The 144,179-nt window shown below is 33.6% G+C and overlaps 13 protein-coding genes, 1 long non-coding RNA gene and 1 other non-coding gene across 16 annotated transcripts in view; 8 read left to right on the top strand and 7 right to left on the bottom strand.

Annotated features, from left to right (window-relative positions):
- The first annotated feature begins 5,344 nt into the window (after nt 1–5,344).
- LOC123895598 (F-box/kelch-repeat protein At3g23880-like) lies at nt 5,345–6,460 on the top strand. The gene is made up of 2 exons (XM_045946044.1): nt 5,345–5,569; nt 5,663–6,460. Exons 1-2 carry the CDS (start codon nt 5,345–5,347, stop codon nt 6,458–6,460), a joined length of 1,023 nt encoding a protein of 340 aa, XP_045802000.1.
- Nucleotides 6,461–15,091: 8,631 nt separating this feature from the next.
- LOC123902735 lies at nt 15,092–15,999 on the top strand. The gene is made up of 3 exons (XR_006807716.1): nt 15,092–15,279; nt 15,679–15,750; nt 15,880–15,999. It is a non-coding gene; the product is annotated as an uncharacterized LOC123902735 (long non-coding RNA).
- Nucleotides 16,000–17,069: 1,070 nt separating this feature from the next.
- On the top strand, nt 17,070–18,190 carry LOC123897304. The gene is made up of 3 exons (XM_045947898.1): nt 17,070–17,280; nt 17,401–17,477; nt 17,802–18,190. Exons 1-3 carry the CDS (start codon nt 17,113–17,115, stop codon nt 17,866–17,868), a joined length of 312 nt encoding a protein of 103 aa, XP_045803854.1. The 5' UTR covers nt 17,070–17,112; the 3' UTR covers nt 17,869–18,190.
- An 18,689-nt stretch (nt 18,191–36,879) lies between these two features.
- On the top strand, nt 36,880–38,489 carry LOC123895593 (F-box/kelch-repeat protein At3g23880-like). Its single transcript, XM_045946030.1, has 3 exons — nt 36,880–37,104; nt 37,198–38,132; nt 38,250–38,489. The coding sequence occupies exons 1-2, from the start codon at nt 36,880–36,882 to the stop codon at nt 38,128–38,130; spliced, it is 1,158 nt and encodes a 385-aa protein (XP_045801986.1). The 3' UTR covers nt 38,131–38,132; nt 38,250–38,489.
- Nucleotides 38,490–39,083: 594 nt separating this feature from the next.
- Nucleotides 39,084–41,278, bottom strand: LOC123898406 (putative homeobox-leucine zipper protein ATHB-51). The gene is made up of 3 exons (XM_045949348.1): nt 41,095–41,278; nt 40,371–40,699; nt 39,084–39,612 (listed from the first exon to the last, which is right to left on the bottom strand). The coding sequence occupies exons 1-3, from the start codon at nt 41,183–41,185 to the stop codon at nt 39,337–39,339; spliced, it is 696 nt and encodes a 231-aa protein (XP_045805304.1). The 5' UTR covers nt 41,186–41,278; the 3' UTR covers nt 39,084–39,336.
- A 10,869-nt stretch (nt 41,279–52,147) lies between these two features.
- On the bottom strand, nt 52,148–59,741 carry LOC123895582. Its single transcript, XM_045946025.1, has 3 exons — nt 59,652–59,741; nt 53,520–54,465; nt 52,148–53,416 (listed from the first exon to the last, which is right to left on the bottom strand). Exons 1-3 carry the CDS (start codon nt 59,739–59,741, stop codon nt 52,374–52,376), a joined length of 2,079 nt encoding a protein of 692 aa, XP_045801981.1. The 3' UTR covers nt 52,148–52,373.
- A 4,693-nt stretch (nt 59,742–64,434) lies between these two features.
- LOC123902711 (GATA zinc finger domain-containing protein 10-like) lies at nt 64,435–66,470 on the top strand. The gene has a single exon (XM_045952494.1). It carries the CDS (start codon nt 64,767–64,769, stop codon nt 66,306–66,308), a length of 1,542 nt encoding a protein of 513 aa, XP_045808450.1. The 5' UTR covers nt 64,435–64,766; the 3' UTR covers nt 66,309–66,470.
- A 246-nt stretch (nt 66,471–66,716) lies between these two features.
- On the bottom strand, nt 66,717–66,787 carry TRNAR-UCU. The gene has a single exon. It is a non-coding gene; the product is annotated as a tRNA-Arg (tRNA).
- Nucleotides 66,788–67,756: 969 nt separating this feature from the next.
- On the bottom strand, nt 67,757–73,334 carry LOC123903499 (pyruvate kinase 1, cytosolic-like). The gene is made up of 16 exons (XM_045953274.1): nt 72,794–73,334; nt 72,587–72,683; nt 72,384–72,481; nt 71,456–71,611; nt 71,016–71,093; nt 70,651–70,782; nt 70,445–70,525; nt 70,285–70,356; nt 70,099–70,188; nt 69,809–69,953; nt 69,606–69,694; nt 69,333–69,428; nt 68,842–68,909; nt 68,609–68,708; nt 68,411–68,470; nt 67,757–68,240 (listed from the first exon to the last, which is right to left on the bottom strand). Exons 1-16 carry the CDS (start codon nt 72,860–72,862, stop codon nt 68,088–68,090), a joined length of 1,584 nt encoding a protein of 527 aa, XP_045809230.1. The 5' UTR covers nt 72,863–73,334; the 3' UTR covers nt 67,757–68,087.
- Nucleotides 73,335–81,129: 7,795 nt separating this feature from the next.
- LOC123918338 (uridylate kinase-like) lies at nt 81,130–85,682 on the top strand. The gene is made up of 7 exons (XM_045970364.1): nt 81,130–81,910; nt 82,961–83,105; nt 83,278–83,331; nt 83,427–83,518; nt 84,384–84,619; nt 84,738–84,908; nt 85,222–85,682. The coding sequence occupies exons 1-7, from the start codon at nt 81,228–81,230 to the stop codon at nt 85,317–85,319; spliced, it is 1,479 nt and encodes a 492-aa protein (XP_045826320.1). The 5' UTR covers nt 81,130–81,227; the 3' UTR covers nt 85,320–85,682.
- A 567-nt stretch (nt 85,683–86,249) lies between these two features.
- LOC123918331 (leucine-rich repeat receptor-like protein kinase PXC1) lies at nt 86,250–89,340 on the bottom strand. Its single transcript, XM_045970351.1, has 2 exons — nt 87,693–89,340; nt 86,250–87,136 (listed from the first exon to the last, which is right to left on the bottom strand). The coding sequence occupies exons 1-2, from the start codon at nt 89,050–89,052 to the stop codon at nt 86,451–86,453; spliced, it is 2,046 nt and encodes a 681-aa protein (XP_045826307.1). The 5' UTR covers nt 89,053–89,340; the 3' UTR covers nt 86,250–86,450.
- Nucleotides 89,341–104,129: 14,789 nt separating this feature from the next.
- On the top strand, nt 104,130–104,507 carry LOC123902555 (auxin-induced protein 15A-like). The gene has a single exon (XM_045952317.1). The coding sequence runs from the start codon at nt 104,130–104,132 to the stop codon at nt 104,505–104,507; it is 378 nt and encodes a 125-aa protein (XP_045808273.1).
- LOC123902554 (probable 3-deoxy-D-manno-octulosonic acid transferase, mitochondrial) lies at nt 104,175–109,593 on the bottom strand. Of its 2 annotated transcripts, none has more exons than XM_045952315.1 (11): nt 109,151–109,593; nt 109,009–109,051; nt 108,577–108,699; nt 108,197–108,316; nt 108,043–108,121; nt 107,689–107,805; nt 107,287–107,384; nt 106,803–106,893; nt 106,348–106,467; nt 106,199–106,272; nt 104,175–106,107 (listed from the first exon to the last, which is right to left on the bottom strand). In XM_045952315.1, exons 1-11 carry the CDS (start codon nt 109,438–109,440, stop codon nt 105,919–105,921), a joined length of 1,344 nt encoding a protein of 447 aa, XP_045808271.1. In that variant the 5' UTR covers nt 109,441–109,593; the 3' UTR covers nt 104,175–105,918. The 2 variants fall into 2 exon arrangements, with proteins under 2 accessions (XP_045808271.1, XP_045808272.1); XM_045952316.1 differs by having other exon boundaries at nt 106,202–106,272.
- Nucleotides 109,594–110,404: 811 nt separating this feature from the next.
- Nucleotides 110,405–112,867, bottom strand: LOC123924874 (protein PSK SIMULATOR 1-like). The gene is made up of 2 exons (XM_045977855.1): nt 112,617–112,867; nt 110,405–112,201 (listed from the first exon to the last, which is right to left on the bottom strand). The coding sequence occupies exon 2, from the start codon at nt 112,163–112,165 to the stop codon at nt 110,546–110,548; it is 1,620 nt and encodes a 539-aa protein (XP_045833811.1). The 5' UTR covers nt 112,166–112,201; nt 112,617–112,867; the 3' UTR covers nt 110,405–110,545.
- Nucleotides 112,868–140,322: 27,455 nt separating this feature from the next.
- Nucleotides 140,323–144,179, top strand: part of LOC123902968 (AT-hook motif nuclear-localized protein 1-like) — a 4,399-nt gene continuing 542 nt past the window's right edge. Inside the window, exons 1-5 of the mRNA XM_045952811.1 lie at nt 140,323–140,948; nt 141,400–141,467; nt 141,609–141,746; nt 142,919–143,080; nt 143,640–143,963. Of these exons, the coding sequence (XP_045808767.1) occupies nt 140,501–140,948; nt 141,400–141,467; nt 141,609–141,746; nt 142,919–143,080; nt 143,640–143,957 (1,134 nt within the window). The 5' untranslated portion in view covers nt 140,323–140,500 and the 3' untranslated portion in view covers nt 143,958–143,963. The remainder of the gene's footprint in view (nt 140,949–141,399; nt 141,468–141,608; nt 141,747–142,918; nt 143,081–143,639; nt 143,964–144,179) is intronic.

Genomic DNA, 144,179 nt, shown 5'->3' with positions numbered 1-144,179 from the left:
ATATTCTGAATATATTTTAAATGTGCATTGAAATCTATAGTTGACAAAAAAATATGCTGGTTTTCTATGAACAATTATGTTGAAAGTTTGGTTTCAACTTGTTAAAGCTTATAAATAAATAAAAAAACTTGTTGAAAGTAATTAGTTCTTCTCTAGCGATTTACTTCAAAACTTTGTTACTATGGTGATTCAACCGTATAGTTAAATCTTACTATATTAGTTAAATAAGTTTCACAGGGTTGACTGTTGGTTGATGAAGGGAAAAACTGTACAAAGCTTGGATTTATGTTGAAGTGACTGTAAAATAATATTGTTACTTGGTTAAAGTTTCATCAGTAATGGTGAAGTAAGTGTTTTTTGTGAGAGATAAGACTTTTTTTTGACAGGAGAGAATGTACATTTTCAACAAAAATAATAAACAGAGATCATTTTGTGTGTAACTTTGGGACTGCAGGAAAAGTTGAACTGCGGTAGATCTCAAACAGGGTGTTTGTATATAATATAACTAATCTTTATATAGCTTCAATTGAAAAGTTTGGTTGCGCTATTGACAATATATATATATAGCATAATGTGGCTCATACTATGAACTGAAAGAGAGTTACCATTTAGTGATCATTTAGAGAGTTTAGCATTACTTGGGGACATACTTAGAGTTTCAAATTAGTGATTATTTAGAGGGTGTTTCGATGGAGTAATTAGAAATTTTAACAAATTTGAAATTTTAATCAATTTAAATAATTGTATTTGAATTACGTTCATTTTTAAATGTATGTTTTTGGATAGAGTAATAGGAACTTTGAGTGTGTTTTGAAGTTTTGAGTCCAATTTAAAATTTCAAATATTTTAGGGACAAATTTGCAATTTTTGAAGGTCAATTTGCAATTGTAAAAAATATTATAGGGGTCGATCTGAAAATTTTGAAATATATGTGCGGAAGAAATTTCAAATTCATAACTTTTTAATGTTATTTGAAATTTCTTAAATTTAATTTGGACAAAATACTTTAGAAATTTCCATCATTTTGAGATGTCATTTGCACAAATAGAGTACGATCAATTTTGTTAGAAAACATAGATTTTAAAGTTCTATTGATGGGAGGACTATCTTTTCAACATTTAATCGATCTGGATATAATTCTTATTAGGTTGTTGGAACATGATGTGAAAATGAAGGAAGAAACTTGGTATAGAAATAAACACAAGTATGAACTAAGAGAAGTGTGAATTGAAAAAAGCAATTTTAAGTCCCACATTGGAGGGAACACAACTCTTAGATGTGTTTATATATAGAAAAGTGTCCTCATCGGGTGTGCCCCAAGGGGTACCCAGTTTTGTAAATGGGTGACCACGCACTCTTTGTCGAATATGACATACGCGCCGCCGCCGTTCGGTCGGGCTTGGCCGGGCTCAGGGTTGAGCCTTGGTGATATATTAAATTTTTAATGCTAAGAAAAAGAAAAATATATTTTTCTTTACGAGACCAAGTCATACGATCAGTTATGCGTTGCCTATTTTTACTGATCCACGTTTTATCTGATTCAGCTGATAAGGTCAGTTTGAAATTCCACTGATTCCTCAAATTCAGTTCCCCACTTCCTCGTTAAATAGCAGTTCTTTTTATTCATTCATCAGTTCATCAAATATTCTGAATATTAATTTTTTCCTTCTCTCTGCTTGCTTTCTTCACCGGATTTTTTTTTCCTTTCCTTGTTTCATAGAGTGGCTTTGCAGCCATAGTGAATTGATACTCTTGTGTCAATTATAGAATTGATTCATCGAATTAATAGAGAAGGGTGTATCTCTGCCCGAATTCTACAGTGCAGTAGCAATTCGGTATTTAAATTGTGAAGGCTGTTTTATCCTGGAGACTTCACGGTTGATAGTCTACTCTGCACAATTTTGGGTAGTACCGTGAAACGTCATAAAGAGAGCGTATTCACCCGCAACTCAGCCGATATATTTTTTCAGTAGTAGCTTTTTTCGAAAAACAGTTTATTTTTAAAATCAAAAACAACAGGTGTAATGATTCTAGAGTGTCTAAACTGCTAGTATAATTTAAGCTTAATGGAATTACTATTTTTGTATTTGGTTTAAATGTCTCATAATTCGTGTCATTACGTTGAGGAAATTACATTGAAGAAATTATGTTGAAAATTATGTCGAGATAACATTTTTAATTACGTTGAGAAATTATGATTTTAAATGTTGAGTCTTGTTGTGTTTTCGATGAATTATTTGATATTACTTGTAATATGTTTGATCGTTCGAACGACGATGTTTATTGATGCTTTATTCTATTTGCATTATGATCTATTCTATGTGTGACTTCATCTCACTCTCGTTTTGGCTTTGCCCTACGGTGTGCAATCGTAGATTTTCATGTAACAGATGAGTCTTAACTACTAAGTATCGAGTATGGCTTTAGGACGCTGTCTTCTTTTCCTGCTTTCAATCAATCGAGTCGCTCTAAAAGGAAGCCAACTCCACAATCAATCTACCAAATCCATTAGATTGTCATTGTACAAAACACTTAATACTTACATAAATTTCTTACTAACTTGTATATTAGAAAATCAAAGTTTTGTACAATCTGTACTTAATCGTAAAAGTAGAACACTTCTAGAGACTCAAGTGTGAAAAACTAATCATTTGATTGTAAAAGTCCTTTTAGAAGGCAACCAAAAGTACTAAGAGGGGTAGCTATCAACCCCGTAGACCATCCACACAGACGTGGTGAAGGGAAGGCTCCAATTGGTTGAATTTATGGTCAATTTAAGCCTAATTAATTATTTTTTTTCCTTTCTATTTTAGTTAAATACATGTGGTTTCCACATATTTTTAGTGTTTATTTCGTATTTTTTGTGATTTCGTCGTCTTATATTGTATCACTGTTTGTTTTGATTTCCTGTCATAGTATGTATTTTGTTTTTTCGTCGTAGTGCAATTTGTTTTTTGTTTTTTCATCTTGTTGCGGTATTTATTTGTTTCAGGTTAAAAAATTAAGTTCGATCAAGTGCAAATTTAGTCATTGACTTTAGTGTCATAAACCCTACGGATTCAGAGAAATGAATATTGTGACACTTCAACTTGGTCAAATATATAGGCTTATGTAAATTGCATGGAGTCATGGATGTTCTAAATTTGTTCACATATCCTTTAATTTTTAGTAGAATTGTATATACGGGCTAAGGTTCGCGGGTCGACCCGGACTTAAGACCAATTTTTTTTTTGTCCGTTTATATTTTTGCTCGCGCAGGTAGGACCGTTAGAACCGCGAGTTATGTGGGTCAAATCTGCGGGTTCGCGAGTTGGCTTGTGACACATCTTTTTATAGATATAATTAATTAATTACAAATTTTCACTTCTAAATTATAAACATGGTCATGTTTAAATCCAACATTCTCAGAAAAAACAAAAAAAATAAAATTGGAGGAATATGAAACTTAGATTTTCATAATACACGCTATTAGCTTGTGATATCCTTAGCATCCAAATAACACTATGACATTGTGATATCCATACCTTCCACGTCAAACCTCGTCAACCAATGACAATAAGAATTAGTTAAATTTCATTTTGATTAAATTACTTATAGATAAACTCAAAAATGTCATGAACTTTATTTATTTTTATTTGTTACTTACAATTTATATGTTGTAATATAAAATTATTAAAAATATAATTTATTTTTAGCTTTTATGATATCAATATTTTAGTTTATTTTTTTAAAGAAGTGTGTTTTTAATTTTTTTTAGTAGTCCGCAGGTCAACCGTTTAATCCACGGACTTACGCTGATCGAACTCGGGCTTGCATATCATAACCCGTTTACATTTACTGATAGATTTGTTCGTCCCGTTTAATATGCAGGCTTATGTTGGACGGGTTAAACGGGGCAGACCAACCCGCATACCCAACTCAAATTTTAGTGTCCGTAAAACGAAAAAATATTGTTTATTTATGGAAAAAGAAATTGTTTATTTAGGGCGTGTACTGGATTGAGATTTCATGAGATTTTAAAAGACTTTTTTATCACAAATTTTTTTTGAGGTATTCAATCAAGACTTTTACAAAAGTTCAATAAATCTTGTGGTATTCAATCAAGACAAACAAGATTTTTTTTTCAGCGCAACAAAATCCGTTTGTATTCAATTGAAATTTGTTACTACTTTTAAAATGTCTACTGGTATGATGAATTCTTCTTTGAAATGGATTTTGATAGACTTTTTAGTTGAAAATACACTTGATAAACTTTTTCAACAATCTCACCAAAAGTCTTGAGACTTTTTTGAACTCTCCAAGACTTTTTACTTTCATCATCAATGTATCAAATTTCTTCTTCTTCTTTATTACTTTCGCAGTTCATCATCACTGCACCCGGTTTTTTTCTTTTCTTTTGTTCACTTTTTCAACAATCTCATCAAAAGCCTTGAGACTTTGTCAAACTCTCCAAGATTTTTCACTTTCATCGTCATTATACCAGTTTTTTTTCCTTCTTCTTTACCTATCAAATATGTTTTTTGCAAAAAATATTTTAACAAATTCTACATCTTTTTTACAAACTTTTGATTCATTACAATATTTTACAGAAACAAATTTTTTTCGTCACATTCATATCTGCTTCTGTTTCCCATAAATGGTGGTGGTAACCTTTTTATTGGTGATTAGAAAAATTACGTAAAAACAAAACATAAGATTTTTTATGTTTAAATATTTGGATTACCAAAAAAATATAATTTCTTTTATTAAAATTTATTCATTCTTTTAAAATTTTCCAAATATACCAAAGTTTCATAATATATAAAATATTATGAAATCTTGATAGTAAAAAGTATTTTGAAAAAAATCTCTCAAAATACATTCAAATCATGTGTTAAAAATCTTGATTGTAAAAAAATCTTGTAAAAAAATATTTAGAATCTCACAAAATCAATATAGTCCAACAAAATCTCATAAAATCATCAAGATTTTTTTTACAAAATTGTCTCATAAAATCTCAATTCAATACGCCCCATAGTAAAAAAAAAAGTTATCTACATTTTTATTCCTTGGAAAAGAAGTCAAATCCCTGTAATAAATAAAAATCAAATCTTGTAATAAAAAGAGAAAAAATCGATCCTGTAATAATGAAAAATCAGATCCGTGCTGATGCAAAGTTTTTATGATAAGAATGCTGATGCAAGGTTTTTCTGATAAGAATGCTCATGCAAGGTTAATTCTAACACTTTATATATATGATAAGACCAACAACAAGTCTTTGAAGTCACGGCCTCAATTTTCTCCAATCAAAAACTGCACCACATTATTAAGGTTCCATTCATAACCCCGCCTGCCGGCTGCTCTGATGAATACCGAACCACGAAACTCAAGGTGTTGCCGCGGTCTATCCGAACCAACTCCTACAGCATTCTTGAGCGAGGACCTTATCGTGGAGATCATATCCTGGCTTAGAGTGAAACCTTTGATGAAGATGAAGTGTGTTAGTAAGTCATTTAACAGTCTTATCTGTGATCCTAAATTCGTGAAAATGCACCGTAAACGATCTTCACGAAACACACTCTCCTATCTAGTTTCTTACAAAGACGATTTCAAGAAGGTTGATGAGGATACAGTGGTTTGCTCCATGACTAATTTACACAACAACAACAACCTCCCCGCGGAGGATGATTACAGTTTTGTACCCTTCTCGGTTGGTGATGATTTAGTTAAAAATCCTTCGATGATTCCCAGTCTCGATGATCCTTACTATTGTTTGATTGACAAGGACTGTCGTAAAGTTGTTGGTTCTTGCAATGGATTGGTTTGCTTGCTCGGTTCATCTGAGCATCAAACATGGTTCCGTTTCTGGAACCCCGCCACTAGGACAATATCTAATAAATTAGGTTTTCTTTGTAATGTCAAGTATCGGTATAAATTGACAGATTGGAGGTTTACTTTTGGTTATGATAATTCAACCGACACTTATAAGGTTGTGGCATTACTTCTGGGGAATCACCCGCGGAAAACGGAGGTACGAGTTCTTAATTTTGGGGATAATATTTGGAGAAGTATTCCAAGTTTTCCTGCTAAGCCTCTTCAGGTAGCTGTAAGTTCACAAATCAGCAGGGGGTTTAATGGTGTGCATTTGAATGGCACTATTAATTGGTTGGCCTTTGGGAGAAGTCGATCTGATCTATTTGTGATTGTTTCGCTTGATCTAAGTACAGAGACATACAAAATATTCCGTGTCCCTCGATTTTCTCATGAGGAGTTAAATGTAATTCCTCGCCTTTGTGTCATGATGAATAACCTTTATTTATATCATGATGTCAACAAAACCGATTTTGTTATATGGATTATGACAAAATTTGGAGATGATAAGTCTTGGACCAGAAACCATCTACTCAGCAGCCACGACGTTATTGGGTTGAAGTTGCGGACCGCATCACCTGATGCGGCCGCAATATTGCGGATGCGGTAGGCACTGCAACCGCATCGGACCGCAATTGCGGTGTGAACTCAAATCACGCGTGATGCCGCAACGCAACCGCAACGCAACAACATTTCACCGCAACACAACGGAGTTTTGACTGCAACGGCCGCAACGGTTCAATCCAATATTCCTTTTCGTAAAAATTCAGAGAATCTCACCTTTATTTTTTCCTTTATGTCCTTTCATTTTAGAGTTTCTGTCTTCTTATGTCTCGATGACTTAAAAATGAATTAAAATTTATATAGAATTATAAGTAAAAGATATATAAGGAATTACAATAATTATAGTATTTTTTCTGTGTTTGTGCGGATAAAAAATTATTTCACGTCGCAACGGCCGCAATTGCATCGCAGTGTCCGCATTAGCCGCAATCGCAATACCTGCAACCGCAACCGCATCCACGACCGCAACCGCAATTTAAAACCTTGGGTTGAACATTAAATATGATCTCTTTTCGTGTTTCAATCTTTATCTCAATCGTGGTACTATGCTATTCTTACAAGACGATAAAGCTATTCTCGCTGATTTGCTAACTGGAAAACCTTTGAAATCTATATTTAACAAAAAAATATGTTGGTTATCTATGAACAATTATGTCGAAACTTTGGTTTCAACTCGTTGAAAGTAAGTTAAGTTCTTCTCTAGCGATCAAAGATATACTTGTTTGAATTTATGTTAATTTAAGTATTTTGCTTCGATACATTGTGTGATTGTTTCCTTTACTTCAAAACTTTGTTACAGGTATGCCGGCCGAATCAACCGTCTAACAAGCAGAATTCCATGTTTAGTGCTCACTTATGCTGAATCTCTATATTTGATCTGATTACACCAATTCAAGTACACCCTATGGAAGTGAAGTGAGAGTTATTTTATCTGATATAGAGTTGCAATATTGCATTATGGTAGAAACTATTTTCTTTATTTTTATTTTCACATAGGGATATAACTGCACTTTTTTATTATTGTCCTTGTATTGAAATTATTTTAATTTTCACCAATTATGTTGTGATTTCTAATTCTGAACCCTTCCTTTTATGTTATTTGACTTTTCTTTCTGTGCAATGTCTGTATAATTTTGTTTTTTACTATGCATGTGTGCTGTACTCTCTATGAATATTCAACAAATTATAAAGCAATTATGCTAGGACAATTGAACAAAATTTAAGTACAGTGCAATTTAGTGAGATATTGAACAACCAACGAGCAAACTTTCTCAACACCACATTTTGAGCTTATGATTTATAGTTAGAAGCTCATATGTGAAAAAAAATCCGTTTGGTAAAGTTTTTTCCTTATGAGTTTTTAGCTTATTTTTACAAGCTTATAGTTTATTTTAATAAGTTAATTCAATTAGCTTATAGTTTATCATGTTGCGTTGCACGGACTCGATTAAAATACACATTTAAAATATTTTCATAAATGAAAAATAATAATTATGATAAGTATCATTATATATAATTAAATGATTGATAATATTTTAATATATAGTGAAATAGATAGGTTTAATATTAATTTATATTAAAAATAAGAGGGTTATTTAGAAATATGAAATTTTGTATTGGTTTATATAATTGATTTTTTATTTTTATATATATTTTTGCTCAAAAATATATTTTAAAGACATTAATATAGTTTTTAATGATCTCATATGATATTCCGTAAAAAAAAATGATCTCTTATATTATTTAGGGTAAATGATCATTTACCCCCTGCAAAATAGTCAAATTTTCGTTTACCCCCCTATGCATATTTTTTTTCTGTTTACCCCCATGCAAAAACTAGATTATCTCATTTTGCCCCCTCGGTGTATGGCAGGGCAAGTGACTGTGCAAATTTGCTGACGTGGCTTGTACACGTGGAAAAAAATCATCTATATTTATTTTTTAAATTCCACGTCAGATAATATTTTTTTCCTACAAAATTAAAAAAACGAATTTCCTTATTTATTTTTTTTTTCAAAATAAAAAAAAATCCTACCAAAAAAAAAAAAATATTCCTAAAAAATGAATTTTCTTATTTATTTTTTTTCGAAAATAAAAAAATCCTACAAATCAAATTTGTTTTCCTACAAAATAAATTAAAATTCCTACAAATAATTTTTTTTTTCGTACAAAATTATTATTTTTTTCCTAAAATAAAAAAAAAACAATTTTTCTTATTTTGCTCCCAAAATAAAGATCTACTCCCAAATAAAGTTTATTTCCAAAATAAAGATTTTAAAGATTTATTTTCAAATCTTTTTGAATTAAAAAAAAAACTTCACCAGAATCGTTTACTTCCACTGTCGTGATCGTATTCGTCGTCAACTTCTTCAATCTCCAGAATCGTCTTCTACTTCGTTATTGTCTTATGCTTCTTTCTATTTTTCTAGTTATAGGGCAAATGGTTTTAGTAGATTAGAACAACACGAATAAAACTTCTTTTTCTATTTTTTTAATTCAAAGAGATTAACAAAAAAATAAAGTTTTGTTTTTAAAAAATAAAGATTATGTTTTTTTTTAATTCAAAAAAATTTGAAAATAAATCTTTTAAATTTTTATTTTGGAAATAAACTTTATTTCAGAGTAAATCTTTATTTTGGGGAGCAAAATAAGAAAATTAATTTTTTTTATTTTGGGGGGAAGTTTTTTTTATTTTTTTTTGTTGGAAATTTTTTAAAATTTGTTTGTAGGAAAAAAAATTATTTTTTTTGTAGGAATTTTTTAAAAAAATTTTGTGGGAAAAATTTTTTGGGAAATTTATTTTTTATTTTGTAGGATTTTTTTTTTTAAAAAAATATATTATCTGACGTGGAATTTAAAAAATAAATATAAAAGATTTTTTCCACGGGTACATGTCATGTCACCAGATTTGCACAGTCGCTTGTCCTGCTGTACACCCAGGGGGCAAAATGAGGGAATTTATTTTTTGCAGGGATAAACAGAAGAAAAAAACCTGCTTAGGGGGGTAAACGAAAATTTGCTTATTTTGCAAGGGGGTAAATGATCATTTACCCTATTATTTATAAGTGTGAAAAGATGTATTATATTGTATCTTAATTGTGTAATTTTAATTTAATTTTTTTATGGGTGTCATTAGTGCACTCGCAAGTTGTTTTTTTTTTTATTTTGGTATATTTTTTATTCTTTTCAATAAGAATTATCGCAACAGTCATCCTTGCTAAAAATATTGTTTATGAGAAAGAAAAAACCAAACTCAACTTATAGAATGTGATTTTTATATATATGGTAGTTTTGTCTTTTTCATCTTTTGCTTATATTCCATGAAATTATGTATAAAATAGCAAAACGACTTATTATCTTCCATCCAATTTATATTTTCTTATATTTTATGAAAATAAAATTCTTGTGCTGATATATTGACTTCTTTAAAAAATTTATGTCAAACTTTCACTTGGTGGAGTTTATTTTAACTACCAAAGAAATTGCAAATGAATGCATGCAGGTTTGATTAGAACATACTTAAAATATATTATTACAAATGAAAAATAATAATTATGATAAGTATAATGACATATATATTTAAATTATAGTAACATGATTTAGTTGTAATTCTGTTATATTAAAAATAAGAAAGGAAAATGAGATTTTATATTGTAGATTAAGGACACAATGAATATAATTTTAAGCGAGTTTCTTATAATATCTCATAAGTTTGAAGAGATGTATCATATTTTATTATAATAGTGTAATCGTATAAAATAAAATCAAAAATTTAAGTGTGTTCGTATAAAATAATAAATAAAAGGAAAAACTAATATATCTCATAAGTTTGAAGAGATGCATCATATTTTCTTTTTATGGATCGTAGTGGAGCAGTCGTAAGTTGCTTTGCTTTTTTACTACGGTATATTTCTTATTATTTTCAAAAAGAGTTAGAGGCGGTTTGCTAACAATATTGCTCGTGAGAAAGATTGAAATAAGTTTCAATTATAGAATATAATGTGATTCATATATATTAGTACCTTCTTCATCATTTGATCACATTCTTTGAAAGTATGTACCAAATAACATAGCCGCTTATTCTACTCTATGTAATTAAACATAACTTATATTTAACAATAATACAATTTTTGTGTTGATATATTAACCTTTTTTTCCTCTCAAACTTTTACTTGGTGAAATTTTATCTCAACTTTTATTTGTGAGGATTTTTTAGTTTATTGTCCAGTTTACCTTTTTTTAATTGCTTAATTCTTTTTTTTTTTAGTTTTTTTTTTCTTTGCGAGGTTTACCTCCGTCCAATTTTGTTTTCGTAATTGAAGTGTGGATTGTTTAAATAATTACGAATAAATTTGTTAGTGTAATTCAATAATAATCATCAAATTACCAAGAAATATATATATTTCATCAATCAACATCACCATTGGTAGTGCAAATCAATAATAACCATCAATTACTAATATATAAATCGTTATATTTAACAATAGAGAATGAGCACACAAAATAAAAAGAAATACATATATAATTAGTCTAAAATGTTAAGAGTTGGTAAATTAATTTATACTTATAGAGTAATTTTTACCACAAATTTTTTAATGATTTATTATCGTTATAATAAACTTGATCTTCTCATACATTCATTTTTCTTATTGTAACTAGTTTACAAATGAATTAAGGTGGATTTGTGGTTTTATTTTCATTGTTACTTCAAAAGACAAATTCAATTGAATATAAATGAATAACTGCTCTCTCACAAAGAATAGGTAATATCAAAATTAAAATGGTTTTTTTTTGTTACAATTAAAATGATGGTTTTGTTGTTTTAATAATTTTAGTGATATTTTCCTTGAAAAAATAAGTGATATTGTTGTAGGTTAGTAAGTAAAAATTGTCTTCAAACTTGGTTGATACTTTACTACAGATGAATAACAAAAAAAAATAGTTTGTAAAAAAAAAAAAAATTAGTACATCTAAATATGGTATTATGAAATGTACAAAAAAACATGGTATTATGAATAATAACATAACATAGTCGAAATGCACTCAAAGATATATACTCACATAAATTATCGCTTTTCATCGACTTTCTTGAGCATCAAAGATGCAACAAAGACAAAAATAGAAGTCCATCTTTTATTCTTTTATCCTAATTCACATGAAAAAATTGTCATATCTACGTTAAGAAATAAAAAAAATAAAAAATAAGGAAAAAGTTAGAAAACAAACATTATTATATCAATAAAAATAAGGATGTCTAAACTTTTCATACAATATGTAAGAGTAACATAATTAATAAGTTGCTATATATATATAGAAACTAATAAATTGTGAAGAGATGAAGAACCAATTGAAGAGCTGCCATCCAATAGTATATTGGGGAAAAGTGATGATGAAAACTCAAATTTGCACTACAAATTAACATTTAGCATTTGTGCACAAAATCATATATTTATACACACAATGGTTAGGGATGGGAAAAGATGAAGGTTTAAAGGATTGTATGATAAATTTATTTGTCATAGTTAAGGAATAAGAGTTAAGGAATATGAAAGAATGGTAGTTTAAAAGTTGGTGTGACAAAGTTAATGTTGGAGATTTTTGTTGGGGAAGATGCTGCAACACTTGAACAAAGAAGATGTCACCGATGGATGCACGTAAAGAATCAAAGCGTGTTTTCACACTAACCTTTAGGTTCTATTCGCCCCCACCAATAATGTGTATTGGATGCAATTGGGATGTACGGCGAATACCCTGCAGGATACTTTGATCACCTTGTAGTGGTTTGCACTAACACAACAAGCATATCTTTAATAACATTTTACAAAAATATGATTCCAACAATTCACTCATGCATTAATGAAGTGAAGGATGATTTAGAAGAAAATGTAAGTGGGAGAGAATTTGGTTTGATTATGTCAGTTTTCTTATGTTTACTGTTTCCAACTTTCTCTATTTATAAAGAGATAACCATGATTTGATCAAGAGAATAACTTCTCCCAAATAACCGTTATTAGCGGTTACAATTCACAATATATCAGTAACCGTTGCTTTAGTCTATTGGTGTGTGAGTGTAACCTTCAACAAACTGATCCATGTTCAACTCCTGCCTCAACCGTTTTTGCTAAAAATTTGAATCATGATAATTCAAATTAATTGACAATAAAAACGCAAAACAGCAAGAGGCAAGAATCGAACCATGTTCCTCCAATTCATTCCTTCAACGCACAACCACTAGACCAGTTTAATAGTTCTGATATATTTCTCAACCATAATTATATAACCAGTAAAACAATGTTTATTTCCAAGTTTATATATTTTGGAAATATCTCTTACAATCCCCCACCATTTACAAAATATAACTAAATCCATATTTCTGGAAATATCATGGTTTCAGATAATGGTATCTCACGATTTGAACCATTACTTAGTAAGATAATGTGTTCCACTTATCCCGAATAGACATTGGTAGACAAGCTTTGAACCAACTATTCATTTGAACAAGTGTGCATAACTTACACATGAAATCTCGGTGTTATCAAAAGAATTATTAAATTTGACACATTTAATAGGGCCTTGTGTCACGTATCCTTTTCATGAGAATTTAAGAGTCAAACCCTTGAACTCTATGAAGCGGCCTCACTTCATTCTCATATAGGTAGACTATATCATAAATGCACTCATAATTATGCATTCAAGCAAATATATGCTATATGTCTATTAAGAGGAAAACCTCATCCTACCACTTTCAATCTTATGGTCCAAGTACTTTTATCCCTTGGGATGTATCTATTATCAAGTACTTCAATCACTCTAATAGTGTACTTTCACCATTGAACTCAAGACTTGATATTATTCAAGTGTGAGTTGAGTTTCCACCATTGGTGATCAATTAGATCCGGGTTTGTATCACATCCCTTATGATGTTTTCGATGATTTTAACATCATATCCGAAGACACCATATCCTTGTCAATCATTTCGTCAAATAATTGCAAGTTTTTCCACTTAAATAATTTTGAATATTCAATCACTTTCATAGCTCTGCTATTTATATATTCTTGATAGTTTAACCAACTATCACAAATTCATGACCACTACTAGAAATAAGATATTTAGCAGCGACTTTTTTGCAGCGATAATTAAATTGTTGAGAAAAACATGCATATAGCAGCAACTAATTTAAGTTGTTGTAATAAGTTTTTTTTTTCTCAACAATTTCATTATTGTTGAGAAAAGTGACTTATCCCAATAACAATTAATGTTGTTGGAAATAATGTAATTTTTAAGTGTGCATATAGCAACAATTAATTTAAGTCCTTGTAATAAGTTGTTTTTTCTCAACAATCTCATTATCGTTGTTAAAAATCACTTATCCCAACAATAACTATTGTTGCTAAAAATAATACAACTTTTTGATATATATGTCAATGACTAATTTAAGTTGTTATAATAATTTTATTATTTTTCAACAATCTCATCGCTGAAAAAAGTTACTTATTGTAACAACCATCATTGTTGCCGCTATTATTGTTTGGCTTGAGTTTCTTAAAACTTCTCATCACTTAAAAGGAAGTAGAGTCTAAGAACAAAATTCTCTTCAAATATGAGAATAGATTCATATATAATTTGTTTAAACCCTCGTGCATTCGCACGGGTCATTGACTTTTATTAGATATATTCGTCTTATTTTTTCTATCATATTTTATTGACTATTTTGTTCTTTTTTTTTTTGGGATAGAATTGACTATTTTATTCTCATTTCTATATTCCTACCTATGACGTATTTTATTCTTATTTTTAAGCATATAATAATTCTTTTCTCTTAAAAAAAAATATAATTTTTTATTGTATTTATGTTGTTTTTTTTTTTTTAGTGTGATTGTTGAGTTGATCATAATCAACTCTTTTGTTGCTATTTTTATGCATATATATTGTTCTATATATATATATATATATATATATATATATATATATATATATATATTTTTTAAGCATATAATAATTCTTTTCTCTTAAAAAAAATAATAATTTTTTTATTGTATTTATCTTCTTCTTTTTTTAGTGTGATTGTTGAGTTGATCATAATCAACTTTTTTGTTGCTATTTTTATGCATATATATTGTTCTATTTTGTTGTTTTATTCCTATTTTGAAACATATCATCTTTTTTTTTTTTTTTTTATCTTATATTCTTTCTTTATATATATATATATTAAGCATATAATAATTCTTTTCTCTTAAAAAAAAAATAAAAATTTTATTGTATTTATCTTTTTTTTTTTAGTGTGATTGTTGAGTTTTTTTTTTTGAACAAGCTAGTGTGATTGTTGAGTTGATCATAATCAACTCTTTTGTTGCTATTTTTATGCATATATATTGTTCTATTTTGTTGTTTTATTCCTATTTTGAAGCATATCATCTTTTTTTTAGTACATTAAATTAATTTTAATATATTAGTAGTAGATTATCTCTAAAAAAAAATCATTCTAAAAGAAATAAATTAAATAAATTTGAAACATATGCCCAAAAATATCAACATTATAGTTAAAAGTCAAAACACAAAAAAAAAATAAAAAATTAGGTAACACCACAAAAAAAATCATAAATAAAAATCCAAAAACTAAATAGAAGGCGGCATTGAAAAATTAGACCAAAACATTGGCGGTATTTCTTAGCGCTGAAATATTTTTGTGGGCAGTTTCTCTACAATAACTGTTCCATTATCTTCATAATGGGAACTCCTAGCTCCAGTAGTATCTATGTAAATCAAAAACTTAACAAAGCCCTCTTCTTTCATAATCAGATCATTAACCCCTTTCAATTTCTTTCTAAATCAGTGGAAATAGAAATTATTTTGTTCTTCGACAGGTACAAGCTTTGATTTGCTGCGTTTTTCTCTTGATCAATCTTGGTAAAATGTTTGATTGAATGCATATTTTCTTGATAGGGTTTGTTAGGAATTTTTCTGCTGGATTTCTCTCTATGAAAATATAGGGTTTCTTTTTGTTTGATTGTCAATAAAAGGGGTTGAAGAATTGGGTATTTAAGTAACGAATCTAGGGTTGAAGAAAGGGTTAAGTAAGAATTGGCTAGTTGAGTTTGGATTTCATTATGTCTGTGCAGTTTTCTTGTGTCCTTTTTTTTTTCTGCGTGTTTATTATTATTATTTTTTTCTTATTTCTTTTCTCTGCGCATCACAGTCATATATTTTATGGGTTTCTTTTTTCTAAAAGATTTTTGATATGTTTTGTCATTTACTTTATTTAGTTATGGCACCCTCAAATCATGATCCAGATTATCAGCTTCCAAATTCTTCAAATGCTATTATAAGTCAACAAGGTACTTACTTATTTAATTTGCTTAACTTTAATTTTTCTTATTCATATGCTATTTGTTCTTATATTTTAGTATCTTAAAATATCACATTATACTTCTCATAAATTTCTCTTTTGGGTAAAAATGCAATAGATTGTACAAATACAAGAAAAAATGGAAGAGGAAGAACCATTGGCTTAGGTGTCTCAAAAAGGAAAAAGAAGAGTGCTACTGGAAAATTGCATGTTGATATTCCAGCAGATAAAATGGTAGTTGTTGGACCAGGAGCTGCAAATTTTGTGAATGAGGTCTCAATCGTTGTCCTAAAGAATGCTCCTTTTAATGTCAAAAAGTGGGGAAAAATACCACAAGCTAAACTTGACAAGATAGTTTCAAAAGTTTTGGTAAATTATAATCTTGTACATTTTTATTTTATTTGATTTCTTCTTTGGAGAACTTACAATAGTGTTATTTTAATTTGTTGAGTGCGGGATACTTTTGACATTGATAATACAACACATAATAATGATGTTATTCTTGAGACCGCTAAAAGACTCTATCGTAATCATAGATGTAGATTTCATCAACATTTTAGCCAATATAACACAAATGAGATAGCTTTGAAACACAAACCAGAAGATATAAGTGAAGAAGATTGGAAGTTCTTGGTAGATTATTTCTCAAGTCCTGACTATAAGGTATGTTTGTACTAAATCTACTATAAATTTAGACAATTTACTTTTAAATGTAAACAATTACTATATTTCTCTATGTATTATTTTCAGGCAATCAGTGAAAGGAACAAAGTAAATAAAGCAAAACAAGTTATTAAACATAGATGTGGAAGGAAGTCATTTCAAGCTGTGAGCTATGATGCGGTAATCTATAAAGTTATGAACTTTTTTTTGTGTGTGTATATTGTTCACCGAATTGCCAACTAATAGATAATTATAATTGGTGATAATGTAAATTTGTTTATAGAGAGATCCTGAAACTCAAAAAGAGCCCAACTTTCAAGACTTGTGGCGAATGACTCACACAAATAGCAATGGAGAATGGAAAGATGATGCTTCTAAGGAAATTCATGTATGTCATGTTTAAGTGCTAAGTGATTTGTAGAACATATATAATTGTGATTAATTTGTTATTTCTAATTATAATTAATATTTTTAATAGACAAAGGTTGAAGAAGCTTGTTCAGAACTTGCAACAGCCGAACATGTTGACGGTGATAAAGACATGCTTGCAAATATTGCTTTTAAATCAGTTGTAGGAGAGAGATCGGGTTATAGTCGTGGGTTAGGAGCTGGAATTAAACCACAAAAGAGAAAAGTTGTTACAGGTTTACATGAAGAATTGAAAAAGGAGTGTGAAAAGAGGCATGATATGGAAATGAAACTAAAAGATGTAGAGACTCAACTCCAAGAAGAACGAAAAATGAGGGAAGAAATGACAGCCAAGTTTGAAGAGAGTCAAAGACAAATCGGAGAAGAAATGGAGAAACAAGTTGAAGCAAAAATGGCTAATATGTTTCGCCAAATGCTGAATTTTCAAGTAAGTATAAAAATAGTCCTTTTTAGTACAAAATATAATAAATTAGTAGTTCATATTATAGAATTCTATTAGTTTATTATATTGAATATGTTATGGGTGCTATTTGGAATATTTATATAGGATGGACAATCTTCCGGTGCACTGAATATAGAGTCTGAATCTAATCACAGAGCTAATAACATGACTACAGACAAACCGTAAGTAAAATTTCCTAACTTTTGACATACATTTGTGTCCTTAATATTTTATTTGGAATGGAGATGTTTGCTTATGTTATTAAAACTGTCATATTATATACGTTAAATTTTCTTGTTTTAATATGAAATGAGTGTGGTGGATTGAATAATTTTAGCTAAATTTAGTACTAAAATGATTGTAGTTGGAATTGCTTCTGAATGTATCACATTTCACTAGACATTCTCTTGTTTTTAATATTTTAGCCCTTTTTGTCTTTGCAAAAAAAAAAAAAAGTAGAAAATGACATATTAAATTAATAACTTTTGATTGTGTTGAAATTGCAGTTCAAGTAATGGTGTTTCAACTACTTCACAAAGAAAAGTTCGAAGCAAATATATAAAGAAGAATTGAGATTGTTGCTATTTTGGCCCTTGTGTTGTTCAGTTCCCTTAGCCTTACAATGGTTTGCTTTCTTTGAGGAAGACATGGAATTCTTATTTGTAGTGGTGTTGTTTGCTTCTTGTTCGTGTCTGCGTTTTGTTTTTTGGTTTTGCTAGCAGTTTTTAGATTTTGTCTAGTGTTCCATTGGCTTTAATTTTTGGGGCCTTTGGTTTTGTCCGTCAGCAATGGTATTTGTGTTTCGCTACCTGCGTGTGGCTTGTTTGGCTATTCAGTTTCAGTTTTTCTTTTCATTAGAACAAGATAATTTATATTTTTTTCATTTTTGATGTAGACAAGGATAATTTACAATATTTTATATTTTAATATTATATTAATTTGTGTTTATGTTTCTTGCTAGAAAAAATTACAATGTAATTTTTTTTTTTTTGGTATAGTTAAGACGGTTTAAATTAGAAATGTGATTGATGCTAGTACTTTATATAATTAACAAAAATATATAATTTCAGTTATATTAAATGACATTTATTGTTGAAAATTTATTCCAACTATTTTTGTTGTTGAGATATGAAAGATATAACAACGATTTATTTCGTTGGCAAAAAATAATTTATTGTAACGACTTTAGTTGTTGACAAAAATACCTTTTCGTAGCGACAATAGTCATTATTTATGTTATATAAGGCAACAATCATTGTTGTTGTAAAAACACTAGTTATGGTAGCGACATTAATTGTCCTTACAAAACTTTTCGCAACAGCACTTATACCAACGACATGCAACGACAATATTTTCGCTGGGAAAAACACATTTTACAACAACTTTGTATTTTTCTCAACGACATATGTCGCTGCAAAATACCTTTTTTCTTGTATTCAATTATTTTGTATTTTATACAAACTCATTTTAAATCATTTCACCTTTGTTATTAAACTAAACCATTTAATAACAAGCATTACGATTTAAAGTTTTCACTTTCGTTTCAACATTCACCGAATATCATTTATTCAAAATATAAAACATGTATAATAATGATCATCAAATTTCCAATGATCAACAATAACCATAATCTTAAAATAACAAATTATGAGTCACATACATGTTAATCATACACATATAGTCAAATCTAAAAAACACTTAAGAATTAAATTTCAATTCTATAAAATAATGCATGTCATATTGCTTATCATACACATGCATTAAACATGAAAATTATTAACATTAGCAATCATAATAACTTAAATTTTATAGTCCACACACTAAGCATGTCTGGCATCATGAAAAGGCATTGTATTAAACAACCTCTGGTGGTTTTCGATATCATGCTATATATCACTTTTTCAAAATTATCAAACTATGAACATTGCTATTAATAGACACATATCAGTATACTACTATAACAATCATGACATTTTAAACCAAGGTATTTAGTTAAAATTCATGTACTGCATTTGAGAAAAATTTGGAAACGGCGACTGATTTAATCAAATAGTCTTATTAGAAGCAAAATCAACAATTCATGCTTATAGGAATTCATGAGAATTAGACATCGATCTCTATAATAATCATACAAACACATTAATATAAATATAAATCACAGTATCATCATCTTATAAAGCACTACACACAATAAGTTATACAAACCAAATTACAAATCAAATTACAAATTCATAACTAGTTACAAGCAAACACACTTAAATTACAACATTCCCATCATCGGGTACATATTATATATTCTTAAGGGTGAGAAATTTCTAGAAGTGACTTCTATGCAACAAGATGATCCTCTTGTGCACTAGAGTTCTTCTCTTTGTTCAACTTTTTCAAGAACTTACATTCACTCTTGAAATGTCCCGGTTTACCACAATGGAAGCAACTTCCTCTCTTTCTTTTCTTTTGTCCATGTCCATTGTTGTTGTCATGAACATTTTCTCCATCTATATCCATATTATCCTTGGATTTACTAGACTTTCCATCCACTAAAACATATACCTTCTCATGAGCATTTTGATTCTTAGTATCATCTTGTTTACGATACTCTTCTTCAAGACGAAGGTGATTTCCTAACTGCTCAAGAGAAATATCTTCTTTCTTATGTTTCAAGGACTTTTTAAAATCTTTCCATGATGGAGGAAGTTTATCTATTATGGAAGAAACAATGATTGTTTCATCCATGTGCATTTTATGTTGCTTAAAGTTGTTAAGAATTCGTTCAAGTTCATATAATTGTTCCATCACTGGTCTAGAGTCTACCATGTTATAATTATTAAATTGAGAGACAAGAAATTTCTTACTGGTAGCGTCTTCCAACATATATCTTGTTTCCAGTTTCTCCCATAGTTCCTTTGCAGAACCGCTACTTTGGTAGATGTCAAAAAGTGAGTCTTGTAACACCCAAACCCCTTAACGCGTATTTATTGAATATAAATAAATAAAACACCGAAGAAAATTCAGGCGTCACATGTTATAATACAAAACCACGGCATAATTAAATCAATCATGCTAGCACAGCGGAAATTAAAAACGATATTTATCATAATGTATATCATACAATGATCATAATTGTTCACACAATATCCCTAGGCTCTAGGCCATATCAACAAAGGATATTATGTTTACAACCCAAAAGATAGGATTAGCAAAGTTAAATATGCCATCACGGGCTTAGATACAAATCAAGCGAATATCCCATCACGGTATTACACCTAATCAGAGCAACTCTATACAACCCGTCAAAAGAGATATTCAAATATATCTAAAGGAGTAGTCTAAGCTAAACTCCTCACCAAAAAGTGCACTACACGAGCACGAGCAACCTCTAACTTTGATCGGGATCCTCAACCTGAGAATCTGAACCCCCAACGGTCCAGCACATAACACAAAGCATGAGAGTTAGATCACATAATCAAAATATAAGTGTAAGTAAAAGGTACTTAAACACTCCTTCAACAACAACAAGCATATTCATAATTTATAAACATGCGTCACCATTAACTACTCAATTACAAGTTCTAAACATGTATAATCAAGTACCAAATAATCAATCTACAATTCATTACACTTAGCCAAATTATATGTCACATATCACTTATCAAGTAATGCACACACATATAACCTAATGCAACTCTAATGCTTCAACTTCATGAATGTCAATCCTAGACATTACTAATGCATGTGGTACCATCTTCTTTATTAGAGTATTTCACCTCTAATATCCTTCTTTATCGGATAAATATAATCCGATATACTTCTTTATTGGAATATCCAATATCCTATTTAATTCATGAATGCATGTATATGTGTTCATGAATTCACTCACAAATAATTAGCATAAGCTCTTCATTTACTATGTGGAACACTATCCAACATACTTCATCATTAAGATTTAACAAAACCTTAATATTCTTCATTTATACTTCATACATGATTAACAATCATTATAAGCTTCAACAAGCATCAAGAATCATCAACAATCATGTAAGAATAAGCCACTGATTGAAAATACATGCAAAGGAAGACAGCAGATGAAAAATTGGTGAAAACTGCAGTATTTCCGCCTGGGGCGGAAATTTTTACGTTTGAGGCGTAAGTTTACGTTTTAGGCGCAAAAATTTACGTTTGAGGCGCAGAAAAGTCTGAAAGGTTGGCTGCTCACTGCTCTTCCGTTTCAGGCGGAAATTATTGCGCCTGAGGCGGAAAAACGTGCGTTTTCTACACAAAAACGCCCAAAAATCTCATTTTTCATGTTATAAATCCCAAAAGAGTTTGTATTCAAGCAAAACAAACATATTTAAACACAAAAGGACGGTTCATTTCTCAGATCTACGCCATAAACATCGAAAAAGTAAAGATTGACACTTTTTCATCAAAACTCTCAAGAACACAAAGTTCTTGAGTTTAATCCATTAGAAAACTCGTTTTAACCATTATTTCCGTTCATTAATCATGTTACAAGCATGTTAAACATATTAAGAACCTTAGGAACGATTTCCATCAAGAAAATCCATTCCAATCTAAAACGAAAATGGGGTGGAGGAAGTTCGGGTAAGGAGAAATCGACATTCTCCCCTTCCTCGAATCACCCACGACTATGGAACCTACTCTCATACCTGGATTCGAAGAAAACTCGAAGATTTGATCTTGATTCTCCTCACTTTCCTTGCCCTAGCTCTTGAGCTCTCTTCTCTCTCCAACTTGTCAAGAACAAGAACAAATGAAATGTTCTCTCTTGACTTGGCCATATGGCCGCCCCACTCATGTTCACAAGGCCCATTGGGCCTCAAGCCCAATTGACTTGGCCCAATAACACGATAACTCTCACTATCGCTTAATAACTAAAGTACTCGATAAATAACTCTAGTTATTAACTTAATTAAATTTCTACGTTAATAAAATACTTTAACACATAAAAATTATTAATTTGAAAATTGGGTCGTTACAAGTCTGATAATCCATTGAGAATGTGGCCCATGCAGATGTAATCATCATTTTCCCACTTCTGTCTGTCTCTTGTTTCAGCAATTCTTTCATTTTCCCTCTCTGTTGGTCTTGCGGTATTAAGAACATACACCACTTTCAAGGTTGTGAGAAGGAATTTCATCTTTTTCTGCCATCGGTTAAAATGGCCTCCATCAAACCTCTCCAATTTCACAAAATCAGAAGTCATTTCTTTGAGTGATGCAGCCATTGATTAAGAAATAAAAATAGAACCTAAAGATTGTTGGAGATTTTTGTTGGGGAAGATGCTGCAACACTTGAACAAAGAAGATGTCGCCGATGGATGCACGTAAAAAACCTTTAGGTTCTATTCGCCCCCACCAATAATGTGTATTGGATGTAATTGGGATGTACGGCGAATACCCTGCAGGATACTTTGATCACCTTGTAGTGGTTTGCACTAACACAACAAGCATATCTTTAATAACATTTTACAAAAATATGATTCCAACAATTCACTCATGCATTAATGAAGTGAAGGATGATTTAGAAGAAAATGTAAGTGGGAGAGAATTTGGTTTGATTATGTCAGTTTAATAGTTCCTTCAACGCACAACCACTAGACCAGTTTAATAGTTCTGATATATTTCTCAACCATAATTATATAACCAGTAAAACAATGTTTATTTCCAAGTTTATATATTTTGGAAATATCTCTTACAGTTAATTTTTTTTTAATTACTTTGGAGGATGAATGAACACACAAAATAAATTGTGGGACAAATTTTAAATAAATATGAGAAGCTCTCTAAAACATGCCATGTAACGACCCGATTTTTTAGTAAATCGATATTTTATATATTTGCATATATTTTGGGTTAGGTTAAATATTTATTTACGCGACCTATTATTATTTATCGCGAACATAAGTTTGTGAGCGAAACCTTTGTCGTGTTAGTGGGCTTGGGCGTGTGATAGAAGCTTAATGGGCTTAGGCTATTGGGCTTGGTTCATGACCATGAGGAAGTAGTATAAGTAACCAAGTCAAACCAATGAATAGTCTCACAATTCATTTTCATGAGAATTTAGAAGTTGTAAGCTTAGGAGCAAGAACAAGCTAAGCTAGGGTTTTGGCAAGAAGAACACGAGCAAGGAGAAGAGATTTAGAGGCCAAGAATCATCATTCAATCTAAGGTGAGAGTGGTTAAGCATAAGCTTGGGTGATCCAAGAGAGGGGAGGTGTCTAGCCTCCATTCCTGAACTCTCTCATCCAATTTCTTTGGGGTTTGGGTGAAGTTTTCTTTATCATAAACATGTCTTTTCATCTTAGTATGCTTAATGAACATCTAGGAGGGAATATGTATATGTTTGATGATGGTTTTGCATGTTTATGCAACTTTGCTTATTTTGCAAGAAATTGACATGATTTTGTATGTGTGATGTGTTTTGGTGTTTTTGAATGTTGATACATGTATATATGTATGGTATATACATGATTGATCACTTGTTATGCATTTATAACATGTTATAATGTATTTTGGATGGATTTGAATGTTAAACCGCCTTAGAAACTCAAGAACAGATATTTTCTGGTGTAGTTCGCTACGGATTCGCTACGGATTCGCTTAGCGAATAAGTTCGCTACGGATTCGCTACGGATTCGCTTAGCGAATAAGTTCGCTACGTGTTCGCTACATGTTCGCCATGTACCTGTAACCCTCTGATGTAGTTCGCTACCTGTTCGCTACAGCGAACGTGTTCGCTACGTGTTCGCTACGTGTTCGCTACGTGTTCGCTACGGGTTCGCTACGGATTCGCTCAGCGAACAGCTCTGTGACAGCAATTTTTGTTAATGTTTGTAAAGTGTGTGTATCCATGTATTTGGTTTCGTTTTGGTTTGGAATTATTATATGTTTAATAATTGTGTTGTGTAATGGCATTTATATAAAATGTCAAAGAAGTATATGTATTTTTGTATATCGGGTTGTCCGATAAAGAAGAATATCAGTTTGCCTGATAAAGAAGTTTAATGGATTATGTTATCCATGTAGTGAGCAGTAGCTTCGTGCTAAGTGATTATCATATGTTTGGTAAATGCATGGCATTCATAGATTCATGCATTACTTAGGGATATCAGACTTGTCTGATAAAGAAGGATATTGGACTTGTCCAATAAAGAAGGATATCAATGGTAAGTTCCTTGATAAAGAAGATGGTACCACATGCATTAGTCGTGTCTAGGTTGGCATGACATTGAATGTTTGGCATTAGTCGCATTTGAGTAAATGTGCAATTATGTGTTATGTGTTATGTGAGTTCTTTGTGTTGTCCGAGACGACGTGAAACTATCTGGTTGTGTATTTGTGAGTATGTGTTATCTGGTGTGTTGCTTATGGAAGCATGTGTGTGAGTTAGTAATACGTGATAGGTTGAATATAGGTGCGTTTCTATATTCGTATGTATGTGATTATGTTTACTAACTCTCTACCTATTTGTTATGTGCTGGACCTTTGGGGGTTCAGGTATTCAGGTCGAGGTTTCGATCGAGCTTTAGCTGTAGATCGTTTTGGTGTGGAGCACTTTTGGTGAGGAGCTAGTGTAGGCTACCTTTGTATAGTTTTGTTAAGTTTAGTTGGGTTGTGATGTATATTAGTGCTCTGGTATGTTGTAACATCGAGTCGGGGATCGTTTGTATTCCGTCGTATATCGATGCGAACATCTTAACTTATGTTTTATGTAAATGATTTATCTTTTGAACTATTTTGTTCATTGCTTTGAAAATCCTTTATGTTATGTTTTCCGCTGCGACGTTTCGTGTCGTGTGCACGATCGTTTTTGAAAATGTTTTTCCGTAGCGCTCCGGCTACTTATCTTTAAAAAGTTTTTAAGATCACGTCTTTTAAGGGTAGTTAGTTCGGGGTGTTACAATAGTTGGTATCAGAGCAGGTCGGTTCATGTGAGCCATTAGGATTTTCTTTCTCTTGTATGAAGCATGTGTTGGGTACACTGTTAATACATTCTAACGTCGAGTTGTGATTCGTTCAGGAATCATGGCTGCTGCTAGGACCAACGCTCAGATTGCACAAGCTTTGACTGCTTTGACTACATTGGTGGTAAGGGATAATGACCCGGGAAGGGATAGTGAGAAAAGATTGGAAAGGTTTATGTCGCATAAACCGACTCTGTTTACCGGGGGCTATAACCCGGAGGGAGCTATCAAGTGGTTAGATGAGGTTGAGATCATCTTTGAAGCAATGGGTTGTTCTGACGAGAACAAGACTACTTTGGGGACTTATGCCCTTAGAGAGGAGGCAATCGTTTGGTGGAGGAATGTGAAACTCAGGTTTGGAGTGGACGGTGTTGCTATCGTTTGGGAAACTTTCAAAAGGGAATTTTTAAGGAAGTACTTTCCGGCTGATGTGAAGAATAAGAAAGTGATCGAGTTCATGGAGCTCAAGCAAGGAAATTTATCAGTCGCCGAGTATTCGGCTAAGTTTGAAGCTTTGTGTGTGTTTAGTCCACACTACAACACGGTGGAAGCCGAAGAGGATAAGTGTGTCAAGTTCGAGAGTGGACTTCGTCCGGATATCAAGCTTTTGATTGGATTTTCTGAAATCAGGGATTTTCCGACCCTTATGACCAAGGCAAGGATTTGTGATGAAGATAGCAAAGCCAAGACCAACTACTATAAGGTTCTGAATGATAGGAAAGGAAAAGGTTTGGATCGTGGTAAGCCGTATGAGAACAAGGGTAATGGAAGTGGAAAGAAGAAGCAAGGAAGTGGAAGTTGTTACAAATGTGGAGAGCGGGGTCATATGTCATATGATTGCCCGAGGAGAAGCGACAAGTGTTTCAGTTGTGGTCAGTTTGGGCACAAGGCCGATGCTTGTCGAGTGAAAGTGTTTTGTTTCAATTGTGGCGAGGAAGGTCACAAGAGTCCGGTATGCAAGAAACCGAAGATGCCGCGTTGAGGGTTCGTTCTCTGTTTTATCTCTTAGGTAATTTCGAGGGCGAAATTCTTTTAAGGGGGGTAGAGTTGTAACGACCCGATTTTTTAGTAAATCGATATTTTATATATTTGCATATATTTTGGGTTAGGTTAAATATTTATTTACGCGACCTATTATTATTTATCGCGAACATAAGTTTGTGAGCGAAACCTTTGTCGTGTTAGTGGGCTTGGGCGTGTGATAGAAGCTTAATGGGCTTAGGCTATTGGGCTTGGTTCATGACCATGAGGAAGTAGTATAAGTAACCAAGTCAAACCAATGAATAGTCTCACAATTCATTTTCATGAGAATTTAGAAGTTGTAAGCTTAGGAGCAAGAACAAGCTAAGCTAGGGTTTTGGCAAGAAGAACACGAGCAAGGAGAAGAGATTTAGAGGCCAAGAATCATCATTCAATCTAAGGTGAGAGTGGTTAAGCATAAGCTTGGGTGATCCAAGAGAGGGGAGGTGTCTAGCCTCCATTCCTGAACTCTCTCATCCAATTTCTTTGGGGTTTGGGTGAAGTTTTCTTTATCATAAACATGTCTTTTCATCTTAGTATGCTTAATGAACATCTAGGAGGGAATATGTATATGTTTGATGATGGTTTTGCATGTTTATGCAACTTTGCTTATTTTGCAAGAAATTGACATGATTTTGTATGTGTGATGTGTTTTGGTGTTTTTGAATGTTGATACATGTATATATGTATGGTATATACATGATTGATCACTTGTTATGCATTTATAACATGTTATAATGTATTTTGGATGGATTTGAATGTTAAACCGCCTTAGAAACTCAAGAACAGATATTTTCTGGTGTAGTTCGCTACGGATTCGCTACGGATTCGCTTAGCGAATAAGTTCGCTACGGATTCGCTACGGATTCGCTTAGCGAATAAGTTCGCTACGTGTTCGCTACATGTTCGCCATGTACCTGTAACCCTCTGATGTAGTTCGCTACCTGTTCGCTACAGCGAACGTGTTCGCTACGTGTTCGCTACGTGTTCGCTACGTGTTCGCTACGGGTTCGCTACGGATTCGCTCAGCGAACAGCTCTGTGACAGCAATTTTTGTTAATGTTTGTAAAGTGTGTGTATCCATGTATTTGGTTTCGTTTTGGTTTGGAATTATTATATGTTTAATAATTGTGTTGTGTAATGGCATTTATATAAAATGTCAAAGAAGTATATGTATTTTTGTATATCGGGTTGTCCGATAAAGAAGAATATCAGTTTGCCTGATAAAGAAGTTTAATGGATTATGTTATCCATGTAGTGAGCAGTAGCTTCGTGCTAAGTGATTATCATATGTTTGGTAAATGCATGGCATTCATAGATTCATGCATTACTTAGGGATATCAGACTTGTCTGATAAAGAAGGATATTGGACTTGTCCAATAAAGAAGGATATCAATGGTAAGTTCCTTGATAAAGAAGATGGTACCACATGCATTAGTCGTGTCTAGGTTGGCATGACATTGAATGTTTGGCATTAGTCGCATTTGAGTAAATGTGCAATTATGTGTTATGTGTTATGTGAGTTCTTTGTGTTGTCCGAGACGACGTGAAACTATCTGGTTGTGTATTTGTGAGTATGTGTTATCTGGTGTGTTGCTTATGGAAGCATGTGTGTGAGTTAGTAATACGTGATAGGTTGAATATAGGTGCGTTTCTATATTCGTATGTATGTGATTATGTTTACTAACTCTCTACCTATTTGTTATGTGCTGGACCTTTGGGGGTTCAGGTATTCAGGTCGAGGTTTCGATCGAGCTTTAGCTGTAGATCGTTTTGGTGTGGAGCACTTTTGGTGAGGAGCTAGTGTAGGCTACCTTTGTATAGTTTTGTTAAGTTTAGTTGGGTTGTGATGTATATTAGTGCTCTGGTATGTTGTAACATCGAGTCGGGGATCGTTTGTATTCCGTCGTATATCGATGCGAACATCTTAACTTATGTTTTATGTAAATGATTTATCTTTTGAACTATTTTGTTCATTGCTTTGAAAATCCTTTATGTTATGTTTTCCGCTGCGACGTTTCGTGTCGTGTGCACGATCGTTTTTGAAAATGTTTTTCCGTAGCGCTCCGGCTACTTATCTTTAAAAAGTTTTTAAGATCACGTCTTTTAAGGGTAGTTAGTTCGGGGTGTTACATGCCACATCATCACAATGCTTACTTATGAGGGGTAAATTTCAATGCACATCATAACATGCACATTTAATTATAGTTTATTTTTATATTTCTAGGGGTAAACCCGTGCACGCACGGGTTCGATTAAATATATAATTAAAATATTTTTATAAATGAAAAATAATAATTGTTATAAATATAATAATATCATATAATTAAATGATAGATATTAAAATAGCTTATTTAACTCCTCTTCAATGTATTATTGGTCAAAAAAGAATAAGAAAATATGAGAAGTTTTCTAATTTAAAATTTTATGCATTATTATTGCATATAATTATATGAAGCCTTTTTAGAGGCGGCACATCAACAAAATCGAGACATAAGAGCAATTTAAAGTTCGCTTATAGAGATGTCGTAAAATAAATTATAACCTTTAACTTCTAAACTTTTGCATAGGTCATATACATTCAAATTATTTCTAATGTAGTTGAGACATACATTTTTTTTTACAAAACATACCAAATCCATGGTTTAAATAGAAGGAAAACTTTCGATCAAATTGACGTGCTCCACAATCATCACACTGCAATGACCACATTTATTCCATAAAGCAATCTTTAAACTTCAGTCCTTAAAAAGGTGAAAAATGGATATTGAAAATAGAATAACATTCATATATATACTTAAAAAGATAAAGATATATAGTGATGTAGAGGATTTCTTCTGTATATTATTATTTTAGTTAGATTTAGTTTTATTATATTTTAGGTTGATTTCTTATTTTTATATTTCACCTAGGTTAGTTATTTTTATATTTTAGGTAGATTTGTAATTTTTATTTAGCTAGGTTTGTTGTTTCTATTTTTACAATCATTTAGGAGATTTGTTATTTTTATTTTTCACTACTATTTAAGCTAAATTATTGTAGCCTTGAAGGCAATCTTTGATTTAATAAAAATACAGAGATTTTTCTCAAATTTGGTGGATTCCAAATTACTCCTTCTGGCGGATTCCGTAAGTCTAGTGGATTCTAGATTAGTTACTCTTTCTGGTGGATTCCGGAAATCTGGTGGATTCCAGAACTTTATCTGACAGATTTTGCGGTTGCAAACCTGTGTTCTATAATAGGATTAGCGTTTGCTTTTCCTTCACGCTTTCGTACTGCGTCATATAGTGATTGACTTACTTGTTGATAATATATATACACATAATTTGCTAAAATATCTATACATAGAAAACATACAAAATAATTTAAATACAAAAAATGAGAGAGCATGACTAAACAAAAAGTATGTGATACAGGTGAATAGATATTAGTTATATAAGGATCATGGTTACATTGAGAAACATTCCAACAGTCATAAGATTTAATTGTAATGAGTTTTAGTTATCATTGCATTATAGCATAAGAAATTAGACTCTTTATGCAAAAACCACAATAACACATGAAGTTTTATTCTTTTCATTTTAGTGTGTCGTTTCTTTTGCAGATAATCAAAAGTCACACTATTAATTGGTGTTTCCAATTATTTGCAATTAAGCATAAAATAAATCTCATAACCGATTTCAATTATTTTTTCTTCTATGGAATAATAATAGAAATGTTATAGTTCTCGTATTTATCAATTCTTTTTTCTAAAAAGTCTGGTATCAAATATAAAATTATATTCATAGTTATACAATAACTTTAGTAAAATTACCTATTATTAATTTTTTTTTCTAAGGAAGATTTTTTTTTGTTTATCAGAGAATTTTTTAGTAAAGTTGGACCCAAAAATGTCAATATGGCGCAATTCAGTTTTTTCTCAATTACATTATATACTATTATTTATCATTATAAGTCCAAATAATTTAGTAGAAAGCTGAGACAAATAATATAAGAATACATAATTGTTTGTTGATATATCTTCTTGTGAGAATTTTATTTTAGAATTCCAACAATCATGAGAATTTGATGGTCATGGTATCATTTATGTCTCTCTCTAAACCGAAATATAAATTTGTAGGTCTTATAATATTAGTTGGTCACTTTTTATTAAATTTTTCATTTTTCATTATTGATATATTCTTTTGTAAGAAATTTTCTTAGAGGTGCTACATCATCGCAAAGAAGGCCTAAGAGCAATTCAAGCTTCCTTTTAATAGTAAAAGATGTTATATCAATTTTCAAGATATAATTTGGCCGATCAATATAATAGATATCCAACCATAAAAATTATGGATTAATCAAGCCATATATGAAGAATATGAAATACAAAATGGATAAATAATAAAAGGGTGAAACTGAATATACAATAGATGATAAGATATTCTTATATGAGTGACCATTTGTTTTACAAATTTCTCGTAAGGATGCATGAAAATCAATAGATACTTTAGTCAATATTCTGCCATAGAAATCAATAAATTAGTGAAGGCATACATGAAAAGTAAGAAAAAAACATAAGACATTATTAAAAGTTGAAGAATATGTACCCAAGAGTTATTTTGGAGAAAGTAAATGATGACTCAAACAAAAAATCTATAAATTAGTATATACATTTTTCTTCCTCTGGTTCTATCACATGGATCTGGAGTAAGTAGACAAAAATAATATAACGGTTTTATGTTCTCGATAACAAAAGAACACCCAATATCAGTAAATAAATGAGAAAAATAATATTGTTTACTTACAATCATTGTTATGATAAAAATATATTTTAAAGATAATTTTTAAATGAACAATATAATTTGATAAGAGTAATTGAGAATACCGGTCTTTTCATCCATTAACATTCTATTTGTAGTGAAAAATTATTTCTTTCAACCTACAAATGAAGAACAAAAACTAAACATTAGGACAAATGAATATTGTTGGATATCAATACATAGCACCATGGTATTGAGTGAAAATGTCAAATATTAAAATGAGTAGAAAAAGAATGTGGGGTGGTGGTTATAAAGAGTGATAGTGAACCTATTAGTCACTAATCTTTCTCATTTTATAAGTTATTTATTTGGAGGAATGTAAACGGATGCATACAATTAAGATGATTTTTTTGGTTACTCATACAATTATGATGATGTTAATTTAGTTTTTTTTAGATTTAATTTAATAAATTAAAAGAAATAAGTAAAAGATTTTAATAAAGATTAGAAACATTTTCTTAGAGTGACACATCATAAAAATGCCTGCCTATGAGCAACTCAACCTTAATAACATGAATCAAGTGTTCCAAAACTTGGGTTTGTGACTCATAATTTGAAATGATTGTGTAGTATTTGGATTTGGATAGGAGATGAATAATCATGAACTCATTTATTTATAAAATTTTTTGTAGAAGTAAAACAAAATCAAAGTTTAACTCATGATCCTCAACTTGATTAATAAAACATATTGATCTTTATGTTACCAAAATCTGTGAACAAAATTTATTCACTTGCGTCATTTTGTAAGTGAATTTTGTTTCCCAATAAACGCGATTGGAATGTGCAGCTCAGCATAATCTTTTTTTATGCAAATGTGGCGAATAGGATTATGAGTCCGGTATATCTTGTAGAAGATAAACGAATGTAGACACAACTCCCTTTGGTGTGTCTGCTACAATTGTCTACCAACTAGAGATAGCATTGAAATATTCTGAATATATTTTAAATGTGCATTGAAATCTATAGTTGACAAAAAAATATGCTGGTTTTCTATGAACAATTATGTTGAAAGTTTGGTTTCAACTTGTTAAAGCTTATAAATAAATAAAAAAAACTTGTTGAAAGTAATTAGTTCTTCTCTAGCGATTTACTTCAAAACTTTGTTACTATGGTGATTCAACCGTATAGTTAAATCTTACTATATTAGTTAAATAAGTTTCACAGGGTTGACTGTTGGTTGATGAAGGGAAAAACTGTACAAAGCTTGGATTTATGTTGAAGTGACTGTAAAATAATATTGTTACTTGGTTAAAGTTTCATCAGTAATGGTGAAGTAAGTGTTTTTTGTGAGAGATAAGACTTTTTTTTGACAGGAGAGAATGTACATTTTCAACAAAAATAATAAACAGAGATCATTTTGTGTGTAACTTTGGGACTGCAGGAAAAGTTGAACTGCGGTAGATCTCAAACAGGGTGTTTGTATATAATATAACTAATCTTTATATAGCTTCAATTGAAATTTCCATCATTTTGAGATGTCATTTGCACAAATAGAGTTCGATCAATTTTGTTAGAAAACATAGATTTTAAAGTTCTATTCATGGGAGGACTATCTTTTCAACATTTAATCGATCTGGATATAATTCTTATTAGGTTGTTGGAACATGATGTGAAAATGAAGGAAGAAACTTGGTATAGAAATAAACACAAGTATGAACTAAGAGAAGTGTGAATTGAAAAAAGCAATTTTAAGTCCCACATTGGAGGGAACACAACTCTTAGATGTGTTTATATATAGAAAAGTGTCCTCATCGGGTGTGCCCCAAGGGGTACCCAGTTTTGTAAATGGGTGACCACGCACTCTTTGTCGAATATGACATACGCGCCGCCGTCGTTTGGTCGGGCTTGGCCGGGCTCAGGGTTGAGCCTTGGTGATATATTAAATTTTTAATGCTAAGAAAAAGAAAAATATATTTTTCTTTACGAGACCAAGTCATACGATCAGTTATGCGTTGCCTATTTTTAATGATCCACGTTTTATCTGATTCAGCTGATAAGGTCAGTTTGAAATTCCACTGATTCCTCAAATTCAGTTCCCCACTTCCTCGTTAAATAGTAGTTCTTTTTATTCATTCATCAGTTCATCAAATATTCTGAATATTAATTTTTTCCTTCTCTCTGCTTGCTTTCTTCACCGGATTTTTTTTCCTTTCCTTGTTGTTTCATAGAGTGGCTTTGCAGCCATAGTGAATTGATACTCTTGTGTCAATTATAGAATTGATTCATCGAATAAATAGAGAAGGGTGTATCTCTGCCCGAATTCTACAGTGCAGTAGCAATTAATTCGGTATTTAAATTGTGAAGGCTGTTTTATCCTGGAGACTTCACGGTTGATAGTCTACTCTGCACAATTTTGGGTAGTACCGTGAAACGTCATAAAGAGAGCGTATTCACCCGCAACTCAGCCGATATATTTTTTCAGTAGTAGCTTTTTTCGAAAAACAGTTTATTTTTAAAATAAAAAACAACAGGTGTAATGATTCTAGAGTGTCTAAAGTGCTAGTATAATTTAAGCTTAATGGAATTACTATTTTTGTATTTGGTTTAAATGTCTCATAATTCGTGTCATTACGTTGAGGAAATTACATTGAAGAAATTATGTTGAAAATTATGTCGAGATAACATTTTTAATTACGTTGAGAAATTATGATTTTAAATGTTGAGTCTTGTTGTGTTTTCGATGAATTATTTGCAATTACTTGTAATATGTTTGATCGTTCGAACGACGATGTTTATTGATGCTTTATTCTATTTGCATTATGATCTATTCTATGTGTGACTTCATCTCACTCTCATTTTGGCTTTGCCCTACGGTGTGCAATCGTAGATTTTCATGTAACAAATGAGTCTTAGCTACTAAGTATCGAGTATGGCTTTAGGACGCTGTCTTCTTTTCCTGCTTTCAATCAATCGAGTCGCTCTAAAAGGAAGCCAACTCCACAATCAATCTACCAAATCCATTAGATTGTCATTGTACAAAACACTTAATACTTACATAAATTTCTTACTAACTTGTATATTAGAAAATCAAAGTTTTGTACAATCTGTACTTAATCGTAAAAGTAGAACACTTCTAGAGACTCAAGTGTGAAAAACTAATCATTTGATTGTAAAAGTCCTTTTAGAAGGCAACCAAAAGTACTAAGAGGGGTAGCTATCAACCCCGTAGACCATCCAGACAGACGTGGTGAAGGGAAGGCTCCAATTGGTTGAATTTATGGTCAATTTAAGCCTAATTAATCATTTTTTTTCCTTTCTATTTTAGTTAAATACATGTGGTTTCCACATATTTTTAGTGTTTCTTTCGTATTTTTTGTGATTTCGTCGTCTTATATTGTATCACTGTTTGTTTAGATTTCCTGTCATAGTATGTATTTTGTTTTTTCGTCGTAGTGCAATTTGTTTTTTGTTTTTTCATCTTGTTGCGATATTTATTTGTTTCAGGTTAAAAGATTAAGTTCGATCAAGTGCAAATTTAGTCATTGACTTTAGTGTCATAAACCCTACGGATTCAGAGAAATGAATATTGTGACACTTCAACTTGGTCAAATAGGCTTATGTAAATTGCATGGAGTCATGGATGTTCTAAGTTTGTTCACATATCCTTTAATTTTTAGTAGAATTGTATATACGGGCTAAGGTTCGCGGGTCGACCCGGACTTAAGACCAATTTTTTTTTTGTCCGTTTATATTTTTGCTCGCGCAGGTAGGACCGTTAGAACCACGAGTTATGTGGGTCAAATCTGCGGGTCAAATTTTCACTTCTAAATTATAAACATGGTCATGTTTAAATCCAACATTCTCAAAAAAAACAAAAAAAAAATTTGGAGGAATATGAAAATGAAACTTAGATTTTCAGAATACACGCTATTAGCTTGTGATATCCTTAGCATCCAAATAACACTATGACATTGTGATATCCATACCTTCCACGTCAAACCTCGTCAACCAATGACAATAAGAATTAGTTAAATTTCATTTTGATTACATTACTTATAGATAAACTCAAAAATTTCATAAACTTTATTTATTTTTATTTGTTACTTACAATTTATATGTTATAATATAAAATTACTGTCAAAAAAAAAAAAAATGTTATAATATAAAATTATTAAAAATATAATTTTTTTTTAGCTTTTATGACATCAATATTTTAGTTTATTTTTTAAAAAAAGTGTTTTTTTAATTTTTTTTCTAGTAGTTCGCAGGTCAACCGTTTAATCCACGGACTTACGCTAATCGAACTCGGGCTTACATATCATAACCCGTTTACATTTACTGATAGATTTGTTCGTCCCGTTTAATATGCAGGCTTATGCTGGACGGGTTAAACGGGGCAGACCAACCCGCATACCCAACTCAAATTTTAGTGTCCGTAAAACGAAAAAATATTGTTTATTTATGGAAAAAGAAATTGTTTATTTAGGGCGTGTAATTGAGATTTCATGAGATTTTAAAAGACTTTTTTATCACAAATTTTTTTTGAGGTATTCAATCAAGACTTTTACAAAATTTCAATAAATCTTGTGGTATTCAATCAAGACAAACAAGATTTTTTTTTTTCAGCGCAACAAAATCCGTTTGTATTCAATTGAAATTTGTTACTACTTTTAAAATGTCTACTGGTATGATAAATTCTTCTTTGAAATGGATTTTGATAGACTTTTTAGTTGAAAATACACTTGATAAACTTTTTCAACAATCTCACCAAAAGTCTTGAGACTTTTTTGAACTCTCCAAGACTTTTTACTTTCATCATCAATGTATCAAATTTCTTCTTCTTCTTTATTACTTTCGCAGTTCATCATCACTGCACCCGGTTTTTTTCTTTTCTTTTGTTCACTTTTTCAACAATCTCATCAAAAGCCTTGAGACTTTGTCAAACTCTCCAAGACTTTTCACTTTCATCGTCATTATACCAGTTTTTTTTCCTTCTTCTTTACCTATCAAATATGTTTTTTGCAAAAAATATTTTAACAAATTCTACATCTTTTTTACAAACTTTTGATTCATTACAATATTTTACAGAAACAAAATTTTTTCGTCACATTCATATCTGCTTCTATTTCCCATCAATGGTGGTGGTAACCTTTTTATTGGTGATTAGAAAAATTACGTAAAAACAAAACATAAGATTTTTTATGTTTAAATATTTGGATTACCAAAAAAATATAATATCTTTTATTAAAATTTATTCATTCTTTTAAAATTTTCCAAATATACCAAAGTTTCATAATATATAAAATATTATGAAATCTTGATTGTAAAAAGTATTTTGAAAAAAATCTCTCAAAATACATTCAAATCATGTATTAAAAATCTTGATTGTAAAAAAATCTTATAAAAAAATATTTAGAATCTCACAAAATCAATATAGTCCAACAAAATCTCATAAAATCATCAAGATTTTTTTTACAAAATTGTCTCATAAAATCTCAATTCAATACGCCCCTTAGTAAAAAAAAAGTTATCTACATTTTTATTCCTTGGAAAAGAAGTCAAATCCCTGTAATAAATAAAAATCAAATCTTGTAATAAAAAGAGAAAAAATCGATCCTGTAATAATGAAAAATCAGATCCGTTCAAAGTTTTTATGATAAGAATGCTGATGCAAGGTTTTCTGATAAGAATGCTCATGCAAGGTTAATTCTAACACTTTATATATATGATAAGACCAACAACAAGTCTTTGAAGTCACGGCCTCAATTTTCTCCAATCAAAAACTGCACCACATTATTAAGGTTCCATTCATAACCCCGCCTGCCGGCTGCTCTGATGAATACCGAACCACGAAACTCAAGGTGTTGCCGCGGTCTATCCGAACCAACTCCTACAGCATTCTTGAGCGAGGACCTTATCGTGGAGATCATATCCTGGCTTAGAGTGAAACCTTTGATGAAGATGAAGTGTGTTAGTAAGTCATTTAACAGTCTTATCTGTGATCCTAAATTCGTGAAAATGCACCATAAACGATCTTCACGAAACACACTCTCCTATCTAGTTTCTTACAAAGACGATTTCCAGAAGGTTGATGAGGATACAGTGGTTTGCTCCATGACTAATTTACACAACAACAACAACCTCCCCGCGGAGGATGATTACAGTTTTGTACCCTTCTCGGTTGGTGATTTACTTAAAACTCCTTCGATGATTCCCAGTCTCGATGATCCTTACTATTGTTTGATTGACAAGGACTGTCGTAAAGTTGTTGGTTCTTGCAATGGATTGGTTTGCTTGCTCGGTTCATCTGAGCATCAAACATGGTTCCGTTTCTGGAACCCCGCCACTAGGACAATATCTAATAAATTAGGTTTTCTTTGTAATGTCAAGTATCGGTATAAATTGACAGATTGGAGGTTTACTTTTGGTTATGATAATTCAACCGACACTTATAAGGTTGTGGCATTACTTCTGGGGAATCACCCGTGGAAAACGGTGGTACGAGTTCTTAATTTTGGGGATAATATTTGGAGAAGTATTCCAAGTTTTCCTGCTAAGCCTCTTCAGGTAGCAGTAAGTTCACAAATCAGCAGGGGGTTTAATGGTGTGCATTTGAATGGCACTGTTAATTGGTTGGCCTTTGGGAGAGGTCGATCTGATCTATTTGTGATTGTTTCGCTTGATCTAAGTACAGAGACATACAAAATATTCCGTGTCCCTCGATTTTCTCATGAGGAGTTAAATGTAATTCCTCGCCTTTGTGTCATGATGAATAACCTTTATTTATATCATGATGTCAACAAAACCGATTTTGTTATATGGATTATGACAAAATTTGGAGATGATAAGTCTTGGACCAGAAACCATCTACTCAGCAGCCATGACGTTCTTGGGTTGAACATTAAATATGATCTCTTTTCGTGTTTCAATCTTTATCTCAATCGTGGTACTATGCTATTCTTACAAGACGATAAAGCTATTCTCGCTCATTTGTTAACTGGAACACCATTGAAATCTATATTTAACAAAAAAATATGTTGGTTATCTATGAACAATTATGTCGAAACTTTGGTTTCAACTCGTTGAAAGTAAGTTAAGTTCTTCTCTAGCGATCAAAGATATACTTGTTTGAATTTATGTTAATTTAAGTACTTTGCTTCGATACATTGTGTGATTGTTTCCTTTACTTCAAAACTTTGTTACAGGTATGCCGGCCGAATCAACCGTCTAACAAGCAGAATTCCATGTTTAGTGCTCACTTATGCTGAATCTCTATATTTGATCTGATTACACCAATTCAAGTACACCCTATGGAAGTGAAGTGAGAGTTATTTTATCTGATATAGAGTTGCAATATTGCATTATGGTAGAAACTATTTTCTTTATTTTTATTTTCACATAGGGATATAACTGCACTTTTTTATTATTGTCCTTGTATTGAAATTATTTTAATTTTCACCAATTATGTTGTGATTTCTAATTCTGAACCCTTCCTTTTATGTTATTTGACTTTTCTTTCTGTGCAATGTCTGTATAATTTTGTTTTTTACTATGCATGTGTATTCATAGTACAAATTGTTCTGCTAGCTTGAGAAAATTGGTGGAAAATGAAGCAATCTCTTACATTTCTATTAAACCTGATGCTTAAATAACAATGTAATCAAGGGGTTGAGTTTCTTATTTGACTCAGTCTTATACATAATACTCCATATTTATTTAATATAAAACCGTATAAAACAATGATAAATGTGACTGGCTTATAGAAAATCATCAGTGTTCTGTTAATCAATGATGTGACACGAACCTTGCCGCAACCGCATACTTCATCTGATTCTATATATAAGAAAAAATTTGGTCAATAAAAATTTATATATTTAGTCCAAATTTTAAGCCAAATACATCATAAACTTTTATTATATCAACTTTTACCGACCCAATTTTCTCTTGTATTAGTACCGGCGAGAATAATCGATAAGCCATTATTCATTTGTTCTATGTCTCAATTAAACATGAAGCATAAATGTCTCATCCTCATTGAATGAATATTTTAGTTATAATAGTACTCAACAGTTAAAAATTTGATGCATTATGGAAGCGACTAATAAATGTTATGTCTGCCCTGACAGACAATTTATTTACTAGTAATAGTAATTATTGTACTCCTGAGGTCAGTTCCTAAACACTATTCCATTACTACTATTGATTCTAATTCTAATCTACACAACCAATCAAATTAATTAATCTCACAAAAACTCACATAAAGTTATTGTTCAAACAGATTAATTACTCTAATTATGGTTGATAGTTATGATGAGGAACATTAGGCCAGTAGGGTAAAAGTGGAACACTGTTGTTAAAGTTATAATCCTCCAAATTAAAACAGTTTCCCTCTGCAATGTTGAACTGATTATGATCTTTTCCCTTAACCTCCCTGTTGGAGCAAAGCAGAGCAGCCTCTGATGTGCTTTCCACTGTTTCTGTTTCTTCCCCTGACATTTCTGAATAGTAACATTGCATTCTACTAGAAGAACAACCTTGCTCTTTCAACATAGCCTTCAACTTCATTACCTGAACAGGACACAGCAGAGTTTTAAATATGTGTGAATATGATTAATCTGTTTGGACATCTAAGGATATGTCACATGTCTAGTTCAAGACTTCAATAGCAAAACCAAACAGTATTATAATGTAAACAGTATTAACTGAACTGGCTAAATCAGGCTTTTCATCAGGCAGTTTTCCACGCATTCACGTATTCAAGATATCGGTAGCCGTTCAATCAAGACTGGACGGTTTAACTGTTGGATCGAGTTCGTACGGTTACCAATATCCTCAATGTGTGATCATGTTGACAAGAGGAATCCAATTTCCAAATTTATCTCAGGTTCATGAAATGAATTTAAAGTTCTGTGGATTTTCTTAAATAAAAACTTACATAATATATATATCATGACTTAGGATTCATCACCGTCAAACGTAGCATACTTACACCTTTAACAACTCTTTGTAGAAAACAAATTAAATCAATCCAACCGTTGAATCATCTTATATTATGTTAATGATCAACGTATATAAAACTTCAAAACAATTTAGACATATATATGTTTAAGAATAGATATTTACATATGTTCTAAATAAGATGATCTCATGAAATATCATATTGTTTTGAAAATCTATGAATTTTCATAGGCTTGATCTACTTAACGAGAACTTTCAATTCAACGGTTGAATTCATTTTATTCGTCTTCTACAAAGAGTTATTAAAGGTGTAAGTTTGACATCTTATGTCAGCCGATCTTGACTCATATAAATATATGTTTACATACCTCATCCTGAAGCTGCTGTTTTTCTTTGGACACAACATTAAATTGGTGTTTAAGTGAATCATAAAGGTGTTCAAGTTGCTTGGTCTTCCACCTTGCACGCCTGTTCTGAAACCAAACAGCGATTTGTCGAGGCTGTAGCCCTAACTCTTTGGAAAGCTTCATCTTCCTTTGAGGATCTAACTTTATCTCCTCCTGGAAACTACTCTCCAGTGATTCCATCTGTTCATTAGTTAATCTCTTTTTCTTTTCCTGGTTCCCATACTTCATCATTTTTTCCATTTCTGGGAACATTGTCTCTGTCCACTCTTGTTGTTTCACTTCCACCATTCCTTAACAAACACACATAATATTGCTTAGTTTAGCATGTGAATAGTCTTGGTTTATCAGTATGTTTAACTAGTTCCTGGGGGCACTCCTTACACTATTGTATGTAGTCAAATATGCTAATATCATGTTGAACATTGGCATGTGCCGAACATATTCATTATAAAGTGTCGATGCTGCATACATTTTGAAATGAATGTTGACAAGTATATATACAAGATATAGAAAAACAATAACTATGAATGGCTTAAACTTTTTGGCAAAAATATGACTTAAACTTGTGGACTATGAAAAGTATATATATTACTAAATTACATGCTAGAAGTTATTAGGTGCAATGACATGAGGATAAAAAGTAAAGTGCATGGCTTAGAAGAGTAACTAGCTAGTGTTTTTGTACCTTGATACGGGGTTTGATTGTAGTTGTAGAGGAAGCTTAAGGAAGACTCTGGTTGAGGAACAAAGCTTCTTTGGTTACCATTCCACTCCATGATTATCTATCTGTTTCACTCTTCCTTCAACTGCAGCTAGTCTGGTTGTATGGCCTATAAGTATAAGTTTACCTATCTGTGTTTGATAATTAAGGGATGGACCACAAAGGAAGTTGTGAGTGAGAAGAGATAGTGAGAGGTCAGAGCTTCCTGTAGCATGTTTAAGTAGCTAGCTAGGTTTAAGGGAATTTGATTACTCTGTACTCTAAAGAGAAAAATGACAAATTTAAACTTATATTTTTTATAAATAAAAATGAATGATTTAGTCCTTGTGTGAGTTATTTAGTTCAGTTAGCAGGGACATTGCATTATATATGTAGGGGTTGGAATCCAAATTTTGGTTTAAATATCTCCATGATGGAGCTTACATTTGAATTTTCTATTTATTTATTTAAGTATTTGCTGACTTTAGAATCCATCATCTTTAGTATGATTTCCTTCCAACCATATATTAATCCATCCTTATTTATACACAATTCATTTTTCAGATTTATTGAATAACGGATGTATCTGGTCCAATTAAAGTAGTATATATTTTCCTTCCACAAGGCTCAAACGTGAAACCTTATTTAATAAATCTGAGTTCAGTTTCACTTGGATCAATCTAATATTGTACTTCTTAACTTGTATATTTGGATTGAAATACCCTGTTGTTTCTTTTTTAATATATCCATTCTTTTTTAGATAAATGAAATGATAAGCCATTATAAACTCACACATTCAAAATAGAGGAACGGGGATTCAAACTCCAGTCATGTCATTCGACCTAATAATTTTGACATTTCAGTCAGTTTTTTTGATAATTGAACTAGTTCTAAAATATATAGGAAATTCAATGTATAAGTATGATAATGAAGCGTGGCAGTAGAGTTCTGAAAGGGAAATAAAGAATGAGAGTGTGAGAGTGAGAGTGAGAGTGAGTGTGAATTGGTGAGCAATTGTTTTGGTATAGTTCACTTTTGGGTAGCAACAAAGTTTTTGTGTTTAAGGCTGAGGTCGTATACTAGTGTACTAGCTAGGATTAGGAAGGAAAGAGTAAGGACAAGGCGTGAAAAAGGGGAAGGCATATGTCAGTTTGGCCCCCCAAACAACCTTCAAAGGGGACCATATTTGATCATACACATATGAATCTCTCACTTATTGTTTTCAATTCATTACTCAATTTGTTGCTTCTTTTAAATTCTAGAATCCTATTCCATCATTTTCATAATGTATATCACTTTGGGTAAAAATTGTTTTAAAAAATATGTTATTTTCAAAATTTAATGTAATATTATTTGTTTTTCTAATTTTATCTTCTAATTACATTTCTCTTTTTTCTATTTATAGTGATTTCTTAATTAGTGTGAAATGAACATTTGTTTTAAAATAGAGTGACTATCAATATTATTGATTTACAATATGTTTTCTAGATGAGGTAGTCAACGCCTAAAACGGACATTTAAGTTCTTAAACATATTTGGGCTAATATGGAGGAAGGAGAGAAACCTCTCACCCCTCCCCTCACTAAAAATTAGATTTTGAAGAACAAAAGATTGGCTAGAAATGTTGGGCAGCCATATATCAATCGTTCTAAGGGTGTCACCTTTAACATGTCCATTTGAATCCTCTATTGAAATGTGAGGAGGATTAGCAACCTGATTCTAGAGTTAGCAGAGATCTACTATTTGGTGCGATAGTTATTTTGTTCTTCTTCTATTTATTTTGATTACTTTTGGGGTAAGGTACAGCTCGCCCCCTTCACATTTTTTTCTTCTCTTTATATTTATATTATTATGAACTATATGTATACGATGAAAGTGTTTGGGAGTGCCAATTTAGTTGGATGTCTACTCAATCCTTGATGTTTAGATGTCCTTAACTTTTATAATTAAAAAAAATATAGTATGTTAGGTTGTGGGCAGCCGCAACTGCCCATCTAGGGTCATAGGATCGTGAAAATGAGAAGTTAGGAGTTGGTGCTTCAAAGAAATACACTTCTAAATCACATAGATAGAGAACCAAACATACACTTATACACTTATGGTCCGTTTGGTGCGCAGGATAGCATAGTGACAAGATAGGATATAAAACAGGATAAGGATAGGATAACAGCAGGATAACAGTTATACTAAGTTATCATATTCTATGTTTGGTGCACACATGATAACAAACATGATAACTATTATATTTTGTTTTTAATACATATTTGCTTATAATAATATGATAAGATATATAACATATTTAATTGACAAAATTACTCTTGTAAAACAATTGTTATTTTGTTAAAATTATTTTGTAATACTTTGAATTTTATAAATAAAAAATATAAATAAGTAATCAAATAACTTTATATAATTTAAAATAAAAATCATGAGAAAATAATCAAGTTTAATTTTTTATATGAATCATGATCAAATAAATAACTCAATAATATATACATGTTAGATAAGCCAAATAAATATATGATATATCTCATACGTAAATAATAAAACTACTATTGCAAAAACATTATATTTAATTTTTTATAAAATTTAAATTAATATCCCTATTTGTCAATTTTTTAATAATCATTTTACTTTAAAATATTGTAATTTTAGTAAAATTTTGATTTTTTAGAATATATAAATTACAAAATTACCCATGTGAGAAAATCACATATATATTTAAAAATTAATTATTTTATTATTTATATTTTATTTATTTTATTTTATGTATTTTAAAATATATTTTATAAAATAAATCAGTAATTTTTTTTTCTTCTTATCCTATCCTGTTGGTAACCCAGCTCAAATTCAGGATAAGAATTATAACTAGAGAGACGGGATAGGATAAGCTTCATGATTAACTTATCATATCCTACTGTATCACCAAACACTAGATTGCGGCGGGATATGATACAGTTATCCTATCCTGTCTCTTATCCTATGCACTAACATTTTTAGAATTGAGAGTTTAGTCTAACTCAACCTAACAAAATCAGTTTGTAAGGTGACGATTATCTCTATTTTATAAACACATATTTAGGCTATCTTCCGACCGATGTAGAACTTCTTTAACAAATATTGTCATTTTAACCCATGTAAATAAGACAAAATCTTATTAACATCTCATGGAACTAGACTAACCATTCTTACACCAAATTGATTATTTACACATTTGTTTTCCTTTTCCATTGAGACAACTACAATCACCCAAAACTCATGTTTCACCTTACTTGTCTTACTCTTAGACAAAAACACAAAGTAAATATGTGATCTCACATTTGCAAAATGGGAAATAACAAAAAAACAAAACCAAGATAGTAAAACTCCTTTAGCTTCCAAAGAAAGTGTGTAACCAGACCAGTACACACACAAAACCTGCTACCACTGATATGTTCACATGAGACAAATAAAGGAAAGGGTAAATAACTTAGGGATCATGTCTGTGTTGTTTTTAACCTCTCCTCTCCCTTTCACCTTAATTATAACTTGCCAGTGTTTCAGGAAAGAAAGCTGATACAATCTAACTTTCACTTCTCTTGTCTGTTTCTATCTCTCTCTGTTTCCTGCTTGAAATTGGGATCTGGGTTGGCTTTTATTATTTTTTTATTTATTTTTTGTTTTTTGAAATTTAAGATATGATGCAAATGTAATTGATTGTATTTGTTTTTGTTGTAATAGGACGTCTATAGACTGTGTCTAGTTGTACCGCAAGAAGTAAAAGCCAAAGTTGGAGCTGCAAGAAAGGCCTTGAGTCCCAAATGCTACAGAGATAAAAATATTGACTAAATCAACGTTGCATTGATGTTTTATGGTGTGTTTGGTTTTAGGGAAATACGAAAACTATGAATAAAATTAGATTAGGGTTTTGTTCTGGACTGGGCCAAGAGCTGGCCCAATCACTTATGCCCGACATTTGGGGCATGGCCCAATAAGGGGATACTTCCCCGACACGTCAGCCAATGACGTGTCTTGCTCGATATAACGGATTAGCTCCACGCTAATCACGTGCTCGGCTATCCGTGCACGCCGACTCATTCAGCCTTAGCTTAACAGCTAAGCAGCACGTTTAACACGTGCTCCATCGACCAACCATATCCGTCACGGAGTCATCCATTACCCGCCAATAGCGGAACGACTCCAAACCAGGATAGAGGCAAATAACTGCCTTCCCCTACGATACAGGGACTATCCTGGCAGTTGGGCCTATTGGGCCGGTTATCCAAGCCCAATAGACCAACCTTTGGCCCAGCGCTGGGGGCACTATATAAGCTCTCCTAGACAGGAGAGCCAGGTATTCTGAATCATTCTATACCTTACTTTCTCTCTCTTCTTTGTATCTCTCTTGTTCACCTTGCTGACTTAGGCATCGGAGCACCTGCAGGTACAAACCCCCCCTTCGGTGTGGAAGCTTGCTCAACGGACCGGCCATCAATCTATTCTGATCACCAGGTACGATCAGTGGCGCCGACTGTGGGGACTGAGTTCTTCCCCATTCTTTAACCTTTCCTCAAAGAAACAAAGATAAAAAACCAAACCTCTCAAGAAACTTCATCATGGCCAGTTCTTCGCAGCCACTCAACACCGATACCGGCGACGATAACGTGCTCAACGTTCCACCCTCACCGCCGCCGCAGCATAACGCCGTGCTATCCCCGGTGCGTGACAATACCACCGCGTCTCACGGTCCAGAAACCGACTCCCGCGACGGACGGGAGGCCTCACTCTCTTCCGATGAAGAAGACGTCGAGATCCTAACCGATCGTCGGATGGGCAAACGCCCGCAATTGAAGCAAGAAGCTCCGGCAAACAACGCCGAACAGCCCGCCGTCTTGGCCAACTCTGAGGTCGCAGCCTTGATCGCTGCCCTCAAACAAACAACAGAGGCCATGCAGGCTCAAAATCGTCGACTGGACGAGCAGAGCGAAAGAATCGCCGCGCTGGAGAAAAGCCGGCGTCGCAGAAAGACCAACTCTCCCCCGCGGAGACACCAGGCTACTCCTTCCCCTCCCCGACCGGCGGCCGTCAAACATCGACGCCCCGACTTAGAGAGGGTCGAAGTTACTCCTCGGAAGAGGGACCGTACTCCTCCACATCGCGAGGGTAGGCTCTCCCCGGGCAAGAAAGGAAAACACGAAGCCCCGCGCCGCCATTCACCTCAAGGGTTGACGAACATGACCAAGCATGGCGCGTCGGGCAGCTATCGTCCACGCAAATCTCGCAGTCCAACGCCCATGCCCGGCGATTATTCTCCCCGGTCTTCCGAGGACCATTCTCCCAACGGGAGCGACGAGGGCGATCCCCGATGCCCTCTTTCCAGAGACATCTTAAAGAAACATATTCCAAAGGGTTTCGAGAGACCTCCTACGCTCCCCGCGTATGATGGTTTGACCGACCCCGACGATCACATAGCCAATGTCAACGCGAACCTGGATTTCAGGAACATTAGCGGTGCCATTAGGTGCAGACTGTTCCCAACCACGCTGAGGAAGGGAGCAATGGCATGGTACCAAAGCCTGCCCCCTCAATCCATCCATTCATGGAGGGATCTTACTGAACAGTTTTCCAGACACTTCACTGCTTCCCGCAAGCATCCAAAGACTGTGCACGCCTTGGAGGCCATATACCAAGCCGAGGAAGAAACTCTCCGCAATTTCGTCGAGAGGTTCAATAAAGAGGCCGTGCAGGTCGAGACGACCGACGACATGAAGAAATACTTGCTGCAGAGGGGCCTTCGCCCGGGCAGCGATTTTGCTAAAGCTGTGGGCATAGAAAAACCACCCACCTGGGACGACCTCCTCCTAAAAGCTCAAAAGTACATCGACTACGAGGAGGTCCAGGCAGCTGATGTCGCTCGCCTTGCCCGACCTGGGAGCAGCCACCCTGCCCGCGAGTCCACCCACAGGAACGATGACAGGGGAAGCGACCGGGGACATGATAGAGGCGGCGATCGGGGCGGCGAGAGGGGCAGAGACAGAAGGAGGGGCGACAGGCGTGAATCTCGTGGCCCTCCAAGCACATTCGCCACATACACCCCCCTCGTCAAGTCACGGGGAGAAATCTTTGCTGAAGTTCACATCTCTGAGTTTAACAGAGCGAATCTAAAACAGCCTAAGCCGACTCCCCTGAAGCCCGGCCAAGACAAGAATAGGTATTGCAGATACCACAAGAGTTATGGTCACAGGACCGACGATTGCATCCAACTGAAGGATGCTATCGAAATATTAATAAGAAACGGACAGTTACGAGAGTTCGTGAAGAGAAACAATGACCCTCGACCAGAGGCCGCGGAGACTCGCGCCGTCGAAGAGGTAGTTCCCCCACCAGTCGGGCAGAGTGGCACCAAGCAGATTGCCATGAGCGTCTCCCGGCCAGAAGACTTTGCTATCCCCAGCGGTTTTGGGGACACCCATACTAGTCCTACGCTTACCACGGGGGACTACTTCACAGACTCACTCGTCATATCCGGCGGTCACATGGACAAGCACACCGTCGGATCAATAAAAAGAAAATTCGAGGATCTCATAAATACGTCCTCGAATATGAACGCCACGCTGGACAAGGCGAAGGGGCGATCAATGCCTTTAGCCTTCTATCGAGAAGAGCTGCCCGGTGGGACAGCCAATTTCCAAATTCCTCTCCTCGTCCGGGCAGACATGGCCAACATGGACGTTCGTCGGGTCCTCATCGATCCGGGGAGCTCCTGCGACATCATGTACTCCAGTTTGTTCAGGACCTTACAGCTGGACGAGACACATCTCACCCCGTACTTGGGCTCAGATCTCACAGGATTCAATGGAGCAACTACTAGGCCTTGGGGTTATGTCGACCTGATCGTCACCTTTGGCTCCGAAGAGACCGCTAAGTCGATCAGGGTGAAATTCTTGGTCGTGGACTGCCCTTGCCTCTACCAGTGCATCATCGGCAGGACGGCCATAGCAGACCTGGTTGCTGTCCCCTCCACTGCCCACTTGAAGATGAAGTATTATACTCACAAAGGGCAGGTTGCTACTCTACACGGGGACATTGAAGCTGCAAGAAGGTGCTTTGACGCAGCCTCCAAAGGCAACAACTTCATCGGCAAAGCTCCTGAGCCGAAAAAGCAAAAACCCTCCTCGGAAGCGCCATCAAAGCCTTCCCCGGAAGCATCATCAAGTCTGCCAGCCCCAAATGTGAGCTCTGTTGACCTCGACAGCCGCACCTCCAAGAAAGAGCATAAGGAGGAGAAAAAGTTAAAGAAGGAGGAGAAGGAGGACGACGAGGCGAGCAAAGAACATTATCGCCCCATTCCAGATGGAGATTTCGAGATAGTCCAGTTTGGCGAGGATCCAGAAAAAGGAGTCAAGATTGGGACAGGGCTCCCCGAGTTGGCGAGGAAGCAGCTGAAAGCCTGCCTTAGAGAAAATGCTGACTTGTTCGCATGGCACGCTGCCGACATGCCCGGGCTGGATCCAAACATCGCTTGTCATCAACTTACTGTCGACCCACTTGCTAGTGCTGTAGTGCAACGTAGGCGTAGGCAGTCTCCCGAAAAAGCGGAGGCTGCTGAAAAAGCTGTAAAAGACCTCCTAGAGGCAAATTTTATTTCTGAAGCTAGATACACTACCTGGCTGTCAAACGTTGTACTAGTTAAAAAATCTAATGGAAAATGGCGCATGTGTGTTGACTATACCGATCTCAATAGGGCTTGCCCTAAAGATTCCTATCCTTTACCTTGCATTGATAAATTAGTCGATAATTCTTCTGGCTTTAAATTATTGTCTTTTATGGATGCATATTCAGGATACAACCAAATCCCAATGGCTGTGGCCGACAGGGGAAAAACAGCTTTCATGACCGAGTCGGGCAACTATTACTACAACGTAATGCCCTTCGGTCTAAAAAACGCGGGTGCTACATACCAGCGGATGATGAACAAAGTATTCCGGGCAGAAATAGGCGACATGCTCGAAGTCTACATGGACGACATGATCGTAAAATCCCACGAGGAAATCGACCATACCGCCCACCTACGTAAGGTCTTCGAGCAGGCCAGAAAACACAACATGCGATTCAACCCAGAAAAGTGCACCTTCGGGGTACGAGCAGGAAAGTTCCTCGGATTCTACCTAACAGAACGAGGAATCGAAGCCAACCCCGACAAATGTCGTGCCTTTACGGAGCTCCCAACTCCGAGCAACAAAAAATCCATACAAACCTTGAACGGAATGCTGACCTCATTGTCTCGCTTCGTAGCAAAATCTGCTCAACACGCATTACCACTTTTCAAATTACTAAGGAAAGAAGCTGTGTTCGAATGGACGGACGAGTGCGAGCAGGCCCTCCAACATCTTAAGAAGGCCCTGTCCGAACCCCCAGTCCTCTCGCGCCCGGATGTCGAGGAAGTGTTATACATCTACCTCTCCGTCGCATCCGAGGCCGTCAGCGCAGCCCTTGTCCGCGAAACAACGGAAGGACAAAAACCAGTGTACTTCACGAGCAAGGCTCTACAGGGGCCCGAACTCAGATATACACAAATCGAAAAGGTGGCCCTCGCCTTGATCAACGCAGCAAGAAGACTACGTCACTACTTCCTAGCACACACAATCATAGTACGAACCGACCAACCCATCAAATCATTGCTTGGTCGACCAGACATGGCGGGCAGGATGCTCAAATGGTCCCTCGAGCTTTCCGAATTCGACATTCGTTATGAAAGCAGGAAAGCGCTAAAATCACAAGTCCTAGCAGACTTTGTGGCCGAAATGACGAGTCCAGACTCCTCGACAAGCGAGGCAGACAAATGGACAATATTCGTCGACGGAGCGTCAAGCTCCACGGGAGCAGGAGCAGGAATTATCCTGGAAAACGAAAATGGGATCATCATCGAAGTTTCCCTGGCACTATCCTTCCCGACATCAAATAACCAAGCAGAATACGAAGCCTTCCTAGCAGGGCTACGGTTGGCCGAGGACATGGAGGCAAAAGAAGTAAAAATTTTCACAGATTCACAACTTGTCGCCTCACAAGTATTGGGAGAATATCAAGCCAAAAATGATAATCTCTTTGAATATCTAGCATTAGTGAAGGAAAAAATCACTAAGTTCGAATCCGTGGAGGTGCAACACGTTCCGCGCGAGCACAACAAACGGGCAGATATCCTGTCCAAACTGGCGAGCACAAAAAAGAAAGGCGGAAACAAATCCGTCATTCAGGAAGTACTCCCCCGACCAAGCATCGAGAAGGCGAGCAACGTCCTCGACATAAATGTCATTGGCGACCAAAACTGCTGGATGACCCCCGTATACAATTTCCTCGCAAACGGAACCCTCCCCGACGATCAGAAAGAAGCTGCAATAATAAGACGTCGAGCATGCGCATACGTCATCCTCGACGGAAAGTTATACAGACGAGGGTTCTCAATCCCGCTCTTAAAATGTGTCGACGAGGAAACAGTCGACTACATCCTGCGCGAGGTACACGAGGGGATCAACGCCCAGCACCTGGGAGGAAGATCGCTGGCCAGGAAAGCTCTTCGAGCAGGATACTACTGGCCCACCATGCAGCAAGACGCAAAGGACCATGTGAAAAAATGTGACAAATGTCAACGACACGGGGACATGCACCTAGCTCCTCCCCACGAACTCAAATCTTTGTCGTCACCATGGCCCTTCGCTTGGTGGGGCATGGACATACTTGGCCCCTTCACAAAGGGACTCCACCAAAATAAATTTTTAATAGTCGCCGTGGACTATTTCACCAAGTGGGTAGAGGCAGAACCCCTCTCCGACATAACGTCGTTCAGGATACTCCGTTTCTTCAAACGCGACGTACTCTGCCGATTTGGAATACCACAAGCCGTCGTCACAGACAACGGGACACAATTCACGGACAAAGGATTCCAAGACTTCCTCACTGCTCTGGGGACCAAGCAACATTTCACTTCAGTGGAACATCCCCAAACTAACGGGCAAGCCGAGGCCGCCAACAGAGTAATCCTGCGCGGCCTACGACGAAGATTGGATCAAAACAAAAAGAAATGGGTCGAGGAGCTCGAAAGCGTCCTTTGGGCCTATCGCACAACACCACACTCCACAACCGGGGAGACTCCATTTAGAATGGTATATGGAACAGAAGCAGTCATCCCCGTGGAGGTGGGCGAGCCATCTCGCCGAACCGAGCAGCCGCTCGAAGAAGAAATGAACGACGAAGCTCTCCGTGAAGAGCTAGATCTCGTCGAAGAAATTCGTACGGGGGCATCCCTTCGGGAAGCCACCCTTAAACAAAAAATAGCTGCCCGACATGACGTCAAAGTCATCAAAAGAGAATTTGAAGTGGGCAGCCTCGTCCTAAGACGAAATGCTAAGGACTCCCAGGATGGTAAACTGGCGGCCAACTGGGAAGGACCATATCGCGTCATTGACAAAACAGGAAATGGCGCATACTATCTCGAGGATCTTCGAGGAAAGAAACTTCCTCGACCTTGGAACGCCCAAAAATTAAAACAGTATTATAGCTAAGTTATTGCCAAACTAAAAACACTTTTAAAAGGCTGCTCGGATCCTCTAGCAACGAGCCCGACACCTCGACAACGGAGAGCACGCGGGCACACGTGCTCGATCCAAACAATCGAAAAGGAGATACCCTGGCTCAGGAAGGGCAGGGCGTCCCCCTGACGAGGATGACCTTTGAGACAAGCTCCTCGTCTTCGTGCCAAGGCTTAACGCCCAGCTCGCGATGGGAAGTTCAAGCCGCGGGGGCGGGCACAACAACGTGTCGGCGTCCGTATTAGCCTCAGAAAACAACTCTAGGCGCTTAGTTAGTTCCCTAAACTTTCTAAGTTAAACCCGAGGACGACCTCCTCGACGAAACGCGCTCGCAACAAAAAAACTTGCAAATAGAAAAAATGGTTTTGTCGAGCAGGCATACAACAATGTCGAGCAAATACACAAACACCAAAACCAAAAATTTGTTAAGTTAAAAACGAGCAAGCATAAAGACATGCATATTACGAACAGGCATAACTTAGCAAAAACAAAGAGCAATAACTTAAACATACATACGAGGAGATAAAATAGACGAGCAGGATGAATAAAACGATCATTGTTATAAATACCGGGCATAAAAACCCATTTGTTCAGGTGTTACAAAAACCGAGCACGCAGGCCCCCAAAAATAAATTGTTCAAAAACAAAGAAAATTACAAGTTAACGGCGCGCAGGCCCAAATAAAACAGTCGAGGAGGATCAGGTGCTCTCATCATGGCCCTCTGGGTTATCCTCCGGTGCCTGGTCCTCCCCGACAGCCTCCTCTTCGGCTTCCTCATCCTCCTCGCCCTCATCATCAACTGCCTCCTCATCCAACTTCTCCTCCTCAAGGGCCATTTTCTTATACTCTTCAGGAATAACAATCTGCCCGTTCTCAACCCGTTTGAGCTTATGAATGCCGTCAGTAATCAAGCCATGCTCGGCATTCACAACCCTGAGTTGGGCGATCGCATTCTTCCACCCATGCACCATGCTCGCCAACATCAAGCCCCCTTGTCTTTTGATTTCCTTCACCAAGTCTGCCCGACTCACCAGCCTGGAAGTTTCAACGGCCTCGTCGGCAGCTGGAGCAAGCTTGGACTGCAGGTCAGCTATCACCGCCTCCAAGTTCTTTTTCTCCTCGGCTCCCCTGGACTCCACCTCCTCGAGCCTTTTCTTAGCAAGCTCCAGCTCATCCCTGCTTTCCCTAACATCTTCCAGCAGCTGGCCATAATTCTCTTGCTTCCCCCTCAGATCGATCAGCTCACCCTCCATCAATACAATTTTTCCCTCCAACTTGGCATTCCGGGCAGCCAGCTTTTCCACCTCACGAGATGGCCCCCCTTCATTTAACACTAAGGCTGTCTCCGCCAACCGGATGACAGCAGCAATATCCTGGGTGAGCTGGTTTTGTCGAGCAGCCGCGGAAACCCCCAGAACATAGTCCCTCTCCGAGACGGGCACCTGAGGAGGGTTGTTGTTAAAAAAATCCTTGTTGCTCAAACAAGCAGGGAGAACAAATCCCCCATCACCCTCAGACAAGTCGACGATGGTCTTCATCGGCTCCTCCCTCTGCCTCTTCACCCGACATCCCGGGGTACCTGCTGAGCTTCCCACCGGCGAAGATTGGCTGACGCTCCCCGAAGCAGCCTGTTCAGCAACCAAAACATTAGGCTTGGATTTCCTCGCCTTTTTCTTTGATTTCTCTCCCTTATGCTCAGCAGCTATCCTCAACAGCTCAGAAGCAAGATCAGCCATTCTACCTGCAAAGATGGAAACATGGTCAGAAACACGGGGAGAAACCCAAAACATCAAAAGTGCTGAATATAATACAAGTAAAAAACGGGCAGGAGTTAAAAGAGATACCCAGCAGAGTGTCCTCGGCTGAAACAGTCTTGCACGACAATAACAACCTAGTGTTAACAAAACGAGGCTCGATCCTCGGTCTACCGTGCTTATCCAAAGCAACCTCCCCCAAACTAGTCACGACCTTACACGGCTTAAAACCGTCCACGTAGGCCTTAAGCTTTTCAAAGCCTGCCATCTCCGCCGGGGTCAGGTCCTCGACAGGCGTCAGATACTCGTCGGTTCGCAGTACAAAATGTTCCGACGACCACGACAGTGGGAATCGAAGAACCCACTCCACTACTTGCTCCCCTTCCTCGTCCAACTGTGGAGACCCATCCTCGAGGAACACGGGCCTCTCCATGTGCAGAGAATCAAAAGCAAACTCCGTCACCGGCTTCACCACATAATACCTCTCCTTGAAGCCCCGAGCAGACTCAACGAACATCCTAAATATCTTGCTCGACTGGTGCTTCAAGGAAATCCAACCCTGCCGATCCCCGACTTTCTGACGTTGGATTTGGAAGATATAAAAGAATAGGGCAACAGTAGCCTCCACCTCCAGATACCGACAAAGGATCTGGTAGGCCCGGATAAACGCTAGTGAATTCGGATGAAGCTGTGAAGGAGCCACTCTTAGCCGGCCAAAAATTCCGGCTTCGAGATCGTTGAAGGGCAGCCGAAATCCCAACTCCTTGAACGCCATCTCGTACATAGTGAAGCTGCATCCCGTGTACGACGAGCAAACCCGCTCCCCCTCAGCAGGCGTACGAACCTCCCAGTTCTCCGAACCAGCCTCCTCGACGATGGTAAAAAGCCGCGGATCCTGCGCGGTAATCGTCGAAGCAATCCCCCGGGGCTCGGGCGCAACCCAAGCCAGCTCTGGGTCAGTAATAGTGTCGACCAACTTGTGTTTCGACGTAGCTTGGCTCCCCGTTACTTCCTCCACGTCGGACATTTTGAGTACCTGAAAAGCAGCGAAAATAAAGTGAATTCGACAGTAATCAAATCCACCCTTTCACCGCAAATCAAGTGAAAGGGCGTAAATTAGGACGAGGACGCTGTCCCCGACCAAAAGCCCTTATCAAAATGGCAAACAAAACAGAGGAAACGAGGAGAAAGCCCAAAAACGAGGAGAAGTTCCCCGACACAAGCTAACAATATTGCTCGACGCTCAGAAGTAAACTCTAATTTGGATAAAATCCCAAGTTAAAAACGGGGAGAAGCTCCCCGACATAGAGTTTTTACAAACTCATTTATCCACAAATTTCCCAGCGAAATAACGGGGAGAAGGTCCCCGACAGTTAAAACATTCGCGAAAGCGAAAACGGGGAGAAGGTCCCCGACACAGAGTTTTTACAAACTCATTTTTCTAAACGAAAATGACGGGGAGACGGTCCCCGACATAAAGTTCAACTAAATTTTTACTACAATAAACGGGGAGAGGAAACACCATTCTCCTCCCCGACACAAAACACATAGATTTCCAGAAATCTATGAATGTTCGTCGAAGAACCCAGAAAATTCATCATCTTCATCACATGTTCATAGCTTTTCCCAGATAAGCATCAAAGTTCATCAAATCTCTATGTTTTTTCCAGAAAACGGGGAAAATAAGGGCAAAACCCAGAATTACGAGACACTACAATACCCAAAAACAGCGTTTGATGGTAACAATACCACCACCAAACACTAATACTTCACTAAAAAACAGTGATTTAAACCATCAACAAAATGGGTATGAAAGGGAGGGCTATACGACACAAAAAACATTAAGCCTCACCAAAACCAAAGATTTACAACTATCAAGCACAAAACAAACAGACCCAAAACAACAAACAAAATGGGTATAACGCAGAATCTAGCATAAACACAAATGTATCTCGAAGCAAATGGGTAAGTAGAGAAATTACCTTGAGATTAAAAGAAGCTTGGAGCTTTAAGCAAAGATGGGTGCAAAAACCTTGAGTTCAACAGCCTTGAACTTGGGAAAATAAGAGTAGCAGTAGCAGCAACAAACGCAGGAGAATAGGAGAATGCAAAGAGGAAAAGTTACAAATGATCCCTCCATCTCCTATTTATAGATCTCCCAAGAGCCGCGCCTGCATCACAAGACGATGCACTCCACTTCACCACCGCCGTTGATCAATATCCAACGGCCCGGATTAAACCCATCAAACGACTCTGATGAAATCTCTCAGAAAACCAAAGGACGCGTTGATCCAACGGTCCACGCGCCTCCTCGAAAAATGACGCAATAAAGAGCCATTTCCCTAGGCAATTATTACGTCTCTTCATAGCCCACACACGTGGCTTGAAAAGACGAAACGCTTGTCTTTTCAGGTCACTTCAAACTGACGATGCGTTCCTCGAGGAACTCATCGCTATCACCAACGTAATTATCTCCCCGACTTTGCGGACAAGCGCGAATTACGGGCAGACAAAACAAACGTAAATAAACATGCCCGTAAAAACAGGCAGCATCAACAAGATGCAATTAACACAACACTTCCTCGACAAACCGTCGAGGAACGTAAAAGCAAATGACTTTTAAAGGCAAAATCCCTTCCCCGTAATTTCCTCCACGAACATCCTGGCACGCGTCACGAGCAAAAGGAAACCTCTCCCTTTTGATAACTCTCCTCGTCGTGCCAAGGAGGAATTTACGGGCAACATACAATTGCGCTCCTCGCGCAAACAAGCAACAAGCATAATCAATGTATTATGAACTCCTCCTAGGATTGACGAGGAAAACAACTCCTCGACATACGGGCATGGACCTTAAGTCATTACTCCTATACCTAGGAGCAACGACTTGGGGGGCTCCTGTTCTGGACTGGGCCAAGAGCTGGCCCAATCACTTATGCCCGACATTTGGGGCATGGCCCAATAAGGGGATACTTCCCCGACACGTCAGCCAATGACGTGTCTTGCTCGATATAACGGATTAGCTCCACGCTAATCACGTGCTCGGCTATCCGTGCACGCCGACTCATTCAGCCTTAGCTTAACAGCTAAGCAGCACGTTTAACACGTGCTCCATCGACCAACCATATCCGTCACGGAGTCATCCATTACCCGCCAATAGCGGAACGACTCCAAACCAGGATAGAGGCAAATAACTGCCTTCCCCTACGATACAGGGACTATCCTGGCAGTTGGGCCTATTGGGCCGGTTATCCAAGCCCAATAGACCAACCTTTGGCCCAGCGCTGGGGGCACTATATAAGCTCTCCTAGACAGGAGAGCCAGGTATTCTGAATCATTCTATACCTTACTTTCTCTCTCTTCTTTGTATCTCTCTTGTTCACCTTGCTGACTTAGGCATCGGAGCACCTGCAGGTACAAACCCCCCCTTCGGTGTGGAAGCTTGCTCAACGGACCGGCCATCAATCTATTCTGATCACCAGGTACGATCAGGTTTAGTCTAGATTCATTTTTTAATTTCTGTATTTTTCTTCCTTCTTCATTTTCTTTCCTCAAACCATATCACGGAAGTTTCAACAAATATTAAAATTACAAAAATATCATTGAATATGTCTTTTGTTAATAATATCTTGGAATAAACCAACTAACATGGAAGAGAAAGTGACGATCAAATTAACTAATAAAAACATACTCCTTCCGGTCCTTTTTATAAGGAACATTTTGGGAAAAAGATTTAATCATTTTTGTAAGAAACTTTGACAAATTTTCAAATGTTGTAAATGTTTAATTTCATTTATGCCCTTATTTATTATGAGGGAGAATATTAAAAATAAGTAAGTTAGTTGAATTAAGAATAATTAAATAAGGGTATACATGAAATAAATTTAAATTTATAAGAGTATTAATTGAAAATAACTATTTACAATATGTGCTTCTTTGGTTTGTATAATTTTTTCAAAGTGTTCCTTAAAAAAAAGGACCGGAAAGAGTATTTTTGATAACCATATATTAACTAAGAAATACTTTAATGATAAAAGTGACTATTAAAATTCTTAAGAAGAGTTTGTCACTGATTTAAATCCTACAAAATCCGAGGATTAGTTTCTACAATTGCGCGCAGAAAGCAACTATTTACTCGAAAAATATTGCATATTTTGAAGTGTTTTTTTGTTTTGGTTTGATACAATCTTTAATATTGTTTTCTTAAATTGTTGATGTCCAGTGATATAACAATAACATCAAATGTTTTGAGGAGATTCATGTTGATGTGATTATCATTGTTTTTTTTTTTTTGAAACAATGTGATTATCATTGTTTAAAAGGTACAAAGATCTTAAATTTAAGATTGCTTGTGAGTGTTCGCTAGACATCCATACCCTCTTAGTGGATATTATAAACTTAATGTGCAATAGTAATAGTAATGTGGATGGAGTTGATTCCACATATAATGAAGGATATACCAAGTGTTTTCTTCCAACAAAATGACGAATAAAAGGGAAAAAGAAAGAAGCAAAAGATAGACTAGATTGAGAAAATGAAGAAGGCGCCACAAATTACGATCATAAAGATTGATAATTCAAGAGGATTCGTCACAATGGTAAGGATGTCATTGATAAGAATCAATTAAGGTTCTAGTCCAAAAATCAAAGGAGTCACACTCATTCCCACAATCTCACCAAGAGATATTTTACTTCATTTCAAATTTGTCTCAAACGAGAGTTTTACAATAGTATTTCAAGAAAGACCACATATTCCCAAAAGAAGATTTCTCTCCACACCCTAGTATTTCTTTTCTACCCTCCGTTTTTCCATTTCTGCCCTTGAATAAATATTCCGAAACGCGTTTTCCAGTTATTTTTGCCTTGGAAAAAACTTTGGAATGTAACCTCCGAATTTGTTCACGAAAAACGTCGGAAAACGTGTTCCGAAGTTTCTGATCCGGCATGATAAAAACTCGAACGCAACTTCTATTCTTTCAAGAGCAAGAGAAAGGCAGAAATTTTTATACAATGACAAAAATGAAAAATGAGGGTAGAAAAGAAATACGGAGGTGGAAAAAGAAAAATTCTTCCTAAAATGGGCTATAAGGCTAATTCTCTAGGCCCATGTTGGACTTACACCATTTAATTAAAATAAAACTAAAACTATTAAAACTAAAATTATATTGCATATTTGGTCCTTTATGTTTATTTTATATTTTAATTTGGTCTCTTATGTTTAAAAAGTTTCAAGTTGGTCTTTTTAGTCAATTTTTTGTTAAAATCGTCTACGTGGCTAATAGATTTGCGTACACGGACAACTTAGGAGGATACTGTATGAAAGTTTTAGAAGAAATTAACTCAAAATTTATGTTGAAATCAATTTTAATATAAGTGGGCGAGTTCGGGGTGGATATCAATGTCCCCCTTACCTGTTTTTTGAAATCGGGAAAAACTCAAACCCGAACCCAAATCCAGTCAATTCGGGTTTTCCCCGTCAAAGCGGATAGGATTTGGGCGGGTACCCGCATGTATGAGTTTTATTGTCATGTCTACTTGTAGGGGTGTTCAACCGCTCAAGGTCTCAGGTTCAATTCTCTCTGGTGCAAAAAAATACTCTGACTTTAAATGGAGCCCCTACAAGTGGGCGGTAAGATTGACTCCCCTCGAATTAGTCAGTCATAGGGCCGAATATCAATTTTTTTAAAAAAAATAGTATGAAACTTAAATAATTATTGAGCATAAATGAACTTCTGATTCGGTTACATTTTACTACCTTTTACTCTAAGTAATTTTTCTATTAAAAAAGTGTCCCTTTCTTTATCTTATATGATAAATAAAACAGACTTTTATAAGTTTATTTTTAAATTACTAGATGTACACAATTTATTATTTTATAAGATCACCTTTTATTACTTTTAAACTCAAGAGTCAAGACAATTTGTTGACAAATAATTGAAGTATATTATATTTTTGAAAAATTAAATGTAAAAACTACTTAATTTTTTCAATTCTTTTCTATCCGAAGTCGACCTCAATGATGGTTGAAGTAGGGCACTAGCATTGGAGAAAGAAGAAAAGAGAGAAAAAAACAAGCCATAAAATTTTGATTACAGTAAAATGGACCGGAATATTGATATTCTTTGCATTCTGTATGTTTCCATCCTCCCCTCTCGTTTGTTTTAGCAACTTATCCTATTTTAAGGTCATCTCATCAAAGCTCCCCGACGATGACAAAGGAACCAACCCATGTGGTGTGGCGGGGTGGCTCTTTTTCTTTCACAATAAGATCTGGACGATTATCCCTGCCCTCGGTAGCTTGCAAGTTTACGTCCATTCCGGAGTGTTGTCACTAATATCTTTAAAAATAAGTAGTTCATCAGTCTTAAAATATAAGATCTCTTTGATAAAAGCACAAAAATTAAGAAAATTAGATTTTGCATTATATATGTAGAGGGTCGGGGTTCGAACCCCGGCCATCCAAATTTATCCACCTTAAGAGTGAATTTTCTAGCTAGTAAACTACTTGACCAAGAAAAGATAAAATTATCTTTCAATTATTGAGAGAAAAAAATTATGTTATTTGATTTCTCTTCATTTATTTAGGAATATTTTTGTGAAAATTTAATTAATGAATTGTGAACTTTGAAAAGAGTAGAGTACAACAGAATTTTGGAAAAAGACCTTATATATTGAGTTGGAGATACTAAATTTATGGTTTAAGTATATATTTCGTCCCTTACATTTATTTTAGGTTTTAATTTGGTTCCTTACGTTTCAAAAGTATTAATTTGGTCCCTTACGTTTATTTTAGGTTTCAAGTTAGTCTTTTCCGTTAGTTTTGTCATTAACACCGTTTGAACAGTACATGTGTCAGTGTGTACAAGTGTCATGTGTATGTCCACATATGCAAATTGGCTGCCACATGTGACAAAATTGACGGAAATGACTAACTCGAAACATAAAATAAATGTAAGGGACCAAATTGATACTTTTTAAACGTAAGGGACCAAATTGAAACCTAAAATAAACGTAACGGACCAAATGTGTACTTAAGTTTTTTTTTTTTATGAAAGGAGTGAAGTTTAGACTTTGACATAAGAGGGGTAGAAATGTAATTCAAAGTAAATTAATTATCTCTAATATATATTTCATATAAGAAAAAAGAGGAGTGTAAATTTTTTTGTCAAGTAGTCTAATGACAAGACTCACACATTTAAATGTAGAGAAACGTAGAATATGAGATTCGAACCCGACCATTCGAATAATGTCTCTGTTAACTACCATTTGAGCTACACTTATGGGACGAGGAGTGTACATTTTATTTTGGTTGTTTGGTTAAGTAATTTAATGGTTAGAATTTCACTCTTAAGATGAATTAATAAATAATTCAATTATGTATGTTAGTTAAGCTAAATAAATATATGATATATCTCACATGTAAATAATAAAACTACAATTGCAAGAAAATTATATTTAATTTGTTAGTCAATGCGGATTTTTTTTTCGGAAAATGTTTTTTGAAATGTCCCTTTATAGATATTCGAACATGAAATTATTTGTTTTTTTTTTAATCATAGCTTGTGTTATTATACATTTTCCAGTATTTCAAAAAATATTTTTCGATGCGCAAGTTATTTCGAAAAACATCCCGAAACAATTTTAAAAATATAATCCAAGAGGATTTTGGAAAACGTTTTCCGAAATCCTGGGATATGACGTTTTCCAAAATCCTGGAATATGAGACCAAAAACGACAATTTCTTATGTTCCGACTTGATTTTGCAAATATTCTCAATCAAAAATGCAAATTTTCACGAAAATTTTCAATTTTATCAAAATTAAACCAAATATAATCCAAAATATCATAAACATCATAGAGGGCTAACAATAACAATTATCCAATGTTTTAAGAACCGAACCGGAGGTCGAACCGGTGTGGCTACTGGTTCAAGGGTCAACCGGTTGGACCGGTTCAATCGTTATTAAACCGTTTATATTGAACCGTTCATATAACTTTCTTATTTCACAACTAATAAACAAATTAATAAAGTAACATTAACAAAATAGAAAATTTAGAAACTTAAAATAAAGAAATCATAAATCCAAAATGCATAATTTATACCAAATAATTATACATAAATTCGAAATTCATAATTCATATAAATTGTTAAACTTTAAATTGGACAAAATCATATAAACTTTACATAATCATATAAACTTAAAATTGTTTGTTAAGAATTAAGAATATATTATACAATTAAGGCAAATATCAAGATATCAATGAATGCATATTAATGCATATCAATAAGGTAGACATGTAAACAATGCTGGTCAATGCATATCAGAAAAGTATATCAATTATATTAAATTGTATCAATTGTATTTAATAGGTTTTCCAATAAACTCAAATTATAGGCTAGACATTAAATTGTATTTAATATAGGTTTTCCAATATAGGCTATGGATTAATTCCTTACTACTCCTTTGTTTCCTTCAGAAAAATATTAATTAAAGAAAACGAAAAAAAAATTGAAATTTTTTTTTTTTTAATTTTCAAAAGATTCCGAACCGGCCGGTTTTTTCAAACCGCCCCCGGTTCGAACGGTTCCGGACGATTCGTACCGGTTTCAAGCGGTTTTTTCCGGTTCTGCAGACTACCGGTTCTCAGCACTAGCCCAGACCGCTGTTGTGTTCGGTTCCCGGTTGAACCGGCCGGTCCGGTCTGGTTCTTAAAACATTGCAATTATCAATTAAACACCAAACTAATCAAATATTAGTCACTAATCACAAACTAGTTTGAAAAACTAATCATTATTACAATTCTCTACTCAAAAACTAATCAATTTATCCAATCAACTATAATTGATTATGAAACTTAATTAAAACCTAACCTAAAATCAAAATACTCAAAAGTTTCACTAAAAATCAACACAAACATTATCAAAATGACGAACAACTTATTTGTGGGTCAAAAATTTAGTCTCTTTGTTGTTGGCTGAAGGAACGAGAGAGAGATGGAGTAAGAGTAGGGTTTACCAACACATTTAGGGTAATATTTAGTATGAAAACCTAATTAATTCTACGATGTTCTGTTTGTGTATAATACAAGCGTATTTCTTTCAAATTTCTGGGCATCCCGGTGGGTGCCAATCCTCGACGTAGAGAGACTTGGAGACCGGTGGTGGACGCTATGTCGAAGAGATTAAGTAGTTGGAGCTGTCGTCAACTATCATATGGTGGTAGAATCACGCTAATTAACTCAGTGTTGGCAAGTCTACCATTGTATTTTTTCTCCTTTTTCAAAGCTCCAAAATGCGTCTTAAAACAATTGGTGCGGATCCAAAGGAATTTTTTATGGGGTGGCGGTTTAGAAGATAAAAAGTTATGTTGGGTAAAGTGGGAGCAAGTTTGTCGTCCAAAAGATCAAGGTGGTTTAGGGGTAAAAAATTTGGAACTTTTTAATGTGGCTTTGCTTAGCAAATGGAAATGGAGGGGTATTAATGAAAAAGATGCACTATGGTCTGATTTGTTGCAGCATAGATATGGTTTTTTGCCTTCTATTTTATTGAACAGGGAAGCAACAACTTATGGATCAAAGGATTCTTTATGGTGGAGGGATGTGATAATTGTGGGTGACTCCATCATGCCCGGATGGTTCCGTTCTAATACTAGTTGTGTGGTGGGCAACGGTACTGAAATTAGTTTCTGGAATGCCAAGTGGTGCGGAAATATGTCGTTTCGAGAATTATTTCCTAACCTCTTTGCAAAAGAGTTGCGGCAACATTCTTTGATTGCAGATAGGATGATCAACGGCAGTGAGGGACTGTTTTGGCAATGGGATTGGCGTGATGAGTTAACGCAATCTGAAGAACATGATCTTTTTAAGCTAAAAGAATTGTTGTCGGATGTTAGTTTGAATCCAAACAGCGTTGACAGATGGCGCTGGATTATTGGCTCTGCATGTATGTTCTCGGTTAATTCTTGTTATACCTTTCTGATACAACATGGTGCGGTTGAGACATTTAATCCAAGAATGATGGAGGCTCTTAAAAATCTGTGGAAGAATGATGTGCCATCGAAAGTGAGTGTTTTTGGGTGGAGATTACTATTGGAGAAATTACCAACGCGGGGCGCTTTGGCTTCAAAAGGTATCATTACAAATCCTCATGAATTTACCTGTGTGTTCTGTTTTAGGCATATAGAGAACTGTTCTCATCTTTTCTACGGTTGCAAATTTACTCAAATGGTGTGGAATGCTATTTTCAAATGGATGGGATGTAGTTTAACTATTGGTGAGGAAGGGCTGAATCACTTTATTATGTGTGGTGAACTTGTCAAGTCAAAAAACGGTAGGCACATTCGACATTTGATTTGGTTAACTACTACTTGGTGCATATGGAGATCGAGGAATAATATCATTTTCCGAGGGGAGATGGCGGATATTTCTTTGTTGGTTGATAATATTACGGCGATCTCGTGGATTTGGTTTAGCGGAAGAGCAGGGCGCAAGTCCACCTATTCTTTTTCGGATTGGTGCACTAATCCTATTGTATGTTTACAAAACATATAATTATTTGTTTCGAATTGTAAGAGTTTGAGTACCCCTTGTACTTCTTTATAATTCAATTTTGCTTATCAAAAAAAAAAAAACAAGCGTATTTCGAAAAACTTTTTTTGAAATATTTTACACATTGGAAATCGTAATCTAAAATATTTTGCACATTAAAAAAACGTTTTTCAAAAACGTTTTATAAGTGGCAAGGGCAAAATTGAAAATTCAGAAGATACACGAGAAATATTGGGGGGTGGGGAGAGAGAAAAATTCGTCCCAATCCTACTTTTGTTTTGTATTTTTGTTGGGCCTATATTTTGATATCTGTAACTCCTTGTAATGAGACAGTTGGGTTGTTGGAATTTGGATTAGAGAAACGAACAACGCGTATAGTGAATAGAAACCAAACCAGAACAAACTAAACCAGCGTCCTTGTTGGCGTTATAACACTGTAGCTCCCCAGTTTTACACAAAACCTGTGGATTTTCTCTCTCTCTCTCTCTCTCTAGAGAGACTCAAATACCATGGGCAGTTTTCTCCCACCACTCTCAAAACCAGTTGCTTCAAAAACACACATTTTATACTCTCTTTCTCTCTTTACCCTTTTCTCTATTATATACCTTTTCTCATTTCTCCCCTTAACACCAACAACCCAATTTCTATGTAATGTAGTAATCCCAATTTCTGTACTTTCTTCCACCAAAAAAACCCAATTTTCATTTACCCTTTTTTTTCTAATCAACTATTCAATTTAAGGGCTATTCCATTTCCTTCAAAGTTTCTTCCTTTTTTGCTTTACAATTCTTGAATGATGGAAGCCAATGGAATGTTTTCTACCATCACTTCTTCTGGTTTGCTTGGTGTTATTGATACCCCTTTACACCAACAACAACAACAACAACAACAGCAGCAGCAGCAACAACAACAACAACAACAACAGAATCTTCCTAATCAGCAACAAAATCCTCATCATTTGCACCATTCCCAAGTTGTTTCTTATGCTCCCCAAGAACAACAATTACATCAGTCAATAAAACATGGGTACCCTCCATTTTCTTCATCCAAGAACAAAATTCAGCAGCAACAGCAACAGCAAAGCTCTCAGGTGAGTGATGAAGATGAGCCAAATTTTCCAGCTGAAGAAAGTTCTGGTGATCCAAAGCGAAAGATTTCACCTTGGCAAAGAATGAAATGGACTGATACAATGGTAAGGCTATTGATAATGGCTGTTTATTACATTGGTGATGAAGCTGGTTCTGAAGGGAATGATCCAAGTAAGAAAAAGTCTAGTGGTTTGTTACAGAAGAAAGGAAAATGGAAATCTGTTTCAAGGGCTATGATGGAAAAAGGGTTTTATGTGTCACCTCAACAATGTGAAGATAAGTTTAATGATTTGAATAAAAGGTATAAGAGAGTTAATGATATACTTGGAAAAGGAACAGCTTGTAGAGTTGTTGAGAATCAGAATTTGTTGGATACAATGGATTTGACACCAAAGATGAAAGATGAAGTTAGGAAATTGCTTAATTCTAAGCATCTTTTCTTTAGGGAAATGTGTGCTTATCATAATAGTTGTGGTCATGGTGGTGCTGGTGGTGGTGCTTCTGGTTCTAATGTTCATCATCAACTGGAAGGTGTAACAACAACAACAACAACACCGCCTCAGAATCAACCTCAACATCATCAACAACAGCAGCAGCAACAACATTGTTTTCATTCATCAGAGAATGGTGTAGGGAATTTAGGTGGTTCAAGAGGAGAAGGTTTAAGGATGTTGAAAATTGGTAGCGGAGATGTTGAAGAGGAAGACGACGAAGATGAAGACGACGAGTCAGAAGACTATTCTGATGAGGATGAAGAAGAATCAGGAGAAGGTGGTTCAAAGGGTCATCAACTAATTAGTCATTTAAATGATCAAGATGACGACGAAAACGATGGAAAATCAACAAGAAAAAGGCCAAGAAAAGGAGGATTTTCATTTTCTATTTCACCATCATCAACATCATTAACATTGATGCATCAAATGAACAATGAAATAAGTGGTGTGTTTCAAGATGGAGGTAAGAGTCCATGGGAGAAAAAGCAATGGATAAGAACCAGGATATTGCAATTGGAAGAACAGAAAGTAAGATATGAATCACAAGCTTTTGAGCTTGAAAAACAAAGGTTGAAATGGCAAAGGTATAGTAGCAAGAAAGAGAGGGAAATGGAGAGAGCTAAACTTGAGAATGAAAGGAGAAGATTAGAAAATGAGAGAATGGTTTTGCTTATTAGGAAGAAGGAGATTGAATTGATGAATCTTCAACAACAACAACAACAGCAGCAGCAACAACAGCACTCTTCAACCTAGATGAATTTTGTATAACAGATGAAATTAGTCAGTTAGATAGAATGTAGATTAGGCCAAATTGATGAAATGAAACTTTTGTGCTTGTTCTATTTTTGGAGTTATTTATTCATCAACTTGTTTCTTATTGAATTTATTAAAAATAATAATAGTATTTATGTACCATGTACCCTACCATTTAGAGTCACTTTTTGTTTTTAAGCTTCAATTTGGAGTATTAAAACTTGAATATAGAAATAAGCTCACATCATATTTGTGGAATAAAAACAAAATATAAGTTGTACTGAACTGCTTAAGTGTTGTAACATTGATTTTGAACCAAATACAAAATTTGAACAAAAAAATAGTGTAAGAAATAGGAGTCTGGGAAATTTGTTATAGCAGGAACGAATTAAATCATGAAAAAAAAAGCACACCCGGTGGGACTCGAACCCACAAGCTTGATTAGAAGTCAAACGCCTTATCCATTAGGCCACGGGTGCTGCTTGATAGATATTTCGAATAATGATATATATTCCTTTGTGTTAACTTGTCCAGAATAGTAAACAATTACAAATATCACCAAAAAAAAAAAAAAGTAATCAATTACAGGTACAAGTTTCCCAGGACATTATCTAAGAACAATTTTTAAAAAAAAATATTTCTAAATTTATATTCTTGAACAAATGATCTAAGAACATCAGATTTTTTTCCTATTTACATGATGGTTTCTTTTTCATTATGAGGCAGACAGGCAGTCAATTGTATAACGTTGAGAGTGGCTTGCACAATTGCCTCCAAACTCTTGACAAACTCATTAACGTTTGAAATATATTAAATATTTATCCAGTGCCTTTTTCTTAAGCTTTAGAGGTTATTATTGATCCAAAATTTAGTATATCATAATGTATAATATACTTTAAAATAAATATTTTTAAATTGTTCATTTTCAAAGACTACTTCATTCAATAATAATGCATTTTTTAACATATTAATGCAGTTCGTATAACATATAACGCGGAGCCAGAAATCAAGTTTAAGAAAATCAAATTAAAAGGTATAATTTAATAAAAAAAAAAGATACTAAACTTTAAAAGCATAGCATATACAAAAAAATTATAAGAAAAAAAAAATAACTAAATTTTTTTAAGTTGGACTTTTTGTACTCTCTATTTTCACATTGTAATTTTAGTTTTAACTCGTGTTTTTGCATAAAAGTTTCAATTTATTGCGTAAAAAGGTGAATTTTAGTATCAAATAGATATTTTGTCATTAAATTAAGTATTAGAGCAATAAATCACATTTTTGGCACATAATATACTCCTATGCTGGTATGCACCATTTTTAGAGGGGAAAACATACAGTGACATCAAATTTACAACAAATTTTAATATAACATTTTGACACATCAAGAACATTACCATGGTCATTGATGAAATTGTGATCATTCAAATAAAATATGACACCTATGCTGGGTTATGCACATTTATTTAGTAATTGAAAATACAAGCTATTAGCATCATTAGTTTGGCAATTGTATCCAATAAACACATTTTCAAGTTGTGTTCTTATGTAAATATTAAACCGAAAAATATTGGAAATTTTTTGCATCAAGGGCACATTCCCTTGATTTTATGTGATAGCCAGTAACAATTCATTTCCAATACATGGAACATAATTTTGCGATCAAAATCAAGATAACCTTGACTCGTTGCAGAATCATCTGCAGCTTTCAAAAACTTCGGAAATAATTAAGCCCCCCAAAAGAATACTATAGAACTAAAACTGTTGGATTAATTCACTTTAATCTTCGAGCTCAATAATCTTAACCACAGATGCATCACCAAGTTTCTGACAAACAACAACTCGATCATGTGACTTTATAACTCCCAATGCTTTTCCATGATCAAGGGCAACCTTAAGAATAGATTCATTTGATGCACTTGTTGACTCAGCCTGCAGGGACAAAGTAAATGACATAAACATATAGTCAGCAATCATTATGCGATGTGGTGGGTGGAAAGTAGCATTCAATTCTATCGACAACGATAGCACAAAGTGGTCATGCCGAATAAAGATTATGTATTAGTAGTATTACTAACAGTTTAACTGAAAAAGAAACTTACAGGATGTCGAGGATCAGCAAGCATAGGAAAGAGACCTCTTACGATAAGTGATTGCCTTGCCTGTGTCGCAAAGGTGATACAATATAAACCACAGGTCAATATATACAGTATAGGAAAGAGACCTCTTAAGGATGTCACAACAGCTAGGGATAATTAACAGATAGAAAAATGGACCAATCTCAAGAGTTAAGATCCAACCTCAAATGCTCCACTAAAGCTCCACTTTAGCTGATTGGTCTTAAGTCGGGGGATCACCACAGAGAGAACCGGCATTGTTGGCCTATACTTCGCAATCAATCTGACAGGTTCACATGACATGTTTAGATAGAAGTCTTAAGGATAGTGTTTTTTTTCCCAACATTGAAGAACAACTGTTTCACAACAAACTAAAAATATGAACACATTCATGTCTAATTATTTAAAAATAGTACCTTGCAGCTCTTCCAGATGAAGTGAAGCAAATTATAATAGAAGCCTTCACCTTAATAGCAGCTCGAACCTAACAAGTAAAGATTTGAATGTAAGAAGCCTGATTTCAAAGATATAGACCCTGTTTGAATTGATTTATTTGAGTTTATCTATTAACACGAGCCCTTGTGAGACTCTGTGAGAGCTCATGGAAATAGCTTATGACATGTCCATTAGCTGTTTTAAGCTTATTTCCATAAGCTCTTCAGGATAGCTTATAAAAATAAATTATAATTTATGTAAAAATAGTTTGACTTCCTTTTATCTTTTTTCTTTTCTTCTAAAAAATAGCTTATAGATAAACACATATGATAAGCGCTTATACTATACACACTTGATTAAATTGTTTATACAGGCAGAGCCAAAACAGAAACATCCATAAAACACATTACAAAAAATCAATAGGCATAAGAAAATACTCTAAAAATATAGGGAAATGTTCAGATGAAAGTACCGCAGAGGATGCAATAGATTCCAAGTGGGTCATGGGTTCTCCGACAAATTTGACTGTCCTTTTAAAATAAACATCTTGATTGAAAACTTTCTCAGCCTACAAGGACATGAAATGGAAGGCAGAGATATTTGTCAACATTCATTTATGCAACAGAGAGCCTATAGTCCAACATAAAATAAGTACATGATCAGATTCCATAAAACCGGAATCAAGAGATCAGTACAAATCCAACATGTTAAACAAAATTAATGAGCCATCATCCAATGAACTTACCTCTGAACAAATTCTGCCAACGGTAGAAATAGTCTCAACAGGATACAACCCACGTAAAGTCTCAGCACCCAGAAGAATTGCATCACTTCCTGTTTATTTATTAACAGTTGAACAAACATATTCATTCAAGTGGTTCTAACCAAAACACAGTAAACAATCATTGAGAATAAGATGTATGCTGCATGATATAAGCACTGACTTACCATCTAAAACAGCATTGGCAACATCAGTGGCTTCGGCACGAGTTGGTCTTAAGTTGTCAGTCATGCTGTCCACGACACGTGTAAGCACAGCTGGTTTCCCAGCCATATTACATTTGTGTAGAGCAGATTTTTGAAATAGAAAAACCTACAGAAGCAAACGGAAGTTGATAAATATGAATATCTATGCAACATTCATTCTTATAACTATTCAGCATTCACTTAATAGAGACAGTCTCAAGAATATAGGACACCAAGCATGTCAAACTACAAAATGAATTTTATCAACTGACCTTCTCTGGTGGAAGATCAATGCCCAAATTCCCACGGGAAAGGATAATACCGTCAGCTTCTTGTAGAATCTCATCAAAATGGGTCAATCCCTAAGAAACAACGTAGATATAAAATCTATTTATATAATTGACTAAGTATAGCCAATAAGAATATAATTTACACAGACATGAAGATATGCAACTCACCTCAACATTTTCAATCTTTGCAAAAATTTGAGTCTGGCTAAGATCGCCTAACTTTGAAAGGAAGTCACGAGCCTGCATTAAAATAACATACGAAGGCCTATTAATAGAAATTGAGTATGAGATGACCAACTCAAGTAAAACAATCTGGAGCTCGAACTACCTCACGAACATCTTCAGCATGCCGAGTATATGACAATGACAGAAAATCAATTTTGTTTTTAGCTCCCCAGGTGCTTATAACCTGAAAATAAGTCAAATACATAAAAAATATTCCTAAAACTTTAACATATCCTATTTCCTAGACATAGAGAACACGAGTCGTGAAATGTTAATAATTCACACAACTGCGAGAAAAATAGTACATACCTCCTTGTCTTTCTCTGTAAGGGTAGGCAAATCAATATGAATTTGAGAGGCATGCAAAGTGAACAATGAGCCAGTCAATGTAGCTGAATTCTTTATACTACATACAACATCATTCCCTTGTACTTCAGATACCTGCACAGCATCAGGTAGAACTCATTAGTCATCAGGCACGTAAAAAAAACAAATATTACTTGTTATGCTTTTGGACCTACTTATGTTTTAAATTTCAACAACTATAAAAAAAAAAGACCAAGACGGAAAAAACATGTACGATTGATGCACAAAAAATATGCAAATTCATAACCATACAGAAGTAAATGGACCTATTGAAATAAACTTTGCATTCTGGTTTCAACTTATTTTACCTCTAGCCATACAGAAGTAGTTTCGCTTCCTGTGAACAAGTATTGACCGATAAAAATTGTGTCCCCCTTCTTCACTGCCTGTAAACAATCAAGAATTTGAAAATTACGCATGCAACAAATTACAATGCAAGCCGAAGGCATAAAAAGATATATTGTATCTCAAAGTAATGAAAAACAAATTTCATGTTGAAATTCAACTAAATATTCACATTAACTGCTAATAACATCATAAGCAGGAATTAAATTGCATATGCATATAAAATTTATAGCTACTTATAGTCATGCAACCCTGAGAGGAAAAGCGCAATTGACTCAAAGCATGCACTCCATAAGAAACAAAAGTGTAAAAAACAAATTGAATGAAATCTTTCATGATAATATTTAGTGGAAGCAATGTACAAAAGTCACATCATATGACAAGGTGGAAAATGTCAATAAACCTGAGCCAGTCCATCAAAGTTGATTGGCAATAGCGCTGAAGAAGCTTCTTGTCCCTGGTTGGGAGTCAGAACAACCTGAGCATCTATCTCAAGTGAGATAGTTGTCTCACTTTTGTTAACAACCTGCATCTCTGCACCCACCGTGTCCAGCATAACCTGTCAAAGGAAATTGAAGTAACAAACTTTCAACTCCTTTCGCATTACTAATCCTCAACATAAAATCCATAGAAAGCAGAAAAATGAGAATAAAGAAGTTGGATATTCTTAAAACAGCTGCTAAATCCTAAATGAGCTTTGCCTTGATAAATTCGACAGTAAACATACAAAAACATGTCATAATATCATATCTTTCATTTTCATTCAACACCAACTGTTGCAGATTTTGGAATATTTGGTTGTTGACATAATATCATATCCTCCGAGACAAGGCTTTATTTTCTTTTTCTTTTGTCTACTTTTAGCCAATGTAACGTAAATATATAATCAACTTTCCAAAAAGCCAAAATAAGAAAGATTGTTATGTTTTGCCTTCTTTCAGCCACAATTTCCGCATTAAACAAAACTGCTCTTTATTGCCTAAATAGCAAAGATATAAAATGTGAAGTAACAGAAAAGCAATATTGTCGTCCCCGTGAGCATAACTCAGTTGTTAGGGACATTGCTATATGCAGAAGTCGGGGTACGAACCCCAAACACTCCACTTATTCACCTTAAAGGTGAAATTCTAACCACTTGACAAAAAAAAAGGCGCAAATGGCGGAAAATAACATTTTGTTCAAATTCCTCTACGCTATAACACTTATATCAACTATTTGAAAACACTTTCGTACTAAATTGCATATTGCAGAACAATATTGGTTAATTAAAATTCGGCCATGCTATAACCTCTATTATTCGACAAACATTGAAGAGAAGGAATGAAACTCACAGCACATAGTTTCTTAGTACCCTTGATAGCAGTCTTCAAATTCTCCAAAGTTTCCTGGTGATAATCAGGATCACACCAAGAAAAATCAAAACGAGCCACTGCAAACAACAACAACAACAACAACAAAAAATCACATAAAATCTATAAGCCTCTATATCAATTAATTCTTCAGTAAAAAACTTCAAGCACAATCTAAGACATACCAGACATGCCAGCTTTAAGACAGCCAGAAATAGTCTCAACAGATCGAGATTTAGGACCCAATGTTCCAACAATCTTTGTCATTGCAGAAAAAAAACTCTGCATAAACACAATCAATAATAATTTCAATTAAATCAATTATGAAAAATTAAAAGAAAAACATAAAAACAAGATCTATAGATTGAAAAGGAAAACAATAAGAAACTAACGGCTTTTGATGGTTCTAGGATGGAAGCCATCCTAATTGGTTCCTCGAGAAGCAAGTGACTGGAAGGCATGTTTGGTTAAGTTTGTTAATCGGCGAAAATAGCTTTTCCAGAAAATCGATTAAGAAGAAGAGAATGAACAGTAGTGGCGTGCTGCGTAAAGAAACAAACGCAACTCGCAAACGCTGAAAATGAAAAAGGCTTTGAATTGAACAGAACAATAATTGATAATATGCTTTTATTCGTTGTTTCTTTATATATATATTGTTCTCTTTTGTTTTCAACTTTCGTTAGCGGTTTCACAGTGATACTGTCTTAGGTAATTGATGGAATTTCTGGAAGATGTTATGACGTGGCGAAATACTGGTTGTTGGATGAGAGAACCAGGTTTTGTGGTTCGTTTTTGTGTTTTTTTTTTTGTGATGGAGGGTTGTGACAGAAAAGTACTACGGTGACCACGGTCTTACGTTTGTTTTTTTTTATTTTTTGGGAAAGTAAGGTGTAATACAGTAATATTGTTTTGTGGAGAAGAGGAAATTTGTGGAGCACGCGCTATGTGATACTAGTGTCTGTAGTGTAGTGTGCAAAGAATGGTGACGCACGTGGTTTATTTTGGAAGAATATTAGGAAGGCACGTGATAGGGGGTGGGAGTAGTAGGTGGGTTTAGCAAAAAATATAATATACCTATAAGGCGAGGAAAGCATGTGAGGCATGGGATGGGGGTGATGTGGATAGGGTTGGGAATAGGCCAGGCGGTCTACAGGGGCCTTCGGCCAGGCCTGTATAAGCCTGGTCTGGCCTGGTTATTAAAAATGGCAGGCTTAGGCTTTGAAAACGGCTTGTTTACATAAATAGGCCAGACCTGTTTATAATAATTATTATTTATATAATATTATTATTTATATCTTATAAAAAAATATTATTTATATAAATATTATTAGCTTTTAATTATTGCAACTTTTCGTAATCGTATTTGTTATTTTATTAGTTTTTAATTATTGTGTTAATCATATTATTAGTTTTTTCTTAATGTTGTAGAAATTATAAAAATTTAAATGTGAACTTTTTAAGGCCTGTTTAGGCTATTTAAAAAAACTATATAGAGAAGCTTTAATGTAACACATGCTTTTAAACAGGCTACAAGGCCAGGCCAGGCTTTTAAAAGGCTCAGGCCAGGCCAAAAAAAATAACATTTGATAGGCCACAGGCCAGGCTCAAGCTTGAAAAAAAATCGTAGGCCAGGCTCAGGCCTGTCAAGGCCTGGCCTGGCCTGGCCTGTTCCCAACCCTAGTTGTGGATGGTGTGTTGTGTGTGCGTCTGTGCAAGGCTGACCGTGAAGTGAACAACATGCTATATTAGATTGGAAGGAAAACGTTTACTTTTCTTAATTTTTTTTTAACAAGTCAAAAATGATTTGGTGGGTAACCTGCGTCGCAAGAGTCGCGAGAGATCAGGTTTGATTTGGTGGGTAACCTATCTCGCAAGAATCATCACGCAAGAATAAAAATCTTCAAAGAAACCTAAGGGTCTCAAATGAGGCATGTCGCGCCATCCAAAGTAACGACATCCTGGGCCATCAAGATCTGGTATGCACCACGAACAGTGTAGCCATTATTCATGTTAGGCCGTCACAGCCATCTATCTGAGAAATGATCCTACAAGGAGAGATTAAGAAGTAAGGTCTGACACTTTCTCAACAACTCCTCCTCCCACGCCCTCAATTGACGCCTCCACACACCCACGCCTTCCCTCCTGCCCCCGCCCTAACGAGAACATCGCACCACCGAAGCCGATTTGTTCTCTGCCAAGTCAAACAGCCTCCCAAACCGCTCACACATCGGGGTCCCGTCCACCCATGGGTCCGTCCAGAAAAAAGTGTTAGACATATCCTTTATCTTTCTCGAAACATGCTCCCTAAACCACCCTCCCCCTACCTCCCCTCCACCATCTTGAATACGGACTAACTCCCTCCACCACGAGGACCCTCTCGCCCCTCCCTCTCTCAATCTGCCTCTCTCCCAACAATTTTTTATTTCTAGGAATGTTAATTACACACATGCCCGGTCTAGAGGCAGAATTTAGTCAAATATTAATTAACCATATATTTGTGTCGATAGGGAAAGTTTAAACGTAGATGGGAGGAATTGACCCAACAAACATCTTTGCAACAAACTCTGCCATCAAAGGAAATGGATGTGTGGTCTGAGGTTGCAGGAATTAGGAATGAACATGTATATATATAGTATTGGGAGTGAATCTTCTTTATTTGTAGCCAGACAAAATTACCACGGTTCAACTTCCTCATCAACTAAATGGATGCAAAGACATGAATTTGAAGAACTGAAAATTGAAAGGAATGATCTTTGTGATATGGTAAAACAATTGATGGAAGGCTTAAACGTTAACCCAAGCTATATACTATAGAACAAGTTCATGAAGATGATGTGGCTGACGATAATGATGATGTAGTTGATGAGGGTGAAGAATTAGATCAAGAATGACAAGTTTAGTAGTGACTTACTTTGGTATGTTCTTCGGTAGTTGTTTTTTGAGTTAGGATATTGACTTTATGCAAATATTGTTAGATTTATTCTCCCCTTTTGTATGCAAGAACTCAAAGAGATTTATTCCCCCTTTTGTATGTGTCGGACGATGGTGAAGAATTCACTAATGGTACTTGAAAGTTTAGTAGTGATAATTGTAGTCTTGGTTCTGTTTTTGGATTGGTTATAGGGATGTTCATGGTTCATGAACTACACTAAATTTAACCATTTATATGGTTCGGTTCAGTAACTGAAACAAAATTTTATAAAAACCAGTTTATTTCTAAAATCAGTTTCGGTTCAGTTTAAAACCGGTTTGGATTCAATTAATTGGTTTTAAACCAGTTTTTTTTATTAAAACCAGTTTATTTTTGAAAAAATTGGTTTTAAATCAGTTTATTTTGTCAAAAAAATTTAAAAAACTTATTGTTAACCAGTTTTCAATGTCTTTTAAAAAACCATTTTTTAATACTTTTTTTAACCAGGAATTGGATTTTAAACTAGTTTTTCATAATATCCATTTTCTTACAATAATAGTAATTGTAAATTCCTATAATAATTGAATTAGATTATAATCTCCATTTTCTTACAATTAATAATAATTTAGGAACTGGAATGGCCTAAATCAAATAGTGACATTGTACTGAAATACTAATAACATTGTACTTAAATGGAAAAAAAGATCATAATCTCCATTTTCTTACAATAATAATATTTTGGGAACTGAAATGGCCTAAATCAAATACTGACATTGTACTGAAATGGAAAAATAATACTAATAACAAGTATCTTCCATGTTCCAACAAAAGCAATGACCTAAATCAAATGAAATGAAATTGTTTGCATGATGAGTTGCTTCTCCAAACTGCAAAACAAAGTTCAAGTTTCATACACCTAATTTGGGGTACCTGAAACAAGAATCACATTGTTACTATTGCATAAATCCCAATATATCTACATACATGAAATTATCTTCAGTTACGAAATCAAGAAATATTCTCAAAAGAAGCTAAAATTGAACAAATGAAAATTAAATTCAACAAATCTTCAGTTACTTGAAACAATCATAATCACTCAACAACTTAGCTACATAAGCTTACAATCGAGACATTAACATGCTAACATAACAAAGAAAAACATATACACTTACCTTCAAAGAGGTCGAACAACTAGCAGCATCTTGCGTATAAAACATTTCTGCAAAACAAAGAAAAACATTTGAGTATGTATCAATCAAGTAACAACACACTAGTAAGAAATGATGAAAATGTATCTTACCTTCTTCAATTTGATCAATAGTATCAAGGTCCTCACTAGAAATAAAGGATGGAAATGCTGCACCGAGCCAACTTGTGTACAAATGAGCGTTTCCACAGTTGCCACTAATAAAGAGCTGCGATGTAGGTCAAGGATCCTTCCTCCATTGCTAATTAAAAGTAGATTCAGAAGCTACAGTTGTTATAGGTATGACTAAAACATCTCTTGCAATGCTTGCAAGTATTAGAAATCGGCTAGAGTCCACCTTCCACCATTCTAGCAAATCAAAGCTAGTATGTTGCTCTTCTACTTCTAGTCGATTGTACTTGGCTATTTCAGTCTCTGATGTGCTACACCTTTCTGATTCATAAAATTCAGCTATTTCATGTGGATCGCCAAAACCATTAAAACCACTTGATAGATTGGAAGAACTACCTAAACGAGACACCACCCTACCTGAGTATTCATCATACATAGACTTCAAATAAGCATCTACTTTGGTTTTCAAAGATTATGATTGAGCACTACTATAGATCCTAGTTGTCAACCATTCAAAAAGCTTCATTTTACACCGAGGATCTAATACCATTGCAATCAGCAAAAACATGTTAAAGGCGGTCAGGATTTCCCCAATATTTATTGTACTTCAATTTCATCTTTAAAGTCATGGACTTTAACTTTGCATCTTCGGAATAACACATTTTTATAATTTTTCTTCCAATAGTGTAAACCTCAAGCATATACAAATTGCATTGTAGAATCATGAAATATCTGTAGGAATGACAGAATTAACTCAACATGCTCCACAATCTTCCGCAAACTCAACATCCATATTAATCTTGCTGAAACCACAAACAAAGGCATGCTATAATCATTAGAAAAACATGTTCAGCTAAAAACCAACATAACCAAACTCACTGTGTTGTAACATTTCAACAAACACCTTGTTTGCATAATTCAAGTCAAGCAAACAACAACCAAATATGGAGAAAAATCAATTCAATTGAGTCAAATAGTTGAAAAATAAAGATAAATCACAGTGGATAAGAAACAATGTCGAAGATTCACATAAAATATCATAGTGAAGAACATGTTCATATTGCAGTGAAGAAGAACGAAATCAAACTATCACAGTGAAGAACATGTTCACATTGTTTAAAATTGTTTGATGCTGAAATGTTATGCTGTAAACCACACAAACCGAACCAATCCAAGCGGCGTTGATTTGAGATGACTTTTTATAAACCAACTGAACCAACCCGAACCGCATGCATTTTTATCTCGCGGCTAGAATGACTTTTATGCTCAAAACCGTATCAAACAACACCACAAACACCCAAAGGTGAGATTTTTAGCTGTGTCTAAGGGTGCATTTGTTTCAAGTTACCATTGTAAATTCTTGAGAATAAAATGATAGAATAATGCATTATCATGTTTATTACAATTTTATCAAATTTTACTCCGAGTATAAAACATTCTTAGGAAAAGAAAAAATTTCGCAAAGAAAGGGATGAGTGAAAAAAATATCATTGTAAATTTCTGACAATAAAATGATAGAATAATGTACTATTATGTTTGTTACAAGTTTACCTTAAAAAAAAGTTTATTACAAGTTTATTAAATTTTATCGTGGATTAAAACATTTTTAGGAATAGAAAAATTTTCCAATGAAAAGGGTGGATAAAAGAGTATCATTGTAGATTCTAAGAATAAAATGATAGAATAATGTATATGTTTGATACAAGAAAAAGAAAGTAAAATAGTTTTTATGAAGATGAGAATAAATTATATATGTAGTAATTAACTACCAATAAATTTTCCAATTATAAAAGTTGTAAAAATTATTTAAATATTATATATATATATATATATATATATATATATATATATATATATATATATATATATATATATATATATGGGGCTGCTAATTTAGACCCAGTTGGGTCTAAATTAGCAAGGTGCACCTTTTGAGTTGGACAAAAATACCCTTTCTTTTTTTTAAAAAAAAAAAAAAAACATATTGGCGCTGATCCAGTGTCGCGCGCCTACCGCAGGAACACCGTTACAGACCGTTGATTTCCATCAGACGGCCAAGAGATGATCTCATCATGGCTGTCGGATCAATCAGACAGTCCAGATCATCCATCTCCATGATAAGCCAGCGCGTGCACCACACTAGATCTAAGCCTGGAGAGAGAAAATTTCATTTTAAAAAAGCAGGACACGTGTCAACTGCTGGGTGGTTGGCGTGTTTTTTTTTCCATTTAATACTTTAAACTCAATTATTTCGTTGTAAATTAATTTTTTATTTTTTTATTTTTATACCAAAATTCATAATTTTTTTTTGTCTACAAATAGAGACTTGGTTCGTTTGATTTGGACACAAAAAAAAAAACTCAATTTTTCACTACCTTTAATTATCTTTATATAATACTGTGAAACCATTTAGCTGGTAGAATGGTTTCACAGTATAACTCTCTGAAACCATTTTACTGGTAGAATGGTTTCAGTGAGTAATTTCTTAATTGTTTGCTTCTGAAACCATTTAGCTGGTACAATGGTTTCAGAGCGTTGTACTTTGAAACCATTTCACTGATAGAATGGTTTCAGGGGAGTTGATTTTTAATTGTTTGCTTCTGAAACCATTTTACTGCTAGAATGGTTTCACAGTATAACTCTCTGAAACCATTCTTCCAGCTAAATGGTTTCAGAAGCAAACAATAGTTTTTAATTACCGTTTTATCTCATTTAATTAACGAAAAATAGTTTCAGGTCTCAAAAAATTTCATAAAATATACCAAAAGTTCCAGAATATTATCTAATATTTTATTAGAAACAAATAAAAAAACAATTGGTTTCAGAGTACAAATCTATGAAATTATTATTATTATTTGTTAAATGCTTTTAAATAATCAGCGGAATTTGTGAAAATATTTTCATGACTTGAACTAGGGAGAGTGAGGTACACAAGAGGGTTCTAAATAATTCATAGTACTTTACATAAAATTTTGGAAATTTTTTATGGAATTATAATATTTTTAATTACCTTTTTACTCATTTAATTAACTAAAAATAGTTTCGGGTCTCTAAAAATTTCATACAATATACCAAAATTTCCAGAATATTATCTACTATTTTATTATGAAAAAATAAAAAAAAAATAGAGCCTCCCTGAGGCCGCACGCGCCCCCACGCGCCGCCGGTGAGAGTGGGCGTGGGCGACGCGCACTGTTCATCGTCCCTCCCACCCGTTTTATGCAGAAACGGGTCGTGCGACCCGGTTCGATCTCCCTCAATACTCAACGAAACTCGACGTTCCTTATATGGATTTTGATCGTTTTTCAATTTTACAAAGGTTTCCGGTATTAGTTTTTGAAATCGGCGTTCGATTCGCACGTAAAATGAGGTCGAAATTTGGAAGAAATTTAAAAAATGTAATAGTTGTTCTATTGTTTCAAAAAAAAAAAAAAGGGTATTTTTATGATGCAAATTACATACATGCCCCAGTTGCTCTTTTGTTTCAAAAAAAAAAAAAGGGTATTTTTGTCCAACTCAAAAGGTGCACCTTGCTAACTTAGACCTAACTAGGGTCTAAGTTAGAAAACCCCTATATATATATATTAGTAACGTGAACTTAACTCAGTTGGTAAAGATATCACACTTTATGTGTAGTAGTCGGGGTTCGAACCCCAGATACTTCACTTAATCACTTTTAAGGTGAAATTTCTAGCCACAAGCTATTTGACATTTTTTTTTTAAAATACCAAGAAATTCATCCTTATATCACTAAATTATTTTTTAGAATAAATTTAATAAACTTGAAACCAATATTTGATTCTTTTGATGCCAATATGCAAGGTTGTTTGCTTTTTTTTTTTTTTAAAAAAAATGGTTAAATATGTTTTTGGTCCTATAGTTTTCCAAAATTTTCATTTTAGTCTCTGAAGAATTTTTTCACACTTTTTAGTCTCTAAAGTTTTTTTCGTCAATGTTTTTAGTCCATACTTTTCATTCAACCCGTGCATATCATTTGAAATTTTTTTTTCCGCGATCATGTTTAGTACATTATATGAATCTCTGTTATAAAAGTTTAAATTTTTTTAGCAAAAGATGAATTAAATATGAATTTTTTAACATAAATAATTCATTTTATGTTAAAAAATTATAAATTTTTATCGGAGATATTCTTATAATATTATAAATATGAATACAAAAAATCATTCAAAAATTTGAAAATATACACGAGTTGAATGAAAAGTAAGAACTAAAAACATTAATAAAAAAAATTTGAAGGATTAAAAAATGTGAAAAAATATTTTAGAGACTAAAATAAAAATTCTAGCAAACTATATGGACAAAAAAATATATTTAAAAAAAAAAAATAAAATATGCAAGGTTGTCCCAAATAAACAATGGGTCTCCTACGTGGGACAACAAAAGCGCGTACAATGCACTCGCAGTTATCATTTAACGGAAACGTCACGCCAACGTAACGGCAAAAACCATACTAACTCACGGAAGTCACGCTCCGTCAAACACATTTTCACCTTCTCTTAACGCTTCACACTCTCTTTCCCTAACGTCCTCTACAACGCCGTTCCCTCAAACCTTTAACGCCTTCTCCGTTACCCTTATGGCTTCTTGCGACGACGATGACGATTTCTCAATCCTCCGTGACGATAGCCACCACTCTCATCATCTTCACCAAACCTTCGCACCACATCACCACCACCATAACCACCAAACTCACCACCATTTCTCCACCGCTTCAGTCCATTCCAAACCAATCGCCGACGACGACACCGATGAGTACGGAAATCCGTTCGATGATGATGCTGGAAGCGAGAAACGTAAGGATCGAGATGAGATCGGAGACGCAACGACGTCGTACGCGTTTAACAAGAGACCGAAGCCTGTTTCTAGCGGTAGCGGTGGAGTAGGAGCTGAGTATCGGAAGGATCGAGAAGAATGGAGTGATACAGCGATTGTTTGTTTGTTGGAAGCTTATACTGAGAAGTTTGCGCAGCTGAATCGGGGGAATCTGAGAGGAAGAGATTGGGAAGAGGTAGCTTCGGTGGTGAGTGAACGTTGTGAGAATCAATCGAAGAGTGTTGAACAGTGTAAGAACAAGGTTGATAATCTGAAGAAAAGGTATAAGCTGGAGAGGCATAGAATGAACAATGGATGCATCTCTACTAGTCATTGGCCTTGGTATAAGCAGATGGAACATATCGTTGGAAATTCTCTTCCTTCCAAGTTCGCCGACGACGATAAAGCCATTGTTCCTGCTTCCATTTCACCTAGGCAATCCAAGAGGTTTCTTTTATTTTTATTCTTTTGTTTTCTTAGTGCAGTTTCATAAATGCTTAATTTACTTGGTGATTATGGATTGGAATTGGAAGAGTTAATAATGTCATAATGGTAAACTTTATTTATGGAAGTACTTCATTAATCTGTTTTTCATAAATGCAAACAAGTTCTTTTATGTTTGATTGTGCTATGTTTATTCGAGTACCTTGCTTATTATTGCACTTAATTCAATTAGATTAGATGCTTACCACTTAAATAATGAAAACTTTGTAAAATTGTAAAAATATTGCAACAAAATTCGTACTGCTAGGCAAATCAATGTGCTGAAGCATTAGCAAATATTGGTTGCATGTTAGAATTTAATTTAGCAGTCTCGAATTAGTCATTTGTTAGTTGCTGATGTTATGGGGATCTCTACCCCTTGTTTGATTCTATTGTAGTTCTCTTTTCTCCGGGCTTTAGTCCCTGTATTTTTTCTTAAATCCAGTGTTGTCAACAGTGTTGTCGATGGCGAATGCCAAAATCCCGCCATACCGGGCGACATGTGGTGCCGCCGTCCTTCATAAAATTGTTCATGTAATGCCCCGCCACCAATATCCGCCATGGCTGATATTTGACAAATATCAGCCATGGTGGCGTCATGGGTGATTAAGGTGGTGGGTTTTGTTTATAACTACCATGGCCATGGTGTTTTATGGCAGATTTTTAGCTTTGTGCTGTTGTCTGCCATCGATCACACTGCTATAGGCACAATTGATAGTGACATTATCAATTCTGATAGTTTCTGCTGTGAAACTAAACACAGTTGGATTTTGAAACAGTTTACGGTCTGCGGGATTAAGTGACATTACAAATTGAATTGTTGCAATGTACATCGTGATTCATGATATATTCACTGCCATATTTCTAGTTCACTAATCACATGGAAACCCAAGATCTTGATTCCAATTCACCATTTGGACTATTTTATTTTGAATGTCATTCATTGTACATTGTTTCATTGTTCTTATTCTTGTAATATTGTGAGTATTGAGCCTTCCCCTTCTTTATTTTTAGATATGGAGTGGCAACGTCCAGCAGTGGAGGTCAAGTAAACAGCCTGAAGTCCAAAGCACTGCCCAACCTTAGATGGCGGAGAGTTGTTCTGAAAATTAGTGGATCAGCACTTACTGGATCAGATACCTGCAATATTGACCCAAAGGTTTGTGTGAATGTACCTAAAATGAAAAAAAAATCAGCTGCAGTCTGGTTATATTATATATGTGGAATGGTTGACAGTTTTGACTCATGACCCTTGTCTATACTAAGTAGAAGTCTAATTGTTGCCTGGATGACAAAACTTACTCCATTTGCTTGCTTAACTTTATCGTCAGGTGGCCATGTTAGTTTCAAGTGAAGTTGCAATCGCTACCCGCCTTGGTGTGGAGGTATCAGTTCTCATGATTGTCCTGACGAGTCTGGTATTTTGCTATCCTGTTCAGTTTAGCTGAAGCTTGCTTCTTCTTTCTTTGTGATATTTCAGGTAGCAGTTGTTGTTGGAGGTCGTAATTTCTTCTGCGGAGATGCATGGGTGACTGCAACAGGTTTAGAAAGATGCACTGCATACCAAGTTGGGTAAGGTTAATCACTAAAGTTCAATGTATATTCTATTTATGGTCTTACAATTTTACTAGAAGTCCATCAGAAAGTAAATATATGGAAAAATAGATTTAGATAACCATGAATATCCTGATTACAAATGGATGATCCAAGGAGAACAAAGAAGAGCTAGTTGTGATGTGCTGAAAGAGAGCATCTTGGTGACAGGCCATGGAAGGCCGCAGCGGGGGAGTGAACTTTGGCTCTTATCTTGTTTGGGATATTGGTAGTGTCAATTGCAGAGCAATTGCCTTGGCTGGACCGTTGGACTGAAAAGAGGACAAAGACTCCTCTCATTTTTAAAAAAACAAATAGGAAATCTGAAATTTGAATTTTTGTGTGGGCTATAATATGTGGAGTGAGGTTAGAATCACCCAGGAATAAATTTGTACTGTGTTTTGTCTGTAATTTCTCTTCTAACTGGATATGCTTTGCTGATGATTTGCATAAGCCTATCCTCGTTCTTCCTAGAGTTGCATTTCTGACCTTTGTTTAGCTGCATATTCAAATTTGGCAGTTTTGATTTTATGATGAATAAGTTTATATTGAAATACTTATGACAAGGATTTATTTTTTAAAAGTTTTATTTGTGAACTTTTGTTATATTTTTTTTTATCTGGTTTATATTTTCTTGTTTTATTCATAAACCTGTTGCTCGAACTTTATTGGCACCCCATTGTGGTGATGTGAGGATTGGTGCTTTTATGGCTTCTAGTCCATTAGATGTTGTATTTTTGTTGCCATAAGATCTTTTTAATCTTTCTGGTTAATATATCTTCTAAAGTGATACTTTATTTTAAAATATTGACCTGAACGAGTAGTTGCTTCTTAAATATGGCAGCATGATGGCAACTGTGATGAACTCATTACTGCTCCAATCAGCTCTGGAGAAGATGGGTGTTCAGACTCGTGTACAAACTTCAGTTTCAATGCAGGAGTTTGCTGAACCATACAATAGGCAGCGGGCCATCAGGCATCTTGAGAAAGGAAGAGTTGTTATATTTGGTGGCATTGGTTTTGGTGCTGGCAATCCACTTTTCTCAACTGACATAGCTGCTGCTCTTCGAGCATCAGAGGGTATGCTGCCGTCCTTGCTAAATTCTAATTACTATCTCCTCCACACCATCTAGTATTTACACTGACGGGAAAAGCATGGAATTTCTTTTTTTATAAGCATATTTCTCTTGGTATGCAGTTAATGCTCAGGCTGTCATCAAAGGTACTAATGTAGATGGTGTATACGACTGCAACTCCCGAGAAAACAATTTCACTTTCGAGCACATATCTTTCAGGGAGCTAGTGTCTAGAGGTGACGCCTCTATGGATATGCAAGCCCTGACATTCTGTGAGGAAAATGCCATTCCTGGTAAGTAATATATTGCATTTGGTATTTTTATGGGCATGTTTCAGGTTGTGGTCTTTTAGGTATTGTTCAAGACAAAATAAATATGCATTGTCATTTCTATATGTGGCTTGCAGTGGGTTTCAAATAAGTTCTGTTGCATATTTAAATTGCTAGGCACTTATGTGCAAGAATTTTTTTGTGGAAGTTTGTGTATCCCAAAGGTTATTTTCATTAACTGACGAATGATACTCATTGAAGTTGTAACCTGTAACCAACGAAGTAGACAATTCATAACAATGTATTTGATGAGTTTTTTTTTTCACCATTTGTGCAGTTGTAGTTTTTAATCTATTGGCACCTGGGAACATCTCAAAAGCTTTGTGTGGAGAACAAGTTGGCACACTAATTGACCAAACTGGAGCAATAAGCTAACATTTAATTCAACCGATTCAGTTATTATTAGGAAAGTTAGAACCATTTAGTTGATCAGAATACTTACCACCACTGAGATGTTTGGAGAAGAAAATATCAAATCTAGACAAGTTCAGTGTTATTCAGCAAAGTTCACGGAAATTGTAGAGCTGAAGTCACAAATTTCCTAGGCCTATGTTGTTTTAGTGGTGGTTGTACTTTAATATATATATTTCTGTAAAATGTAAAGAGAAATGCCTCTGTAAATTATTCCCAGATGAGTTGTAGCATTGTAATGTATTAGCTGTAGTCTTCCTTGTTGGTAACATGTGAACAGATATGGAAGTATTTTAACTCAAATACAACTGTCTATTATTGCTAGTATACTGATAATCACTTTGATCAAGTCAATTTTTTTCTTGTTTTTTTAGTAAAGGATATATAAAGAGTCAAAAGATGAAAAATAGAAGAAATAGATTAAAAAAAGTAATTATTTCTTTTAGTGGACGTGCACGGCCACCAGGGAGAGGTTTGAAATTGCAAACTGTTGCATGTCTCGAATTTTTATTGTATGTCTTTATCTCAACATGTAACTGTGACATCTTTTGTCGCAAGGTTTAGAGTTTGCATGCTTAATGATAATTTGAAGGAATTCATCATCAGTTGCAACTTGTAAGCTATTTATGCAATGATTAATTCATAATGATTTTTTATGGAAATTATGTGTCGCTGCGTTTGAAGGCACTTTTATTGATGTATATACACATACATTAGTGCTTCTAATTTGATTTCATGATTTCAGAGTTGCATATGAGAGATTTACAATCAAGCTACTTGCAATTATCAAGTGTTGCAGATACAGCAGACACAACTCATGATTGCAGATTCAGGGTGCAGATGCAATTGAACCAGACAAGACTTTATTCCCAGCTCAACCTAAAGATCCTCAGATTTCTGCAACGTTCAACAATGGAATTACACAAAGCTCGCAAATTTTACAAAGAACACTTAACATGATTGAAGAGCTAGCTAATTGCAGCAACACAATGCAACTGGAAGAGGAACAAAGATAAGTTAAATACTCCTCCCTCCTGAACTAGAATGACATACATATATGTATATATACCATACAATAATATTGCACTATAATTCCTAAGCCAAACCATCTTCAGTGGTGGGAATGGAAGGTGAAAGTGAATCACGTGATTCATCATAGTCCTCACACAGAGGAGATTGCTCCACCCTGATATCCTCAATCATCTTAACAACATCTACCATAGTTGGCCTCTTCTCCGGTTGTGCCACCACACAAGCCAACCCAACATGCAGCATTGACACAAGCTCTTCCTCAATATTCTTGTATCGCAAAAGTTCTTGATCAAAAACCTCTCCAGTCCACTCTTCTTTCACAACTGATCGAACCCATTTGGGAAGATCCACCATAGTTTGGTCCTCTTCATCTTTACGAGGACGAGCCGTCCCCGGGGAAGGATAATGTAATGAAGGAGCTCTCCCTGTGAGAACTTCCAATAGCAACACTCCAAAACTGTACACATCAGCTTGCTGAGACAGTTTCTTTTGTTCTGTCTGTTCAGGTGCTCTGTACCCTCCCAATCTTGCAATTGCATGAACAGGGTTTAATAGTAGTGACAAACCAAAGTCAGATATGCAAGCAACACCGTTCTTGTCAAGTAGTACATTGGATGATTTCACATTCCCATGTGGCACTTTTGCTGCACTGTACTCTGTATGAATCCTAGCTACCCCTCTTGCTGCTCCTAACACCAAGCTTATTCTTGTTGTCCAATCCAATGGAATCCTCCCAGGTCCACGGTTCCCTATCAATACAATAAATTAGATATACAACAATATCACAATAAAACAAAATAAAAAAAAAAGATCATTGGTGGTTTTATTTGTTTTTGTTTTCATCCATATATAGAATTCAAAGGTGGTCCTGGGACTATTATGTGATCGGTCAAAAGATAGATAAAGTCTGATCATAATTTGTTCCTTCATCATATATGAACTCAGTTACCTCCTACATCTGCCCTTTTAAATGGATCATATTAACCAAACTTTTTAAAAACTGAACCAGAGATCAAATCAGTGAGACCTTCGAGTCATGGTTCAATTGTTTCAATTTCAGTTCCATTTTAATGAACCAGACTGTAGTACAATTCGGATCAAACCAACCAACAAATTGGCCAATTCACGATTCAACCGGTTGAATCACCATTTTGGTCTGGTTTTTAAAACTTTGCATTGACCACTTTCCCTAGCTCCACTAGTGCTTCTTATTGGTGTTTTTATTTTTTTTAAGTGAAAATAAACATAGCAAAAGTTGAAAACTAATGAATCATAGACCAACTAAGAAAAATAGTTTAAGACTACCATGAAGAAGAGCATGCAAACTTCCATTTGAGAGATAATCATAGACAAGAAGCTTTTCTTCCTTAGCATAATAATAAGCTCTAAGTTTAACAATATTAGGGTGTTTAAGCTTCCCAATCACATCCATATACTGCTCAAACTCATGCCTAGCACAGGGATTTGCATCTTTTAACCTCTTAACAGCAACTGTACTACCATCATCAAGCCCTGCTTTATAAACAGTTCCCAAACTACCCTTCCCAAGCATCTCAGCAGAAGCACGCAACAAATCCTCCAATTCAAACCCATTCCTCCTATCAAAAAACACAAGCTTGCTCATATCAGTTCCACTAGTCCCGTCACTACTATCACCACCCCCACCATTTGCATTATACACCTTCTTCTCACTACCATAACTCTTCCTCTTTCCGTTTCCAGCCTCACTGCCCATTATGGAATTACTATTAACACCTCTCCCTCTGGCACAACATTGAGCAACAACGAAAGATGTTACCACTAACAATGCAACACAAATAGCCACCACAATGGCTACAATTGCGCCGGGGCTTAACCCTTTACGGTGTTGGCTTCTTGGTCTTGCGACTACACTTGTTTCAGGGAAAGAACTGGGGTTTGAAGGAACCGTCTGAACCGGTTCAGAGAAAGGAGGATTGTTCTCTGTGGAGGAACAGACTCGGAACGGTTTTGAACCACATAAACCTTCGTTACCGGAGAAGCTTTCATCACCGAATTTTTTAACCATGGAGTTTGGTATATTACCGTGGAATTCGTTGTTTGTCATGTTGAGCTCTGTGAGATTCGGCATGGCAGAGGAGAGGTCAGGGATGTTACCGGAGAGTGCGTTGTTCTGAAGCCTGAGAGTGAGGAGGCTAGTTAAACGGGAAATTTCATTTGGAATTGCACCGGCAAGGTTGTTGTCGGAGAGGTCAAGACGAAGGAGATTAACCGGGGAGGAGATATCAGGTGGGATTTGACCAGAAAAGTCGTTTCCGGCGAGGTAGAGGAGTTTGAGGTTTGTGCAATTTGAGAGAAGAGAGGGGGAAACAGTGCCATTTAGGCGGTTGTTATGGAGGTCGAGGAGGCGGAGATGGGTGAGGGGAGAAAGGGAGTCGATGGGTCCTCGGAGGTTGAGGGACGGAAGTGTGAGGGACGTGACACGATTGTTTGGTGAGCAAATGACGCCATGCCATGTGGCCGAGCATGCATCTGTTCCGGTCCAGTTGGTGAGGAGTTGGCCATGTATGTCTGTTTGTTGGCGGAAGAGAGTAAGTGCATGAGTGTCATTATATGTAAGACACGGTACAATGTAGGTGCCTAAGAAGAGGAAGAAGAAGAAGAACATGATGGCACAATTCATCATTGGATGAAGATGAAGTTGTTATGGCGGGAAGTGGAAATAAACAATGTTGTTAATGTTTTAAAAACTATTAATAAAGCAAGTGAAAGTCATGCGTGCTCTCATAGTTTCTATGTGAATTGGAGAGAGAGTGAAAATATGAAATAATTTGAAATTTGGAAGGGTTCTTATTGTGTTCTTTTTATTTATCATGTGGCATGCATGAATGATTAGGGAGAGTGGTGCTTAATTAGGAGGAGAGAGGGAATATATGTATGATGATTAAAGGTGCCAATTGGTTGTGCTGGTTGTTGTGTGAATGATTGCTGTTGTCCACTCTCCTTTATGGAAAAAAAGAAAGAAATGTCACCAACAATATTTTACTTTTTCTTTTATTTTCTTGTCTTTGTTCTTTTCTGCTCTGTAACAGGGGAAAAAGAAGATAAATCCTATGCTTCTTACCATGTGGATTATTTTAATAAAGGGACTTGCTCTCTTTACTCTATTTACCTTTGGTTATGCAAAAATGATATACCAATACTATATACTTTTGCTAGCTGGTATTAATACTTTGAAGTATATAGTGTGGTGAAATTTAAGAGCCTAGCTAGCTCAAGAGGTTGGACTCCTTTATTGTGGAAACATAGATTTGAAATTGAGATCCAGTGATGCATATATAGTATATCATAGTACATGTTTTCAGCAAATGAGGGCTACTGATATGTTATATCCGACAGAATTACGTGCCTTATTTCCTACCTATATTTTACTTCATTATTTAGAGATCCCAAATCATATTTCCACTTTTGACTTTTTACATCAATTATTATATAAATGTCCCCAACAGCATGCGTAATATAAAGTGTATAAATCAAACCCCATATAATTTTTGGTGTATTCTCTATTTGTAATTGCAGAAACTAATCCATCCAATCGGAGAAAATTATATTGGGTGGAAAAGTTCTCTTTAGAGTTTTAAAGTCTATATTCCTGTAACTGAGTTCGAACTCAGAATCATCGGTTAAGTCGGAAGAGACTTTAACATTATCCAAAGAATCTTGGTTAAAATAATTTGACTGGCTGTACAGAGGATACGTTAGAGCTTTTCAATTTGTACTCTCAACTACACGCTTATATTCTTAGCTGAACTGACATTATATTGTTAGATTAAACGTCTTCATTTGAATTCGAACCCAAAATCTCACAATTGTATGTAAGTTTCAGTGATGTTTACTAGTTTGTCTACGGACAAAAAAAGAAGAAGCCGGTATACATTATAAAACGAATAATTAAATGGTAGTAAGAGTAGTACTTTATTTTATTATACACCAATAATAGCAAGCTACTTGGCTTTTCCCAAGCTAATTGACCTTATGAAGACTTCAAAGTCAGAGTTTTACATGCTAATTGTTGGAACAAATTAAATATGATCTTCTTTTGGATGTGAATTGTTTGTACAAATTAGTCCTTGGTTCTAATAATCATGACCATGCATATGCTCGAAGTATTGATTTTATGCTTAGAAAATAAATTCTTTCGTCACCGAGAGGATAGCTCGATTGACATGGACATTGCATGTAATATGCAGGAACCGGGGTTCGAACTTTGAACAATGATCCATCTATTCACCTTAAAAGGTGAAATTTTAACCACTAAACTACTCGATAAAAAAAAATAAAAATGAATTCTTCGGAGTGAAAATTAAAAAGATGGTTCCGGTAGAACCGAGGTTCACAACAGCGACAATGAACCAATGAAAAATACTATTCGGACCTTCGGATGTGGTGTTTGGCCATAATTCACATTTTCGGCCAGGATGATAGGGTTGTACATACAAACACTCCGACACTATGCGCTTGACGTAGAGGTTAGGTTTAGAATCAAACAGATATGGAAAAGTGGTGATGAGATCGAGGCTTATATATCCTAAAGATATGTATGTTTGGTTTCAATTCTGGAGCAGCCATAATTGATTCTGGACATGTAGAATGAATTCTGACTTGTTTGGTTCCTCAAAACTAGAATTGATTCTGCCTCCAGAATGGATTCTACTTGAAGCTAGAAATTGTAGCTTCTCATTCTAGAATTGATTTTTACACTCAAATTATTTGTTCAACTCACTTTTGTATGAATATATCCAAACATAAATCAATTCTATCAAACTCAATTCTATCAAAATCAATTCTGTCAAACTCAATTCTATCAAAATCAATTCTGTCCACCACAGAACCAAACACATACGTAGTAGTATTGGACTTTAGTCCTCAAGTTACATTTGAAATTCAATTGTCCACAATTATAACACTACTCCTTTTTGTGTTGAGGTATAGACCACAGACCAGAACCATTGACTATGTTGACACAATTCATTTGAGTAATTACTTTCACTGATCATATATTTAACAAGATTGAAAATAATTTATCTTGTTGGGTATACTTTTGAGGCTTTCAAACAAAAGAGAGTGGTCCATTGATTATTTGATTTGCCTACTTTTCTTTTTCTGCGTCGTGGAAGAAAAAAGAGGTCTCCTTCACTTTAAGTCATGAGCAAGTAAAGCTTTTCTAACACCAACCATGAAGCGATTGAATTCAGTACTATTAGTGAACAACAAAATATAAGTAAGCACCAAATTGAACTTTTTACTTCAAGAGTTTAAAATTAGCAAATGGCATGGCCATGTTTTTTTGTGCGCAGGATTAATTTGCATGACAATTTAAGTTAAACTCTACAAAAATTTTAGTCAAACTAATATTAGAAAATAGAAATTGCCCCAAAAGTATAAAAAAAAAAGAAAAAAGAAATTGCCCCAAAAGTATGGATAAAATATTTCTAGAGGGGTTCGAAACTCTTAAGAAAATGCTAGAGAGTACTCTTAAGAGTGGATCAATAAAGATCAGGATGCACTGCAGTAACTAAATCATACAGTTACATGCAATAGCAGATTCTAGCCATCCATTTCAAATCAGCCGGTTCATATTGTATCTTAATAAAATCAATATAAATCAATCTCAACCATTAATATTAGATTGTACAGTCGTGATTATAAACAACGTGGATATTTAAAAAATTAGATTGTTACATTTCTACAATTTCAAGAATCAAATAGAATATTTACTCCTAATATTTCCACTCTTCTATGAATATCAGTCACTTAGTATGTAGTACAGTATGTGGTAATGCATGCATGCTGTCTCAAAAAGAGAAGGAATTGTTTCAGCTTTTACTTCTGATTATATGCTTTTTGGCCCAACAACGAGCATACAAAAGCAAAAGAGAAAAATAAAGTAACAAAGATTGAAGGCGAGATTGGCGTTCTAAAATCTAAAATTTTGGCACTCACTCAAATTTTGGCGTTCTAGAAAGCAAGTTGTTAAGCATATGAGAAGAATTTAATCCAAAAGACTAGCCAAACAGGTGGGAGAGCTTATGGCTTAAATATTATATGAGAATTTTGATATACTCGATAACATTGCTACATTTTTTAAGAGCCGACGTCCACGACGGCTTTCACTGTATCAACACTATCCCGATGGTGTAGCCCTTTCCTTTTCGGCGGCTCACTAACCTATCAGTATTCAATGGAGTACCTTAATCAAACATGCATGTAGTCTTTTCCTTGTCTCAGCTCTCAATGAAAGCACCAATTGTTAGGACTTAAACACATGATCGAGTCCAACTCAAAAGACTAGTCCAATAAGTTAGGTGAGAGAACCTTGCGGCTTAAGTACCACATTGAACACTAGAATATAATCGATGCGTGACTCCTAACAACACAAGCACACTATAGTAATAGTACTGAATGTAGCGGCAGTAGGGAATCATATTTATCTTTCTTTTGAAATCAAAATCACTTAAATCTCTAAATTTGAAAGTTGTTATTAGTATAATGAATTGATCGCTGCTTAATTTTTTAAAAAAGGAAACAAATTTGATTTGTATTTTGAAGCACTTGTATAATACAAAGAGATCGATGTCTAAATTGTGAGAACGAGAATCTTCTAAGTTGTTACAATATTTTAAGCAAATAAAGTAATCAAAACCGTCGACACTAGCTAGAATTTGTTCATATAGAATTTTATTTGCGACAAAAGATGTGTTATATATGCACGGTAAGTTTAGCTTTAGCTGATCCAAGAAATGTGTCTAATGTCAGGATAAAGAATCATTAGAACTAGAAGAGACAAAAGAACACTGTCATATGACACCATGAATATGATTAATTTTAACTAACATTTGCAGCAACCACTGCTTAATTGGTGCTAAGCATGGTTTTGGGAAAAATTAGGAGATGAGAAGCTTTGTAAGCTTGTGAAAGCCTGCAACCACCAGGTTGATACAATTGGTTAAAAAATAATTTTCTTTTATATATATATATATATATATATATATATATATATATATATATATATATATATATATATTCTTAGCTAGTATGGTTTATAATTTTCACTTGAAATAAATAAATAAATTAATTAAAAGATAAGTAGTTCTTTTATATTCTTAGCAATGTAACAGAGGACATATCCCATAAGGAGTTACGCGAAGGATTACGACAATGTGGCTTTATACTTGATTTTTTATTTCACAGAGACACTTCTATGGAAAAAAAAGAAGAAAGGAATAAGATCAAACAATTGGCTAAATAGTGGCTTTTAGTTTTCTTGCTTTCCAAGCTATTGTAAGCTACTATAGTTACTAGTGTGTTCTCCAGTTAGTACTAGCTATATAAACCTTTCAAATACCATGTTGATGGCTTTATTGAAAGGTTCGAAGCTCTATGAGTAGCTTAGGGATATAACCATATGGAAGGTCTTGACTACGTTGACACTTATTCTCCGGATGCCAAACTCACTTCGGTTAGAACTATCATAGCCTTAGCCTTAATCAATCACTGGATCATACATCAACTTGATGTTAACAATGCATTCTTAAAGGAAATATTGTTTAGACTTGTTGGATGATTCAGATAGGCTATGTTCTAAACCTATATATATATATATATATATATATATAGGTGGCGTCTAGGGTGAGAGCTCAATTAAGTCCCTCACCGGTGTACCAGTCAACTTAACCGTTTGATTAAATGAGTCTACATGATATCATTAGTTGATACCACACTGGATCTGGTCCTTCTCCCATCATCATTCACGTTCTTTCTCTCTCCATCTCGTTCTTGCATCGCCTGCTAAACAATCCTCATTCATTTCCTGGTATTCTACCATGTTTTGTTTGACCAAAATACAATTGCATCCTGATTATAAAATTCCTCAAAGCCCAACTATCATAGCAATATTAGAGGAGACATAATCAAAACATAAATCACAATTTGGGAAGAGTTTTATTTGGATATTCAATTTCACGAGCAATAGTGCTTCAACATGGGTTTCAGGTGCTTTAATGGTGAAATATTATTAGGGCTCTTGTAGATCTTAGCATAAGAAAGAATTTAATTGATTTAGTTTAGTTTATGGTTATGGAATCACCACAAGACAACCTACAATTAAACATTTTGATAATATTGAGGAACACAAACTTGTGGTCCATTCATTGATAATATCCATCATTGTGTTGAAACTTGAAAGATAGTTAAGATAAAATGATAAATAGATTTTGTAGGCTATGCTTTATTTATATGGTGATGTTGAAATGTTCCTCTAATCTCCTAGCAATAACCCCTACAACGAGGGTAGAAGTGAAGATTGGAAATTTTTTCTAGCCATTAAAGGAAAAGAGTGTAATACAAAGTGTTAAAAGCCCTGCATATGATAGGTTTTTACTCTCAAAACCCATTTCATTCTTCCCACAATCCAGTCTTTAATTTTGAAGAAAAAATTGTTCACACAAAACCCAAACCAAACCTATAATGTTTTTTTTTTTTTTTAAGATTGGATTTGGATCTGAAGGTTGAATTCCATGGATGGAGAGGAGTGCTTCTTTTCCAGGATGAAGAAAGTTGAGAAAAGAGAGAAATAAAGGGAAGCAAAGAGGAGAGATTGGATTCAGTGTGGTAACAAATAATGAGATTATGTGAGATTATTTAATCCAACGGTTAAGTTGACTGGTACACCGGTGAGGGACTTAATTGAGCCCTCACCCTAGACGCCACCATATATATATATCCACACCTTCTGATCAATCATTCAAATTACACCAATATGCTAGTTCTCCATATATCCAGATATTCCAACATATAGAAGATTAGTTGGTAGATTATTATACTTGAATTTGAATGCTACAAGACCTAGCTAACATCACCTTTAGCACTCAACAATTGAGCCAATTTTTATATGCACCAACTATGCCACACTTCAATGTTGCAAACTAGAATCCTCAAATATCTCAAGACATGTCTTGGTAGTGGTGTGTTATTCCCTAGAAACTCAATGCTTCATTTGCAGGATTACTCTAATGCTAATTGGGATGGATGCATTAATTCAAGAAAGTCAATTTCAGGATAATGTTTCTTCTTAGGAAAGTCACTTATTTCATGGAGAACTAAGAAACAACTAATTTATCTAGATCCTCATCAAAAGCAGAATATAGAGCTCTAGCAGCTTCCACCTGCGATCTTTAATTGTTGTTATACCTCTTCAAAGATTGCTATAACTAGAGTGCAACATATATTGCTACCAACCTAGTGTTTTATGAAAGAACCAAGCATTTAGAAATCTATTGTCATATGGTCAAAGAGTAGTTAGAAAAGTCTCACATTGCTTAGAAATCTATTGTCATCTGGCCAAAGAGTAGTTAGAACCAAGCATATATTGGAGAAGTCCCACATTGCTTAGAAAAATGAATGGTGCGGTAGCTCAATGCTATATATAGAGACCTCAAGTTTCTTGTATCAATACACCAAGTATTAACACTTGTAAACACTTTAAGTTTATATTTGTGTTTTTTTTCTTTTTCTTATGCTCTTGTTTTAGAGTATTTGAGATTTGAGATGTAGTTTAAGTACTTGTTTGGTTCTGCGTTTGATTGATTCAACCAAGCAAACGTGATTTTACTGGAAGCTGCTATTCCTAGTTTCTGCTGTTCTACCCTTTCAACATGACATGACCATATGCCTTCTTTACGGTTGTTTATGGCCTCCTGTGTTAAGTTTCCAACCGTCCCTTAGGTTAGAGATGAAGGAGAAATAGATTGGGTTTGCCTTTCACAACACGGCCCACTAACAATAACAAACCAATTTTTTATTTATTTTTTATTTTGAAAAAGAAAAACAAATTTCACATAATGTTTATTCTTTAGTTGTCAGTTTTGATAACGACCGTGGTTTTTTCTTCGATTTTGAAGTTTCCACGTTATTCTTGTGTTGTGATTGCATTATTTTATTTTTTCTATGCCTATTTTTCCCAACACCTCCAAATCACGATTACTATATTTTTGTTTGCGAACAAGATTCATGTATACACACAGCTAGCGTATTTTAAGAATCCATTACGGTATAACGTAACAAAAAGTATTATAATATACATTTTTCACATTTAAGAACTAGAAATTTATTCCCGTAACTTTTTTACTACAAATATAAAAAATGAAGTAATGGACGAACCGTAGATCCCGACATTCAAAATATAGAGCAGTTAATTTGATAGCTTTGCAAGTGCACGAAATTATAGTCGTAATAAAAAGAATATCAATCCATAAAGACTAGTGAGAAAAAGAGTATATGGTTCTATATTTACAAGTTTGAGTAGAAAAAGTAGTAATTCGATGATGGATGATTTGTTTTGGTTTTGTAAAGATATGAAATAAGAAACAAGACATATAAAAGATATACACCCTAAAGTGATCTAGTCTAGTCTAGCTTGATTAAAGATAGGATACTAAAATTACTTATGTTCTCTCTCGAAAAAATCTATATATATAAATCCTAGATAGTTGTGGAATTGCCTATCTAAATCCTAATCCACAAATCAATGAAAATTTTTCATTTAGCCACATCATCCACTTACATCCATTTAATGTGGGGTACTAATTGTAATTATTATTATTATTATTATTATTATTATTATTATTATTATTATTATTATTATTATTTTGGGTTATTATTCATTTTAAATTTTTTTGTTCATTTTATTATTTTGTGTATTTTATTGTTTTTTTTTTCCAAAAAGTTAATGTTTTTGCTAATAATTTTTTGTCCAATCTTTGTAAATATAAGAAGTTGGTCGATTGTCAGGACTACTTTCTAATGTTAGTAAAAAAAATAGATAATGAAGTAGTTTTTTGGTAAGAGATAATGAAGTAGTTTATCCAACTCAGAATCCTCCAATGAGATTTATAATATAAATAAAAACTTATGTTTCAATATCGATTGTTTTCCATGGTCAATTATATGTTGTCATTTTCATAGTTATTTTGAAGAATGAGTTAAAGATATTGATAATCAATGTTAATGAAGAAGATACCAAAGTAACTTCAAATGTGATGTATAAATAAGTTTTTTAAATGTATAAACATTTATATATATAATTCCTAAATAGTTGTGCAACCACTAATCTAACCCTAATCCACGTCAGCCACTTATATCCAATTAAACTACTTAATAATGTCACATCACTTCTACTTACATCATTTTCATCTCTATACACTTTTTCATATGCCTACATTTATATATCTATGACTTATCATTATACACTCACTCAACTAATAATAATAGTTTTTACTAAATTATACGCACTAATTAATCTTTTATACTATATATTGAATTATAGTGTCCAATTAAGAATCAAATGCACAGTGTATGAGTATGACCACAAACCGTTTTCATACTGACATGACAATTTATGGATTACCAATATTTTGGTAGATGCAATAAGATTCATTGTAATCTTTTCGAAATGTATAAACACATCTTTAATATCTATCTTATATTTACATCATTTTATTATTATCATTATTATTATTATTATTATTATTATTATTTTGTTGTTGTTGATGTTATTATTATAATTTTCATAATACTTATTGTTTCAATTTATATAAATGATTTTTCAACATTATAATATAAAATACCGCATAACATCCGTGCATCGCACGGGTGTGTGACTAGCAATGGATAAATCCACGTAAGTGTGTTTTTGCCCAAACCTAACCCCTATTTTCATATATACTACTTCCTTCCCATTTTATAAGACTCAGTTGGACTAAATGTACTATTTATATATCTTGTTTTGATCGTATTTTTTTAAAAGTATATAAATGTATATATTATCATATAAGATCTTGTTTGATTTGTTTCTGTAAATATTTTCTAAATATCAAATTTTTATAATTTTTACTAATACACAATTAAAGATCGTAATCAAAATTATGTATTGATATACGTGCAATGGTTAAAAAAGTCTTATATTTTGAGATGGAAGGAGTAGTTACTACTTCCCCCATTCCAAAATGTAAGTCACTTTGGGCAAATTACACAGATTAAGAAATGTAATCAATGTTGTATGGAAAAGAGAAATTATGAGTTAGTTTACAAAATTGTCATTTATTAATGATATATGAAAGATAAATTGAAAAATTGAAAGAAGAGAGAGTAATAAATAATTAAGGGTATAATAGGAAAACTAGCATTAAATGCTTCATTGATAATGTAAAATGACTTATAATTTAGTACAAATTTTTTTCTCAAAGTGACTTACAATTTGAAACGAGGGAGTACTAAGTTGGTAAATCCATTAACCTCTTTTCTTTTTTCTCCCTAAATAAATCTCAAGGACCCCTAACTATTCTCATTTTGTTTAGTCTTATATTCCAATATCAATATATAAATATTTTTAAAATAATTAAACAATTTAATTTGTATATATTTTGTATAGATGCAAGCTGAACATGTTATTTGTTACTACTTACTACTCCATCCCCAAATACAATTGTTCTTTTAACTAATTCACAAGGATTAACAAATAATTAAACTAGAGTTATATATGTATCATAGATATTTCAATATGAGCATCTAGTTTTTTTAACAAAAAAAAAACTTATAAAAAGTCTTTTTATTTTTAAAATAGAGTTATTATATCTAAGACAAAAAGTAGTATATATAACTAATGTTGAACACTTTATGAAGATTAGGAAGAATCAGAGTTCACAAATTTAATATGTTTAGCATAATGTCCTTTTATTGGTCCAATTGGTTTGTAGTCCTTAATAATAAATATAATTCCAACAAAACCAAACAACAATTAGGATGAGAAGAAGAAAACACATCTATGGCAAGTGCTTTTGTTACTAAATAATTAAAGACAGTTCTTGACTAGGTAATGTGAATATGGTACTAATTAATAATATGCCACTAATTTGCATCATCGAAGACATATGTGATGGTTAATAAATATTCACATGGTAATTGGTCCCAATTTTCCCAATGCGTGTATTCATAAGGGGGGCTACTACTATACGATGTTTTTTAAGCTCTTTTAGCCTTGCCATATTTGATGCAAACGGTACTACTAAGGTACAGAACGTATTTATATTTTTTGTAGCCGTACATTACGTTATTTTTATATCAAAATCAACTCACACGTGCGATCTATTTTTTTGATCAAGGAATAAAAGATAAAAGGGAAAACAACAAAGACTACCATCTTAACGGAGAATATGATGCAGTTGCGAGGTCCATACTTTAAGTACAATCTCAGAGGGCGCATCATGTTTAGCCGGCCAATCAGCACATTCATTTCCTTGGCGTAGAGTATGGTGGAAAGAAACAACCCAATTTTGACAGGAAAGTTGATAAAGCTGACTAATTAGCGGAGCATAAGGATGGAGGGGTTGAGCCTCTAACATGATTAAATTAAGAGCCTCCATAGAATCTGACTCAATAATAATATTCCAGTGACCAACATCATAAGTCATACGAAGGTCATGAAAAGTGACATATAACTTCGTCACCAAACAAGTAGTAATACCACAAAAACCAGAGAAACTCAATAACCACTCACCATTATTATTCCTCATAAGGTCACCAAAACCTAATCTCCATGTGTTTTAGATAAAGAGCTGCGATCAACATTGACTTTAATGATACTATCTAAAGGAGGAAACCATGTGTCATGCTTACTAGGTTTGTAGATGTCTTCTTTATAGAGAGGAGATGCAACACATTAGAGTGAAGATAATATATTTGGCTAACGCAATTCCGATTCAACCAATCATTATCATTGAAAACTTTATCATTTTCGGACTTCCATAAGATCCGGCACATTATTAGCAGTGGCAGATCTTGTTGAATGCCTGTTTCCCAGATAGCCCATTGGTTGACGAGTCACTTTGCAACCTAGAGATACTTGGTTCGAAGCTTGACATTAGCAAAAAAAATAATATTATTAATTAATATTTATTCATTTAATATCTATAGAGTTTTGATGGTTGAGTGATATTTTTGATTTCATATTGGTCCTTAAAATTTTTTTCATCTAAGTTCATTATGATTATCTCCATCAATTACAATGGTTCCTTTCGTCAATTTTTTCAAAAACAAAATGTTAGTTTTGCACAAGTCCATTATTACTGATGGTGTATACCACCAACATCCAATTTTGTTTTCATTCCTTCATCTTCTCCATTAATTTGTTCTTCATCTTTATCAACATTTTCATAAACTTCAACAACAAAATTTCAGATCTTCAAACAAACTCAAAATGCACACTTCAACCCAGAAAATTAAAATCTAAAAACACAAATTAAAATAATTCAACTATCAAACTTAAAAATTAGGCTAAATTACTCTTTTATTTTCTTTTTCTTCATCTTCTTCAATCCCCTTTTCATCATCTTCATCAAACAACTACCAATCTTCAAACATCAAATAAAAAAAAAACTACAAAAAAACCCTAGATCTGAATGAACGTTGGTCCTTTCGTCCTTATCTTCTCATCAAATTCACGCAGTCGTTGACGAAATCGAAAACAATTTTTTATCAATATAATTAGTTTTGTTTAAAAAAAATGTAAAAAATGAATAAAATTTGGGATTCAGTTCGGGGCAAGAATGAATCAGTTACTATTTTTGCTAGGCGGAAATGATTTGAGCAACTAAATAGTTTCTCTCGTGGGCGGAAATGATCTGAGCAATTAAATGATCTGAACGTGTAGTTAACATCGATGGTGATTGGTGATGAGCTTTAGGCACCGTGAGAAATTGGTACCTATAAAAATGTTAGCACTTCAACGAATAGCTCAAGATGAGCGTATGAATTGGAAAATTGTGTGACCTTGAGAGTGAGTCCATATTGGTTTTATGAGAATATGCATAATCCACCTTGTAGGTTCCACTATGCAGTAAATTTGTATTAAAACTTGTACATTTTATATTAAATGTATAACTTTTTAATATACTGATACTATTGTTGTTTTTTTTAAAAAAATTATTACTTTTCGTAATTTTAACATGTGCAATATTGTACATGTTAGACAAACACTAATAAAATTACAATGTTCATTATCAATTTAAAAGAAACCGACAAAAAGTCCCATAAGTTCTAGCTCAACCGACAAAAATGCCGAAATTGTTAGCCCGAACATCGTGATGCGGATTCGAACCCGAGACCTCACAATTATATGTGAGTTTAATTTTAGTGAATTATCACATCATCTAGGAATAAAAAAAAAGAAACCAACAAAAATAGATTAGTTTACAAATAAAAATTCCCAATTCACCCAAAAAAAAAAGGTAAAAATACATTGGAAGTACCCCCTCAAAGTTGATAAAGCAAATTTATACAGTTCGTTAGATTGTCGGAGGCATGTCATCGTATTTATTAACATGCGTGAGATCAGAAATAGAAAATATTAACGAATCGTTAGTTAGTTAAGTTGTAATTGACGTTAAATTTGGTAGAGAAGATCACGGTTCGATCTCTCACAATTACGATCGGGAGGGGGATGAAACCACATAATGGTAGAACTGACCCCTTGAACCAGATTAAACTGGTGGTGAAAGCCAAAAGAAATAGAAAATATTAAATCGAGATATTAGACCTAAGTGATTAATGAATTCCCTTTAGAATAAATTGTTTGAGAGAATTCGAATTTAATTTGATTTTGATGGAAACAATTTTTTATTAGACTTTACTTGTCTCGTGGCCGAACTCTGAGTTACCAGTCACCCTTTACTAGGAACCAGGAAGTTAATGTAAGAAGAACTTTTAACGGATATTTAAGTTCAAGTGATTAATGAGTTCTTTTAGGATAAATCGTTCGGAAGAACCCGAGTTCAATCTATGGTTGAACACAAAAAAATAGTGACCAAATAATTAGACTTAACGATTAATCAGTTCTCCTTAAAATAAATTGTTGGCAAGAATATGAGTTTCATAAGTGAAACAATTTTTTATCACACTTTATTTATCTTACGAAGTCGAACTCTAGATAATTACCAGAATCTCTTTTACCAAAAAAATTGATATAGATCGCGCGAACATACACTATTAACTTATTATAAATTTTTAAATACTATGGAGTTTGGACACAATTTAAATTTATTTTGATATAAATTAATATTAAAACAAAACATGCCATTTTATAATAATTTCTTTTTACAAGATTTTATAATAAATTTTTAAATACTATGGAGTATGGAGAAAATTTAAATTTATTCTAATATAAATTAATATAAAAACAAAACATGCCATTTTATAATTAGATGATGGATACATACTCATCTAAATTAAATTATACGGATTATCAAAAAATCAAATTAAATTATACAGTATCGAATGTTCATCTTATTTTATTTTATTCTTTTTTTTTTCTTTTCCAAGTAACCTAATAGCTAAGAATTCCACCTTTAAAGATGGGATGTTCGGGATTTGAACCCCTACCTCTGCATATAAAATACGATATCCCTTAAATTTATGGGGACTCGTATCATTTTATTCTATGATAATATACGTGAAATGGTTGTCATTATTGAACGAATGTTTCAACAATAAATAAAAAATAAATAAAAATGGTCATATGAGTAGGCAATGTGAAGTCCATCGGAACATCCACTTTGAAGTTCATGGGATCCTCATTTGATAGGAACAAGCCAACCAACCAGCCGGTCATTTTCCTCTCTTGTCCAAAGCCAAGCTTCACCTCTTTTGAGTTTTATATAGAATTTTGTTTTTTTGAAAATAATTTTTATTTAATAATTGCATGATTTAATTGTTTACCTAAACACCCTTTTTTAATGAAGCCTAAACACCCTATCAATCCTATTTGGATTAGCTTATGTAAAACTTAGCCAGTGAGACACCTAAGGTACAAACTTTCTTTTAGGCAAACATAAGTACAAAATTAGGAAATGTAAAGAGTTTTGAACATAAATTTAAATACAAAGACAAAAACTAGAAGGTAGAGCATTTTTTCTTTCTGAAAAGGAAAAATATATATAAAATATTCAAGTACAAGGTGTAGACAGTAGAGCTTTAAAAAAAATCAGGTAAAAGTTACCAAATTTGTTTGGAAATTTATTGTCCATAGGACTTGTAATGATTGAGATTATTATTTAGACTTTTGTTGAGAAACTTTTTATTGTAATATTTTAAACATGCTTGCAAAAAAATCATTCAAAAACATACGATAACTTAGCGGCAGACATTAAAACTATTTGTAGAATAAAGTGCAAACCTTTTTAAGGGGATAAAATAAAATTTGGAAAGTTTGTCAATTAAACCTAAAAATATATTTAACTTAAAAATAAAAATGCAATTAAACCTAAAAAGTTTGTCAAATTTTAATTATGAAAACTTGAAAAGCATTATAAGCAACCACTGCACTGCACAGGGACACCCCTGTTCCAACAATAAGGGCAACTACATCCTTTTCGTTTCAATAATGGCATATTAGAGGCATTATAAAGTTATACAAATAGCAATAGCATGTAAGCATGAGATAGAAAGGACTACAGCAAACTACCATACCAAACCTTTGTCAAAACATTTTCGGATTTTGTCCAGTCATTTTCCAAAGCACACAAGATGTCTCAAAACTTGTCAGATGAAAGAATAAAGAGCTTAATATATGAGTGTGCACTGAATTAAGTTGCAGTATAATCCACCACAAGAACCTCATATCCTCAATATTAGCACTGCAGCTGAAGAAAAAACATGGCATGCATGTGGCGCAAGAATGCCTGCAGTGGCAAAAAACTTCCATCAGACGTGCCGCGAGGCCACTTGGCTGTGATAGTAGGAGAGGCAAACAGGAGGTTTGTCATAAGAGCTGACTACCTGAACCACCCATTGCTTCAACAACTGCTTGATCAGGCATATGAAGGACATGGCTTCAACAAGAGTGGTCCTCTGGCTATACCTTGTGATGAGTTCCTATTTGAAGATATTCTTCAGTCCCTTGGTAGAGGAACTCGCACACGTCGATCCTCTTCCCCTGTGCTTACAAAAAAGCTAGATTTGTGCTTTTCCAAAGACTCTGTACCATTACTTGAAGTCTTTGACAGAAAAAGGAGCAACAACTACAAGCATTAAGCATAAGAGTTATTGTAGTAGCCTAAGGAGAACAACTTTATCCATCATTTTCCTTAGTCGATTACATGCACTGCTGTCCAAGAGTAGTTCTTGACAACCATGTTATAATTCCAAATGATATCATTTTGGATTGTCCAGATGTAATATCTGCTACCTGCCTGTTTTTCTTCTATAGATCAATTTGTATGAGTGTGTTTTTATGTGTGTGTAGCATGTGTAATTCAAATGTACGTGAATATATAATGATGCATGTATCTATTTTTAAAAGATATGATATACGACAGAATTTCTGGTGATGCATTAACACAAGTATACAACTAAGTAATGGTTTGAAGCAGTGGAATGCAGGATCATAAGTATCGGAACATTAAAAAGAAAGCAGGGTCATAAGTTGTTTTGAGGACCATAATCTAATAAATCAAAAGTTGACTTGACTATACACCAAAGGTCCAGTTACAGCACAAATTGATTGTGATATACTTCAATTTGATTTATTGTTTCAATCAAACTAGGTTGCAGCCAGTCAGCCACATTCAGTTTTCTAGTACTTCGTTCACAAAATTCAAAGCCACATAGAAAAACATTGCATACCACCATAAGGGCTTTTTTGAGAAATCCTCACTTAAGTGCCAAAGTTGGAGGTGAGTGTTGTTCAGCTCATAAACTTGACCTATTGAAGCACAAACTAACCATTGTCGGCACAAAATTAATTATAAATAAATACTTCACAACAATGTGGTAAGTAAGCAAACAATTGGAGAACCTAACCATAAAGGGGGTAAGAACTCACTTAAATACTCTACTGAGCATTTCATACGACTCGATATGGGACTTGGACATCTCATAATTCTTAAGTCCCTACCATTCCCCCCACCTCCCCGAGAGTTGACTTCAGGTTGCAGTCTAAGTTGCTTTGCATGACCTTCCTAGACAGTCTTTCCATAAATAGCCCTTTTTGAGCCAACAACCAGCTCCGATACCAGTTGATAAATATTCACACACTTGGGAAACCTTCCCTTCAAAACTAGCTATCAAAAGAAAAAAATGTGGTACTTAAATACTCCATTGTTCATCTCATACTACTCAACGAGGGATTTGGGCACCCCATAATACCCAAAATCCTTATCACAATGCTCTTGGATGAAAGTGAAAATCTGGCATCTACACTCTTCAAGCTTGCAAATGAAATACTAATAGAACTTCAGGAGTAAGAAAGTAACTTGAAATAGACGCAGCACCTTTAAGCAAGTACACAAAAACATTTGCTTATGCTAAATTGGTCTTTCCTAGCAATTTATTGAGAAAACAGACCACTATTACAGGGAAATATGGTAGCAATTTGAGTATAGTTTTATCTCACGTTAAATGCCCTAGTTATGAAGTTTCACTCTTCATATTCTTTGCTGTGATATTAATGAGGCTTCGTCTCAGTAAACGATCTACTAAAAATATGAAAATTTAGCAAACTCCATATATTCGCAACAATATCACTGGACAACATACAAAATGCTTCCTTTGCAGCTCTACGACGAGTTTCAAGAAGTGTTGTATTTGTGAAGAGCTCAATGAGAGAATTTTCAAGCTCCACTCTTCCAGAAACCTAGAAGTAAGCGAAAAAGATCACAGTTTAAGAATATTTGTTTCATGGTAAAACAATTTCAATTAGAAAATGAGATGTCTTTAGTCTTTACCACCTGAAGTACGGACAGAGGATTCGATTGTTGCATTTCCAGTACCATGTGGGAGAAATGGCCAACATGGCGACCTGAAATCAATTGTCAATTCCAGCAAATAAAATACTTTTAGATTTAAGAACTAAGAAAAAGGTTACAACATGCACCTGTCAGAATAGCACAGCCAGCTGCTGCAGCTTCTGAGATATTATGGCCAGATAAACCAGGGACGAACGAACCCCCAATCACTGCTATTGGTGTTAATGTGTACAACTGTCTTAATTCACCTGTTAAACAAGTTGGATGACAGTATGCGTCATGCATGGTATCCCTGATAATAAAAATAACAATAGCATTTGCCATTTCCCGGACCATATTACATAAAGTTCAACGTGGCATTGCAAATTTTCTAATAAAACTATGTTCAGCAGACTTCATCAATTTATCCTCAAGTAAAACCGAGTGTAATATGTTGTCGACTAAAACAGAGGACTAGTAAGTGATAAAGATGGTGTTATGGCAACTGCTAAAGAAATCACGTGGTCTATGTGTTCAACATCACATATTGATTTTTATGTATGAGACCATTTCAATTTCATGTCAGTGAAAGAAGAATTTTTACCCAAAGTGTCTACCACATAAATATTTGTTTCTGGCGTAAACCTCTCGTGTTGTGATCTCAAAACAACATTATGTCCTTCTCTTTCCAATTTCTGCACTACACAAAGTAAAAGCATAATTATTTTCAGAGGCGATAAAAGAATAGGTCATTATAAAGGGCAGTGATTTTGTATGAAAACCATTTCTGTTGTATGCAAATGATTTTGTACGAGCATCATACAGATTATGAGTGTATCCAAACATATAATCATTAGAGATATAATAATTCCTTGGAATTTTCATTGCATAAGCTGACAATAGTGAAGTCATATTTTTAACAGTAATAGTATAAGAAAACGACGCTTGAATTATATTCAGAGTGATTGAGAATGCATAAAATGGAAGCATCTGTATTGGATGGTCAGAAGTCAGAACAATACTTAAAAACGGTTATAACTAATAACAGACATGTTTTGAAGGGAAAGAATATGGAATCAAAAACTGACTTTCGCAATCTCTCGTCCATGCTGTGGATGCCGAGGGACAATAATAGTAACAATATTAGGTTGCAGCTGCATAAGGACAGTGTGAACTCCTAATATTACTGCAGAGAAAGCAAAAAGGAAGTAAATACAAACGTGTCCAGAGGAAATAGCGAATATGTAAGAAACATGTGTTGACATCTTTACCGGCCTAAGAGTAAACAGAAAAGTTGATATAATGACTAATAACAAAACGAGTGCAAATGATTTCAAAGTAACCGCGTATGTTATGTTAATTTTCCCAAACCAAGAATGTCACTCTCATTTCTTATGCTAATCAAAATGTTCAGGTATTTCAACTGACTCTGAAGAACAAATATGTATTTACAGCATAATGGTGGAGGTATAGACGAAGAATGCACTAACTTTCTTCTTCCCCCCTATGAATGGAAGAAGCCATCCAAACCTGCTTGTGAGAAAGCTGTAGTCTTAGATTATCTATACTTTTTCTGCTGCTTTCATCGACTCCAATGTCTCCTATTACTGAATGAAGAAAGTGACAAGACCAGATTAGTACATACCATTTTGTCACTTTGAGGAGAAAAAAATCAACAATCGGAAAAATAAAATAAATTGTTCGATGATAGTAATCATATTAGCAACAAAATGATGGTATACTATGCAACATGCTTTCCTTAAGAATTCAATAAAGCAATTAAGAGAGAAAAAGAACACATATATTCAATTTCAGTGATTTGAATAAATAACTTTATGACATACCATACTTTAGATCACCAGAAAAGTTTATGATATAAGGAGGAGCTTGCAGTAGCTGAAACCGGACACCCTGCTCTGTACTCTGACAATCAAAATGTTCAATGACAGCATAATAAAACATGAATTGCTGTGAATTTAAATAACTAGGATCACATACCAATGGCACAATCAAGGAAAACTTGGAAAACATCAATGAAATCAATGGAAGAAGCACAGATCCTGACCAAATATTAAAGGATTTTTCAGAAATCCGAGCATTTAACAGTGCCAGTGTTATCTACAAGAGTAAAATAAGTTATAGACAAGTTAAGCATATGAATGAACAGGAAATTAATTGGTCTTCTATTTTTCCTTTTAACGAAGAAAGCTAGTCGTGATTCATGACTGGTGTTTAGCTATCATTTGATTCAGTAGGTTATCACTTATCAGTTCCAATTCTAGTGGCATGAATAAACATTCAACTATTTTTGTCTCCCATAAGTAAGTGCTTCATAGACGTAGTCCACAAAACAAAAAAGAAAGAAATAAATGACTTACACCATTTTTTGAAGCATCCATGATAAGATTTGGCCAGAGTTCACTTTCCATCAGCACAATAGCATTTGGTTTCCAATAATGTAGGAAAGAACTTATGGAAGCAGGTGTATCAACTGGTGAAAACTGCAAATTTGCAAGTTTCAGAAGAACAAAACAATGTATTAAATCTTACTTAATTGCTAATTTGTGCTGGTAAAAGTTAATATCACAAAACAAAATCATATGAAACAAAAGCATAACACCTTTTGAAGTTACAAGTTTTACTTATATGAATGAATCACAGATTCACCACAGCTAAAATTTGACAAAAATCATTTAACTGTATGAACCCATCATAAGAATGACCAAGCTAATTACTTCATTTGAGAAAATATGAAGGTGGATGAAGAAACTACTTAATCCATGCAAGCATTGCATTCCCTAACAAAGTACCTGTAAAATGATTTCACTTGGAAGCCGTTTTCTTAGCACTTCACTGCATTAGACCAAAAACTAATGTCAGAGAATAATTCTCGAAATTTCAAATGAAAGGATGGATATTCATCTTCAAAGAAGAAGCAGGGAAGTGAATTACAATGCAGAGAGAGTGGTTATGGTCAAGAGTATATTCAAATGAGGCATTTTCTGAATGCAGTGTTTGATTACTGGAATTGCAATCATCCCTTCGCCTAATGAAACGGCGTGGAACCATACGAGGGGACCTGGTTGTCGAGGTTGAGAGGGATGACCTAGCCGTTCTGGCCATCGTTGGAGGTGTTCAAGGCCGCGGAATCTGCGCCACCGTAAGTGAAGACGGATTAACGGTGATACGCCGTAGCTTAGAGCTCTGTATATCTTGTACGCCGCTAATCCGTTCTTCATCATCGTCGGTTTAGCGGTTGGTTACTCCACCGGAGAGAGATCGATAACCACCATATTCTTATGGGCCTTCCTTGCAAATTATAAACCCCAATTTAAGAGTTTTTATTTTTCGCACCCCCTTAACTTCTCACACGCCTCCAGAGCTTTCAATTTTACTCTCTGACAGTTTACTAGCTACCCTGCTTATTGAGTTTGCATTTTAAACTGCTAACTTGTCGACAGTTAAAAAAAATTGTTGCAATCAAACTGTGACATATCATCAACCAATCACAAGCCTCGATGAATTATATAAATTGACACCCTTGTGATAAATTTTTCTTTCAATGTTTATCTTTTGTTATTTTCACCGTTTCATTTGCAAACAGCCACATAATCTATCGTCGATTATTCATAAAGTTCCTATTGGTGTTCTTTAAAGGTCATGGTTGGGAACATTATGGTAATCGACGAGAGGATTTTTGTGGCCAAATTGGGAACATTATGACTAACTTAAATGGATTCTACCCAAATGAGATTTTCCCATGCACAAATGGGACTATCACATGCTACCAAACTTGATGGTTGGAGCAACTAAGGTTTGGCCTTCTAAGTGCAAGCTTGTAGTACACAAAGTTTATGTGGGAACTTCCTCTGTTCTTCTGTTCTGCTAAAAGTTGAAATGCTTGATAAGGACTAACATGGACAAGAGGAACATGCCCCTCTTTTATCCTTTGGAGGGATATTTCTGTTAGGTCCCCATTTTCTTAGTTTTAGTTTTTATAAGAGATCAACATTTAATCTGCAAATTTGAAATTTAAATGAGGATATTAGTTGGAGGGAATTGAATTAGGGTTAATGGTTGCGCCCGCTTTCCTTAGTTTTTATAAGATAAGATAAGATAAGGATAAGGATAAGATTATAAGATAAGATTTGAAAATTAGAGTTTCTCATTAGGTATATTCAATTCTAGCACAATGGCAATATCATATAGGAATCATTTGATTTACTAAAAAAAGTATCCATATACAAAACAAAATATTGTACTATGATTCAACTATTTGTTCTGTACTATTCTACTTGTAAAGTCCTTCAATATGAAACATAGTATATACAAACATTTGTTACACAACTAATTCCTTCTTAAACGATCTAGAACCTGCTTTTTATCAATCCTGCATACATAATGAAGACCAACAAGGAGTTCAACCATTGCAGCTTCAGTTTTTGCTTGATTTGCAAAGTAAAGAGTCTGTACAAGTAAAACATTTGCTTTCAAACTAGTATATTCCTTCTCAAAATTCCTCTCACAATGCCACTTTACCATGTTGTGTGCAAGTGGAGCTAACCACTCCAATATCTGTGTCAGTACCACATTCCATTCTGTTTCAAGCTTACCTTTGGCATACCATTTAAGCTTACTCCTTAGAGCTGTTCTTATAGTCGTTGGTAGCCTATTGTAAAGATTGTCTCTCGTTTGAACATCGATCATGTTCGCGCGAGGTGATGACACGATCTTCTCTATTAATACAATCACATTTGCATAATGTAGAGCTAAAGCTGCTTCACCGAGGGTTGATGGAACCGGCTTTAACTTTTCCTTGAGTGATAGTTTAAAATAAACTCTACTTCTATGGAAGAAAGACGATTTATTAACTACCGGTTTTGTTTTCACATCGATGTTTTTCCGCGTAGAACCACCGTTAGATGGAATACAACTCTGTACTACATGGTAATCGGAATCGTTTTGAATTGATATGCAACCTTTGAAGGATCCAATATACTTCAATTGCTTTCCTTCTGAAGAAAGAAGCTTTTCACATGAATCTTGTGATTGAAGCACTTGTTGCACTTTCTTCTTTTTCTTGCTCTTGTTCTTTCTTCCAATAGGTCCTGAAAAAAATTCGTTTAGATTCGTCTCAGAAGGATGAACCGAAGATTGCATGACATTGAGAGCCGCCGGGAAAGAATTGTTGCGGCCGAGACGATTGTTAGTATAGTTCATTGTTCTTGAGGAATCATTTTGTTGGTTTTCAATTGGTAAATGACTATTTCCAAACACAAATATGATTCTCTCAAGAATTGTGCACAATGATCTTGCTAACAACCTAACAATATAATCATAACTTCTACTCCAAGGAGACAAATCTCTTACATTTTGCACTTGTTGCCTTTGCCACATAACCTTCTTCTGAAACTCGACCAATTTTGCCTTATCAACCATGTCGCGATTTAACTTCATTCTCCTTAAAGTTTGTTCACACTCTTTTAACACCTCAAGCTCTTGAGACAAAAGTGACATAGAAGTAACAAATCTTTCCATTTTCTTCACTTTTTTCTCCATCTTTTTCAATCTATATTCCCAACCTGACCATTGAACATAATTTTGAGATGGGTTATGAACAAAACTTTCATAACTATGATATATTGGATCCTTACACCTTTTACCTAACCTTGCAACAGATTGTGATATAGATTGAAAATTATGAAGAATCTCATTCCATGTAAGTTCCATTAAGAAATATTCATCATCAGAAACAAGCATTTTAACACCAACTGAATTTACTATCCATTCTCTTAGATTCATTACTTCATTATCACTCAAAGAATGCCAAAAATTAACAACCTTTGACATCAACCCTGCAACTTCAAATGCCATAATTCCAATTCCATCTTTGTCTTCTGAACCAATCTTGCGTTGAACTGGCCAAAAACCACTAAGCCATGTAACATTTACTGTTTCACCCTTCATTGATATATGAAGAATTAATCCAATAGACAAGTTTATCTGATTATTAAAAACATAAAAAACAGAAATTAGAAACTTAAAAACACAAAATTCAACAACAGGGAATTAGAACAGTGGATCATATGTCCTCAAATCCTAGCTCAACGGGCAGAAATGCCAAAATTGCTAGATCGTACGTCATGATTGGGGTTCGAACCCCGTCACTCCACTTTGTGTGAATGAGTTTTCAATGACTTATCATTTTTTCTATGTAAAAAAAAAAAAGTGGATCATATTGAAACATTATGAAAATTGAAAGACTTCAACTTTGAAGAAAAATGGTATTTTGAAGCAGCATGGATCATTAAGGAGGTTAAATCCTTTAAACCCATTTTGAAAATTCAGTTTTTTCCATGTTTCTCACTAAACAAGAGAGGGAGAGAGAGAGAGAGAGAGAGAGAGATTAGAGACATACCGTTAGTTAAGAGAGGTGAAGAGGCATTGAATTGGAGGAGAAGAAAAAGAGGTTTTTTTGGAAGAGAAAAGAGAAGATTTTAAGGTGAATGAAACACACGTGGGGGTGGGAAGAGAATAAGAAGAGTCCTGTACGTACTGTACAAAAAATCGGTCAAAACGAGGTAGGAAAGTGAGTCTTTGTGTCTTTTACAAAGACAAAAACGTGGATGTTATGTTATATTATACATACTGTTGGCTTTGCAGTTGTTGATTGCGTTTGGCAATTGGATTTCTCATCCTTTGTCGTCTGTATGGTGGGGACAAGACAAGATCCTCCCCATGAAGGCATGAACTACAGGATTCTGTTTCATTTTATTTGAAAGACATACAATAATACTAGACTTTCCCAGACTTGGCCATACAATAATACTAGAAAATTGGTGTCTGTTTTTACTTTTAAATAGGCCATGTTTTTTTTTATTGGGTAAGAAATAGGCCATGTTTAACAAAGATATTATATTATTGTAAAAAAAAACATTATATTTAAGTGATTAATGAATTTTTTTAGGATAAATTGTTAGGAGAATTCGAGTTTAATTCATGAAGAAAACAATTGTTGATGAATTTATTTATCTCATGGCCGAACTCTGGATTATCGAGGCATCTTCCCCAAAAAATTAATATAAAAAATATATAATTAAATAGGGCATGCTAGAAATTCAAATGGATTGCAAATTCTTTTTAGCAAATTTTTTTTTTTTTTTGTAGTTTTTGTATGTTCAAGTTTAAAATCAATCTGGAACTTTTGGTTTTAAATACGTCTTCTAGTTTTTATTATTAAAAAAATATTTGGTTTTAGGTTCATTGAAAAAGATAAACGAGATACATTGATTTTTAATAAGGTTAAAGAGTAATTTTTTTTTCTAAAAATAACATATTAATAATAAAATTATTGATAACACACTTCATTGATGACTAGCGCCAATGTTTAACTAAAATATTAATTAAATGACAATTTGTTTGTCTTTTTTTTTTTTGGTACATCACAATTTGTTTGTCTTTTGCCATATGGTCCAGAAGAAAAAAAAAACATTTGAATTTGAAATTCCGTTAGAAACTAAATAATGCATGATGAAGAATTATTTCAGTAGAGTTTGAATAAATTAAAAGACGATTTTAAATAAATTGTTAGGTTTTTTTAACTTAATTTAGTTGATAAGAACATTGCATTATATATATAGGGTCAGTGTTCAAATTTCGGATACCTCATTTATGTATTTTAAAGATGAAACTTCTAACCACTAGATTACGTAAAAAAAAATTGTTAAACCAATCGTTAGTTGGTTCAGTGCTGATTGGCGCTGAACTTGGTAGGGAGGACCGCGGTTCGATTCCCCGCAACTGCGATCGGGAGAGGGCTGAAACCACTTGATGCCAGAACTGACCCCCGAACCAAATTCAACTGGTGGTGAAAAACCAAAAAAATAAAATAAAATAAATTTGTTAAAGTTACTTGAATGACTATATCTTTGGTTACATTTTAAAAGTAAATTAATTTAACGTTAAATTGTTAATGAAGAGGAAAAATGAAGGATTGTATATGTTTTTATCATTATATATGTTTTTTTTAGTCAAAAAAAAAAGTTAATTTTTTTTTTTGTCAAGTAGCCTAGTGGCTAAAAAATCCACCTTAAAGGTGAATAAATGAAGTGTCTCGGGTCGATTTCGGGCTCTGAACATAAAATGTGATGTCTCTACCAACTGAACTAAGCTCACGGGGACTTATAAGTTTAATCCTTACTTAATTTTTATTATATTTTAATCCTTATACATTTTTTATTGCACATAATTATAGTCTCTACTAAAATTAAATTTGTTTAATTACGATTAAACTCTTAAAATTTTGGATAATTTTTTGAAGGCATGATCAAAATATCATATAAAGTTTATATACTAAAACTTAATAAAACTTAATAGTATGGACCAAATCTAAATCAGGATAATTTTTCAAGGTCTAAATATACAATAAATAAAGAATAAATTTAGGAGGTCATCATTTTATTGGAACTAAAAACATATTTAAACCAATGATAAATCGTAAAGGACAAAAACTTCAAATTTTAGGTTTAGAACTAATTTTAGAGACAAAATTAGTTTTACTTAGAAACATTCAAAAATGTCCATCAATTTTGTCTCTTCAACCAAACGTAAACTTGGTGCAACGAGAACATACATACCATCGCGTTATGACTTTTCTGTTTTTGTTAGGCCGTTTGAGTTTTTGGAGTTTAGTGAGCACTTCGTGAAAGACAAAGATAGAATACTTTCTTCTTTTTGAAAAAACAACAAAAGAATTTGAGTCCATTGCGGTTTGCCGCAGTCATGTAGTGTAGTAGTTGGTATGCGTACGTTTTCTTTGTCACATTTTCCATCGTTACATTGTACCTGCCATTTATATATTTGAGGAATATTGAGAAGCATATACTTGTCATCTAATGTACTCCCTCCGTCCCAAAATATAAGTAAAAGTGGGTCAAAGAAACTTGATGTATTTAGTTAAAAATTTGGACCAAATACATCCACTTTTGTTGACCACCTTTTGCTTATATTTTGGGACGGAGTAGTACATCAATTGCAATGAATGAATGAATCATTTTGGCAAGTGAATCAATTGGTTGGATGTATCAATAATATATAAACCATGAATTAATTCATTGGTAAGAGACGTAGAGAGAATCACGGTTCGATCCCCACAACTACGATCGAAAGAGGATTGAAACCACTTAATTTTAGAACTGATCCCCGAAACTGATTAAACTGATGGTAAAAGCAAAAAAAAAAAAAAATCCAATAGTAAGAGTTTTGGTTTCTTTAAATAGTGGTGAAACTAGAAAAATAGTTTGAGTGGACTACAAAAATTATTTTGATATATAATTATTAAATTTGAAAATTATATTGCATATAAAAGTATAAGTCGTAAAAACCACAAAGATACTACTCCCTCCGATTATATATATATATATATATATATATATATATATATATATATATATATATATATATATATATATATATATATATATATATATATATATATATATATATATATTACTTTTTAGATTCATTGTAGAATTGATGTATTTAGTTGTGAAGCTGAAAAGGGCCGCACATAATTCAACGATAGAAGCATATGAGAAGTTGGAATCTTAAAGCATATGACACAACGATATCATTCATGTTTCGAGAGATTGTGTGCATATAACATGTTGACACTTGAGAGAGAGTGACTATCCCACTCAAAGCAATAAAAAGTCCCCAATAGACAAAACGATCTTCCATGCTTTGAGAGATTGTGTGCATATATCTCTATGGTAACATGTTGACACTTGTCGATGTAGTGGAACGATCTTAACGAGCACTACTACAAAATGTTAATAAACCGCAACCTTTAGACAACGCCTATTCACAAAAGTCCTTTTAAAAAAACACGGAACTATTAGGAGTATTTACTTAATTTTGTTTGTTTTGCAATTATAGTACTTAAAGCTTGGATAATGAAGAAATGAGTGCATTTGATGCATTTTAAGCCTCATTTACTTGGTAAAAACATTTTATGTTTTAATTTTTTATTAAAATTAAACGATATTCATTCATCTAAATTGATATAGTATTTTATTTAATTTTTTAAAATATACGTTTATAATAACTTGTTAATAATAATATGCGAGACTTTTAGTCAAAAAAAAAAATAGAAGAGAATATATGACACTCTTAAAATGAACAGTTGTGATCCAAAGAATATATAGTTAGAAATATAATGCATTCTTAAAAATAATGAAAATATTTTTTTATATTTTCATTGTTAAAAAATATAAAAAATCAATTTAAGAATCTTGTACATGCATGAAGGGGAGTTAAAAAAGAAATGTTTAATTACAAGTTTGATCCTCTATTTTCATCATCTTATAGATTTGCTCTCTATTTTAGAATATGGCACTTTTGGTTCCTGCATCATATTTTGAATCAAAAAAATTGGTGACGTAATGTGTTAAATGATATAATATATGATCATTAAAAAAATTCATATTATTTTTTGAAAGAAAAATCATGGTAGGGGAAAATGATATTAGCTATGGAGATAGAGAAACTAGGGTAAAGTGTAAATTGTGGAGGTAGGGGAAAATGTATTGTATATAGCAAAGAGAAAACTTGTATGAACGCACATTTTGAAAACCACACCGTATTTTTATACAGTCGGTGGCTTCATTTTACTTTTCTATGCAAAACTCAAATTGACCTATAACATATTGGTTGTGGACTTGTCACTTGTCGGTATAGTGTTAGTAAAAAAATGTATGCAAATAACACAGGAGATTTACTTTTTCACTACCATGATTTGTACAATGTCCGTTACTTAAATAGCAGATGAGAATATTTTAATAATTTTGTAGGCATGCGAAAAATGAAATAGAATGACAAAAATAAATTTTATAGCAAATTCAATATAAAGATACTCAAAATGTTGATTAGACTAAAAAACTAACATGACCCAATATTGACCCATACTCAACCAAACCCGTCCAACTGAACCCGCTTTCATCATTATAGATTCATAGAATACAATTTTTTTTTCATCCAAAAAAAAATAATAAAAATGAAAAGAAAAATTAACAAATTAAAAAAGATGTTTCGACAACTATTTTTTTTATAAGCGTCTCTTCAACGAGACAACAACTAGTCTTGGAATGATGGTAAAGAAAAAAAACTAGTCATGAATTTTCTTTAGTAAAAAAAAAAAACTAGTCATGGATTGACCGTAATGTTTTGGGCCTAATTTGGCCGAATTAACCTGCTTACTACATAGCCCTATATTTAGTTAATGAAAATTGCTCTTTATGCCTCAAAAATACTCCGAAATTTGGTCCCACTTTGCATTGAATCCTACGTTCCGAAATGGATATAATCTCGGATCCTATATTTTGATATTGCTTAAATTTGAAGCCTACCTTCCGATATGGTTAATTATACGAACCAATACATTTAGGGTCCGTTTGATCTGTAAAATGTAAGCATGAGACAAAACATGCTTCTTTGTTTGGAAATATGACTGCATTGTCTTCAGGTCATGCAATGACTGATTTTTGTATTTTAAAAGTTTTCAATATTCGAAATCATTTATCTAAAGCACTGGTCATTACCGAGATTATTTGGCAGCCCCCCCACCTCTCTGTTGGGTAAAGTGTAACTCGGATGATGCTTCTAAAGGTAACCATGATCCTTCAGCTTGTGGTGGCATCTTAATTTAGAGATAATCAAGCGAATGATCTAGGTTGTTTTGCTTCAAATCCAGCTTAGGGTGTGTGATGCTTTTTCTGCCGAGCTTATTGGTGCAATTACCGCTATTGAGATTGCATAAAGGAGAGGTTGGAATCAGCTTTGGCTTGAGAGTGACTCCAAACTTGTTACTCTAAATTTCAAGTCTCAGCTAGTCATTCCTTGGAAGCCCCGGAAACCGTTGGAACAATTGCTTGCTTTTGGTGAGAAATATGTATTTTGTTGTATCTCATATCTTTACGGAAGGGAATACCGTTGTAGATAAGCTAGCTATTAGCTAAGTTAGGCCTTGACATTAATGATAGCTTATGGTTTGATAGATGCCCTATTTTATTTAGGAGTGACCTTGTTAGTAATAGGTTTGGTCTGCCTAATTTTCGTTTTTCTTAACCTTGGGGAAGGTTTGTCTGTTTCCCCCTCCTATGTATCTTTCTCCCTTTTTATATTAAATTTCTAGAGGTCGGTCATTTTGGCTTTCCTCCTATGTTTAAAAAAAAAGTGTGATTTGACATTCAATAACTTAAATATTCATGTTTTAACTTAATAAAAACCACAATTTTTTAAAAAGTTATCTCTAAAAAATTATTATTTTTTGGCTTAAATGCAGTTTTACCCCCCCCCCCCCCCCCCCCCCCCCCCGTTTTATAAATTTTTGGATTTTGTCCCCCCTAAAATTCTGCTTTCGAGTCACAACTTCAAAGTGCCGCACACAACTCAATTTGGATCAATAATTCACCAAAGGTATACCGAAATGACCGTAATCGAGTTATATTTCCACAGAATCAAACCTCACTAAATTTGGAGTTACAAAGAGAGATTAATTACCGTTTTAGTGAAGGTATGTCCCCCAAAATTCTGTACAAAATCTGCTTTCGAGTCACAACTTCAAAACTTCACACAGAATTCCATTTGGATCCATAATTCACCAAACTGGTACCGAAATGACCGTAATCGAATTAGTTTTCCACGGAATCAAACTCCACTAAATTTGGAGTTAAAGAGAGAGATTAATTATCATTTTAGTGAAGGTCTGTCCAAATCAATTATTGTATGGAACTACTACTAGTAGTATTTTTGTCATGTCTCTCACCCTTTAGCTCATTTTTCAATAGTATTTACATGTCCGGAAAGCTAACGAAATTACCCTTGTTTTCATTTAAATTTCGTCAAATTTGGAGTTACGATGTGTTTGGTAGACGATGTTGAATTTGAAGGTCATAAGTAGATTTCTGCAAAATTAGTAATTTGACAGACCTTCACTAAAATGATAATTAATCTCTCTCTGTAACTCCAAATTTAGTGGGGTTTGATTCTTTGAAAAACTAACTCGATTATGGTCATTTTGGTATCCGTTTGGTGAATTATTGATCCAAATTAAGTTGTGTGCGAAGCTTTGAAGTTGTGACTCGAAAGCAGATTTTGTGCAGAATTTTGGGGGACATACTTTCACTAAAATGGTAATTAATCTCTTTTTGTAACTCCAAATTTAGTGGGGTTTGATTCTGTGGAAAGATAACTCGATTACGGTCATTTCGATATCCGTTTGGTGAATTATTGATCCAAATTGAGTTGTGTGTGAAGCTTTGAAGTTGTGAATCGAAAGCAGAATTTTAGGGGGGGCAAAATCCAAAAAATTATAAAACAGGGGGGGTAAAAGTCCGCATTTTAAAACAGGGGGTCAAATTCCGATTTAATCAAAACAGAGGGGGCAAAACTGCATTTAAACCTTTTTTATATATATAAAGGCTAGTGTAGTGCAAAGACATCAGTTGTAGAAACTTGACATCCCAACTATGTTGACACCCCAAGCACCACCAATCATTTGCAGCACCACACATAAAAATTTATTGAAACAAAGCAATTGAACATTGGGGGGACTAGGCTAAAACCCAAGAAAAACAATCAATTGAATCTATAAGAAGGCAAAAATGTCCTATTGCGAAAAAAGTCATCACCAATAAAATTAGGAACATTATCCCACTAGTGATCTTCCCGAGACGTTAAACAAAAATTTGCAAGCTTATCAGCACAACAATTTCCTTCCCTAAAAATATGAGAAATTCTAAAGTTCATAAGGGAGCAGAAATAGATACAATTATACCAACGATTTCTAAGCTTCCAAAAAATTATATGGTGATTATTGAAGACATCCATCACTAGTGTAGAGTCGCATTTCAGCCAAAAATTATGTCAATGATTTTGATGAGCAATTTCAATAGCATGCATAGCTGCAATTACTTTATCAAAGAGAGAAGATTGAATACCCAGATACAAGCTAAAGCTATTTAAAATAACTTATTTTTAAGAGAAGTTTTTGAAATTTTATAATCCAAAAAACTTTATAATAAAATGATAAAATAAAATACTTAAAATGACATTTTAAGAGTAGCTATTTAAGCCAATTTTTAATTTGAAACTTTTGTAGAGAAATTCATTACTAAAATATTTTTAATGCAAAAAATAATACACTAAATTTTTTTAAGAAGTCTCACATCGGATGCGAGATAGCCTAAAATAGGGTTTATAAGTAAGAGATAATCCTCACCTTACAAGCCGGTTTTGTAGGGATGAATTAGACCCAATTCTAAGATGATATTAGAGCCTCTCTAACATCCGCTGGACCACTCACTATCGGACCACCCACGATTTATATCCATGCACTAAGCCCAAGAGTGTTGGGCGTGAGAGGATATGTTAAGAAGTCTCACATCAAATGTGAGATGACCTGAACAAGGGTTTATAAGTAGGAGTCAATCATCCCTTTACAAATCAGTTTTGTAGGGGTGAATTAGGTTCAACATCCATTTCTAAGAAAAATATTTTTAAACTATAAAAAAAAATTTAAAAAAATAAATTAAAATCATTTTAAAAAAAACTAAAACAAGCACATCCAATATCATAGTAATTATTAATTAAAACTTACCAAAAAAAATATTAAGTAATTAATCTTTGGACATGCAGATGGATAGGTAAAATACAAATGTAGGTTCATTTTGCAATGATGGTCTTAGTGAGGCAGATTGTCAACGGAGTTTGTTAAAATTCCATATATCTAGGTATGCTTATGGATTAATTAGTTAAGTAAGCTTACAATATTAGCAATATATTTAGCAAAAGAAATTCACATGGAGTTGTTGTAACTTTTTCAGCTTTATTTTTATTAGGGTCATGCTAAGCGGTGCCCCCGAGACACTGGTTAAGGAAATCAAAAAAAGAAATTTTAAAATTGAAAATAACACTTTTTAGACTTTCGAGACGTTGACTGCACAAACTTCAATATGATATTACTATATTTAGTTCCTTAAACAGTGCCCGGGGACACTGTTTAACATTTTCCTTTTTATTATTATCATAAATAAATTATAAACTACTATGTTCCATTTTTCTCAAACTCGTGGTCCCGCAACATTCACGCTTTTCTATATTATTATCAAGTCACGACGAGGTTGGCATTTTTCTCTATTTTTCTCTATTTATTTAGCTATGCATTTGAGTTAACCTTCCGTTGAAGGGACCAATGGAAAACAATAAGCAAAGTTAAAGATTTTTGAAATAATTTACGGTAACCCACTTTGATATATTCTATGAAAGAAAATACTATTAGTTTAATAATCACAATAATAATTAAATAAAAGGCCAACCTTGAAAGTTTGAAACTTCATAGCTCTCACATGATTATCACTTGGGAATCTCACTTTCATGAAGTGCTTTTCCCTATTTAAAAAATAGATTTTTTGTGATTAGTAGTACTAACTTAAAAAGAGAAAAGAGATTCATTTTCCATACCCGTGCTTGGGTAAAGAGAAAGAAAATTTTCTTTTTTATGAATTGAACAAAGAAAAAGAGCTATACATAATTAAAAATTAAACTAAAAATTAAAATAAAAAGAAATATACACAAGGGAAAGAAGGGCGTTTATTATTTTTGGTTCTTTAGCTTGAATGAGGCAGATAAATTGCTTACTTTCTTTTTGTTGATAAAGGAAAAAGAAATTGACTGAATAAAGGAAAATTTTCATTTTGGGTCACTATATAATTTAATTAGGAAGTGTATTTGTGGTAATAAGGATGGTACTTAGACATGGCAATGTTATGTATAATAAAATTCATAACCAAAAGAGGAAGGTCAAAGATAATGACCCACACCACATCATAGTTAATATACCTATATTTAGAGCATCTCCGATAAGAGAATAAAAGAGGGTTTCATAGCTTAATGATACATACCTTTTTTTATTTTAATTATTAAAGTTTCATGACGTGGCATTGAGAGTATTAAAATCAATGATACGATATCTTTTTAAGGTGTCGTATCATCAAATTAAGTTTAAAAAAATAAATATAGAAGAGATCACTTGTTAATAATGTATGATACTCAAAGCGGTATCACCATTAGAGCAAAATATATATGAGTTACATAAGTATTACTCCCTCCGTCCCAAAATAAATGACCTTTTTTTGACTTGATATACTATTCATATGATCTCCTTTGAGACCTTATTTTTCTACTAATATATACATGCAAATATTATCATATGAGATGTTGTTTGATTTGTCTCGATGAGTATTTTCAAAATATACAATTTTTATAATATTTAATAATACATAACTAAAGATATTAACGATTAAAAATGTGCATTGACAAACGTAACTGTGGTCAAACAGGCAGGGGCAGACCCAACCATAAATTTCTAGTGGGGCTAAAAAAATTTAGGCATTCAAATTTTTTTCATCCTCATAATAATTCATTTAAACAACAAACAATATGTGAAATTACTATTAATACAACATGTATATCCAAAAAAAGAACAACAAACAAGAAAGTATTTATTCAAAAAAAGAAACCAACAAACTAAAAATCCACAAAATTTCTATTCGAAAAAAAAAATAACTATAATTTATTGAATACGGAGTATATGTTAAATCATGCATATCACTTGTTTAATTCAATCAACATATAACTTATAAATTTTTATTTCAATTTTACCCGCATTTAATTTTTATTCCAATTTTACCCGTATTATCTTACCTGAAAAAACTATATATTAATTAAACATTTTTTCTATGTCATATCATATTTATATGCTAGTTCAATTGCTAATTTTACCCAATCCTATAAATTCAATTAGTTGTCAACTATTTTTTGGCAAAAAAGTTAAAGTTTTTTTTTTTTTGATAAGCTTAAAATTAAAGTTGATTATTATAAAATTAAACTATATAGCTTAAAATAATACTTCATGTATAACTAAAAACTTGAAATCATCAATAATAGACTATGAACTAATATTTGCACCAATACTTAAGCTAATATGTATACGAGAGACTTACAGTTTTTTTTTTTGACGCGATGAGAGACTTACAGTTATCAATAATAAACTTTAAACTAATATTTACATTAATATTTGTATAAATATATATATATATATATATATATATATATATATATATATATATATATATATATATATATATATATATATACAAAACTACTTAAAATTATTTATAAATACAACAGATCCGCCCCTGCAATCATGTCATTTATTTTGGGACGGAAGGAGTAGATGACAGTGTAAGGACCACTTATTAGTAATATATGATGTTCAAAGTGGTATCACTCTTGGAAATATTGTTAGAAATGACAATGTTATGTTATACTAATTCATAACCAACTCGTTTTATGTTAGTTAGAGCCTTAATCGTGTGGTTAAGTTAGTTAGAGTAGCTTGTGTTAGTTACTTGGCTAATACGGCAATGCTATAAATAGATGTTTTGTAATTACCCTTTTCATAACTAATGAGAATTTGATTGCAACAATACTCCATCTATCATCTCTTTCATTTCATATCCTAGTTAGTTGAGTTTTGCTTTGTGTGCAAGAATCACAAGTGCCTATCCTACGCTCATCCTTGCCCTAGAGTTTGAGCTCTGTGTACATTCATCTTCTGTGTGGTAATTACCCTTTTTAGTTTAATTTTGCTTTTTTATTTTCATTACTTATTTTTTGAATAAATCATAATTTAAAACTTTCTTACTCTGCAGATCATAACTTGAGCTAAACCGATTGAGGCGCACGAATATCCGTTGGAAAACCAAAACAAAAAGCTACAAGTTTAATATTGATGTCAGAAGCCAATTCGGAGTGCAGATAAGTTAAATAATTTTGTTTTCGTTCCAGACTTAATAATAATAATATATTAGTTTTGGGTCAAACTTATGTTTTTCGGCCTGATGCTTTTAGATCCCAATTTCCTCTGTATTATTTAAGCAAAATGCAGCTTAGGGTTATGCTATTCAGTTCACAAAATTACAAAGAAAACTATGATTCCTGCTTCCTTTGTCATAGAAAACTAAAACCCTATATTAATCCACTAGTGCGTGGGTACTTCGTTTATGAATTCTTAAGGTTCAGATTATTTATGCTAAATTCGTTTATATGTCAATTGTTTTCTTTATCAATTTCGAGTCTCATATTTCATATTTTGCATAAAATTTGATTATATTGATGCTTACTCAATCTGCTTCGGTTTTGTGCCTTGAGATTATTTGAATTAATTCATTGCTTGTTTAAATTGGTCTGAATAGAAACTGATATGATATTAATTGTGTTCTCAATGACGCTTGTTCACTGCCCTGGTTAGTTGAACACATTCTGATGCTTAATCAAATGAATTTCGTATAAAGTTGATTACAGATTGTTTAATTAGTTTTTATGATCAACGAGGGCATAGACATATGAATGAATATTTATCGAGAACCGGTGGTAGATAGAATAAACGAAGTTTGCCTATACCAGTGGATTGATCGCCTTTTTATCAAGTGAATTCCTCATTACTTGCAACTGTTATTTGAAACTAAAAACCCCTATTTTATAGTTTTATCGATTCTAAAATTAGCTAAACTGATTGAGAGTCCTTACGATACGACTCGAGTGTCGCTTTCCTAAATTACAGTTTTGCTCATTTTAGACCTGTGTGCGACAGCGGAACAAAGCACAAGAAGTATTCGAGGTGGTGCAAAATGGCTATGATGAACTCATTGCAAATCCATGGGTTTATTTTTTTCTCGATTTTGTAGATGATGATTTTCTGGATTTTGAAGAAAAATTTATGGATTTTTTTATTAATATCATGAAGATGCATAGTGATGGAGATGAAGAAAGAGAAGAGGGAAGAAGATGAAGAAAGGTAAAATAAATCAAGTGTTGGTGGTTCATTATTATAAGTTTTACTAAGATCTACGGGCGGACAATTTACAGTGTTGGTCCATCTCGTAATTTTTTTTGTCTAATAGCCTAGTGACTATAAATTCCACCTTAAAGGTCTAGTAGCCATGCGACCTTCGTATCAACTGAACAAAGCTCACAAGGACAAATTCTTCACGACGAGTGCTGAACAAAATTGGTTCTGAAGCCCCATGTTTTAAATCTATAAAGTTTTGATGATAACAATAAGTATTAAATGAACAATTGGTAGTACTAATTTCTCAAACTAGTGTGCAGGACCGTTATTAGTAACCTCTGATAACCACAGCTCTGAAATTGGCAAACAAGTTCAGAAGCAGACTCAGAAGCAATGTCATTTGGTTCTGAATCATTCTGCCTCTGAAAGCTAGTCATTCAGAAGCAACATGACTTCAGAAGATAACCATGAACTGTGTGCCTGAGAAGTCTCTTTCATGTCAGCTAAATCAGAGAACGTTGGAGCCAAGCTACAAGGACCTTACTCAAGATTGGTTTAAGATATTCAAATGAACAAGCAAGTTGTTTAACCTTATTCCACTGTTGTGAAATTTAGAAGTCAAACTGTGAAAGTTTCTCTGTTTGGTATAAACACCTTCTGCCGTGACAAAGTAGAGAAACCTCACTACCACTTTGGTCTGCAAACGTTGCTTTCACCTCAGACTGCAAAGATAATGTTATCTGGGCAAATTGATCTTTGCTCAACGGTCATAATTTACTGGAGCGTCATCTTGGACTATATATATTCACTTCATCCTTGAAGAACATACACACGCGCACGCTCTTTTGAACACTCAAACTGTCAATACAAACTCTCATCCTCTGAACCTTGAATCTCAGTTTTATTCAAAGTACTTTGAAGTCTTTTAGTACTCATTGTATTTGTTATTAAGGTTCTTTCAAGAGTATTGTATTAACTCTAAATCTGATATACTTTATTTAAGTTTGAGAAGTCTCTTGCTGTGTGCTTGAGCATTGTGTAGAAGTCTCTTGCTGAGTGCTTCAACAATTGTAATCTTGTGTGATTATAGTAAAATCCATTGGAAGTGCAAGGGGACTGGACTACTCTCGTTTTGTGAGAGGAACCAGTATAAATCTGTTGTGTGCTTTCTCTTCCTCTTATCTCCTTTATTGTGTTTACTTGTTTTATCCGCTGCTATCTTATTTGAGTTGAAAACTTTTAAAAAGTTTTTAACTTATCTAAAACACAATTCAACCCCCCCTTCTTGTGTTTTCATACCTTCAGTGCTAGCAACACACTCTTTAACACACACATCGCAACACACTTTCTTTTATTGGTTAAAATTTATATGTGTCCCATAAAATTTATATGGGACCCACATTTTTTATGGAACCCATATGAATTTTAACCGGTAAAAGAGAATGTTGAAATGTGTGTTAAATAGTGTGTTCATAACACTATATTACGGCTCTGTTTGGTATGAGTCGTATGACCAATGATTTTATCACATAAGCTATCATCAATAAGCTAACAGTAATCAACTATCAGCAATAACTTATCAGCTATCAGTCATAAGCTATCAACAATCAGCTAAAAGTTATCCGTCATCAACTATAAACTATCGGTCATTAACTATATTTTACCAAACAAATTCATATTAAAAATCTCAATTTCACATTAAGCTAATAGAGTTTGTAATAAACAAAATTGTTGGAGGGTAATTTGGTCATAAGACAGTAATCTCTACGCATTATACATATGCATAATATTGAGAGGCTCTTGATATTATTTTTTTGTATTTAATAATTTTAATTTATTTTAATATTGTATTATCGGTAAAAAGTTTTCACTGATATATCTTTGTTGAAAAAATTATGGGATACAAAGGTTGATTACCTTATCAAAAATGTTTTTTTTTTTTTTTTTCAATTACGGGTTACGGCAAAATATAACTCATTACTGCCTACTCCCTCTATTCTTTTTTTTTTTTGTGTTAAATTATAAGGGTAAAAAACAAAACTTATTTATTTCAAGAATTGTTTGTTTTTAATTTTTATTATAATGAAATTAAATGCTAATTGCATTTAATTTGCGCTCCCAAAAAATAATAACAAATGAAAATGATTTTTATGAAACTTATTTCTCGAAAGAAAAATAATTCTTTATAATTCTCTATTAATAGCACCAAAAATAAAAATCCTTAATTTTACAGATTTTTCTCTTTTGTTTTGTAAATCTTTATTACTGAATAGCGATTCAATGTTCTTTTAAAAAAACAGATTAATATATTTGAAATTAAGAAATTTATAATAGATGGAGTACTTTGTAAAAAAAATAAAATATATGGATTAAATTTTTTCTTTGGGTTTTCGTTCTTGAGAGATTTAGATATTTTATCAATTTGACTAATCATGGTGGGTTATTTTTAATTTGTTTACATTCCCTCAAGTTAAATAAAAGTAAGGAGAATGTTAACATGTGCACCAAGGACATATATTACGGAAACAAAAATAGAAAGTATTAAATGTTGAAGCATTAAATTTTAACTTTTTAAGCATTAAATTTTTGTATCATTAAATATTAAATTTCTATATTAAGATACCTTAACATGTGCCTTATATGCACATGTTAACAACACCCTATAAAAGTAAATGCAAAGCCGAGTGAGTCCCGACAAGAGAATAGGAGTTTCCCATTCCAACCCCATTATCGTTCATTAATGCCACTGCACAGAGAAAGAGAGAAAAATAAAGATAGGAAAAAGTAGGTTATGCTCTATAAAAATAGGTTATTCTCTATAAAGTCCGGATACGTGACACGATATCGATACGATATTAATATGGAAAAATTTTCAAAATTTCCGATAAGATAGGTTGGGATGCATTATTTAAAAATTAAATTTAAAATTAAATATATAAATGCACAATATATAAACATAACTAAAATCGATAATAATAAAAAAATTAACATTCAAATTACTCAAAATGAGCAAACAAGTGACATTTACATATCTTAAGTTAAGTACTACCCAAAAAAGGGGGTGAGATGGATAGCTCAACTGATTAAGCTAGTTGAGCTAAGGGGTAAGGAGTTGAAGGTTCAGCGTTCAAGTATCGGCAAGGAGAAAAACTAACATTACTATCCCAAAAAAATATCATTAGTACTACCAAAAAAAGACATAGTTGATAACACCATACTCTAACATTCAATATTTAATAGGAAACACGAATTGTATCAGTCTTCCGATACTTTTTCGATACGTGTATCGAAGAAGTATCCAACACGTATCGATTATATTGTTTTTTTTAAAATAATGTTAACTGCCGATATTTCTCCGAGTATCGGTATCGAGTATGTATCGGACACGATACTTCATCATTTTTTGAGTATCGGGGCTTCAGTATCAAGTGGTTTCACCCTCCTCTTGATCGCAATTGTAGGGGATCAAACAGTGGTCATATGTACCAAGTTCAGCGTCAATCACCATTGGACCAACTAATAATTTGTGGTACTAGTTAAACTTATTAATAAAGATTTTTTTTTAACCATATAAAGATGGCAGCGTCTATTATACACCCCCAAAAATGGGGGTTTACGGTGCACCCAGCCTTTTTTACTGCGGTCCCACCTCAATTTAATATCCGATTATTTTAAGTAATAATACAAGATTACGTTTATGCCCTTTTGAATTGATTTACTAACCACCTCCTTCTATTTCTCCTTCACATGACAAGAACAACATCAAATTCTTCACAACACCATCTTAATTTCTCCACTTCCTGCTACCATCCTAATTTCTTTCTTCTGTACTCTCATTACATCTTTTTGGTGAATTTTCTCCACTTCCATCTCCTATTTCACAACCCTCCTTAAATTTTGATTTTCAATTTTAAACTAAACAAATTCAATCTCAATCTGAATCCAACTCCATCAATTCCGATTCTTCATCTCTTCAAGGAAATCTCCGGTTCCAAATTTCATTCATAGAACAAGCAAGAAGAAGCTTTGGATCTTCCTATCCACCATTTCCAAGACGCGATTTTAACTTCATCCACCAGTTTTCAATCCAAAACAATATGAAAATGTTGTTAGATTCTTGATTCTATGCTTAAAACTTGAATTTTTGGTGTTAAAATGCCCTAAAATCGTGTATTGCAGATATGGGTTTCATGGGTTTTAACCGGGTCGTTTTGACCCGTCTGGAGGTTGAATGAGAGTTAAAAAAAATGCAGAAAAAAAAAAAGAAAGAGTTTTTATAAAAAAAAAACGAAAAAAAAATGTTTTTCCTAAGCAGGATTCGAACTAGAGACCTGGGTTTGGATGTTAGTGAGAAATTCCACTAAGCTGTCCTTACTTTATTTGTAAATTTATGATTCTACTAATATATATTACTTAATAAAGTGCTGTAACCGCATTAACTAAGAGATTAAAATTAATTAATTGCTATGCAGTTGTCATTTAAAAGTCATGATTAAGAATTTGTATTAAGAACAAATGGAGAGATCCAATTATCCAAATGGGTGAGTGACACGCAACAATAAGTTTTGAAACGATATTTTGGCATCGAAATTAATGCGTTCTTTGTTTTGACTAATCGCATTATAAAATACTTATTTTACACCTAGGAATTCTAATTAAATGATGACCACCGCTAATTCCATTATAAAATATACTTATTTAGACCTAGAAATTCAAATTAGACGATGACTACCACTAATCCCATTATAAAAATCATAATTTAGACATTCGAATTAGACGATGATTATGCCTAATCCCACTATAAAATACTTAATTTATACCTTACAATTCAAATTAGACAATGACTACCACTAATCCATCATAAAATACTTACTTTAGACCTATGAATTCAAATTAGACGATGACTATGACTAAACGCATTATAAAATAGTTACTTTAGACCTAGGAATTCAAATTAGACGATGACTATCACTAATCCATTATAAAATACTTACTTTAGATCTACGAATTCAAATTATACGATGACTATAACTAAACACATTATAAAATAGTTACTTTAGACCTAGGAATTCAAATTAGACGATGGCTATCACTCATCGATTATAAGATATTTACTTTAGACCTACAAATTCAAATCAGACGATTACTACCATTATAAAATAGTTACTTTAGACCTAGGAATTCAAATTAGACAATGGTTATGACTAATCACATTATAAAATACTTATTTTAGACGTAGGAATTCTAATTAGACGATGACTACCGCTAATCCCATTATAAAATATACTTACTTTAGACCTAGAAATTCAAATTATACGATGACTACCACTAATCCCATTATAAAAAATCATAATTTAGACATTCGAATTCGAATTAGACGATGATTATGCCTAATCACACTATAAAATACTTAATTTATACCTTACAATTCAAATTAGACGATGACTACCACTAATCCATCATAAAATACTTACTTTAGACCCATGAATTCAAATTAGACGATGACTACAACTAATCCCATTATAAAAATCATAATCTAGACATTCGAATTCGAATTAGACGATGGTTACGACTATTCTTCAAGGGCATGTAACAATTGTTTAAACAAATAAAACAAAAGGGTTGTGCCTGATCGCATTCTAAAATGCTTAATTTATATCTAGGAATTCAAATTAGACGATGACTACTACTAATTCCATTATAAATACATACTTTAGAAGTTCAAATCCAAACTAGACGATGATTACGACTATTCTTCAAGGGCATATAACAATTGTTTACACAAATAAAAAAAAGAGTTACGACTAATCACATTCTAAAATGCTTAATTTATATCTAGGAATTTAAATTAGACGATGACTACCACTAATTCCATTATAAATACATACTTTAGAAGTTGAAATTCAAATTAGACGATGGTTATGACTATTCTTCAAGGGCATGTAACAATTCTTTAAACAATTGTTTAACTCTTCTATTTGAAAAATCAAATTCTAAAATGCTTAATTTCGACCCTCGAATTCAACTTAGGCGATGTTCATGCTTAATCGCACTATAAAATATTTAATTTAGATCATCGAATTCAAATTAGACATTGCATATGCATAATCGCACAATAAAATACTTACTTTAGACCTAGGAATTCAAATTAGACGATGACTACGACTAATGCATTATAAAATACTTACTTTAGACCTAGGAATTCAAATTAGATGATGACTACGACTAATCCATTATAAAATACTTACTTTAGAATTAGAAATTCAATACTTACTTTAGACCTAGGAATTCAAATTAGACGATGACTACGACTAATCCATTATAAAATGCTTAATTTATATCTAGGAATTTAAATTAGACGATGACTACCACTAATTCCATTATAAATACATACTTTAGAAGTTGAAATTCAAATTAGACGATGGTTATGACTATTCTTCTATTTGAAAAATCAAATTCTAAAATGCTTAATTTCGACCCTCGAATTCAACTTAGGCGATGTTCATGCTTAATCGCACTATAAAATATTTAATTTAGATCATCGAATTCAAATTAGACATTGCATATGCATAATCGCACAATAAAATACTTACTTTAGACCTAGGAATTCAAATTAGACGATGACTACGACTAATGCATTATAAAATATTCACTTTAGACCTAGGAATTCAAATTAGATGATGACTACGACTAATCCATTATAAAATACTTTAGAATTAGAAATTCAAATTAGACGATGACTACCACCAATCCATTATAAAATACTTACTTTAGACCTGAGAATTCAAATTAGACGATGATTACCACTAATCCATTATAAAATACTTCCTTTAGACCTTAAAATTCAAATTAGACAATGGTTACGACTAATCGCATTATAAAATACTTACTTTAGACATTGAAATTCAAATTAGACAATAGTTACGACTAATCGCATTATAAAATACTTACTTTAGACATTGGAATTCAAATTAGACGATATTTACGACTAATCGCATTATAAAATACTTACTTTAGACCTAACAATTCAAATTAGACGATGATTACTACTAATCCATTATAAAAAACTTACTTTAGACCTGGAAATTCAAATTAGACAGTGACTACACCAATCCATTATAAAATACTTACTTTAGACCTAGGAATTCAAATTAGACAATGATTACCACTAATCCATTATAAAAATACTTACTTTAGACTTAGGAATTCAAATTAGATGATGACTACCACCAATCCATTATAAAATACTTACTTTAGACCTATGAATTCAAATTAGACGATGACTACCACCAATCCATTATAAAATACTTACTTTAGACCTAGGAATTCAAATTAGATGATGATTACCATTAATCCATTATAAAATACTTACTTTAGACCTTGTAATTCAAATTAGACGATGATTACTACTAGTCCATTATAAAATACGTAATTTAGACTAAAACTACATATCTTGACCGGATATTTCAAATTTTATCAATCCGACCGTTTAATATCACCTAATTTTATCAATCGGACCGTTTAATATCAAATCGGTGAAAATACTGAGTGACTGGTTCAATGCCAAATAAGATTATTTAGGACACATTAACTAATAAGAGATTAAAATTAATTGTTATGTAGTGCGTCACTCACCCATTTTGATAATTGAATCTCTCGTTTTGTTCTTAATACAAGTTCTTAATCATCACTTTTAAATGACAACTACATAGCAATTAATTTTAATCTCTTAGTTAATATGGTTACAACATTAAGTATTAAGTAATATATACACCTAGAATCCTAAACTTTCAAATAAAGTAAGGATAGTCCAATGGAAATGCACGCTAATAGCTATGCTAATGTCCCCGGTTCGACTCTTGCTTGGAACAAGGATTTTTTTTTTATGCATTTTTTTAAATAAAAAAACTCTTCTTCAACCTCTAGACGGGTCAAAACGACCCGGTTAGAACCCACGAAACCCATATATGAAAATACGCGATTTTAGTGCATTTTAACACCAAAAATACAAGTTTTAAGCATAGAATCATGAATCTAACAACATTTTCATATTGTTTTGGATTGAAAACTCGTGGATGAAGTTATAAAATCGTGTCTTGGAAATGGTGGATAGGAAGATCCAAAGCTTCTCCTTGCTTGTTCTATCAATGGAATTTGAAACTTTTAGTTATAGCTTTTTTTCCTTGGAAATGGTTTTTTACTGGCTTGCAAATCTTTGCCTTGTTGTAGCTTTTTTTGTTGCTATTTCCTTGTTTATCTGCTGTTCTTGTTCTTGGTTTTAGTGGGTTTGGTTTAGGAGAGATGTGAAAGTGAGAAGGAGAAGGAGAAGGGCAAAAACGTAATCACATAAAACTTTTCAATTTTTTTTCTTTTCAATATTCAGTGGGCCCATGGTAAAACAGTGAAAAAGTGGGGGTGTAGCAGGGGGTGTATGCTAACTGGGTGCATAATAGATGCTGCCTATAAAGATATTTTATCTTAAAACTTGTGTATTTCAATATCTTGTAAAATGTTTAACCGAATATCTTGTAAAAAGTTTTAGTCAAAAAAATCTTGTAAAAAGTTATGTTTTCAATATTTTTTTTTATGATTAACAAGTGCCTTTATACACTGTTTAGCATGACCTTTATTAATTCCGACTCCTGCATATAAAATGCGATATCATTATCAGCTGGGATAAATTCATGAGGACTTAACTATATTAAATTTAATATATACTTCTATTTAAAATTATAAGTCGTTTTGACTATTTTATATAAATTAAGAAATGTAATTAATTTTGTGTAAAAATAAAAGAAGAAATTATTTCACAAAACAATTCTTTATTAAAGTTATGAGAAATATAAATTAAAGAATTGAAGGAAGATAAAATAATAAAAAATTAAGGGTATAATAAAAAAATTCATTGAATGCTTTATTAGTATTTTAAAGCGACTTATATTTTGAATTTTTTTCTTCTTAAAACGACGTATAATTTAGAACGAAGAAAGTAAAAACTTTATTTGTACTATGGATCCTCATGCAATGTAAAACATGTATTACAAATATTATACCACTTTTGATCTTGTATATAAGCAAACTGTTTTATTTATTTATTTATAATATCCAATATATGCAAAATTCTACGACAATTAGTACTCACTCCATCCCAATTTATAAGCAGCAAAAATTATATCACACTTAATAAGAAAATCAAAACATAAGTGATTTAGAATTTTATTTTTGTCTTTTTCTTGAAATACGTTTCATGGGAAAATGTAAAAATAATTTTCATAATGAAGAAAATAAGAGTGAAAACAAATTGCCCCTTGAAGTATAGGGAAGAGACTTGCCCATGGAAATTTCTCTCTAAGTTAAGGCATTCCGCCGGACATGGCCGGTCCTCAGCCGATTTGCCCATGGAAATTTCTCTCTAATGTGCTAGAGAACACAACAAAACCAAATGAGGGTCTCTCACTTTCTTTTGCGCGAGCCCTAACACAATCTAATGATGTTTCGCTTGATCTCTTACGCAGGAATAGTGCGACCGTGGTGTGGATGCGTGTAAAAATAATTGTCACAGTCGTATGGTTATGAACAAGGGAGACAATCGTTAATATCTCGTGTTCTTGTCTTTAAACTAAATGGTATATGTGTAAGTTTAAGAGGGCAACCTAAAAGGTGGTGAATTATGTTTTAATACTTTTTCAGTTGTTTTAGAGATATTGTGTATTCCTTTATTTTCTTGAAAGTTATGATGAAGGTATGAACAATATGCAGAAAAATAAAAGAGAGAAGGGGAATAGAAAATGGACACAAGGGAATTATAGTGGTTCCCCTATTGGTACGTCCACTCCCTTCACACCCCGCGAAGGAATTCACTATGTTAGAATCTTTGTTACAAGCAATCATACCCCAAGACCCCCCTAACAATATTTCTAATATACAACACAAGATAACACCCTACTATCTTTAACAACAAGAATCTTCACCAAACCATATGGTGAAATTCTCATACAACACAAGATAACACCCCACTATCTTAAACAACAATTCTCAACAAAACTATGATGAGAATTTACAAACAAGTATTGAAGAAATAATATGTATGACTGTTATCAAACAAGTATATATTTTAGTGCTCAGAAACTTTTATGAATATGAAAATTATAGGCTAAGAAAAGTGATATTATTTTACTTAGAATTTTTGAGAATGTGAAAGTTCTTTTCAATTGTATTTATAGAGGCTAAGAAATATATTTATAGAGGCTTTTAGAAAATGTCCATGAAACAAGACAACTCTTCAAAAAATCTTATAATAAAAAGTTATGTTTAAAAATCATAATGTTTTAAATTCTGCCCAGGACATATTAAAACGGTTGTTACGTACAGGCGATGTAAAATGGTCTGTTTTCAAAATTCAAGCGTTGCATTGTTTTCAATTTACAAACAACAACAGATCCTTTTAAAATCGTTAACGACCGGACAGATTTAAAAAGTGCTGGCAGCTATTTTTCATAAAACAGCTTTTTATAATTTTAAAAGCTTGCTTCATATGGACTCTTATATTTAACTGTTCCAATAAAGAACAAAGGGGGTTTATATTATTTGATAATGATAGTGAAAATGTATACAAGAATTGATTGAGAAAATTGTTGATCCTCTTCTCAAGAATGGAAGAGTTGTATTATATTGGAGTGATATTGCTTACAGACTTCGTACAAAATAATTCTCTTAGTGCCATCTTGAGATTCCTCCCCTTGCTGATGTTTAGACATGAGGTATTTATAGGCAATTCAGCAAGATCTTTTTCTATCTGATAACCGTCTCACTTCTTTTCATCGTGTGAGTTATGGTGAGGTATGGAGATCATGTGCCTTCTTCCTAGTCAACCACTTCGCCAGTCATGCGATCATGTAGGTAGTGGGCAGTTTATCCATCATGTCTTTCCGCTCCTTCTTTAGATGCTTCCATTGAGCTTTGATGTATTGGGTCGTTCGTTATTGGGTCTGGCTAAGTATATCCTGGACCGTTGCCCAGTCCATTAACTTAGAAACTTATTTGTGAATAATTTTAAATTAATTTCTGAGTATTCTAAGTTATATAATTATTGAAAATGATAAATCAATAAGGACCATACTTACAATTATTTTAATTAATAAGCCTAAGATTTGGTCTTCATCTTGTTTCCTCGTGTTGAGCCTCCATAAGCTTTATTTTTTTGTGATGTGAGTTTGTTATCATAAAAAACACAGCCAAGTTCAAGAAGGAAATCTTATTCACAATCTCCCCCTTTTTGATGATGACAAATCACATCTTTTTGACATTGTTGCTCAATGAATCTCCCCCTATCTTGCATGTCTCCCCCTTTGTTTTGCAAATTAATATCCTCAAAAAAATTTAACCATAAAACACAAGCATACAACTATATACTCATTCTCCCCATTTTGACATCATCAAAAAGAAGAAAGAGTAGAATTCAAAGAATAATAAAATAAGGGAAATTATATACAATATATATTAAAAATACTTTTTTTTTTTACAATAAAAATACTTATCTTCTTCATAATGATTTGATGTCAATGTTGATATCAAAGTGTCAATCTTTCTCAAATCATTTTTTTATTTATTTTTTATTAGTCAAATGAAGCTTTAACCCTACCATATCATATGGTCTTGTATCTTAAAGAAACCAATCTTAATATGACAATTTTAGCATATGGTCTTCAAATACCTACAAAACAATTAATAATACTTTCTAGGTACCCATTTTTCTTTGGGTCCTCTTGGGTTAGTTCATTTCTTCATCCATATATACTCCCCATTAGGAACACCAATGTTCCTTACATAGCAAGCATTAAGAGTATGACCTTTTGTATTACAATAAAAGCAAGTAGGTCTAAGAACATGATTCTTTTTATTGACATAAAAATTATTTCTATCATAAGGTCTTTTATGATGATTTACAACATGCGCCTTATTGTTGAATTTATTGCAAGTAGCATTAACAAAGATATTGTGACTTGTACTTAATTTATCAAAATTGGAAAACCCAAGTCCACATTTATCATTTGAGAATCTTTGACTACTTAACACATTTTCTAAACCAATTTGACCTTTTTCATAGTTCTTTATCACTTGGTTTAATTCAACAATTTTAGACTCATGATCTTGACATTTATTACATGTAGAATTTTTGACTTCTTCTAATTCTACATTTGTGTCATTAGCCATATTTTCTAGTTTTAAAATAGTTTTTTTTGATTTGAATATTTTCTAGAAAGTTTAAAAAATTCTTCGTATAATTCATTAAAGGCTCTTTGTAAATCATTATCATAAGAAGAAGATTTACTACTAACCTCTTCATATTCATCATCGGAATGGTGTGATGCCATTAATGCAAGATTTGCATATTCTTTGCTCTCCGAGTCGGATGATGAACTTATCTCATTGTCATCCCATGCAATGTAGGCCTTCTTTAGTTTAAATTATTTCTTTCCTTTGTGGCCACTTTTCTTTTGAAGAGTTGGACAATCTGATTTTCATGTGACCTTGTTTTCCCCATTCAAAGCATGTGAAATTTTGTCTTGAAGTGGATTCACCATTAAATTTCTTTCCTTGATCAAGTTTCTTAATTTTTTCTCTTTTCAAGAAATTTCTAAATTTCTTGACAAGTACTTCTATATCTTCATCATCTTTTTCACTTTGAGGCTCTTCATCATCACTATCATAATCTCTTGCTTTAATTTTTAATGCAAGTGATCTAACTTTATGTTCACGCCCTTCATGTCTTTCCAATTGATCAAGTTTCATTTCATGCTCTTGCAATTTTCCAAACAATGCCGCCAATGACATTTTTGATAGGCTTTTCTTTTCTGAAATGGCCGTCACTTTTGGTTGCCATGCTCTTGTTAATGATCTAAGGACTTTTAAATTTAATTCATCATCTGTGAAGGTTTTTCCAAGCGCCATCAAATGATTTCTCAAATGTGAAAATCTCTTTTGTAAATCAAGTATTATTTCACCGGGTTGCATTCTAAACATTTCATATTCTTGTGATAAAGTGTTTAATTTTGATTTTTTCATATTCTCTTTTGTTATTTTACATTGGGATACCCGAAAAGAATTCACCCATCTCTAGGGCTGATTGAAGTAAGTTCTTTGTCTTCTTGTCAAAGAGCACTTTTTTCTTTATCATCATCGGTCCAAGATGATTTTACTTTTATTTCTACAATATTATTAACAATTGTTGTAGGAATGAATACACACACCATTCTCAACAACATCCCATATTTCTTCTCCTTGTGCTTCCAAAAATTCTTGCATGCGAATTTTCCAAAAATCATAGTGTTCATGGACTAAAAACATTGACGAAAAAAACTTCAGGGACTAAAAAGTGTGGAAAAAATCTTCAGGGGCTAAAATGAAAATTCTGGAAAATAATAGGGACCAAAAACATATTTAACCTTTTTTCTTTATTTATTATATTCCCATGATTTCAACACTTTTCAAAACAAATGAAAGTTTTAACCGATATAAATTTTACAAATGTTTTAACGGATATAAATTTTATACAATCCACTGTTGTATCGAAAGTTTATATCATATAGATCATTTGTGTAAAATTTCAAACAAATCCAAAAATCATTTGATATGCTATTGCGACACATAAAGATTAACGACATATAAAAAAAGACGCAAACCGTTAATTTTGATGTATTTCAATAACATATCAAATGACTTTGAATTTGTCTGAAGTTTTACATAAATGATCAATATGATATAAACTTTCAATCCACCGGTGGATTTTATAAAATTTATATCGGTTAAAAAGTTATTGAGAGGTGTAATATTTGATGTCAAACTAGTTGGTGTCATTTGATCCTGACCCTTGAAAATGATGTGTTCTTTTTTCATAACTTAAATGCACTTAACCAACTTTCTTAAATGGCGAGTCTTTTGTTTTATCTTTCTTAAATACTCCTTTTCGATCCTTTTTGTAAGAAAAAAAAAACTTGTCAAATTTTTGGTCTTATTTATTAGAAACATTAATCAATTTTTAAATATATAAGACATTAAATTTTATTTTTGCCATTATTTATTAAGAGATAGAATATTATGAATAAATAAGTCAATGAAATTAAAAGTAATTAATACAGAGATATTCATTAAATAAATTTAAATTAATAATAGTATTAAATAAAAATTTGTATTTCCAATAGTATTTTCTTGGTTTTGATGATTTATTGATTAATTAAGAGATAGAATATTAAGAATAAATAAGTCAATGAAATTGAAAGTAATTAATACAGAGATATTCATAAAATAAATTTAAATTAATAATAGTATTAAATAAAAATTTGTATTTCCAACATATTTTCTTGGTTTTGATGATTTATTCCGTCCAAAAATATAAGAGCTAATTTGAATAATGCACGTATGCTAACGCATAATTTTGATCACTAATATATTTAATTTTCTATTAGTAAAGATTATAAAAACTTGATATTTTGAAAATACACATCAAAACAAATCAAACAATATCTTATATGTTAATATTTATATCTGTATATTATTAAAAAAGTATGGTCAAAACAAGATAAATGAATTGTATCATTTTGTCAGAGTAACTCTTATATTTTGGGACGAAGGGAGTATGTTTCTTTTAAAAATGAACGGAGAGAGTATAAGATCAGAGAGTACTCCAACCGCCTCATTTTATGTATTTGAAAAGTATCTCAAAAATTAAATAATAGTAAGATATCTTGTAAAAGAAAACATAATAGAAAGATATGATAAAATATAAATATAAAATTATCTTCATAAACTTAAATCAGATGGTAGGACGTTACATCTTATATACTTTTTTTTTCTTGGTCAAGACATCTTATATACTTCTAACCATTAGACTACCTAAAAAATATATTGATATAAGATTACTAATAAAATAAAATAAAAAATTAGTAACATATTAATTTTTTTGACTTAATTAGTAAAATGGTCCTTAAAGACATTTTTGGTTTCACATTGGTCCCTTAAGAAAAAAAGGTCTGAATAATCCCTTAAAAACATATTTATTAATCAGTTTGGTCTATATGAAACTGTCTTTAAGTGATTATTTTACTGATTAATTATTTTTTAAGGCAATTACTAACATATTTTATTATTAGTAGTAATAATTTGATAATTTGATATTTCTACCTACAAAAGGTTAAAAAGAGAAAAAGGCTACACTACCCTCTCCCCTACTACTTGTACTACTTACTCCTTCTATGTGTGGCGCCATTTGAATACTCTTCTTTGTTCAAATCATACTTCACCCTTCACTTTCCCCACCTTCTAAACTTCCCATTTCTAGAAACAAACACAAACACACGAACAAAACAAAACTCTTCATACCCTTTTTCATCACCATGGAACAAGAAACTATCCACAACAACAACAACAATGTTTCTTCTACAGAGTCAACTCAACAATTAGTTTCAAACCCATTTCCTCAACTAATGAACATGAACATGAACACAAGTCTTGTCAACACTGTTGTTACTACTACTGGAACAACACCAATGGTTCCTCCAGTAACATCAACAGTACCAACAACAACAACAACAGTAACACCAACAGGAAACAACAGTGGTGGAGGAAGTTTAGATTTGTTTGGTAAAAAGAAAAGAGGTAGACCAAGAAAATATGATGCAGATGGAAACCTAAATCCAAGTTACAAGAAAGAAAAACCACCAACATTAACTGCTCCAACATCACCACCACCAGGATTCACTTTGTCCACAAATGATTTTTCCTCAAAAAAGGGTCGTGGTAAACCAACTGGGTTTGGAAATTACCAAATCCTTTCTTCTTTTGGTTAGTATTGTAATTTAAAAAAAAAACCCATTTTTTATTTCTTCTATTTCTTGACAATGGAATCTTAAAGTGTTGAACTTTTATTCAAAATGCTTGATGGGTTGTGTTTTGATTTTTCATCTTTTGATTTATTAGGTTTAAATCTCTGTTCTAATTCTAATTGAATTTTTTAGCCCTAATTATGTTTTTACCTTTTATATTAGTTTTTTTTCTTCTTGTAATGGCTAAATAGTGAGTTAGGGTTCAAGGTCGGTGAGAAAGTTAGAAACTTTACTTTTGTTTTTTGGTCACGAATCTGAACTTTACCTTTTTGTATGTATGTATGTTTTTTATTTTTAAATAAGATTATAAAAATGTGTTCTTTTTCTGAAATGATTATTTTGGGTTTCTAATTTTTGATTTTGAAAATTGGTATCTTGTTGAGTATTTTTCTGTGTTGTAATATTTGAAGGTGAAGTGTTTGCAAGCACAGCTGCTGTGGATTTTACACCACATGTAGTCACAGTTTATACAGGAGAGGTAATATTATTGGTCTTACATAATCAAGTTTTTGCATTCCTTTTTATGATGTAATGTATAAATTTCTTGAATTTTTTTAACAGATCTATATGATTTGGTAAAGTTATATTATATAAAGATGTTATTTTTGTCACTTTGTAGGATGTTGGTGGAAAGATCTTGTCATTTGCACTGAAGAGTCCAAGAGGAGGAATATGCATTCTTTCTGCCAATGGTGCTATCTCTAAAGTTGCATTACGTCAACTTGGTTCTTCTGGTGGTGACATTTTGACTTATGAGGTATTGTTCTTTTGAATCTAACATCTCTGTTTATTCATTGAACAATCTTATGGACTATCTATTTATGTTTTCTGCTTAGTATAGAATATGGATATGGCCCATATATGTCAGATAATCTAATCTATGTTTGTCTCTACTTGAAGAGTTGGACAAAGTTTCTTTCTTATTGATTAGCTCAATAATGTTTATTCCATCATGAGATTAGTTAAAGTATATGAGATCTAACTCTAATAATGGGGAAGTTGGATTAAATACTTAACCTTGGTGCTTGAAATTGTGGATAAATATCAACTTGATTCCCTCACATTATCAATATTCTAAAATCATCAACCAAGGCATGAGCTCAAGTGGTTAATGAGCTACTCTTAGGACGAATTGTTCGGGAGAACCCGAGTTCGATTTCTGGTGGGAATAATTCTTGGCCAGACTTTACTTACTTCGCGGCCGAACTTTGGATTACCAGGGGCCCTTCCACTGGTAACCAGAGGGTTAACACCAAAAAAATATTCTAAAATGATCATGAAATTGCAAAATGTTAATCAAGTTCGTTCCTTTGTCTGAATCTGTTATCAAATGCATCCATGACATTATTCACTTAGTTTCAAATTGATTCACGATATTACCAACTTAATGTCATTCTAGTCTTACAAATACTAATGCAGGACAAATTTGATTAAATTTTGCAAATTCAAGGATCTTTTTGAAATATTTATAATGTGAGGGATTAGGTTGATATAAGTTACTTCCAAAAAGCAATGGTAAAGCTTCCCTGAGACATTGTCCACTAGCTAGAGAAATTGCCACTCATGTATTAAAAAACTAAAAGATTATTACTTACAAGCTTCATCAAGTAAAGTCTTCTATGTCTTGTAACAGAGAAAAAGTAAAGTCTTCTATGTCTTGTAACAGAGAAAAAAATGCATATGGACATTCTTATAGATTTAGTACACGTTGTTGTTATTGTGAAGCATTTATGGTATGCATTATTTATCTGGAAACAATTATCACTATACTTTTTTTGAAGATTGTTTCTGTGGTCAATGTCATGTGATTATCTGCTGTTTTTGCAGTTTTCCAGTAATAAAGGATACCTTTTTTTCATATACATGCTATTATTGTAATTGATTTATTTATTTAATGCTTGAACATTTTAGTGTGCTGTTTACTTTCAGGGTCGATTTGAGATTTTATCTTTGTCTGGATCATACACGGTTTCTGACAATAGTGGCATGAAAACTCGAGAGGGTGGATTGAGTGTCTCACTAGCTGGTCCTGATGGTCGAGTGATCGGAGGCGCTGTTGCTGGTCTTCTTACAGCTGCTGGCCCCATCCAAGTATGATATTTTCTTACAATTGCATAATACTTCGGTATGATTAATTCTCAGTTCATTCTTACTGATAGAATTTGACTGCAAGTGGCAACGAGGTGATAATTTCAAGTTGCAACTAGTGTAGTGAGTTTGGAAGTTAGAATTGGATAAACACAAACAAAAGTTGACTTATGAATACAGTTTATGGCATGTTCATAAGCTGTTTTCAACTTGTTTCCATAATCTTTATGATAAGTGCATATGCTATAAGCTATGAAGCACATACACGGACACCGGACATGACACGTCGACACCGATAATAATTTGAAAAAATGACATAATTAAGTGTAATCATAAGTGTCGGTGTCGTGTCGGTCAGACACCGACACATGTCCGACACAGAAAAAGGCTACTCTAAGGAGTGTCCGTGCTTCATAAGCGCTTAATTAAGTCTTTTATCCAAATGGGGCTTTAGTAATAAGATTGATAATCTTCTTAACACATTCTTGGTCTCTCTATTCTCCATGATTTTATGATGCATTCATATTCTTCAAATCGAAATTTATTTAGAGATGGTTTTCAGATTATAGTGGGGAGTTTCATGACAAATGGACATGGTTACAACAAGACCCTTAAAAGGAAATACCAACGCGAACAAACAGTAGTCTCTCCAACTTCAACTGGCCCAGAAACAATGACAGCAGCAAGACCTATCTCACAAGCTAATACTCGTGGTGAAAACTTTATGATACCTATTATGTCTCATCAGTTACAAGATCAAATCCAGAGAGAATGTGCAAGTGTTTCAACTGATCCTGATGCTGCCAATTGGAATGGTTCTGATGAATTTTCAGATCAAAGGACATCCCCTGACATCAATATTTCTTTGGCTGATGAATAGAGAAAGGTTTTGGATACTGTTTTGTCTTATCACATGATGTTTCATGTTTCACTACCATGTCAATAATATGATAGCTTTTAGGGTAGAGAAGTGTCTTCTATAGTTCTATATGGTCTATGGTTGACCGATGTTTGAATATTGTTCTACATTCTACCAACTACTCGTCATCGCGATCGAGAATGAGATGACGCCTAATCGGTGTCAGTCTTGCAAAACAAAGAA

This window comes from Trifolium pratense, linkage group LG1 (assembly GCF_020283565.1).
Source record: "Trifolium pratense cultivar HEN17-A07 linkage group LG1, ARS_RC_1.1, whole genome shotgun sequence".
NCBI classification, from domain to species: domain Eukaryota; kingdom Viridiplantae; phylum Streptophyta; class Magnoliopsida; order Fabales; family Fabaceae; genus Trifolium; species Trifolium pratense.
This window is presented reverse-complemented; position numbering and strand designations above follow the sequence as displayed.

Excerpts from the sequence above, each read along its gene's own strand:
- LOC123895593 (XM_045946030.1), top strand. The coding sequence starts at position 36,880 with ATGAATACCGAACCACGAAACTCAAGGTGTTGCCGCGGTCTATCCGAA. Across the intron at positions 37,105-37,197 it reads GAAACACACTCTCCTATCTA|GATGATTACAGTTTTGTACC; the intron begins GTTTCTTACAAA and ends CTCCCCGCGGAG.
- LOC123897304 (XM_045947898.1), top strand. The coding sequence starts at position 17,113 with ATGGAAATGAAACTAAAAGATGTAGAGACTCAACTCCAAGAAGAACGA. Across the intron at positions 17,281-17,400 it reads GCCAAATGCTGAATTTTCAA|GATGGACAATCTTCCGGTGC; the intron begins GTAAGTATAAAA and ends ATATTTATATAG. Across the intron at positions 17,478-17,801 it reads AACATGACTACAGACAAACC|TTCAAGTAATGGTGTTTCAA; the intron begins GTAAGTAAAATT and ends TTGAAATTGCAG.
- LOC123898406 (XM_045949348.1), bottom strand. The coding sequence starts at position 41,185 with ATGGAGTGGAATGGTAACCAAAGAAGCTTTGTTCCTCAACCAGAGTCT. Across the intron at positions 40,700-41,094 it reads CAATCAAACCCCGTATCAAG|GAATGGTGGAAGTGAAACAA; the intron begins GTACAAAAACAC and ends GTGTTTGTTAAG. Across the intron at positions 39,613-40,370 it reads AACAGCAGCTTCAGGATGAG|GTAATGAAGTTGAAGGCTAT; the intron begins GTATGTAAACAT and ends TGTCCTGTTCAG.
- LOC123895598 (XM_045946044.1), top strand. The coding sequence starts at position 5,345 with ATGAATACCGAACCACGAAACTCAAGGTGTTGCCGCGGTCTATCCGAA. Across the intron at positions 5,570-5,662 it reads GAAACACACTCTCCTATCTA|GATGATTACAGTTTTGTACC; the intron begins GTTTCTTACAAA and ends CTCCCCGCGGAG.
- LOC123918338 (XM_045970364.1), top strand. The coding sequence starts at position 81,228 with ATGGCTTCTTGCGACGACGATGACGATTTCTCAATCCTCCGTGACGAT. Across the intron at positions 81,911-82,960 it reads TCACCTAGGCAATCCAAGAG|ATATGGAGTGGCAACGTCCA; the intron begins GTTTCTTTTATT and ends CTTTATTTTTAG. Across the intron at positions 83,519-84,383 it reads TGCACTGCATACCAAGTTGG|CATGATGGCAACTGTGATGA; the intron begins GTAAGGTTAATC and ends TAAATATGGCAG.
- LOC123902711 (XM_045952494.1), top strand. The coding sequence starts at position 64,767 with ATGATGGAAGCCAATGGAATGTTTTCTACCATCACTTCTTCTGGTTTG.
- LOC123924874 (XM_045977855.1), bottom strand. The coding sequence starts at position 112,165 with ATGAAGGGTGAAACAGTAAATGTTACATGGCTTAGTGGTTTTTGGCCA.
- LOC123903499 (XM_045953274.1), bottom strand. The coding sequence starts at position 72,862 with ATGCCTTCCAGTCACTTGCTTCTCGAGGAACCAATTAGGATGGCTTCC. Across the intron at positions 72,684-72,793 it reads TCCTAGAACCATCAAAAGCC|AGTTTTTTTTCTGCAATGAC; the intron begins GTTAGTTTCTTA and ends GTGTTTATGCAG. Across the intron at positions 71,612-72,383 it reads GTACTAAGAAACTATGTGCT|GTTATGCTGGACACGGTGGG; the intron begins GTGAGTTTCATT and ends TTCCTTTGACAG.
- LOC123895582 (XM_045946025.1), bottom strand. The coding sequence starts at position 59,741 with ATGGACGTAAACTTGCAAGCTACCGAGGGCAGGGATAATCGTCCAGAT. Across the intron at positions 54,466-59,651 it reads CACCCCGCCACACCACATGG|GTACTCAAAATGTCCGACGT; the intron begins GTTGGTTCCTTT and ends GCTGCTTTTCAG. Across the intron at positions 53,417-53,519 it reads AGCCGAGGACACTCTGCTGG|GTAGAATGGCTGATCTTGCT; the intron begins GTATCTCTTTTA and ends CCATCTTTGCAG.
- LOC123902555 (XM_045952317.1), top strand. The coding sequence starts at position 104,130 with ATGGCATGCATGTGGCGCAAGAATGCCTGCAGTGGCAAAAAACTTCCA.
- LOC123918331 (XM_045970351.1), bottom strand. The coding sequence starts at position 89,052 with ATGATGAATTGTGCCATCATGTTCTTCTTCTTCTTCCTCTTCTTAGGC. Across the intron at positions 87,137-87,692 it reads TTTGCATGCTCTTCTTCATG|GGAACCGTGGACCTGGGAGG; the intron begins GTAGTCTTAAAC and ends TTGTATTGATAG.
- LOC123902554 (XM_045952315.1), bottom strand. The coding sequence starts at position 109,440 with ATGATGAAGAACGGATTAGCGGCGTACAAGATATACAGAGCTCTAAGC. Across the intron at positions 108,317-108,576 it reads TGGATGCTTCAAAAAATGGT|ATAACACTGGCACTGTTAAA; the intron begins GTAAGTCATTTA and ends TTACTCTTGTAG. Across the intron at positions 108,122-108,196 it reads TTTCCTTGATTGTGCCATTG|AGTACAGAGCAGGGTGTCCG; the intron begins GTATGTGATCCT and ends TTTGATTGTCAG.